Genomic DNA, 144,179 nt, shown 5'->3' with positions numbered 1-144,179 from the left:
ACCACCCAGTGGTGGGATGGAATTAAATGCTGTTCAAGGCATTGAATGTGAACGGGGACCTTGTCCAAAAACGGTGAAGTCCACTATCTTCCTCTTCACCAGGGGGACAATATGGGGGAGAACCCACTAGCAAATGAAGTTAAATACCCTATTGTCATGGGGAAATTAACACCTTATAAATCACCACGACAGGCGCTGGTTAAGGACAATTTTCTTCCTGTCAGGACGCCTGGCTCATGATGTATTGGACAATATTTTCCAGGCTACGTGGAGAGGTTTCGGCCCGAGGTGTTGCCATAACAACATAATTTTGGTCAGAAGTTTTATCTATATCGCTCCCCCCTCAATAGGGATATAATAGAAATATTTGGGGATAGGGTGAACCTTGAAGAGACGGAGATACGGCTGCTTCTTGACACAGAAAGGAGGAAAAACAGGTGGAGGCCATGGGTCACAACCAATTGCGGGGTTTGAGGTTAATACAGTTGTGATTGTATGTTATGGTGTATGTGTGTCTATGTGTAGAGACACACAAACACACATAGGGAATCCTTTTAGCTGGTCAGCATCATTCTCAGCCCTTACCTCCTCCATCTTGGCAGCCATTCCTCAAGTTGAATCAGTATCACTTTCCGCAATTTACTGATGGAGAACTGAAGATAAGGGACAGAGGGGTTTGTTTTGGGAAAGGCTCTCCCTGATGCTTCCTTTCGGAATGACTCATGTGTCTGGTGGTCCTACCATGCAGAGGTGAAGATAGGACTGGATGGAGGGGAGAAGGAAAAACGGTCATGTGAAGAGAAACGGGTTGAGTTCAGACCAGCTACCCACCAACAGCAGAGCAAAGCTGTTCTTGACTGAATTTCTCCATTGCTATTGCTTTGGTTCATTGTAGGTGGAAGGTCCCAGTTCCAATACCCAGATAAAAGGACCAGGTAAGAGATGATGAGAAAAACCTCTTTGGGTTAGATCACATTGTCCTTCAGAATTGACCACACAGCACCAGTGTGAACATCATGGCATATATGGCAATCACAGATAGTCTGTGGAACCTCAGAATGGAGTATTGATATTATTAAAACTTTTTCTTAATGTTAACATCTCATGGGATCATCAAATTCTGGTATGATAATCATGAACACCATGAGACTTTCAGATGAGAACACCAGTATTTTGTTTGATCTCTGCAGTATGGTTGCCCCAAATCTCTGAAGTTTCAACCCTTCTGAAATTTAACTTTAATTTCTGACAGCCTTATGGGGGTATTGACTTCTTATTAAGCTGTGGTTTGTTCACCCCTAGTTTGTGGCATAAATCACAATTAGTTGGTCCTTTCGCATCACAAAATAAGTTGGAGCAAAACAAAAACCAAACACATCATGGCTTAGTAAGATGCAGGAATCCAATCATATATTCCCTCTTCTAGAACATAATTCTTAAAGGTTAAAATAACAAGTGCCCATTCTGCTTTGAAGCTGTCTACCCATAACTCTGGCATAGGCCCTTTGCTTCACATCCACATGGAGACCTTTCTTAGTTAAAATTTCATCTTGTGCTAGATAGCTCATCTGTACAAAATCCAGACAGTAGGGGTACAGCTCAACGGAGCAATTCACCAGGAATGGCAGATACATATTTGTTGTTAAAGACAGTCTTGGGAGTTGCAGAATTCCCAACATACAAGCAGTGGGTTGTTGGGTAGAGGGGCAGACAAAGACGTTTTTTAGGTTTAAGCCTGAATATTTTCTCTTTCCTTTCTTTATCCTAACATTGGGTTAAATGGGGGAAGAACCATGGCATCTTATGCCAATTTGTCCCTGATCTTTTCTTCCAATACTCAAGATCAGCAAGATATTAATTCAATACTTTTGAAACAGTTTTGTGTGTTTTGACTGTTTTTCTCTGGAATTGAATGAAATTGTGGGAAACCAAGGAGGCTGCAGGGCACTGCCTAGTGAAAAACATTTTCCCCACATATCTCTTGGCTATCTTGTCACTAAATAAGTGCGAGAACGCCACATTTTACTCCTGGGCATTTGTCTGAAATGCTCTTATTTGAAAGAATTTTGGAAGCAAACTCTCTCATCAGAGAGAATGAGAATGGATGAAACAAAATACAGGAGATTTTTTTTCCTACATTTTTTCTATTAAGCATACATCCCAACAGCTGGCATAATGCAATGGATACCTCAAAAGATTCTAGAAAAAAGCCCACATTGCCTAAGACCCACTTCATATTATGGCGAAGTTACTACCTCAAAATTTGTCCTATTTTGCAGGGATGTAAGATGGTTGGGAAATCATGACTTCTTGGAGTAAGAAGAGGATTTACAGTAAATGTAAGAAGTAGATCATGTCCTAAACATGTAGGGTTGTTACATTAGATCAGTGTTTCTCAAACTTGGCAACTTTAAGACATGTGGACTTCAACTCCCAGAATTCTCCAGCCAGCATGCTGGCTGGAGAATTCTGGGAGTTGAAGTCCACATGTCTTAAAGTTGCCAAGTTTGAGAAACACTGCATTAGATGGTTCGAAGCGGTGTTGCTAGGAAGTTGCATGTGCAAGTGAGGCATTTTTGCAATGAGGAAAGGACATCAGTGCAGTGAAACCAGAAAAGCATGCAGAGTCTGTGTGTGTGTGCTTGTGTGTGTGTGTGTCAAAAATCAGCAAGATGGCAGTGTGTAGAGATGCAAGACCTCCCCTTTTGAACATGCATTTGACCCTTGGGCAAAATGTCCACCATCTTCTGATTTCAACCCCTCCCCTGCCACCCACACCCACACCCACCATGTGGAAACCCTCCCTTCCTGTGGAACACCATCTTCACAGAGATAAGCTTGGCCCCTACCTTAATATTCTTCCAAAAGGCCCTGAAGACCTGGTTTTCCCAGTGGGCCTGGGGAACCCCAAGTTGATGCGGAGCCCATCAAGTGGTTTGTTTGAATTGTATTGTTGGTGCCGGGGGGTGGGAGTGTACTGAGTTTTGTATTGGGGGTTTTATAAATCTCTTTAATTAATTAATTAATTAATTAAATTTGAACAGCGACTCCGGTTTCTTTTCCTCCTTCTGCCATTTTTGTTTCAGCTGTAGCGCTTGTCCGAGTATGCCCAGCGTTAGTATCCTTATACATGCTGCATTTATTAACTCCAGATAATTCCTGCTAATATGAGCTTGCGAGCCTTATAATAACTTCTTCATCACCACATCGTAAACCTTTGATCTTCTCCTCCGGCATCTTCTGAGCAATAATAATAATAATAAAGGCAGTCCATAAATACTCTGCACTGGGGACCGACTGGCCAGCTGTTAGAAACTGCAGCTGGAGCACCAGCTTAGGGACCATATTTTTCCCAGGTTGTTATAACTTATTCCTTTCTAGTCGTGCTTTGATGGTGTTATTCTTGCTTCTGTTTTGTCCTCAGACAGTCATAACTCCCCACCATGTTACCTACCTGAAAGATGGACGGTCTAAAAGTTACAAACAACTAGACTTCAAACTTATTTCCCACCCCCCTTACAGAGAGATTAGCAGTTCTTGTTCTCTGGAAAAGATTTGGGGACATATTCAGAGACAAGGGGACAGAAAAGGGATTTACATGCTTAGCAGTAGATCAGTGGCAAGCAAAAGGTAGACTGGGGACAAGATCCACTGGTAGATCTGTTAGTGAATTCGGACTGCCAGAGGGTTAGCATTCGCTGCAATCCAAGTACTTGTCTTTCATCTTCCAAATCACAGCCTGGACATGGTGAAATTAGATGAACCCACTTTGCACATTCTCTACAGTATTTGCTCATTGGGCTGAGCTAGAATGTGGTGTGGTTGGCTTTGGAGTAGCATGGGGTGCCAAACCAGCTTTGTGGTTGTGTGAACCCAGCCAAATGTGTTCAAGTCCCAGATTCACAGCCATGGGAGCTCCTGTGGGTCACTTGGGCCAGCTGCTCTCTCTCAACCTGGCCTATCTTGCAGGCTTGCCTGGGATTTGGACTAGAGAGACCTAGGTCCAAGTCCACCCTCAGCCGTGGAAGCTCTCTGGGTCATTTGGGCCAGTCCCTGTCTCTTGGCCTGATCTACCTTGCAGGGGTGTTTTTATGGAGAAAAATGAGAGGAAGAAATGCTAAGTAAATGCTACCTTGAGGTGCTGGAGGAAGGGGGGGATAGAAATCAAATCAGTAGTAATAATAATGCAGTAATAAATATATTTAGGAGTTAGAGAAAACAGCCACGGCATACATTCCCTTTTTGGTGCAGAGCCTCTCTTCCTTTGCAGCTGGTTATCCTGCATCAGCAGCAGGCTGTGTTTCCAATACAGGACCAGGTGAACCGCAAAGCAGAGTATTTGGGAAAAGGAAAAGACAGAAAGAAAGAAAATGGAATTGATATCCTTCAAAGCAGCTGTTACACACACAGATGGAGAAGGGGTAGGATTCCAGAGCGGTGATCGATTTGAGTGGGGGGTATATCAATTATGGAACCTGTTTGCTAAATGTCTGTTAATTAGAATTGAGGACGTCGATGGGAATTACGCTCCTGAATAAATACCCCAACCCAACATATGGCTTTGTTAGACTTAACAGGACAATTACAGCTGGCTCAATACAGATTAATAATTTATCCTTGAAATAATTTTTCTCCAAGGTTTAAGTAATGCTGCAATCAAATCTAGGCATTGATATTGATGGGCTAAAGGACCATCAGCTCTCAAGCAGAGCAAGGAAGAGACAGACAAGCGCTGAATTCATTGTGGCATTCCAGTCCTTGAGCAAGTGGAGCAAACAAGGAAAAAGGACCTCAGTTTGGTTTGTGGTTCTCCCTGGACTTTCTGTATAACTACTTTTTAACCACCATGAGAGTGCCATCTAATTATTTCACAAATGTTGGTTTTGCACCAGCCTTTGTTAAAGATTCCAGGTTGATTTCCAAAATGAAAAACTAAATATAATTACAACTTGTTAAACAGCTAGGAAGTAGCTGTTGAAATAGCAGGAGAATCATTTCCTACTAAGCTAAAGCCTTGGTGGGTCAAAACATTTTGCTGTCACCACAAGGACAATTCTAGTTAGCCTTCCCCATTACATGAGTGCCCTCTAGATCTGTGGGCTTCAACATTCAGAATGACCTCTCATGTGGCTTATGTTGAACATTCTACATTCTAGGCCAACCTAACCAATACATCTGGAGACTGACCATCTGTGAAAGTCTTCTCTTGGCAACATTTTTTGGGAAAAGAGTTGCAGTGGTGGGATCTAGCCGCTATCCCATCATTTCCAATGGTTGGGCCCATCTATGAAGTGGACTCCTTCACAAGCTACTTTGGGAAGTTAGAAACCGTAGAAGTTCGTTTAGGAGCAGATAAGGAGATTTGTCCATCTAGCCTAGTATGGTCTATTTGGGCATCTGCTCTAAGTTCTCAAATGTTGGAGGTCTTTCCCATCATCTGTCACTTGGCCCTGTGTTTTCCAAGGATTGAACATGGGAATGCCAGTTTGCATAGGAGTTACCTGGCTGTAGATGAAGCTTGGAGTATCTCACTCTCTACCACTGAAAGAAAAGGCAAAAGATGTCCCTATAGAATCTAATGGCAAATGGTCCTTAAGCTGGGTTTCATTGATCTTTAGACCTTTACTGACAGATTCAGATGTTAAGGAGTCAAGGATCATGCCAAAGGCAGAGCCTAAGAAAGTGAACTCCCATGGACTGTGTAGGCTTCACCCAAAGGTGCACAGTTCTTTTTTTAAAATTATTTTATTTGCTGAAGTACAAAGAAAAGAAAATATATTAGAAATAGAAATGAAAATAAAACAAGATATATCACAACACTGTATAAAATACAATCACCTAAAATGGTTTTCTTTTGATAATCCATTGAACCCTGACCACACAGAATTATACTTCCATATTTTCCTTATATCTATAAAGGACCAGTTCAAAGGGTCAATATGTTTCTCCAGTGCACAATTTAATATATAGAGATGCATAATTCCAATTAAACTTTGAGGTGGATGAAATTAAATCCAATTTAGTTTCTGCATTGACCTTTCCCACTTGTAATAGTGGGTTCCCAGATGGATCAAGATTCAGGAGATAGGTAGGTAAACAACCAGCAGTAAGCTCCTTCCTTATCAGTGAGAAGATTTGCCAAGACAGTTAAATAGAAATTAAAGTCATATCTCCCTTATGCACTTTGGGATATATTGGTTATAGAAGGGAAATAGTTCAGTTGCTGGAATTCTTGTCTCCCTATTCCATTCTCAGTAAATCTTGCTAAAGAGACTCTATGAGAATTATGCCTGGAAAAGAATCACTTTTGGTTGGAGGCACCTGCCCAAAGGCCCAACTTCACTATTTTGGGGAGAATGGCCCCAAGATCAAAAAGTGTTAGTTCATGGGAAGCTTTGCACTGGGAACTTGGACCCATCAGAGCCCTTGAAGAAGTTCTTCAGCCACAGGTTGGCTGAATAAGCTTCTGGGTTGGCTGGGTCAGATAAAAATACAGCCTGGTTACCCATATACTGTATTGTAGAATTTTTGTTGTCCTCAGCTTTTGCCACAAATCTCAGAGATCTTGAACAGGGAAGTATCCAAATTCCTAGGCAGCAGAGCTGGCTGTATCTCATGCAGGGCAATCAGCACAGATTTACTGTATATTTTGAGGCGTGGGAGGAAGGTGGAGGAAGAGGAAGAGAGAGGTGATGATTGCCTTGTGTGACTAGAGTGCCTGAGATAACCAAGTGCCGTATTTCACCTTGGAAGTCTTTCTTTTGAGTGGGAACAGTTTCCTGTGTTGACAAAGCAGTTTGAAGCATTCCTCCAGCTGCTGGTGGCTTGGCAAGTAGAAGGGAAGCATGAAAATCAATGAGAATATCAGTGCCTGTGGTTTGAGAGACAGAGAAATGGGCCTCAGCAGAGATACATCATTCTCGACAAGCGAAGCTGGGTCAGTTTTTTTTTCCCCTGCCCACCATCAGGAATCTAACCTGTTATAGTGGCTCTTAAATTTTGCCCCTTTGACAGCACTGTAGTGGTTTCTTGTTCTTTTTAAAATAATTATTGCATTTCTGTAAGAAGATACTTGGAAGTCATCTTTTAAATGAGACTTACATTTCTGAGCAAGTCCACCAACTCTGCGGTATGGAAAGGAAGCTAGCGCCAAAGAAGCAGAATATTTGCAACCATTGTCTTCTAAGCAATCGTCCTGCTTAGTAATGCACTCTGCTCGTTTTGCACTCATTTGCTCGGTTGTTGCAGCTATCAGTACGTGAGGTGACCGATTATTTGTTTTTCAGCTGGCCTGTCACAGGCCCCGACAGTGATGAGGGCTGAAAGGAAGTACATGGCCTGAGGTCATCCAGCTGGCCTTTGTGCCTCAGGAAAGACTAGATCCTGGGCCTCCCCGCTCCTAGTCCAGCATCTAAACCACTAGACCGCGTTCATTCTCATTATTTGCAAACATTAAACAAGCTAATTTCTCCTGTCATTATTTTTAATGCAGATTTTCAAATTCATCCCTCATATTTGCATTTGGCATTCAGTTTTTTTCCTTAGGATTTGGCATGCATGGTACTGTGGAATAATACACGCAAGGCTTCAAGGCGAGGTAAAGCCTTTGATGTGGGCCATTGGTGAGGCTGGTACGTGGTCACAGCTTCTGAACATTTCAGATCCTTGAAGGGAAACACTCGGTGATATCATCTGACAAACGCTGTGGACCATAACTGATTTCCAGCCATGTTTTTTATAGCATTGTTTGTCAATACTTGAATCAACATTTCTTTTTACAAAGCATGATACCCCACCCCCGAACTGGACCATATTGCCTGAAAATCTTCCTTGCCCCTTTGCGGGGAAAACAAAATTACAGAACAATATGACATCAAAATCAACAGTAACGATCTTAGCAGAAACACTGGAGCCAGATTGCAAACTTGTCTTTTTTTCTATTCCTATCGTGATTATTAATTTTGAAACCATACAATAACGGTCGTAGTAATATTTCTAGCCATCAGCAGTAGTAGGGAAGTTATAATGGTCTGTAAATACAGTTGTTTGTGTTGATATTTCTGTTAATTAATTTAGCATACTAGCAGGAGCATCTGCAAGGGGGATGGGGCAACTGTGGCTGCAGATGGTGGCTGTGAGTGTGCCATTGAAGCCCCACCCCTTTTCACAAGTGTCAGAAGGGAGGCGGGGCATCAGTCACATACTTGCACTCTCCATCATGATTTTTTAAAAACACCCCCCTCCCCCTCCAATGCCAAAGTATTAAAAAGTAAGGAAAAAGAACAGGGCAAAATTTGTCCGAAATTCAGTCAGGGTTCAGGGATGGGCTGTGTGAACTGAAATGGGTGTTACATCAATTATGCAAGTACATATGAGCTCATACCACATCGTGTTGTTGTTGTTGTTTATTCGTTTAGTCACTTCCGACTCTTCATGACTTCATGGACCAGCCCACGCCAGAGCTTCCTGTCGGTCGTCAACACCCCCAGCTCCCCCAGGGACGAGTCCGTCACCTCTAGAATATCATCCATCCACCTTGCCCTTGGTCGGCCCCTCTTCCTTTTGCCTTCCACTCTCCCTAGCATCAGCATCTCCTACAGGGTGTCCTGTCTTCTCATTATGTGGCCAAAGTATTTCAGTTTTGCCTTTAATATCATTCCCTCAAGTGAGCAGTCTGGCTTTATTTCCTGGAGGATGGACTGGTTGGATCTTCTTGCAGTCCAAGGCACTCTCAGAATTTTCCTCCAACACCACAGTTCAAAAGCATCGATCTTCCTTCGCTCAGCCTTCCTTATGGTCCAGCTCTCGCAGCCATATGTTACTACAGGGAACACCATTGCTTTAACTATGTGGGCCTTTGTTGTCAGTGTGATGTCTCTGCTCTTAACTATTTTATCGAGATTTGTCATTGCTCTTCTTCCAAGGATTAAGCGTCTTCTGATTTCCTGACTGCAGTCAGCATCTGCAGTAATCTTTGCACCTAGGAATACAAAGTCTTTCACTGCTTCTACATTTTCTCCCTCTATTTGCCAGTTATCAATCAAGCTGGTTGCCATAATCTTGGTTTTTTTGAGGTTTAGCTGCAAACCAGCTTTTGCACTTTCTTCTTTCACCTTCATCATAAGGCTCCTCAGTTCCTCTTCATTTTCAGCCATCAAAGTGGTATCATCTGCATATCTGAGATTGTTAATGTTTCTTCCAGAGATTTTAACTCCAGCCTTGGATTCCTCAAGGCCAGCTTGTCGCATGATGTGTTCTGCATACAAGTTGAATAGGTAGGGTGAGAGTATACAGCCCTGCCGTACTCCTTTCCCAATCTTAAACCAGTCTGTTGTTCCGTGGTCTGTTCTTACTGTTGCTACTTGGTCGTTATACAGATTCCTCAGGAGGCATACAAGATGACTTGGTATCCCCATACCACTAAGAACTTGCCACAATTTGTTATGGTCCACACAGTCAAAGGCTTTAGAATAGCCAATAAAACAGAAATAGATGTTTTTCTGAAACTCCCTGGCTTTTTCCATTATCCAGCAGATATTGGCAATTTGGTCTCTAGTTCCTCTGCCTTTTCTAAACCCAGCTTGTACATCTGGCAATTCTCGCTCCATGAACTGCTGAAGTCTACCTTGCAGGATCTTGAGCATTACCTTACTGGCATGTGAAATGAGTGCCACTGTTCGATAGTTTGAACATTCTTTAGTGTTTCCCTTTTTTGGTATGGGGATATAAGTTGATTTTTTCCAGTCTGATGGCCATTCTTGTGTTTTCCAAATTTGCTGGCATATAGCATGCATTACCTTGACAGCATCATCTTGCAAGATTTTGAACAGTTCAGCTGGGATGCCGTCGTCTCCTGTTGCCTTGTTATTAGCAATGCTTCTTAAGGCCCACTCAACCTCACTCTTCAGGATGTCTGGCTCTAGCTCACCGACCACACCGTCAAAGCTATCCCCGATATTGTTATCCTTCCTATACAGGTTTTCTGTATATTCCTGCCACCTTTTCTTGATCTCTTCTTCTTCTGTTAGGTCCTTGCCATCTTTGTTTTTGATCATACCCATTTTTGCCTGGAATTTACCTCCAATGTTTCTAATTTTCTGGAAGAGGTCTCTTGTCCTTCCTATTCTATTGTCTTCTTCCACTTCCGCACATTGCTTGTTTAAAAATAATTCCTTATCTCTTCTGGCTAACCTCTGGAATTTTGCATTTAATTGGGCATATCTCCCCCTATCACTGTTGCCTTTTGCTTTCCTTCTTTCTTGGGCTACTTCTAGTGTCTCAGCAGACAGCCATTTTGCCTTCTTGGTTTTCTCTTTCTTTGGGATGTATTTTGTTGCCGCCTCCTGAACAATGCTGCCAACTTCTGTCCAGAGTTCTTCCGGGATCCTATCTACTAAGTCCAGTCCCTTAAATCTATTCTTCACCTCCACTGCATATTCCTTAGGAATATTAGTGAGCTCATATCTAGCTGATCTGTGGATCTTCCCTAATCTCTTTAGTCTGATCCTAAATTGTGCAAGAAGAAGTTCGTGATCTGAACTACAGTCAGCTCCAGGCCTTGTTTTTACCGACTGTACCGATGTCCGCCACCTTTGGCTGCAAAGGATGTAATCAATCTGATTTCGGTGTTGTCCATCTGGTGAAGTCCATGTATAAAGCCGTCTCTTAGGTTGTTGGAAGAGAGTGTTTGTTATGCAGAGTGAATTGTCTTGGCAAAATTCTATCAGCCTGTGTCCTGCTTTGTTTTGTTCTCCCAGGCCATACTTACCTGTAATTCGAGGTGTCATTTGACTGCCCACCTTAGCATTCCAGTCTCCTGTGATGAAAATAACATCTCTTTTAGGCGTGTTGTCCAGTAGGTGCTGCAGATCCTCATAGAACTGCTCTACTTCAGCTTCTTCAGCATTTGTGGTTGGGGCGTATATTTGGATCACTGTGATGTTAGATGGCTTGCCCTGAATTCGAATTGAGATCATTCTGTCATTTTTTGGGTTGTATCCAAGCACTGCTTTAGCCACTTTACTATTAATTATGAAGGCTACTCCATTTCTTCTGTGGTCCTCTTGTCCGCAGTAGTAGATCTGGTGGTCATTTGATGTGAAGTGGCCCATTCCAGTCCATTTCAGTTCACTGATGCCCAGAATGTCTATCTTTAATCTTGACATCTCACCAATAACCACATCCAATTTGCCCTGGCTCATAGATCTTACATTCCAGGTTCCAATGGTGTGTTGATCCTTAGAACATCGGATTCGCCGTTCACCACCAGCACCGTCGGCCGCTAGCCGTCCTTTCGGCTTTGAGCTAGCTGCGTCATCACGTCTGGGGCTAGTTGAGCTCATCCTCTGTTCCTCCCCAGTAGCATTTTGACCATCTTCCGACCTGGGGGTCTCATCTTCCGATGGTATACCGACATATCTCTGGTTGTACTGATCCATTTAGTTTTCACGGCAAGAATACTGAGGTGGGTTGCCATTACCTTCCCCAGGGATCGCATTTAGTCTGACCTCTCTGTCATGACCTTCCCGTCTTGGGTGGCCCTTCACGGTTTAGCTCATGGCATCATTGAGGTGCTCAAGCTCCAGCACCACGACAAGGTAACGATCCTTTGCTGAAGACCACATCGTGTAGGATTGCAAAATCCTGGGTTAAAATTGTCTGTAGCTGGGTCCTGGGTTCTCACTGCCGCTTTGCCTTCTAGAAACCGTATAGCTGATGCACAGGAATCAAACTTGTGAATGACCAGGATTTATCCCCCAGGAATGTCAAGTAATTTAGAGTTCATTTATCATCTGCCATAATGAGAGTGACAAAACAGCCCCTCATATGGAATTTATGCCAGGTGGGAGATATAGCTAAGTGATGCCACTCGAATTGACGAATGTACGCTCTGCAGGTTCAGTCTGAGAGGAAAATAAAAGCATATGGCTGGAAAATGCCAAAGAGGCATGAAGATTAGAATGGAGGGGAGCTTGGCAGTGGAAGAGACCTGCCAGTCATCCAAGGCCGGCTCCTGTAATAGGAAGGGAGCTTGGGGTGGAATGGCTGGAATGAAGGGTGCTGCTGGTGTGTGTGTGTGTGTGTGAGAGAGAGAGAGAGAGAGAGAAGGAGGGAGGGAGGGAGGGAGGGAGGGAATGAGAAATCTTCTCTGATGAGATCCTTGCTAGAATTCCAGAATGGAAAGCATTAGCAATCAGGCCCTGAGTTCCTATGTCTGTGTTGCAGCCTTTCTCTACTTTTTGACCCTGGAGGAACCCTTGAAATATGTTTCAGGCCTTGGGGAACCCCTGCACATTCAGGCTCAAAGAGAGGCCAGAAGTTACAAAATTATTATATTCGTTTCATGGGTAGGCCTGTATATACACACTAACAGTGTTCTTAAATTAAAAATAAAGAATGGAATGTACCTCTTTAATGTGAAGTTGCCTGAATTTGAAATAACTTTTTAAATAAATTGTGATCTCCCAGGGTACCCCTAGGGACCTCTCGCAGAACCTGAGCGTGCTGCGGAACCCTGGTTGAAAAAGTTGTTTGCTCTGGCTGGTCGTTGCTCTGGTCATTTTTATCATAATCATTCCTTTTGTTATTGCTGATCATTGATTAAATTCTAGTAACAGTTCCTTTGTATGTAGCATTAACCTAATTTTTGTTCAGAATCCCCATTTATTTATTTATTTACTTTTTTCTTCTTCATGGTTGTGTTATTACACATCTGTTAATATAGACATTTTTTAAAAAGTGAAAAGCCTTGTGCAGACTGCCTCTTTGTGGGTCAAAAATCAGGAGGAGCCTGGTAGCATCTTTTCAAGCTAACCCATTTTATTAAAAAACAGAAGCTTCTGTGAACCACAAAGTTGGCAGACAGCCATGTTCATCTATGGTTAACTATGTTAATCTATGGTAGCCAAAAATCAGAAGGAGCCAGTAGCATCTTTTCAGACTAACCCATTTTATTAATAGAGGGAAGCTTTTGAAGCTTCTGATTTTTGGCTACTGTAGGCTAACACATCTCTCCTACTTTGTAGGTCAACTGTCTTTTCCCCTGCTTTCTCCATCACCAGGGTGCCTCCAGAAGGGCTGGAAATATACATGAGATCTATATGCTTGGCGTGCCATGATTGGATGCTGAGCTGCACTACATACTGGGCCAACCTGTTGGTCAATATGGAACAGCTCTCAGTAAGTTGCAGAATATGCCTTAGCTAGACTAAGACAGAATATGGTATAAATCTGTTCCTTCTCATGGATGTGCTACCCAGAACTGCTCTGTTTTGGCTCTTCCATTGCCATAGCTTTGCCAGTGAACAGATGCACTGGGAAACTTACCTGCCAATGAAACCCAGCAATTTGGCTGCCATATCATTCATGCCAACCATGTAACTCCCTTCTCAACCATAATCAGGTTTAATAAGGTTTCTGACAGATCCTATGATGCTTGGCTGGTGGATCAAGAGGCATGCACTTTGGTTGAGTTTCTGTGCACGCAAATGCCTCTTCTCAATGTATTTCTTTTTGGAAAACTGGGCATGATCAAGCTCTCCAAAAAGACTGTTGTTGAGACGTTGAAGGAAGCTTATGGTAACGTATGGTTTAATAGAAATGAAATGCTATTCTTTCTGCTTAAAAAAAAAAGATGAGAGTAAGGCAACTTAAGTTTTAATTAAAAGAAAATGTATTGCTTGTGAACAAGAAAGGTTCATTTTCATATTTTCTTTTTCATTTCTTCTTCCAGACTCAAATTGCTGCCTCCCCCGTCTCTCAAAACAAAGGCCTTACATTATCCCCCATCGATTTCCAAATAGTTCTCGCCCCATTAATAAATAATTTATTTCATTTCTCTGCTGCTTTTTTTTCCCTGTGATCCAAGGATTTTAGGACACAGAGGCTGAGATGGTCTTCTGCCTTTGAAACAAAACAGTGAACTAGTTAAAATAGAGAGATCTGCAGTGGGGATCTGCAGTCAAGGACCAGTCTAAAACCTGCTTGGAAACGGATGGCATATTGGAGGAGGAGGTGGTGGTGGTTGGGAGGAAGATGGGAGGGAAAGGTGGTGTTAAAAAGAGAAAAGGGAGGGAGGTTTGGGATTTGTATTTTGGAATTTGGATGCAGTGGGGCCATCCTTTCCCCAAAGGATCACATCAGGGGCTGTGATGGTTGGACAGAGTGGGGCAATAGACCAACCCATCTGCAGGACATCAAGCTGGAGAAGACAATTCTCCAGAAATTCCCCCCATCCACGAGTTTGCACCAATCCTGAAAGAGTCCTTGCTCTATTGGGCTGTGATATTTGGAATCTGCCCCCCTGGAGAATCTTTCCCCTGAAGATTTGATTGGTGTTTCTCTTTCCCATCTTAAAATATATATCTCCTGCTTCCAGAGGCCTTTGCCGATTGGTTTTTCAAAGTCGGTGTGAAAACTCATACCCATTTTCATCCCTCTTTCTTCTCATTTGCATATTTTGGTGCTCATGTTTTCCTGATAGGTTCCTGTCTTGCGCCTTTTCTAATGTACCCATTATTTGCAAGCAATTCCCCCTAATGTGTGTTTATGTACACACTTGCCCCTAATAGACATGATTTCATGAATGCTTCCCCCGTATAATATATGCATTTGGTAAGCCTTTCTCAAGTGTGCAGGCTGTGGGACTGGAAATTGGATAAGGAGAATGCGTTTCGCTCATATCCCCAGTTCTGACATGTTTACTTTCTGGGTTTGGTTTCAGGGAGACACTGCAAGATGGAGCTCGGTGCAGACCTTGTCAAAAGCTTAGCCAGTCAGCCCTCTCAAGGGCATAAAGGTAACATCAACCTGCTCTTTTTCATTGATCCAAGCACTCTACTAGCTGCATCAATAAGGGCCAAGTAACCCAGAAACCTCTTGGGGATCGACTTAACAGTAAACTGGCCCATTGATTTCCTATGGCAGCCAGATGCAGGAAAGACAGCAGAGATGAAGGGAATGAACCAGGGTGAGGTCTAATGCAGGTGGGAATATGTACTTCAGTTGCACAAATTCCTTGAAGTTATGCCAAGGGACAGGAAGAAAGGGAATCCTTATGGCCTCCAATTGTGTTTTGGGACAGACGAGGTGAAGGACCAACCATCCTTCCGTGGATCTCCTTGTGGTTACTTCCCTGTTAATCTCTTAACAAGTTATCTCACTGCCACAGGCAAAGGAGAGTAGGTATGTTGGCTTTAACCATAGGAGAAATTCAAGCAGGGCCAGAAAAGCTTCACAGTTTGAATTTCCCTCACAGTTGATCCAAGACCAGGAGTGCTGATCCTATCCTCCCACGCAGCTTGAGATATGATTCACATATTATGTTGAACGAGGGATGCGCAACCTTCATTGGCTTGAGGGCCACACAAGACTTTGTATGGCATGTGGACCTGGATTCCGTAAGAGGGTGGCACCAAGGCCCATGGGGGGCAGGGGGGGTTCACGAGTTTTAAGAGATAAAATGAATGCCTGCATTCTGCCCCTGAAATCTCCTCAAATATTCCGAACATGCAAAAATAAAGATGGAAAATTTGCTCCCTACCAACTGGGGTGGGATTCTGGGACCCTCAAAGGGGATGCTAAAAGCAAAGGGACTATATTTGAGTCTGTGTGCTGTGTAAATCAGGCCTCCCCTTGAAATTAGTCTGCATGGCCACCAAGACTAACGAATCCAGAATTGTAGCCTACCCAGTGTTTAAAAGCACCCCCTGTTGTATAGGCTCATGTTGACCCTCTGTCTTTTTTACATGGCTGCTTTTAGCTTGGTAAGAAACAAGCTTTACCAGATGACCTTCCTGGGCAGTTGCAAGCTCAACTGACGTTCCTTCATTAGATGCCCCCCAGCTTCATGACTTGTTGAATAAGCCATACATCATGCTACCCCTCAATGTGGTTGCTTTGCTTGGGGCTTAGAATGTGCTGCAAACCCAGCTGATCCAGATGGCAAATTATGCTTTAAGGCTTAGTCTATATGTTGACTGTACAGATTAGAGCAGTGTTTCTCAATCCCAGGAACTTTAAGATGCGTGGACTTCAACTCCCAGAATTCCCCAGCCAGCATCTTAAAGTTCCTGAGATTGCTGAAGAATCTCTCATCCAGTGTTTCTCAATTTATGGTTACACAAACTGTGACTTGGTGCAATGTTCAAGCCCAAATTCTTGGTGCCCAAGTTGTTGAATTCCCATGGTACATGGTGGTTCTTACCTGGTGGGGCAACAAGTCTCTTAGGCTTTTAGTAAAGGAAAGTATGTATTTTTGAATCACTGGACCATAGCTTTAGTAAGTAAGTCCAAAATTGGAATAAGGATGGTACAAAAGAAAGAAGGTGTGTTCTTAAGGTAGAATTTGTCCAAACTTATAAAAAGAAATTAAGGCCTGGGACAACTGGGAGATGAATCATAAAAATAAGAAAAATAAACATTAACTTAACATGTGGAACCATTACTTTTTATCCTCATTTTTTTTAATCTCCCTTTGATTTCATCTATCCCTCTTTTCCCTCTAATGCTCAAGTTAATTGGTAACACTCAATTTTATAACTTTAATGTGCTTGAACTGATCTTGCTAATCTAACCTCTTAATCTCCTCAAATCTAGCTAAACCATTACATTCTGATCCTTAATCTGTATGCTGAAATGTTTTATTTATTTCTTCCTACCAGCACATATCTTCCTTCCATTTGTTTATATGTCGCTGAATCATGATGGTTTACAGCAAGCAAAATATATGAATTATGCAAAGTGCATGCAAATGAGGTGTAACCTCCACAAGAGTATTTAATCTTGGCCATTTGGGGTCATAAGGAAGAAAGTTCAGAGAGATCTCCCTTCTGTCATGCTGTGAAGATCAGCTGAAAACGTTCTGTATCAATCTGTTTGAATAAACCAACCAGTAATGATTAAACTGCTGTGATTTGGAGCACCAGCCTGAGATTTCTGCATTTTACTGTTGGTGAATGCAGTTATATTGGACTCAAAATGAGCCAGAAATTGCAAAAAAATACACACATATATCTAATTTATGGCTTTTATGTATGTGTAAAAATTCTCTCTCCTTGAATGTATAAAGAGGCCGAGAGATAATGTTATGTCAAAAATAAATTCTGTATTATTGTGTAGAGAATTTCTGTGGGGGGTTTTTCCCTTCAATCTGTTGGGCTGTTATTGTTCCCTCTCATCCCAATCCTCAGTGAATCAAATATTCCCATTCCAGTTTAGTCATTTGTCCCCCGCAAAAAGAGGGGAAGAGTATTGTAAGAATTTTGTGGCACGGGAGAATTCCACATTTTTTAAATTCTGATGTCTAAAAATGAGGTGGCTGGGGGTTTGGTTCAATCCCTATCTCTCTTTATTTAATAGAGAGAGAGAAAAGTCAGTGCTTGACCACAACTGTGTTCTTCTGAACAAAATACCTTTGGGAATAACAAAGATAAACTCTTTTAAAACCTTAAACTGTGTTGTTTTCTGAGGAAAGAACTCAGCTCTGAAAACAATGTTTAAAATTTGCCCAGTGTCTGAAGTTTAATATAGTTCCAGGGTAGTGTTTTTGATTCATCCCTGCTGGAAATGTAAGTAATTCAATCTGCTGTAATTCATTGGCCCAGAATCTAGAGTTCAGTTCTTTCCCCCTAATTTCATCATCTGGGGAAGAAGAGGGGTGAATCTGTTGCACTAAACCACGTAAACTGTGATTCAACTCCCTAACAGACTCTTTTGCTAGTATTACGCAGCAATGTGGGCAACTTCTGAAAAAAGGTGTACATTTACACCCCTGTAGTCCAACAAGCAGTTTGCTCCCTTAGCCCCTTTGGCAATAAATCCATTGCTCCATTACTGCACTGCTCCCTTCAGTGGGCTGTAAACTATTACGATTGCTTTGTGGCTAATGTAAAACCCAAGAAGAAAAATAGCGCTTGTAGTTTTTTACATCAAGTAAGGGGGTATGAGAACACAAGGCTACAAAAACTGCACTGGATCAGGCCAAAGGCGTCTCTAATTCAGGATTTTGTTCTTGCAGGGCTCCAGCATGTGCCCTTGGGAAGCACATAAGCAGCCCATGAGCGCATTAGTTGCTCTCGTTCACCTTTTGCACCGAAGATGCTGCTTCTAACATTGGACGTAATATGCGGTGATCATGAATTGTAGTTATGGGTAACCTCTTGGAGAGCTCTATTTGTCTCATCTTTAAAGCTGTCCGAGGGGTTGGTTGTCACGACATGCAAACTCCAGTCCGAACAGAAGACTTGATCAATTGAACCAACTGGACGATTCAGATTGTTTCAGAAAACGGGTCTGATTTGTAATGGGCATTGGAAAGGAATGGCTGAATCTGGATTTTGCGCTTGATGTGGTGGGAAAAAGTGTTGTGTAGGCACAGAGGCATCTGAAATTGTCTGGTTCGATTTGTAGGCGTTCATGGCAGGCATCGGCCACTTAGGCAAGAAATCCAAGAACTTCTGATAAACAGTTGCTGGTCATTGACCAAGTAAATACATACTACTACTGGTATTCTGGCAAACAGTATTTACTTAAGAAAGTTAGGAGGAGACCGCTAAAAGAATTTCAGCAAGTGGTGTAATTCCAGCCGCTGTATATATAAAATCAGTGTTCAAACTGTCTCGCCTTTTTTTTCCTTCCCACCCTGCAGCAGTCAGATTTGCTCTTACCTTGTTTGTTGATAGCTGTGTTAGAACTCTCACCTCCAGGTTGATTCAATATTTCAGACTGGAGTTCCCACTCAAACCGGCAAATTAATTCAAATAGTAATTTCCCACCCAACCTCCAAAGTGAATCTTCACACACAGCCTTAATTGCTGCTTCTTTCCCCAGTGAATTCCAGTTTAGTTCTATGCCTTGCCTGGCTCTGCTAAAGTCCTATGTTTTGTTTTAGCTGAGTTGGTTGGGTAACCCCAGACAACGTGGTTTGTAAGACATGGCTCCTGGGAGCCTTTTGCAGCCCCCAGAGCACCTCCAGACTCCACCATGAAATTTGGCAACCCAACTGCCCCTTTTTAAAAGTGTGATTTCCATCTGGTTCATGCTAAAATATGTTTGCCCCTTAAGATCTCTCCACCCTTTCCCCAAAGGGCCACACGCTCTCCATCCAACAGGGGCCATTTTAAAAAAATGATGATCCCAGCTGCAAAAAAAAGAACACACCTGCACTCACACCCAGAGTTTAATCTTGCTGAAACCAGACAACTCTGATTGGGGTATACAATAACCTCACCAGGTACAGAGATACTGAATCTTCCCCTGTTCCGTTTCCTTGGATGAGCCTGGGACCCATTTTTATCAGACAGGGAAAAAGCCCGCTTCGTATCCATTTTCTCCATGGATGCCTCATTTTAGATAACGATCCTTCTGCCTGCCTCTCACCCCCAAGCCCAAAAGTCAACTGTCACCTAGAACAAAGTGTGTTATTTTGGAAAGGCACCCACACACAGTTGGGGGAGGGAGCTTTTGCTGTTAAGGGCCCTTTGATGGGAAGTCACAGAGGGGCCAGAAGTCAGCCTCCATTTCTAATCCTCCCTTCACTTGTCTTCCATTGTTCTTCCTGGAGAAAACAAGAGGGGGAAAAGGGAAATTTGCACATCGGACTTCAGCAGGAAGCCCCCTCTGCTTGGTTCCCCTGCCTTTGTGCCACTCCCCACATTTAACCTTGGTCTTCAGCTTTTCTGCCACAACCTCTTCCTTTTCATCACCGCCACTTCTGTGCCTTGCATCTGGTCCGAAAGAACAGGAGGTGGATCCTTTATATACCTGTTAACCATCGCCGGCTCATCAGCCATGACGCCTCTTAAGACTTTCATCATTACTATGTGGAGCACGACTTTAATGAAGTGCTGGCACTCTCGTGCTGCATAATGAAGACTCCGCAAGGCTCATTATAAACATTTCTCCTTTTGTGCCGATGCTGTTTCTACATTCCAGAATACAAAGAACAATTGTCAGGAATGCCCCCCGCACTAGATGGATGGATGGGTGACTCCTAATGTGACTCTTCTGAAATGATCACCTTTATTGACAAGACCTTTTTGAAGACTCAAACAGACTCGGGGGACAAAAGGTTCATTTCATCTCACCCTCTACACTTACTACTATATCTTTTTTTCCCCTCCCCTTTTTTTCCCATTGAAGTCCATGGCCCAGGAAGCAGGATGGTGTAGGGAAACCCCAATGTTAAAAAAAAATATCTTGGCATTAGATTGCAATTGATTTTATGTTCTGCCTCAGATAGAAAGTATTCTTCCCTCTCATAATTTCAGATGGTAAACCACACTTTGGATGAATCCCCTGTTCTTCTATGTGTATGACATATGGTAATTGTTCCCCCCTCCCCAATCTTGCTTATAGTGGCTCCCTTGAAAGCTCTAAGTCATCTTTCTTCAGCCTAATGTCTTTCTTCAGTCTAATCAACTACAAACAGTTGGGAATTGGAGTGGGCTCTGGGTTTGGGAAGATTGACTTAGAAGCTGAGATTATGCAGCACTCTCTAAACCATAAACCCAGGTTAAGAAGAAACAGTTGCAGTCTTGGGCAAATGTACAGATCTGCTGCAACTTACATTCTTGGATCAGACATTGTGGGATGCAGGGATGTAATGGCGGCATCTGCATGATGATATCGACACAATTATCATAATCTTAACACCATCATGGTTTGCTATGGATGCCCCTGGTTGCAGTATTGACATCACATGCTATACCCAAAGAAATATGCCATATTATGGCTTAATCTGACCATTTATGGCTTGCTAAGTGAATGGCTGGGTTCCTACCACATGCTGAACTACAAACAATCCAACCCTATTTTAGCCTAGAGTAGCATTTTGTGTGAATCAAGCCAGAGTGTTACTATGGTTTTCCTCACTCAGTATATTGGCCTTAATGAATCTTATCTCATCAGAAGTTGGGCTGCCACATTTTTTGCCAATGTTAAGTTATCTGATGGAGATGTATTCAGTCAGAGGAGATTCTCCTATTACACAACGAAAATGTATTTTGCTTGCAGAAGTTTTCCGGTAAAAGAATCAGTTGAGGAGTAAGATCTTCCTCTTCTTTTGACTGGGGAGAGTCAGAAAAAATAACACTGAATTAGCTCATCCTCCCCCAACCTGGTGCCCTCCAAATGTGTGGTGAGTACACACCCTGCTTAGCTTAGATAGGGGTGGAGAGCCTATTCAACCCAAGAGACACAGATTGATTCTTGGTAATTATATCAGGGGCACCATGCCAATGGTGGGTGTGACAGAAGTCCATGATGGATGGAGACAACCTACTTCAGATATATTGGCTCCAAAACACTTTTCAACACACATAGATCAACACATGCATGCACATACTTTCCACTCATGCATACACATGCTTCTCATTCATTCATGTGCACACACCCCACGTACACATTCATCTGGTTGCTGATTTCCTTGTGTCAGCAGAAGCAACCAAGTCAAGATGTTCACCACCCTACAGGTCCCAGCACATTGTTTCTTCACAGGGCCCCTTCTCCAGATCTTACTTTCACATTATGCAGGAAGAGAGAGAGGGGAATTTCCCAAGCAACATGGTTTGAAATAAGTAACCTTTTCTGCAGCCAGAAGGAAGAGTGCATTTTGGGATGTTTTTTAACCTACAAGACCACAAGGGGCATGGTGGCAATTCAGGTGAAAAATCTGTGGTTCTGCTGCCACATTTGGTGGCATAGCCTGGGGATACTGGGGGAGAGGGCTGCAAAACTAGGCCTGCATTATGCATTTATACTGCATTACAATAACAAGGACATTCCTGTCATCTTCTTCAGAACAGTCCATGGGAATTCCTCTTCAGATTTATACGTTTGGCAGGCCTGAAGAGGCTGACATCTCCTGTGTACATCAGTATCTAGCTCCAGGATCATTATTGGAGGAACTGTTATCAAGAAACTGGGGATCAGATTACAACACTGGGAGATAGTCTTGTTTGCTTAACACTTGCTCTTATAAAATTCTCTTTTAATATCGCAAGCTTCTATTTTATTGCATTTTTAACCCATAAGCCACATTGAAGGCCCTTGGGAGGAGAAGCAGCCCAAAACAACAACAACAACAAATGAGCATCAAACATATATTTATACAGAATATAAAATCACACACAAACAAAATAGATTCCTAATGTGAAGAGCAAGGAGCTGAATTGAATTCTTTCCTCAAAAGAGAATGAGTGCATGTGGTAATTTTTGCATTGCACTTATGAGTAAATTATACAATTATACAGCTTGCCAGTGAAAGGCATTAACTGTATAAACACATCCAATCCGTCATGATGCTTGTCCTGTGGAACAGCCTCCTTTCCCTCCCCCTGAGATTACGATGGCTTCAACCCGCTGCCTTTTTGTAAACGACTGAAAATGTAACTTGGTTTTTCCCTCGGACATTGGGCCATCTTGCTGCCTGAGCCTATCTTTGGAGTTAATTGGTTTGAGTGAAAATTTAATTGTTTTAATCCAATGTAAGATGCCTAGAGCTGCACTGTGTGAGAAGCACATCCGTACAAAATGAATGAATGAATGAATGAATGAATGAATGAAAGAATGAAAGAATGAATGAATGAATGAATGAATGAATGAATGAATGAATGAATGAAGTTGATCAGATATGTAGCCTACAGATACATGTGGTGAATTTTTTGCTGACTTTCTTCCTTTGCTTCAGGAGCATGACTTCAGAGGGGTACAAAGGGTCAGAAAAAGTATACTATGCCACATGAAGAGCCAGTTTGGTCTAGTGGTTAAGGCATCGGGCTAGAAACCGGAGACTGAGTTCTAATCCTGCCTTAGGCATGAAAGCCGGCTGGGTGACCTTGGGCCAGCCACCTTCTCTCAGCCCTAGGAAGAAGGAGGCAAGGGCAAACCACGTCTGAAAAACCTTGCCAAGAAAACTGCAGGGACTTGTCCAGGCAGTCTCTGAGAATTGGACACGATTGAACAGATAAAAAAAATGGACACATGATTTGTGGGTTGTTCAATCTTGCTCTATCTCTAGATTTCTTTCATCAAAGCAGGGGATTGCTAGATAGCTAACAAGGACTTTCAAGTGAATTTTCATTTGAATTATTCCATTAATCAGCTTTGCCACTGGTTGAGAGATTTCACAGCAACATTGAACTGGAAGGGATCATAGGGTCATCCAGTCTAATCCCCTGGTCAGGGCAAGATCTACTAGCACCTCCCTGAGAAATGCTCTGTTTGATGTCCTCCAGTAAAGGAGAACTCACCCTGTCATGTGGCAGCCTGTTCCACAGGCTGACAGCTCGTAAAGTCGGGAAACCCTTTTGTGCAGGCACCCCCCCATTTTTTTTTCCAAATTGACTTGAATCTTCAAATTGAATCAATTAGAATGGATTTGACTCAGCTTTTCAAATCAAACTGCAGATTTGAAGCAAATTAATGTAACTCATCAGACTGCAGATTTGTGGCAGAACTTGATTGCATTACCCTCCTCCATTTTTATTCTCTTTTCTCTTTTAAGCCTCCAGCTTGACTGGCTTTGTTAAGCAAGTCTCTACCTTTAAGTCATGAAATCTTGCACTGAATACAATGTTGTGAACTAATGTTATGGAATGCACATATTAGCCCAGAATAGATTACAGAGAGCTTGCTGTGCTGGTTCAAAGGCAGATAAACAGCTTTTTTTTTTTTAATTGTGCAGAAAAGCCTTTAATTCTTGGAGGTCAGCTTTGCTAAACCTGAGCTGCTGGATGGCTGACACTTGAATTCTTAGAAGAGACGTTAGTCTTGCCAAGGGTGTTTTACTCACAGCTGGAATGCAGATAAATTTTTAAAATCCCAATAATCCATGAATAATTAGCTTGGGGAGAGGGACAGCAGCATTTTCTCCTTGCCATTTTGGGATGTAACAATTTGTCCGCACTTTCTGTCTTGACTGTCCAGCCATCTATTTTCCACCCCCTTGGATGTCTTATGCCAGACTGATGAGCCCACCTAACCTGCACTCTTGCCTTGCCCCGGTAGATCAGACCAATGGCCCCCATCTAGCCTTGAAGCGTGAAATTCGATTACCACGTCCCCATCATTAGCCTCATTGCTATAGCAACAGATGTTATTAGCAGTCATAAAATTCCCCACCCCCCTTATTAAATCTAACTGCAGAATTTGTCTCCTTGACCCATTGTGTCTCCAGCAGCTGTCTGATGATTAGAGTCTGGGGAAGGGTGGTGGTTAGAAGTTTTATCTCTTGGGCCTTCTAGCTGATGGGGGTTGGGGTGCCTAGAGATGGGCTCCTGTTCCCAACTGTAGGAAAGAGTGGGAGATGGAGAAGGAAGGGGTGCAGAAGTGGCACTGCCAGGTTCATATCTGTCTCTTGAAAACATCAAAAGGTTTTGAGTGGTCCCCAACCTCTTCCTCAGCTGCTCTTGGTGATTCCCCAAGTACGGTAGAATTCAACAGAGTGATCTGAAGACTTGATAAGCAGAGATAGGATATAGGAAGAGGATTGGACATCAGTTTATGAAAACCAAGTTGATTGTATTTTTAAAAAGTTCAGTCTTCTTCTTCTTCTTCTTCTTCTTCTTCTTCTTCTTCTTCTTCTTCTTCTTCTTCTTCTCCTCCTCCTCCTCCTCCTCCTCCTTCTTCTTCTTCTTCTTCTCCTTCTCCTTCTCCTTCTCCTTCTCCTCCTCCTCCTCCTCCTCCTCCTCCTTCCTGGACCACACCCATTTTCCCCTTTGCCCCAGTACATACGCTATCCTTAAAGTATCCACCTTGAAACTACCAGGTGATGCTCAATCCCCTAAAGAAGGGTTCCTCAACCTTGGCAACTCTAAGCTGTGCGGACTTCAACTCCCAGAATTCTGGGAGTTGAAGTCCACACAGCTTAGAGTTGCCAAGGTTGAGGAACCCTGCCCTAAAGGTTCCTGTGTTTCAGAGAAGAGGCACCTATGGTTCTCCAAGTGTGCTGAACTATACTTCCCAGCATACTTCACTATTGGCCACGCTGGCTGGGGCTCCTGGGAGGTGTAGTTCAGTGACCCCTGAAGGGCCACATGTTTTCCATTTCTCTTTAAAGACTCTTAAGACTTTTGAAAAGTTTGTGAAGGGACATGTGCAAGACTATATGAGAAGACATCGCCATCTGTGCTCGCTGGGATCTTTGAAAGAGACACATATTGCCACATTTTTTTTTTTTTTTTTTTGCTATTTGTCTATTTTCTTCCTCTGCAACAGCGGGTTCTGTTTTCCTACCTGATTCTCAGGGTGCTTGAAAATTTCTTCTGGATTTCTCTTAGTGTTGTTGGTGGGGACAGAGGAGCTATTCTTGGGGTTGCCGTTTCCTCTTATACGTCTTTCAGTCACTCTGTGGCTTCACTGGCTGCTCACGCTTCTCCATCTGAAAAGGTCCAATGGGAAGAGATTCCTTCTGATGTCTTCCCTTGGGATTTCACAGAAGCATGGGAAACCTCCCAAAAGATTATTGTACCATGCAAGGCAGGACAGTGGCCACATCACTTGGCCACTTTGCAGCAATGTCCACAGAGAGGGGTGGGGGGGTCAACATGGACAAGATAGCGGACACGTCATCACAATACAAGCCCTGCACCTTTCATACATGAACACACTTGCGTCGTGATGCTCTGTCTGCCACCTTGCCCATTTTGATCTTTCCCCTGGATGCCACTGCCACTTTGTAACTCAGAAAGGACAAGAACATAGTCCTCCACCCAGAGAATTTCTCCAAAATGCTCTTTTCCCTTGAGAGCCATTTTGAAAGCAAATTCTCTTCCCTTCCAATTGAATGAGAACTGTTGGGGAAGGGGGGAAAAAGGGCAGAACGGTTTTGCAGAGCACTGCTGCCGAATGGGCCAGCCCAAAGCAGGGGGAGACTTTAGGGTGCACGGCTGCACTTTAGAATGCCTTTCAAACACATTCTTTATTTTATTTATGAAGTGGCACAATGCAGAGGCTGCCTGAGCCCTAACCACTCTGGGCAGTTTACAATTAAAAAATAGGAAAACCACAAAAAACAGAAAGAAACCATGGAAGTCCCAAACACAGACGTATAACCACCACCAACAAAGCCTCATCCCACAGGGGCTCAGCCATCACCTTGCTCCAGGGCCAGGGAGAATAGCCAGGCCTTTAATAGCTTCCTGAATGTCCTTAGAGTGGGAGCCATCCAGACCTCTGGGGGGATATGATTCCACAGGGCAGGCACCACAACCAAGAAGGAGCGCCTCCTGGGTCCGGTAAGACGGCTCTGCTTAATCAATGGAACCTGACGCTCTGCTTGACTTCAAACCAGGCTGCTGCCCTACTGCTCTCAAGTTGCTCTCATAGGGAGAGTGACTGAGGGGGGAACAAATGTCCCTGGGGAGATCTTTATTATTTATTGGTGCCAGGTTGAATGCAGGAGTGGGCAAGCTGTCGATCCCCAACGGGCAGCTGGATTCAGGCCTGCTTGCTCATGCATTTATACATGCATGCAAGTCAAGCACATGGCCAATCCAGTGCCCACAGCAGGAGCACCCACTACCTTTGCTCCCAACAACTTGCTCTCAACTTAAGCAGATTCCCCCATCATGACCGGGAGCTATGCCTAGAGCAGGGTTTCTGAACCAGGGTTCCGTGGCAACCTCGGGTTCCACGAGAGGTCACTAGGGGTTCTCTGGCAGAGCACAGTTTATTTTAAAAATTATTTCAAATTCAGGCAACTTCACAGTAAAGAGGAAAGTTTCGTTCTTTATTTTTAGTTTAAGAACACTTTTAATGCATATATCCATGCCTACACATGAAATGAATGTGATAATTTTGTAACTTCTAGCCCATATTTGAGCCTGAATGTGCAGGGGTTCCCCAAGACCTGAAAAATATTTCAAGGGTTCGTCCGGGGTCAAAAGGTTGAGAAAGGCTAGCCTAGACTGACCCTCTGTAAATTAAAAACCTTTGATAATCCCCTTTCCAACTATCTGAAGCAGTTGTCCATCTCGGAGAGATAAAAGGAAATTCTTGACTGACCTATGATTGCAAGCAGGGGGTTGGACTAGATGACCTCTGGAGTACATTTCAGAGTCTACCATACTAGTAGTCCTCAGTGGGCGTCCTGATGGATGCCAACTCCAACTGCTGTAGCTCACGCCTTCAAGTAGTGCCTTGAACGATTGGGAAAGAGATGAGTGTCCATCCACTAGGTGGAAAGACCTCCCTGCCAGCATTGTAATAATACAATGTATTATTGAAATAAAGCCTCTTAACATTAATATTAATTTTTGTACTCGTTGAATGTTTTTTAACATTGTTCTTTATGGTTTTTTGTAGCCGCCCAGTCATGTCTCATGAGAGAGAGAGAAAGAGAAAGAGAAAAAGAGAAAGGAGGAGGGAGAAAGAGAGAGAAAGAGAAGGAGAAAAAGAAAAAGAAAAAGAGAAGGAAAGAGAGAAAGGGAAAGAGAAGAGAGAGATAAAATTGTGCCATTCAAGATAATGTGGAAGGTACAATATCAGAACCGCACTTTCTCTATGTATCTGTGTCTTGCTCATTTAGCAGGACTTGCGCAGATGGGTTTCCCTGAACGATGTAGCTTTTCTTGCCATTTAATATCTGGCCATTATTGTTTCCTTTTTAAAAAATGGTAAAAACAGCTGTCTTTCTGATCTCTCTCTCTCGTATTTCATTCCTCTCTGCTGGAAGACGCAAGGAATACAAAGAGAAGCTACAGCTGAAACTGCAGGGCACGCCCCGAGTTACAGCAAGGGAGATGTCAGATCTTCTGTAAACCATGCCCTCTGACCTAATTTCAAAATTAAAGGATAGGTTTTGAAAATATTTACCAGCTGCTGCAGAAAAAGACCCTTCTGTGCATGCTCAAAGACACAATTGTCTTTTCTGGCGGAACATGCTACGCCGCTGGGGCACCATTCCCAATTTGAGTCGGGTTGCCACCTCTTTACAAGGTCTTTACTCTTGTGCCTTTAGGAACAAGCTGATCTGCAGAGATTATCAGGTTTGCGCATTTATCGCTATGCTCCAGGAGCCATGCCGCCTGCTTTCTGCATATTATTAAACTGTTAAAAGGCAGTTTAGAGCATTTCCCTCACCTCTCCTTAGTTTTCAACTCAGAGTCTGGCTTTGCACAACATGCTGAGTCCAGAACAACATAGCACAACAGTGGCCTGCGATCCTCAAAGAAATAAACCATTCCATGGCTTAGGGCAGTGTTTCTCAACTTGGCAACTTTAAGATGTGTGTGGACTCCAACTCCCAGAATTCCCCTTGCTGGCTGGGGAGTTTTGGGAGTTGAAGTCCACACATCTTAAAATTGCCAAGGTTGAGAAACACTGGCTTATGGTGAGGGCCTGATTGGGACCCCATGCTAAGGCAATGGCTAGAATCTCAGAACCTGCCAAACCATAAACTACTTGATCCCATTTGAGCCTAATCCAACATATTGTGTGAACCACCCTCAATTTCATTTCTACCAGAATTTGGAAATGGAGATAAGCCTCAGTCTGTTCCTTGATATTTAATTATTGTTTTAAATTATTTTAAGGAACAGCTGCTGTAATTATCCTAACGCTGTGCATCCTGATCAATGTGAGAAAAAAGTCATATGGCTTGTTTGGGATTAAGAAGTAGACAGATGCCTTTGACGTGTTCGCTTAAAACAAAGTTGTGTTTAGATGGCAACCTTTTTGCGCCCTGATTTGGGAGCATGCCCTGCTGAAGTTAGGAGGCTGATGGAGTAAACTTGCCTAAGAGAGCGTTCTCAGGACTGCTGGCCACAGCTGGGCCTGGGAAATTCTCCTGCAGTTTTGTAGGCAGAGGAACAGGATGAGGGATGCTTTCCTCAAATTTCTCCAAGGAAAGGAGAAGTTTCCCATCCATTTCTCAAGCGCAGCCCCCCTTAATGATGATGGCTGCTCTGCTCCCTACAAAGCGCCACAGGAGGCATTTCCTCCTGATGATTTCCCTTGGGGCTTAATGGAAACCTGCAGACAGCTGGACTGGAGCGAGGGTTGTGCAGTGAAAGACAGGACACAGATCACCCAAGGGACCAGCCTCTAGGACTCATGGATCTGAGCTGTAAAAATCTGGACCACCACTATCTGGGAACCAAGAGACACTCTATAACGGTTTGTGTTGCTTAGCAGTCATCTGGATTCTTGCAGTCCAAATCTGGTTGCCCTAGTTTAGGTGAACTGAGCCACTGTGGTTGGCAAACCATGAAATACAGCTTAGTATTGTGTGAAACCCGGGCAGTTGTGGCTTATTCACTACACCGTGCTAAGCCAAACCTTCATTTATCACAATGTGTGAATCCAGTCATTGAACCAGACTTTGGGTCTCTCTAGACCAGCATCTTCCACATCTGAGGGGGGGGGGGGGGCATGTGGCTGTCCAACTGTTCTCAAAGTGGAGTTCTCCCAGCTGGTATTTCTCACAGTGAAGGATGCTGGGACTTGTAATTCAGCAACCCCAGTGTAATGGTATGTGAGAAAGACATGTATTGAGAGATGGGCAAAAAGCTGCTGCCTAGATAAGAGAGGGCATAGCCCACAGCTGCATAATGGAGGGAGAAAGAGGCTCCGAAGGGACCCTCCCTAAGTCCTCAGGCTGTAAAGGAGATGGCAGGAGATTTCTACTTTCAGACTTGCAATATTCTGTTAATGTAGCCTTACAATAAAGTAGAATTAGCTCTACTTGGCCGTGTTTCCTGTCTGGTCCACCTGGGAAGGCTGACACCCAGGAAAGTGACAAGGCTCCCAACTCAAGAGAGTTTCAGGCAGTTTCCCAGCCCTGCTTGGAGATGGTGGGGACTGAACCCGAGAGCTTCTGTAGGCTGACATGTGCCCTTTAGCGCTGAGCTATGGCCCCCTCCACTTGGCTGGTTAAGGAGCAGCAAGGTATGAAATGGGCATAGTGCACACCAGCGAGAGATGAAGTCAACGGAGGGGGCTCCCTCCCCCTTGCAATTCAACTCCTTGGGAATCGCTCATATTAATGACCCTCTCCCTATCCCAGAAGCTGAGTAGTTCGTTGTTAATGGTGTAAAGAGGAACAATTAAATCCTTGGTAATTAGCATCCATCACCAGCTCACCAGCATCAATGTGGCTGGAACTATCTTCCCAAGAGGCCGGAGAGCCAGCCATGCTTGAGAGAGCCCTTGATGTGGCTGCCCTTTGCCCCAATGACCACTAGGGGTCTTTCCCTAGAGGGGAAAGCTTGCAATGGGGCAATGGCTGATGGGGAAGTAGGTTGGGGAGAGCAAACTGAGGCTTGCCCTTGGCCTGAGGTCATGGGCCACGTTACTGCCTCCTTGCAGCAATGCCTTGATATCGTTCTCTGCTGGCAGGACTGGAAATGTTTAGCTAGGCAGCTTGAGGGCTGATGAAAGGGCAAGGCTGACTTCCTGGAAGGGGGTGTTTGGTCTGTTCTCACATTTGCAGAGGGCATTTTGGGTGGGTGCATGATGTATGAATTTCCCTGGGGGTAGGCAACCATTAGCTATGGTCAACAGTCCCTGTGGATCTTAGATAGATGGATGGATGGATGATAGATAGATGATATGTAAAATGTGATGCTGACATTCTACCAAACACCAGACTCCAACATTATTAATTGTTGTTGCTGTTGATTGATCCTCTGCCTTTTCTCCAGGAGCAAAAAGAGGCTTTGCAAGACAGATCGAGCTGTGGGAGAATGATTGGCCCAAAAGCCCCAGGTTGTCCCAAGTCCTACTCCAATAACTCAACCATTGCCCTACACTGGCATCATATTTCTTTCCCTCTGGGCCTATTTTATTTTATTCGGTCAACAGATTTACTGCATTCCTGTCTTTTCTTTTTCCTAGCAGGAGTTAAAGGGCTATGCAAAATACGCACATCTTTTATTTCCTTCTACCACAACAACTTTGCGAGGTAGGCTGGGCTGAGAACGCAACCCTAGTCAAAGTCAACCTGATGGCTTCCACAGCTGAGGGTGGACTTGAACCCAGGCTGAGGCCGCGGCATCTAATGATGTCAAAACAGTGACATGATGTTATCATCACCAAATGCCAGAATTGTATCCTTGCATCACAAAGTCTAAGTATATCAGTTATGGCATCTGTGTGATTTTTTTTTTTATTGTATGGCATAGCAGTTCGGTGTTCATGCTGCTTTTTCTTGCTGGGAAATCCTTGTGAGGTCCAGCAGCCAGATGTGTAGACTATTTAGCCATGACAAGTCATGTTGCCCGGGGTGCACCATGAGGAGGCTAGTCTACATTGCACCGAGTTGGGCTGAGAGAGAGGGACTGGCCCAAGGTCACCCACCCGGCTATCATGCCTAAGGCAGGACTAGAATCACAGACTCCTGGTTTCTAGCCCGGTGCCTTAACCACTAGACCAGACTGGCTGTCATCTGTGTGATGACATCATCCTACATGATGTCATCCTTGGCCCGCCTCCTTGCCCCCCCTTCCCTGTGGGCATCATGAATCCAGGCCCACCTAGTTCTTCTCCCCATCATAGCCCTTATGCCAGAGTGGATGGGCCACCTTGATAGATCAAAGGAAAATCATGGCATGGAAACATGAGGCATCAATGCTAAGTGCTGGAGAACACGGCATGGAACTGACCTTCCCACCTTGCTCAGGTAAATTCCGAGTGGCCACAGTTAACTGCCCTGGTAGTCACTTTGTGAATCAGAAAGCCTCACCAGCAACCATTTTGTGACTGTTCCCGCAGCAGGGACTCCAACTTCCAATTTTCTATTAAGAAACTAAGTTTGGGGAATGGGTCTGTGGGGAAATGGACTGAAATGGTCAGGGAATCCAGAAAGGATACAATATACTTGTACAAAACCGTTTTTTTCCCCCAGACGAAGCTGCTGTGTCTTCAGGGAGATCTCCTGTTCTCAGAGCTTGTAGATGTGCGTTTTGGAGGATGCTGGGGAGGGGGGCAATCAAAGAGGTGGGTGATAAGTCTACAAAGGCACCAGTGGCCACTCTGGCAAGGACCTTTGGAAGCCGGATCTCCAAAACAGCTGGAGAAGGACAGTCTGGGGTTCTGTGAGAGTGGGATGCACAGATTTGTCCTCCCAAAGAGGGTAAGTCTTGGCAGCATCTGCATTTACACCCTATGCTGTGCCTCAGTTGGGGTAACATGGTTTGCTCCAATTACATTTGTGCAATCTGCTAAACCAAACTATGGTTTGCTTGAAGCCTTGTATGCCAGATGAATCCAGCTAGTCCGGTTTTTCAACAACTGATTTACAGCTTAGGTAAGACCAACCAATAGTAGCTTATTCAATAAGCTATGGTTAAGCTAACCACAGCTTGTGGACTGAACACCACCAGTCAAGGTGTGGCTGGCCAAAGGGAAGCCCCACCAGCTTCCTGGCCTGATCAGAGCATCAAACCTGGTTCTTTTGGCTGAACTCTGTGGCTCTGCTCCCTGCATGAATTTGACTCACTATAGCAAGTTAGCAACTCCCAGACTGGGAGTTGAAGTCCACACATCTTGAAGTCAGTCAGATTTAGAAACACTGCACTATAGGGAATTTCTGTGAGTGTGTTAAGAAAGGTAGCAGCACATCCTGGACTTAGGACCAAGCTTCGCAGGCCTGCATCACTGCAGAAACTTTGGTCAGGCGAGAGGAGATGCTGGCTAGCCCAATAGCGGCGGGGGGGGGGGGCGAAGACCCCAGACCGAGGATGGGCAGCAGGCAACGTCGGAAGGAGAACATCGGCTCTTCAGTCCTGCCTTTGGGCTCCCCAATGCCTGGGAGAAGGGTCCACTGCCCTCCCGCTCTCCCGCCGTCCCTTCCCTCGTCCAGCGGTGACATCTAGAGGCCTCCGAGCATGTGCTGAGTGCTGTCCCGCCTCAGCGCACAGCAGAGGGGGAAATGAATCCCGGTCCCTCCCCCGCTCCCCTGCTCTTTCTTTGAGCAACCGGAGGGAGCAGGACGCGGAGTCGGCGGGGTGGGAAGACGGAGGAACGCGGGCAGAGGAACCGCGGAGGGGGGCTTAGAGAGCAGCCACGCGGTGGGGGGGGGAGCGCGGCGGGGGAGACCCCCTTGGAGGCAGCCCGGCTGGGGAAAGTCAGCAGGGCGGAACTGGGGCGAACAAGGCACAGCTTCAACCCCCCCCGTTTTCTCTCTTTTTCCTGCGGGAGACCCCCCCCAGGCAGTTTTCGAGGGGGCCTCGAGGAAGGGCAGCGGGGGGATCTCTCTGGGTTTCCCCAGCCGTCTGCGTGGACGGGCAGGGAGCGCCCCCAATCCCCCAGCCCCGCTGCAGTAACAAAGAGCCCCTCATAAATCAGCGGCGCCCCCCCCCTCCAGACCTTCCCACCAGCCTGCCATCCCACCTACCCATTGGTGGTCCCCCTCCGGCCTCATTTGCATGCCCCGCCCCCTCCAACGCAGGCCGCCTCCTGATTGGCCCATTCGGGGGCGTCCCTCATCTCTGCCCAACTGTCTGTCAAAATTTTCGAGCCCTTCGGTAGCTTTCTTTCTCCCCCCCCCCGTTCCTCCTCCTCCTCCTCCTCCCCCCCCCCTTATGAGATGCAGCAAGGCTGGCGGGTTGAGCGCGAGAGCCAGCCCGTGCCATCCTCCGCCGTCCCCCCTCTTTTCTGCCGCTCCTCCGGCCGCGGCTGCAGAATTTCCCGCATCTCCATCCAGGACCAGCCGGAGCGATGAACCGCGTTCTGCTGGGCGCGCTCCTCTACAAGATGGGCTTGCTCTGTCTCTCGCAAGGTACTGCCATCCCGCCGATCGGTGCCGGGGGGGGCGGGGGCGGGGGAAGACTGGGGACCGGCCGGCCGGCCGGCCGGGTGTTTGCGTGTGCGTGTGCGTGTGCGTGTGTGTGTGCGGGTTGGGGAGAGGGTCAAGCCGAGCTGGGAGTGAAGCCGTGCGCGGACGGAATACCCAATGCGTCTCTGGGCACGCGTGGGTTTCTGTGTGAATGCGCGCGCGCGCCGCCGCCAGGAATCACAACAGGGTTGCGTGCCACGAAGGTAGCGCAATCGTACCTAGGCATCTTGGGGGGGGGGGCTGAGTCCCCGCGAGGCACTGGCTCCCCCAGACATGCCCGCTGCCCGCGCCCCCCTGGGGCAAAATCCCGGTGCACGCGTTTCCTCGAGGTCTTGCTCCCCGCTCTGCAGATTTGTGTCACGTTGGGTGCCGCGGCTGCATGCCTTCGGAAACCCCCTTCCCCCCTCACTCCGAGGAGATGTCACAACAACTGCAGGCGTGCTGTAGGAATGCACAATTGTGGCCCCTTATGAATATTCATCGGCTACGGGAGTCTTCCTTCCTTCTCTTTCGCGGAAAGCGCAGTGTGCCTGTCAACCCCGCTCTTGCGCGGGCTCCGGCTCTTCCTTCCCTGCCGTGGGCGGCAGTGGAAAGATCAGACCCAGCTGGGGCGCGAGCTGGGTGAAGATCTGCAGAGGGTCCTCGGCAGAGAAACCCCGGGCGTGCGGGGTCTCTCCGAAGGGAGGCGGGAAGGCGTTCGCTGCTGAGAGAGAGCGAAGCGGAGCGCTTTGCTGCGGTCTCCGTGCAGTCCTTCGCTGCTGGACGGAGTCGTCTGTTTGGGGGAAAAAACAGAGCCACAAAGGCAGTTGTGTAATGTGCGCAGGACTCGGGAGAGAGTTGCAGGGAAGAAGGGTGATGGTGTAGGTAAGGCTTCTGCTGTCTGGAGTAGAACCCAAAAGAGAGATGGAAGATAGAAGCGGGGAGATCCGGATGTATGTCGCCAAGGGATGATGAGGTCTGCAGAGCTCCCAGGGGACGTGCCAAACTGCAAACCTATAGTAATCAGGCTTACCTGGAAGTTAGGCCTGTAGAACTCAGTGGTGGTGTTCACACAACATACTTAGCCAGGACTGGGGCAAACTTCATAACTGGATTTGCACAACACCCGAAGCTGGGGTAGTGGTAATCTTGATGTGTTTGGCAGGTTTTTTTGGTTAGTGTGTTGTGTGAACTCAGACCCATTTGCCAGGATGTGCTTCAGTGTGTTGTACAAACCCAAGAAATGGGTTACTTCAGTAACCAGGTAAAGGTTGCTATGTGAACTCAGCCACTGGGTTCCCTATCTCCTGCCCTTTGAACTTCACATTCCATCCCTGGGGTAAATCTCAAACCAGCATCCCAGGCTTTGGAAGTAAACAGAGCTGCTATCATCACGGCATAGGCATGACAACATCACAAGGACTGACGTGATTGTGATTTGAACAATGGTGCCATGTCCTGGTGCAGGCGCCAGGACTGGCATTGGAGTGGGCTCACTGGCACTGATAGGAGTTCCTTGAATTTGCAGGGCTGTAGATCACCCTAACTCTAAAGGCTTTCCTGATTTCACAACAGCAGGAGAAATCTGCTTGATCTGACCAAAGTTCTCTATTCAAAGATCTATTACTCAATTGTAGCAAGACATCTCCTGTCATTTTCCCTGACATTTGTCATTTGAGGATATACTATCCCTGAAAGGGGAAGTTCCATTGAGTTATAAAACCCAGCTGCTTTGCACAGATCTCTCTTTTCTTGAATCTCCCTAAGCATTTCCTAAAACCCATCTTAGTGTTAATCTTAGTCTCTGATAGTAATAATATCCCATAGTAGTGGATTTGATGGAGTAATTCTGGATGGTTGGTGCTTTCTTGATGCAATTGCCAAGTGATTTAACTAAGAGCATCTGAGTTCTGGTACTGGAGAAAACAGAACTCTCTCTTTCCAGATTTACAAATGGTGCAACAGCTAGTGTTGATATTGATAACATTTTCATGAGCATCATGTTGATTGCTCGGCTTTGCCTGGGCCTCTGTTGATGCTGAAGTTCTGTTTTTAGAATTGCTCAGTTGATCATATTTGCAGATGGTTGATTGGCATTCTTAGCATGTACAAGCAAGAGTCTTGTGGAACCTTGAAGATGAGCGAATTCCTCCTGGCATCTGTTTTTCTTGGCTGGCTCGTATGCTGCCAGCCGTCAGATCCATCTGACGGCAGACTTGCTTGCCTTTAAGATACTACTGGGATGTTTGCTTTTGCTGCAACAAACTCTTTCTGGAAAGCTGAACCCAAAGATCCAGGAATGCCTTTCCCAGGAAGGCCTTCTCCAGTACTTCCTTATTGAGCCATTACAGAGAAGGTCCAGAGAAGGTCCCAGGGGCTTCGTGCATGGACAGAATGTGTTCTAAAGTCCACCTCCTTTGGAGAGCAGAGGGTTCTCGTTGGTTGGCAGTGTGGCATTGCCAGACAGACCCTTTTGGTTGGTGCTCCAGCAGTGGTGTCATTCGACTGAGCAGTTTTATTGGCAGAGCTGGATCTGGGGAGCTTCGATCTCAATATGATTGGCAGTGCAGGGAGCTGGTAAATCAGAGAGTATTTTGGTTGAGCACACAGGATTGGCATCATTGGGTTGAGACAAGGTAATGAAAAGTCCAAGTGGTGGGACCACCAACCTTGTTCTGCCTACTGGAGCAGCAGATGATTCTCCAGCACACTCCAAAGCCAGAATTGAAATTCTGCATGACCTGGAGAGAGGTCAGGATGATATCAGCCTGGGCTTCGAACAGATAAGGTTGAGGATCAGTGTTGGTCTTCGGCAGAGGGCTACTGTACAGAGGTAGCCTTGAAGAAGGAATGCAGGAACAAGGATGGGAAAATAAGGGGCAACTTGGTTCTAGGGAAGGAATAGGAGTGAGAAAGGAACTAAGGGGGCAGAGGGAAACTGGCAGGCCTTCAAGGTTCTGTTATTATATCCTCCAATAATACAATAGCATTCCTATCATCCCCCCGTAGGGGAGAGATGGGCGGTGAATAAATTTATTAAATAAAAAAATCTTTGCACTGTCTGTTTCCTAACCTGGCCTACCTCAAAAGGCTGGCAGCTTCTCTGATTCAAAGGATCAAATGGGAATGGTAAGAATGCTACTGTCACTTAAGAAGATACCATAAAGGGTTGGAGGGGACAAATAGTCAGCTCTGGTACCAAAATTCTTCTACCTGCAAATGTTAGGAACTGAAGCTTAACATTCATCTCCACCAGGGGTTCCTAACGTCCCTCGAGTTTAATCTTAACGTACACACATGCCCTAAAAATCCAAGCACCAAAATGAACACCAATAAATAATGAAAACAATGCAATGAAACTTTGGGAAAGGTGGATTTACTGTAACAATGTGCAACTAAGTTTCTTCATGCCTCCCCTGGACTCTGTCTGCACCTCCCCAAGGGAGGTTCACTTCACAGTTTGAGAAGCCCTGATCTACACAGCATCCAAGAGTTTGGGCCTTCACTCCTCTTAATATTGCTGCTGGTAGAATAAAGAGAGCAACCGAAAGTAGGGTGATTAGTACAGTAGGCAAGAGGTCGGCAGGATCTCTAAGCTGGACTCCAGTTTGGACAAGGAGGGAATGGCCAGATCCATAGCACCCATGGCACTAAAAGCAGAAATGCTCGAAACCAATCCAGAAAGCAGTATTGTGACTGAAGCCCAGATTTGTAGGTTAGGAATCCCTTGATCAGAGGACCTAAGTAGTGGGACCTCCAGAACTGGTAACTCCAGAAATTTCACTTCCACTCCAAGGCTATACTGTTCTGACACGAGGTGACCACCGAGCTTGAATCCATAGAGAGGAAGAATGTCTTTTCGAGTTTAGGCCAGTGTTTACCAGCCTCAGCAACTTTAAGACGTGTGGACTTCAACTCCCAGAATTCCCCAGCCAGTAGGCTGGCTGGGGGATTCTGGGAATTGAAGTCCACGTGTCTTAAAATTGCTAAGGTTGGGAAACACTGGTTGAGGCCATCAGAATGTTTCTAAATCTCTCTGGAGAAAACTGAAGGTATACCTTGCCCAGCATTCAGTTTCCAACAGAGCATTCAGTTTCCCAGATGCTTTGGGGAAGTAAATAGGGCCTAAAGCATAGAGCCATCCTCTGTTATTCATAGTTTTGGACATTGGAAGGTAACCTATCATCCAGCAGGAGGCTCTCTTCTGATAAGAGTTGAAGCAAGGGGTTGCAGAGCTACAACAGCCTGAACAGATGGCTATCTGTTGGGCATTTTCTTGTGGACCTTCAATGGTGGAGAATCCTCTGTTCTTCTTATTGTCAAAGTGCTGTGATGGCTAAGAAGCTTCTCTTAGTGTTCATCTAAAATCTACCTTCCTGTACTTCAAGCCCACTACTGTGGAATGAAGATAAGTCACCAGCCTCTTTTATATGGCCCTTTCAGATATTTGAAGGGCACAATCATTTCTCTACAGGGATCAGGTTTACCTACTGTAAACCATGGTTTGACTCACCTTGCTGTACTGAATAGTACTGTTTACACCAGTGTCTCTCAACCTTGGCAACTTTAAGATGTGTGGACTTCAACTCCCAGAATTCCCTAGCCAGTCAGCTGGCGAATTCTGAGAGTTGAAGTCCACCCATCTTAAAGTTGCCAAGGTTGAGAAACATTGGTTTACACTAACTAGCAGAATTTTTCCAGGGTTTTAAGCAGGAGATGCAGAGACCTGCTAATTAGTCAACAATCATACCCTGGAAGGGTACTAATAAGATCCCTGCTGCTCCCTCCCAAGGGTATCTGAGAAGGATCCAGCAGGTGTAGATGATTCCTTCTTCAGAACCATCTCACATGATCCTGTGCCAAAATCAGTCTTGCAAGTTCAGAAAGGGTTTCTTTCCTTGTAAAGGAGGCTTCTGTTGTTCTCAGGGTGCTTGAGAATTTCTTTCTAATGGTTCTTTGTGCCGTGTTGGAGCTGCATTCTTGAAGGTGGAAAGGGGCTTCTACTGGCAAGGCATTGTCTTCTTTTGCACAACTACAACACCAACAGTAACAGCTTTGCTCTGAAGCCTCCCTGGCTGTCCATGTTTCTTTCACAAAAAAATCCCAGGAGACAAAGTCCTCCTGATGTTTGTTGGAATTTAATTGAAATAGAGAAGGCTATAGATAAGATATTCACACACACACACACACTTTGTTCACTTCATCATTATAAATAAGTATAAGAATCCCACCTTCCACCCATAAAAAGTTCTCCAAAATTCTCTTCTTCCTTAGAATTCCTCAACCTGGTGCTTTTTAGATGTGCTGGAACTGCATCTCCCAGAATTCCCAGTCAGCCCGGCTAACACTGGCTGAGAATCGGGAAGTTCTGATCCCGGCACTTCTGAAGGGCATGAGATTGGAGAAATTAAAATTAATGGTTCGAACCAGTTGGGGTTATTCACATGGCTGCTGTATGAAACAACATCTTGTAATTAAGATATATGTGGAGAACTGAATAAATACTAGAATGTCCAACTCTATTCATGAGATTGCAACAACATCCTTTCTTCTTGCAAAGAAATTTTGCCTATCCTCTTGCACAGGACTAAATGAGAACTGGTAGGGAAAAAAAGGGTCAAGAGTATTTTTTCTGCACTGCGCTAATCTCACCAACCAATACTTATTTGAGCAGTGGGAAATGAATAGCAAAGCTGAGCAAGACTTCTGTGGCTCAGGAGGTGGAGAGAGGTGTCTCATTGTCTTATCTGTTGAAGTGGAATAAATTATACATCGCAAATTTGTTGTTGTTTAAGCTGGTAAGAGTTGGGAGCGTCCAAGCTGGATTGATACAGTTCATTTCCATGGTTTGGTTTGAGGCCTTAGGACATTGCAAGCTACAAAAATGCAGGATGAAAATAACGAGATAAGCTGATCAGCACAATTTAGATCACCAAGTGGAACAAATGTGCCTTTTTGCAATTAATCAGATTGCCTAGTACAGATTTGAGATGAAACTGATCAGCCTTTGGGTAACTTTTGGATCAACATCACTTTCTTAGAGGGATCCCAGGTTGTCTGCTGATTTAAGTCAGCTGTGGATCTCAGGACCTGGGGAAAGAATAGGAATGAATAAAACATTTCCACCACAGAATTACAAAGCTAAGTGTGATTATGCGTCCTCCAAAATTGTCTGTCTGTCTGTCTGTCTGTCTCTCTCTCTCTCTTTTTCTGTATTTGGTGTAGTGGCTGAAGATACCAGGCTAGAAACCAGGAGACCATGAGTTCTAATTCTGCCTTAGGCACAAAGCCAGCTGGGTGACCTTGGGCCAGTCACTCCCTCTCAGCCCTAGGAAGGAGCCAATGGCAAATGCCCTCCAAAAATCTTACTAAGAAAACTGCAGGGCCCTGTCCATGTAGTCCCCAGGAGTCAAGACTGACTTGAAGGCCTTAAAAAAGAAAAGGAAATCCATAAAATTAATAAAATGAAATGAGGTACTTGAGAATCCAAAACTGAGTATGAAGAAAAAGCTATATTCAAAGACTTCTTTTAAAAAATTGTCCAGTTTCAGCAAGTTTTCTTCATTTTGCCTATGTCCCACGTAATGAATTGATGCTGTTTCTGTGATGGGAGCACAGATGTATCTTTTGATCCAATTCCTCAGAACTCTTGGCCTTTTTTGTGAAGTTTGAATAAACAATTCCAAGCACATTTGACTGAATCTGTTAGAAACTATTTTCAGACTTTTGCAGTGAACAAAGAAAGATCAGAGATAATGCAAGAGGGTCCTGAGAACGTTGGGGGCTAAATTTGCATATGTGTCTCCTCCGACATGGAATACTTAAATTTGATTCAGTTCTTAGAGCCGTGATCAAAGTCCACCTTATGAGTCTTCCATCTTAAACAGGTGGAAATCTCTTTTCTGAAAGGACTTCTGGAGGATAAATCTTGTAAAAGAGGAAAAGGTCCTGTGGGACTTAAACACATTTAGGAAGGGCATCTGTCCTAACAGCCAGGAACCACGCTGAGACAAGGAGTAGGTCTCTAGTGTTTTATTACTGCTACATAACAGAGAATCCTAACAAACTGAAGAAGCGTGGGAAAACCCAGACATATAAACCCCAAAGGCTAAGGCGGGCCCGATCTGTGTCTCTTTGAATGGCCACCTAATTCCTCAGTACTACGCATGCACTTTACAGCCTGGATGGGAGCCCCCTGCTCGCCATCCTCACTCATGACAGCATGCTCAGACATGGTATTAACTAGTGTTTTGTGAATGGCCACTTTCAAGAAAACAATTATCCTTTTCTGTACTTTCTACACTGCTTTTCCCCAGTTTAACATCCCTGCCTCAACCATGGTATGCATGTACTCAGGATAATACTCCATGCAGTCAGTGAAGGAACTAGAGTCCATGAAGGTGATTGATTGATTGATTGATTGATTATGTGCCATCAAGTAGGGGTTGACTCTTAGCAATTATTCATCAAGGTGAATGCCATAATGAAATAGTAGTCTTTAACATGCTGCCAAGACTCTTTACGGTTAGTAAGATGACTATTAGGGGTGTTTCACAGGAGAGGGGAGGTCAAAGGTCACCATCTTGACTTTCTTGACCTCCCGCCATGGGTGCCCCTGTCATTCATCATCTCACAGACATAGAAAGGAGGTTTATGCCTCCCCTTTCCATCCCTTGTATCTTTTGGGTACCAATCTAAGCCTTTTTTCATCGATAGATCAGCTGATTTAAACAGGCATTGCATCAAGTTAAGATTTCTTCAATTAAGTAGCAACCCTAAAGGCCCAAGTTAATTAGCACCAAAGCTGGAATATAGGGTTCTTCTATTATTTTGGGGAACGAGTCTTATTAATAATCCAGGCATGGGGGAGGGCATTTGGATTGCTGTTCATGATCTGCCATGGGAATGCTGATGATCAAATAGGAAATGATTGCCAGATTCAAAGAATTCACAAAACCAATTTAACGTACTTTTTAGATGTGCGTTACTCCAGCAGGAGAATTTCTTCCCACCCCTCTGCAAAAAGCATGAGCTAACATTGACAAGAGCGAGGAGGGACAGGATCCTGCTTTTCAAAGAGGAGAAAATGAAATGGCACCAGATGTATCCTAGCCTGAAGTCCTCTTCCAAGTCCAGGCCAAGGCTGGATACTTCAGTGTTATTGTTGGTGCTGATATAGTCACAGGGCAAACGATTTGACTGTAAGGCTGTCACTCCCCCACCCCAAAAGGTGATTTGCAGATTTCCCAGAGCTTTTCTTCACTAAGCTCAAAGCCTTTCTTCCGTGGACAAGTTCATTATACCTAGTCGTGCTGACACTCCCTTTGAATTTGTCCCCCTCCTAAAATGGAACCATTACGTACCACTGGGTTTCACAGCAAAATTGAATTGTCTGGAGGATTTCTTTTTCAAGTTTCTAGTCCTTCCATTTCCCCACCCCCATCCCTATCCCTGCCCAACCCTCCCCCCACCATAATCCAGGATTCTCTACCTCCCGAGCATGCTCATCGTTCCTCATTGAATCCCTCCAGGAGAGGCTCAACTTTTACTGGGGTTGAGCTGGGACCAAGAAGACCCAGGCTCATGTCTCCCCTCTGCCACAGAAGCTCCCTGGGTCACTTTGGCCCAGCCTACCTTAGAGGGTTGTTGTTGTTAGGAGAAATGGGGGGAGGGAATGCTACATATGCCCCCCCTGAGCTGATGGGTGAAAGGCAGGGGAAGAAATCTAACAAACTAAATAAATGTTACAGGCTGCTCAGAGTTCTTTGGGACTAGGGTAGGTTGTATATAATGGAAAGTAAATAAATAAGTACATAAGTAAATAACTTTCCTTACCCATAACATCCTGTCGTCTGTCTACAGAGTTCAGGAGCCAAGCGAGTCACAGGTGAATGTTGTAAAAGGTAGTTGACTGTTCCTGCTCCAAGTTCCCACGGCCAAAATGAGATAAGGATGATGATGATGATGATGATGATAATAATAATATTAAAAACTTGTATGTCACCTGACTCCCAACAACTCTGGGCAGCTCAAAGCAATCAAAGCCATTACAATAAAATCAGTGAAAGATAAAAGATGGCAAATGTGGCAGACCAGATGGAATGAAGCGAGGGGGTCTCTCTGTCCCTTGCCAAAGGCCTGGGTGAAGAGCCAGGCCTTCAAGGGTCTTCTGAACAACAGCAGTGGGGGGCATCCAGATCTCAGGGGGAGCCTCATTCCAGAGGGCAGGTGCTGCTACAGAGGAGGCACACTTCCAGACTCCTGATAGATGACATTGTTTAATCAAAGGAACCTGGAGCATGCTGTTCCTGCAAGATTGAAGTGACTGGGCAGATGTTACGGGAATGGAATGCTCATCTGGGACATACATGACAACTGTAAGCGGAATTTCCCAACCTCCTTTGGAGCAAGTTCATTAAGGTGGAGTCTCTTTGAGTGATTTGCAATGCTTCTTCCCAGATTTCCTGCCACCTGTTGCTGTTTATGAGATGATTGGGATCCCTCTGTCTTTTGATTGTTACTGTCTGTCTTCACTTCCTTCCTTCTCCGTACTATCTCTCGCAGTAACAACTGAGACATTTTAAGCAGAAATTAGAGAGTCATCAGGTTTGGGAGCTGAATGCAGGGTTTTTCAGACTGAGATCTGTGGAACCAATGGGTTTGGTGAGAACCTGATGGGGTTCCGTAAGAGACAAGGCAAGATCAAGAGCCCCCCCCCACCCAATCCCAAAACTTTGAACTGAATGCAGCCTGGGGTGTCTGCAAGGGGGTCATGATACACATAAAAACTGGCAGGGCTTCAGTTGCATGGTTGAGGCCACCATCTTGACCTCTTGGACCTCCTCCCTGCAGACACTCCTGAGCCCACTTTTCTATCACTAGAGCCTTGCTACTTGAGCAGGAGGTCTGGGGATTTAAAAAAAAAAAGGAAGGATCCATGGTTTGAACAAGTTTGAAAACCCCAGGTTTAGTGCCTAGAGCATTAATGATTCTCTGGACACTTCCACTGGAACCATGAGGCTCTCTGTTTCACCTGACACATGGTAAACTGGAGTAATAAGGAAGTTGATGGGGAAGAGCCTCATTGTGCTGCTAAATGTCCTGCTCCTTTGGGGGGAGATGGGTGGTGATAAAATTTGATAAATAAAATAAATAAAATAAAAATAAATGGTTGCTTGGTGTCCATGGGCTATGGAAGCCCTTTGACAAAGAAGACCAGATCTACCTCATTGCCAGAGCTTGTGAAAGTGCTCATAACATGTTCTCCAAATTCCCCATACGCCCACTTGCCGAAAATGGCTGGGAACCATTAACCTTTAAGGCACTGTTGACTGAACAACACTGAAGTGCACTGCGAAGAGTCAAATACCATGATGGATGAATTTAACTTCTTTTTGAAAAAAGGTCTGGCAGTCCCTTGTCCCCTTCCGTCCTACAGCTGAGAAAGAGAAAGGAAGAATAAATCAGAACAGAGTTTTACTTTGCAGATCCCATCCCTTTATGCTTGATTCACACACTGCATTTAACCATTCCTTGTTTAATCATGGTTTATTAGAAAAAAAAAGTTGCTGGTGGCTTCACAGGATAAGCTAAGCCCGAACCAAACAACTGGGTCTTAAGGAGATGTGTGAAGTCTACATTTGCGATCTGAATGGCTTACTTGGCAGGTCCATCTGTTTTTGCCCACCTTAATCCGGAAAGATTCATTCAGAATTGGTGGCCACACAGCAAGGTAAAGAGCCAGTTTGGTCTAGTGGTTAGGGCACCAGTTCTAGCTCTGGTTCTAGTTCCAGCTCTGGTTCCAGTTCTAGTTCTGGTTCCGGCTCCGGTTCCAGTTCCGGCTCCGGTTCTAGTGGTTAAGGTGCTGGGCTAGAAACCAGGAGACTGAGAGTTCTAGTCCTGCCTTGGGCGTGAAAGCCGCCTGGGTGACCTTGGGCCAGTCACTCTCTCTCAGCCCAACTCACCTCGCAGGGTTGTTGTTCTGGGGAAAATAGGAGGAGGGAGGAGTATTTGGTACGTTTGCTGCCTTGAGTTATTTATAAAAATAATATAGGCGGGGGGGGGAATAAATAAATAAAAGGGGAGCAGGCCATGGCTTCTCCATCACCATATGAAGTTTTTATTGTGGTTGTCTCAATTTTTGATTTTTTAAAATTGTTTGTGAGCCACCCAGGGCTGTGGTTCATAATAGAGTAAAATAAAATAAAATAAAATAACCATAAGGTCTGGCAACAGGATTCAAATTCAGTCAAAAAGCCACTTAGGGGAGCAAACTTTACCACCCAAAATACTCATCCTCATATCTAAATGTGGCTTTTGCCCATCACCTGGAGTATGTAGCCCTAGTAATTCATTCTAAATCAGCCTGCTTGCATTTACTTGTTCAACACTTAAAGCCTATTTTGCTTGCAGGGGTTACACAGAAAGCAAACTCTTGCAGGATGCGATCTGCTTATTTCCAGCAAGAAATATCACCCTGCTTGCTTCTGACTTTGGAGGTTTCATCAGATGCTGACAGAGTTCAAACATGGCTCTAAGCCATCATGCCATTCCCTCGCTTCTGTTTTAGCATGATCTGCAAAGCCAGCCAGTTCTGCGCTGTATGGCACAACCCGATGTGTGAACTGGAAAGTTGTGGCTGTCTTAATTGGCCTAACCCGATTAACAACACTGTGGTTTGCACATTGAGGAAACTCAACCGCTGCTTGTCACCTTTCAGACCATGAAGCCTTGCAGGAAGACGCTGAGGCCCTGAAGCTGCATTTGTACAAATACTCATTTGGGGCTGGGTAGTCTGTGGTTCAGTGTATTGTGTCTGTAGATCATGTTCAAGAAGACAACTCCTCAGCCATTTTGCAGTCGCATCAGCCGCTCCTGCACGCTACTAAGTACGTGCTGCACCTTATTCTAGCTACTACAGAAAGCTAGAGAAAGCCTGTCTTCACGCATTACTCACAATCCTGTGTAGCTCTCTGATAACAAACTGTGAATGGGCAAAGGTTAGGGTTAGGCACCAAACACAGAAGGGTTAGTCAGGCAGAAGTTCTTGAGGTGTTAACCTTGCTCAAGGTGAAGCACACTTTGGGCAGGTCCCCCATCCTATATTGGGGCAAATGCCCTGAAGATGTTCTTCACAGTTATCTCTGCTTGCAGACATAAAGGGAGTATTCTTACAGAGAACATGTGTATGCCATGGAGTCACATGTGAAATGTAACAACAGACAGGAAGGGGACATAGCAGAGAGAAATGGACATCAACCTCTTCTCCCCACCCCACCCCACCCCACCCACCAGCTGTGCTCTAAAGTATGTAAGATTATCTGCATATGGCTGTGAAATTAGATTGAAATTTAAGGATCAAAGCTTGCTGTTTGCTATATTGTACATTATTCCCTTATTTTACTTTCTTGGACTAGCTGTGATTCTTTTTGTTAAGGTCCCACTCAAAAAGAAGTCAAGTTCTTCTTTTTGCTGTCTAATGAACTTTGTCTCATGATCCATTTGCTGCATCAGCCTTAACAACCGGGAACACTGAAGTGAATAAAAACTAAAGCCCATCAGATCCCACAGGAAGCTTCTGCCCTGATGATATTGTCCCCTGGGTGAGTCATCCACACAAGATCCTGGTCTTCAGGAATCACTCCAAAATGGGAACTGAGAAGAGAGAGAGTTTTAGACCTTAAGCTGACAATTGGAAACCAGCCAGTATCTTAGTGAGTGCTGCCTGCTGGGCTATCGCATTAAACTACAACATAGTTAGTTGGTTGGGGCCCAGTTTGTTATGAGTATAGCAGTTGTGTTTTCTGAACTTGGCTGTAGTGTATTGTGTGAATCAATGGGCGTCAGTGCCTATTGCACTTGGAGGATAGGATGACATAATGCACATAGGTCCGATCTATCACTGCACAGCAACCAGGGCTGAAGTCAGTCTTAAATGTGGAAGGCAGAGGGCATAGCTGGAGCCAGACAAGTTAACAAAGGCCAGCTCCTGGGCATAAAACCCAGGTTGTCTGCTCCTGTTCCCTCCATTTTTGGAAGCTCCCCTGTCAAAGTTTCAGCCTTGTGTTCCATGCCCCCACTGAACCAGTCAGCCTCCAGATTCGAGGCAAAGCAGTTGTGGAATAGGAGTGAAAGACATCTGCCTTGTGATAAAGACCAGGCAGGGCAGACGTTCAGCAGACTAATGGATGGAGCATCTACTTTCTCACAAGAAAAGATTGCAGGCAGGATCTTATCCCAGGGTTGATCTTAGATGCCACTATCTTTTTGCCAAGGGAAGTAGAGAAAAATAACCCCTCACTTTTCTGAAAAACTAAAGAACCAGCCTCCAGGTCTGGCAATTTGGGAGAACAACTGTTTTTATCATAATTCTGCAGGGAGATAGTGACAGGGTGGACTGCTAACAAGAAAAGGACTGGAGGAAAGGTCATTTAAAGAACAACAACAAAAGGGATCCTTGAAGGATGCCTCCTACATTGAAAAGGAAGGTGATCCCAGATGGAGAAACAAGGTACCCGGATCTCACTTGGCCAAAACTAGATACAGACAGCCCTGACCCTTTGGTTTGGTTGAGGAAGGAAGGAAGGAAGGAAGGAAGGAAGGAAGGAAGGAAGGAAGGAAGGAAGGAAGGAAGGAAGGAAGGAAGGAAGGAAGGAAGGAAGGCGGGCAGGCGGGCAGGCAGGCAGGCAGGCAGGCAGGCAGGCAGGCAGGCAGGCAGGCAGGCAGGCAGGCTCACCAGAAGTTGAGGGAATTCCCAGGAAGTGATCTACTGTTCTTCTTGAGAAGATCTAGTAATGAATGAACTTTCCTGGAAAGCAGAAACACAATTCTGATCTTTGAAATGTATGCTGGAAGAGGATAAGGAAGGATTTTGTTTCCTGGCCTGCCCATCCAGAAGGTTTGGTCTCTTCCAGGTTTGAGAAAACCCATGGTATGGGAACCTTGTGAGCTATTGTGTCAGGATTCTGTTAGGTCTTTGGTCAGAAAGTTCATTTGGGTTCCTCTTTCTATTCATAACATCCAGTGTTGGTGCTTATTTTTCCTCCCTTGCTTTTTGTCTCTTGAAGTCCAAAGCACCTTGGCTGGAAACCCTGGGAGTGAGCGGAAGATCTGTAAAGATAAGACCTAGCTAACGTATGGGAGCTGGGTTGGTGTCAGCTCTAACAGGTCTTCTTTTGGGCTGGAAGAGGAGAAGCAAATTCTCTCCACGATGGCTTGGAAGGCATGGGGTGCAGTCTCCCTTTGGGGCCCAGGCTGTAGTCATAAGGCCGTGAATTCCAGCAATTCTGCCCAGGGCAACCCAGGGCAGCTTCCCCTGCAGGTCTGCCGAACGATCTAACATGGACCATCTGGCCTGTAGGTGGAAGCCAGGATTCACATTTCCTGCACGCATTGGAGCGGAGAAGATTTGCACCTCCTCCATCAGCCGTTTCATGCCTTCCTTCGAGATGCTCACCTCCTGCTCTGTACACCAGGGCGGTAAAACGAACAGCCACTCAGCCCAGACAAAACGGCACATCTGCCAGGAGTGGGATGTCATACTTTGCATAAACATCAGGGTGTTGGCAAGGCGTTCCATTTAGCAATGTCTGTTTGGGTGGATATGCGGGAAAGAATCTGTCTATTTATAGTGCACTAGAAACTTGCGGTTGAGGAACACCTTACGTGTTGGTAGAAGAGAGAGCCGATCGGAAAAGCATCTGCAATGGAGCACTTTCTTGCCTGTTAAACAAGTAAACAAAACCAGGATGGTCCCAAGAGTTGGGAGGAAGCATTGTGGCGCTGCTGGGCATTTGCTTGACCTCAAAGAGGTGAAAGCAGCAAAACTGGCATTTTCTCCTGCTGCTTCCGATCTCTGGATCCTGCTGATGTTCTGATCTAATCTGTTAGTCAGGTACTAAGGCCCACCAATTGCCTTTTGACATCCACACCCCCAGAAGAAGTTGAACTGGCGGTAACGGCCAACCATCCTAACCTATCTGGCTTATTATATCTGAACTGTTTCTCAGCGCATATCCCATCTTTTTGTCTAAAGGGCACCGAAGGTTGTGAATATTCTCAAATGAAATATCAACAGTTAAAAGCTCTGTAAAAACACATTAAAATAATTAGTGGTAGGACTCAAAAGACATGGGTGAATGTGTTAATGCTTTTCCTAAAAATGGAAATATTACAGACCAAGTGTCATTCCCAAGGGAGTGATGCAAGACAAACCATCCTCCCACAAGCTTGACAAAGTCATGATGTTCATGTTTTCATGGATTGGTGAGCAGCTGTCAGCCTTACCAGGTGGACCAGACAGGAAACATGACCAGATAAGCTAATTCTGCTTTATTGTAAAACTACATTAACAGAATCTTGCAAGTCTGAAAGTACAAATCTCCCCCTGTCGCTTTTTACAGCCTGAGAAATTAGGGAGGGTCCCTTCTGAACCTCTTGCCCTGCCCACTATCTATCTGCAGGCTCTTCCTTCTCTTATCTGACTGTTCCCTTGGCAGCATCTCTTCGCTCGGTCTCCCAAGGTCATTCTCACACACCATAACAGCAGCCCAGCTATCACAGTTTGTACTCAACGAAGTTTCCTGGTAGTTTCCAAAGGTAGCACCCATCAATTGGCCCACAGAAGTCTAACAGTAATGTAAGCAAGGCAGGGTTAAGCACCACTAGATCTGGTTGACTTAGAAAGGGTCACTGTTGATGTTCTCCATGTAGTTGCATCAATGCATTCCTTGCCACCACTGCCACGTGGAGACCAAGTAACATCTGCAGATCAGAGAGGGTTCCCAGAATGTGGATTTACCTTTTTGGCTCTATCTAGAACAGTATTTCTCAAACTTGGCCACTTTAAGATGCTGGCTGGGGAATTCTGGGAGTTGAAGTCCACACATCTTGAAGTGGCCCAGGTTGAAAAACACTGATCTAGAGTAAGTATCTTTGTGCTGGACTTGATCAAGTCAGCTTCTTCCTTTCCATGTTGCCTACAATCCCTTTCTCTTGGGTGCCTCGTCTTATCCATATGCATTGTTTCAGAAAACATTCATTGGCTGAGAAACAGGATAAGAACACCACAAAGAAGTAGATTCCACTGGGTGCATTGTACTGTGTGAACTGGTCTTGAGGCCCTGGCAAATGACGCAAACTCCCCACCCTTGGGATCCAGGAGCAGAAGTTAAAATTAATGCTGCTCGGAGTGGCCATGTTGTTTGATATGCAAATCCCTTATTCAAAAGGGGCTTGAATTTTTTAGCAGGCAGCCTCTGGTCGGTTCCCCATTGCAAATCGCGCCTTTGGGTTTTAATGTTCTGCAGGATTATTTTTTTCCCCTCTCTTTATATTTCCCAGGGTGCCCAAAGTTTTTCTGGTCAGGAAGAGCTTCTGTAAATAATGGTGTGATGTTGCTATTAAGACTCTGTGCTGAAGACGCCATAACTTTGCATGCTGTTGTATGAAATAGTTCTACTGCTGGGAATATAAACATAATTGTATGGCCTCTTCTTCATGCCACTTTAGGCCATATAGTGGCTTCATTTACCATGTCGTCTAGATCTGGAGCACACTGACTTAGCCTACATTCACACAACGTCAAATTAAACCATCTTTGGAGTTTGCACAATACCTTGAACCATAAACTAACTGATTTTTCTGAGCTCACACAACCCATTATGTCCCTAAAAACTAACCCAAGTGAAACCAATGGAAGTTTAGCGTGTTGTGTAAGTGCAGCCTTTGTAAGTCAGTGCGAGACCATTAGCCACAACTGTTTCCTGTCCTTTGTTCTTAGATGAGCAGCATGGGCTCTGGCTTTGAAATGCAGAGTCATGATGGACACGTAAGTGAGTCTTCTAGGAGTCTTCTGGGAAAACAAGACAGGTTGCAAGAGAGGCTGCAACATGCCACAGCTCCTACAGCGGCATCTCCGTCGTTCTTCCCCCCCACCCCCTTTCCTGTGAGTTCATAGGAGCTTCATTTTTAAACCAAAGTGTTGCGTGAAGACTTTATTACTGTTGATAATTTGCAAAAACAAAAACAAAAACGAATGAAACAGAAGTATGAACCAAAATGGAGGGCATGCAGCCTGAGAGCATGTTGAAACCATGCTTTCTCCAAAGCATGTCATGGAAACAGAGCCATTGGCTGGATTTGCACGAATACTTAACCAAGGCAGTTAAAGATCTAGTGGCAGCATTCACACAATACAGTATAGTAGGTTCGGTTAGAGCGAAGCTTGCTTCATGTTTTGTTGGCTTTAGTGTGTTGCATGAAACTAGTCCTTTTGGTTAGTTTATGGTTCAGTATATGGCGCAACCAGAATATGGATGACGCCGTTATCCAATGAAGTGGCTGCACTCACAGGACATGCTTAGCTTTCCAGGGAGCCCATGTGCTGTGCAAGTAGGAGGTCGGTTTGCTTGAAGGACTCAATATGTAGATGTGGTTGCTCTCACATGCAGTGGTGCAAATGCACTGGGCAGAACCTGAATGCAGGTTATGGATAGGACAGAGGCAGTAGAGATGAAATAGATACACCCAATTCCCCTTTTTGTTCTTTGCCTCTCAGTTAATTGTGTGTTGTTGTTGTTTTTTGCAGGGGTGAGTTTGTTAGGCTGAAGAGAACCTTCTGGGTCCTAAAGCCAGGACCAAGCAGGCTTTTCTAAGGGAAGCAGGGGTGTGTGCGGTGTGTGTCTGTGTATTTGACAGCCCATCATACCAAAAAGAATTAATATGTTGCTGGAAGCAGCAACACACAGGCAATCTGCTTCCTTTCTGAAGCTCTCAGAGCCACCCAAATCAAATGCAAATCACAGAAACTTTATCTCCCCGGCTATCCCTCCTTTACATCACAATTGCAGGATTTAATATAATAGAGAAGTCTAGGGCAATGGTGCCGTCATTGTATCTCCTGGCCATTTGGCGGATTTATTCTAAGGAAGATGGTCCTGAAATAATACATCCAGGCAAATCAAAGCTCTGGCCCCGCTCCACCTATTTCCAGAATGAAAAGGACAACTTCAATCAGAGGCGGGCTGCAGTTTCTCACTGTGACTTCCTCTCTGTCCTGCCTTTGAGCTTAAGGACAGCTCAGGGAGGCGAATAGCTTTATAACAGACCCTGGGCTCACCATCCACCAGGCTGGAGGCATCCAGTTAGCGTTGAAAGGTGGCCAAATCTTTTTTGGTATTTGGATGGATAAAGGGAGAATTGCAGCAAATGAGAGTGCGTTTTGATAGGCCTGGGCAGGCAGAGTGTGTAGCTTATGGGTGCTTAGATGGCCAGCTAAAAATAGCAAGGCTAAAGTGGTGGGGCGAGGAACCGCATCCTTCGCTTTCCTGGAGGATGGCCCTAAAGCAAATGGTCGATCGGTGGTTGCATCTGCATGGCACGTTCAGCCTCGTTACTGAATCAGTCAATCGTCTGAGTACACAAAATATACTGAACCATAAATTAACCAAAAGTCTGGGTCTGCACAGCCCACTAAGCTTCAAACATCTCACCAAGGTTTAAACGAATGAACCTTAGCATGTGGTGGCAATATAGTCACTAGGTTTATCCCTGATTTGATGAAGCAGGCTGTGTGGATGGACCCTGTGCTCTTCTTTCGCTCTTATCATTGGGCAGCCTATCTGGGTCTTGATTCGTGTTCTGGTTTTGCTCCTTCTCCCAAGAATGTAGAATCTGGTGCTAGGTCGGGATTCATACATTAGAGAGCCAATTTGGTGCGCTGTAGTGGTAAAGGGGCTGGCGGAGAAACCAGGAGTCGGTGAGTTGTAGGCCTCCCTCCCTTAAGCATGAAAGCTGGCTGGGTGTCTTTGGGCCAGTCCCTCTCTCTCAGCCCAGCCCACCTCACAGGGTTGTTGTTCTGGGGAAAATAGGAGTAGTATTAGGAATATTCATTGCCTTGAGTTAACCAAAGAGATGGAGATGGAGTTGGAGATGGAGATGTGTGTGTGTATTGTATATTTTAAATCCATTCAATTGTGTCCAATTCTCAGAGACTGTCTGGACAGGTCCCTGCAGTTTCCTTGGCAAGGTTTTTCAGAAGTGGTTTGCCATTGCCTCCTTCCTAGAGCTCAGAGAGAGTGACTGGCCCAAGGTCACCCAGCTGGTTTGTGCCTAAGGCAGGACTAGAACTCATGGCCTCCCGGTTTCTAGCCTGATGCCTTCACCACTACATCAAATTGGCTCTGTGTAGATGTAGATGTAGAAGTGTCTATGCCACAATTGTTTGGGTTTGGCTGTTGTGGGACTGCTAGCTGTTGGATTTGGTCCTTGTGGAGTCTAGTTGGGGGCACTGGGCAATATGTGAACCTAACCAGCCAAACAGGGGCATTTACCAGGACGGGCATAAAAAAATTGGCAGATAGAATGTTGTGATGTAAGCTCCGCCCCCTTGGAATATGCATACTCATATAAAAGGGGAGGGGCTTGCTTTGCAACATTCCTTATACCACCCTACTCCATGAATGCCCCTTGTTGGCTGGTTGGGCTCACCGTGATCCATGAACAACAAACCACACTGATGGGATTCAATGCCCTAAGCCTGAACCAAAGAAATCATTGTGGTTAAGCATAATGTTTGAATTCATTGAATATTTGCCAGTGGGCTACAGTTGGCTTTGGAGATTGCATGTTCTCAGGATGGGATAAAAGTCTGAGGTCATCTAGCTGGGCGTCTGTTGCATTTTCTGGTTGGCGATATAGCTTTGATAGGAGGTATGAAGGAGGTATGAATGCGCCTTCCCTACTTGCTGCCTTCTGCCTCATAATTCCCAGCCAGTATGGAATTGTCCTATATGTGAAGGGTACGAGGCCAGGGAAAGCCAGTAGAGATGAAAGCAAAGGCCAGTCCCATCTGCATTTTTAATTATCTCTGCATCTCGCCATTGATAAAGTTTGACTCATAATTACTCTGTTACATTTTTAATGAAAATAAGCTAAGAAGACCAGCGTTATGCACAGTGTCTAATCCTTTGATGAAAATTTTTTATTCAGGTATGGATGATAATGGTTGCTTAGTTTGTTCACGCAGTTCTTTAAAATTATTCTGATACAAGAGATGAAAATAAAAAGAGAGGGAGGGAATAAGTTTCTGGCCCTCGTGAATGATGAGAGAGTGGGTCTGCTGCAGAAGGCCCGGGGAAGCTGCAAGCCAGTTGTCAACAACCCTTGGTTTGAATGTTCACACCGCTTTGCACTGCCAGTTAACATCAGCCTGGACAAGCCGGACCGGCATCCTTTAATTTTTGATTTGTCATTTGAGTATCCTCCTCTGAATGAAAGAGGCTTGTGTGGTCGCAAAACGTGTTTGCAGCACTTTGAACGTCGGTAGGTACGTGAAACAAGGAGCTTTGTTATGCTTTGGGAAAAGTGTGTGTGTAGGTGGGAGGCCTTGGAGTGTTTCGGCTCTCCTTGATTGACAACGGTTTTCTGGAATACCAGACAGGCATTTTCCAACCTTGATGCCTGAGAAATCCCTTTAAAACAAAGAAAGGGAAACACCAGAGGTCTTACTGTGTAAAACACGGCCTCTCCCGTTTGGTGATAAAGAATAGAAGATGCTGCAAGGGGTCTGGAGATAACCCACCTTTTCCGATCAGTCTTTTTTGCTCAGCAGTTACTCTCCATGGTAGGGCTGCTAGGGGACTACAGGTAGTCCTCGCTTAACGACCACAATTGGGACCAGCATTTCGGTTGCTAAGCAGAGCGGTCACTAAGCAAATCCAACCCAATTTTACGGCCTTTTTCGCAGTGGCTGTTAAGCAAATCACTGCAGTCGTTAAGTGAACCATGTGGTCATTAAGTGAATCATGTGGCTTCCCATTGATTTTGCTGGCCAGAAGCTGGCTGAGAAGGTCGAAAATGGTGAACATGTGACCGTGGGATGCTGTAACGGTTGTAAATGTGACCGAGCTGCCAAATGCCCGAATCATGATCATGTGACTGAGGGGAATGCTGCATGGTCATAAGTGTGAGGACCGGCCACAAATCAGGTTTCCCAGCACTGCCAAAAACTAAATGGATGGTTGTTAAGTGAGGACTACCTGTAATGCTTTACCAATTCGACTTTTTGGAAAACCCAGTTAAACTGCAGTTCTGACAGACTTGTGCTATTTTTTCCCCTCAAGGGTGTTTTGAATGGTGGGCCAATCTCCCAGCTCCTCCAGCTGGATGGAGCCAGGATGAAGGCAAAATTTGATTTAATGTATATCTACATGTAATTAAAACTAAATAAATTAGAATTAAGAAGATTACTCTGTGTGGATTGGATCATTTCCCCTTCTGCCATATTAAAAGGTGGTGGCAAATTTTGGAGAGATCCCCTTTGCAGGCACTCCTGCTTCATTTCACCTTCCTGCTCCTGGGCATCAGATCTTTTAAGGAGAAGGGTAGGTTGATGGGTCTGCAGTGCTTCCTCTGGAAATTATGTGTGTTTGTGTATGACCAGATAATGCACACTACAAAGGACACAGATTGATCTATTTCTCTTTTATGTGGTGGAGGTGAGGGGAATTTTGTTACTGCAGAACAAAATTTGCTCTTTGATGGCAGGCTTGAAGATGATTGGACATGATCTGCCAACTGCTTTTGAGGGCCTGGGGAATGGAAAGAGTAGCAACACGGAAGTACCTTTAGTTACATCTTTGAATTGGTTGCCTTCTGGGTCCCCCATTCATCAAGTTTATTTCTAACTCTCCTCCTCCTCCCCCTCCCCCTCCAGCCCTACCAGGGAAGGACCAAGATTTTTGGATTCCAGGGCTACCAATGCCACCCCCACCCCCATTCTGGGTAGTGTCCAACTCTGCTCTTTTGGAGACCATCTGTGGTTGTCCTACCATTGTTCCAATGTTTATCCTTGTTTAATTATGTTCTCCTACAAGAGACTCAACAGCCTATCTAATCTAGCCTTCATCCACAGATGATCCACTGAGTCCTCTGACATCCCACAAAGCCCTCTAACTCTCCTCAACCTCTTTACTGTTGCCTCCTTTCTGCCCAGTGATGTAGATGGTGACACCATGGAGAAAGATCAACAGCAACTTGAGGACACCTTGTCTCCCTACCCCCATTTCTCCTGAAAAACACCCTGGAGCTGATCCTATCCAAACAGGCCCTGTTGTTTTGCTGCCTTAGTTGTAAGACTGCTTCGGCCAGGATGGATCGCTCCGGTGTTTCAATGAGCTTTGGTCAGAATGCAAGGCAGATCAAAATGTCTTGACTTGAGCCCCGGGGAGGTTGGAGATGGCTTAGTAGGTTAGTGCCGAGTCAGGATTCCTTAACAGACTGCAGGAGAATCAATAGGAAGAAAAAAGGGGGGTAGAGAAGCTTTAGAGGAGGGGGGGGGAGTAATCTGATGAGCTCTGTACAGATTCTAGAGAGAGGAATGCAAGTTGGCTGATTTTAAACTAGCAAGATTGGCAAAAATGCCAGTTTCCAAGAGCGGTGATCCAAATGCACTTTGAAACAACAACCACTGCCTTTAGGATTCTTAAAGCTTCCTCAGAGGGAAGGGCATTTGCATTGTATTTTGTAGCCCCCTTCCCCCAAGCAGTGTGAATTTCATGGCAAGCCACCACCATATCATTCCTCCAGAGCACCAGTCTTATGCAGGCTTACTTGAAAGAAAAAGCCACGGATTTCAATGGAGCTTGCAGAATGATGCAAGCATTGGGGGTTTATTTTCAAATGCACAAGTTAGGATTAAATATGTAGACTCCAAAGAAGCATATACGTAAGCTGAAGGGGTTATAATGTGGTGGAAATCTATGTGCTTGTGATTCAGAAGGCAGAAAATTGCTGTTCTGTTATCCATTGACAGCCCTGCTGTCCATACATTTGTCTTGTCCCCTTTAAAAACCATCTCAATTTGTAAACAATAATTCTCAGCCACAGGGATACTTGCTGTCACAATGCACCTGAAAAGTACCATGGACAGATCACAGAGGTTACAGATGATGGCCAGTTGTCATCAGAACTCACTTGGAAGTGTCAAGTTGGAGAAGGTTTCCATGGACAGATCACAGAGATCACAAATGGATTATAAGGCTGGCTTAATTTGGGAGCTTTTTTCAGCACCTAGAAACCTGAGATTTCTTTGCTTTTTAAAAAAGAAGGAAATAAAAATATATTTCTGCTTCACAGCTGCAAAGATGATATAGCTGATAAACTCTGTGAACATGGCACTTTTATTCCAGTTACATGTGCTTTGGCTTGGTTACAGTCAGGTATGGTGAGCCAAAGCTTTCTTGGAAAAGATGAGTCTGAGGAGAGATGAAAGAGAAAATTGAGACAACAACCTGGGAGCCAGTCTGAAGTAAAAAAAAGAGCTGCAGAAATAGGCTGGATCATCTTAGAGAGCAGATTGTTGAACGGTGAAGAGCAGCGGAGATCAGTGAGAGATCACAGGATGATCATAACTACAGAGAGAGGAATGGTCATAGAAGATGATAACTTTGTGCAGGATCCAATCAAATGAGGGCTGGTAGCTGGAAATGGGATTAAAAGAGAGAGGCCACATGGGTGGAAGAAAATAACTTGGGTGTCAGTGGTTGGATAGCAACTCCTGGATGAAAATGAGAAGAGAAGGGCATCGAGGACTGTAGTCATCAAGGAAAGAGTAGAGTTTTAGGAAAGATGTAAAAGGGAGAAGAAGTGGGATGAATTTCAGGAACCCATGATCCGGTCAGAAATTGGCAAAACCTGTAGGAAAGAGGAAGTGCTGAAGAAAGGAAAGGAGAAAGAAAAGACTCTGCTTTTCTGGTCTTGTGGCTTTGAAGTCCATATATCAAGACCTTTCAAGGTCTGGCACAGATTTTTCACACTTGAGGGCAACCCTTTCAGAAAGAGAATCTTGTAGAACAAGTGGAACATGTTTACCAGCTGTACTTTGGCATCTGCTCCATTCAGAAGGATAAACAGAGTATGTTAATGGCATGCAAGTTAATATGCAAATTGATGGGGACATGCCAGCTCATGGGGGCTTCAATGTGCAACAATTCATCCAACTCTGGAATGTAGCGAGGTGCACAATAGGTAGGTATTTGGGTGGGCAGATGACAGAGAGAGAGGCATTGAGATGAACGAATGACATGTGTGGTTGGTTGCCAGGGAGGTGTCATGAGTAAGGATGGTGAGCAGGGGGCTCCCATCCAGACTGTCAAGCGCATGCGTAGCACTGAGGAATTGGGCAGCCATTCAAAGAGACACAGATCGGGACCGCCTTAACCTTTGGGGTTTATATGGCTGGGTTTTTTCCCACGCTGCTTTAGTTTGTTAGGATTCCTGTTATATACCTGCAATAAAACACTAGAGACCAGTTCCTTGTCTCAGCGTGGTTCCTGGTTGTTAGGACAGGAGGGGGAGAAAGAGAGACTGATTAAGATCACAATATTTATTTCACGTATTTATTTACTTATTTATTTATTTAACAGATGTATATGGCCGCCCATCATCTGTGCTGTAACTCTGGGCAGCTCACACCAACAGCAATACAAACTTAAAAGAAACAATAAAAACCAGCATCCAAAAAAAACCAACAACTCCCACCAACCTAAAACAACACTCCCCTATAAATAATCACAGTCACTGGATGCCAGCCTCACCCTAGCCCAGGGCTTGGGGGAAAAGCCAGCTTTTTAAGGCCTTCCAGGAGGCTAACTGGGGGAAACTGCCAGATCTTCGTGGATATTCCCCAGGGCCAGGACTGCTACTGAGAAGGCAAATTTCCCAGGTCCTGCTAGATGACAACATTTAAGAGAAGGGACCTGGAGCAAACCCACCCTTTCTGACTAGTGGAGTAGAAAATACCTTTAAAGACAGACAATCCCATAGAAAGCCAGGCCCTGTGCCATTGCTGGGCTTTAAAAGTGATAACCAGCACCTTGAATTGCACCTGGAAAGAAAGTGGAAGTCTGTGCAGCTCACACAGCAGTGATGTAATATGGGCAAACTGACAGCACCACTATGTGGGCCACTACATTCTGGACCAGTGGTAATTTCCAGATGGTCTTCAAGGGCAGCTCCACGTAGAGCACATTGCAGTAATCCAGCCAGGAAGTGACCAAGCCACGTATAACTGGGTATCATCAGCACGACCACTATCAATGCCTGATTGACAGGGTGGGTAACAGGAAGGTGGTCAGAAATTGTACTTCTTAGGCCAGATCCTGGGGCTGAATAGCAGGAGATAATCAGCCTTGGTGTAACTTCTTTTTGAGGTCCCTGGCTGGCACAATCAGCCACAGAAAAGTTTTGAAATAGATGAACCCTTGGTCACCCCAAGGTACTTGGTTTATTTTGAGCAAGTCACTGGCCAAGCCATGGTCTCTTTAACTGAAGTGTGGTTTGTTAAAGAAGGCACGGTTGGCTGGGTTTAAGCCCTCAGCCGTGATTGACCAACCATAGGAAATGGCTGTACACAACACATACAAATTGGCTAAGATGGAGGTGGGTGGTTTTTTGGTTTGCTGGTATGGTGGGAACCCAACTCAGTATTCACCTGTGAGAATCAGGCCAACATACAAAGCTGCAATGTAGTTTGTTTGTTTGGGCACATTATGTTATGGGAACACAGGAAGTGCATTTGTCAACCTGGATTTAGGAACCTAGCTATGGTCAAAAACAAACCAACTGCAAGATGGTTTAGCATTTAGCCATTCTCTTTTAGCTTAATCTAGACAACAGGGTTGGGGTATCTCTGATATCTACTAATCTATATGAGATGTTTGCCCTTTTCCTTCCTTGAGGCACAAGGATGCTGTGGTTCACCTGGCCAAGGTGCTTTGTATTGTTTGGGGCAGGCCTTCTGGCTCTTCCAGAAGCTGAATGAAGTTGGGTGATGGTGGTTCTGTAGCTCTCTGGAAGTCCGTGAGGAAGCCCCAGAGGCACTGTGAAATGAACAACATGGCATCTTCACTTTGCCTCTTCTTCATGAAGCTGCTTTGAGATGGTGTATCGCTCAAAGCATCTTTGAAGCCAAGCTTCCAAGCTTTGCACAAGCCCTAATACCAACACTGTGAGGATGGCTGGACAAATAACACCTTGTGGGTGATTTATGTCTTATTTTGACCGTAGCCTGCTACTTTCCAGAAACTCTAGGAGCTGAGCTGTTAGAAGAACAAATCCAAAACAACACACAAAGGTACAGCTGGCTCTGAGGAATGATTTTCTCAGATCTGAAAGCTTTTTGGGAGAACATTGGGTCACCTTCAAAGAAGTGAGGGTTTCCCTTGACGTAAAGTCCAGTCGTGCCCGACTCTAGGGGGCGGTGCTCATCTCCGTTTCAAAGCCTTGGAGCCGGCGTTGTCCATAGGACACTTCCGGGTCATGTGGCCAGCATGACTCACGGAACGCCGTTACCTTCCCACCGAAGCGGTACCAATTAATCTACTCACATTTGCATGTTTTCGAACTGCTTGGTGTGCAGGAGCTGGGACGAGCAACGGGAGCTCACCCCGCCGCGCGGTTTCGAACCGCCGACCTTCTGATCGACAGCTCAGTGGTTTAACCCGCAGCGCCACCGCGTCCCCTGTTCAAAGAAGTGAAGGTGGCTCCAAATGATGGATCAATACTGGGGCAGATAGACAATAGAAGAGCATCCAAGCAGTTGGTGGATGCAGGGCATTTCAAGGGTTCACCATTTGAAGTCCCGAGAGGCCATATACATCCCCTAAATCCTTGACTATCACCCCCCAGCTTCTCTAAAAAATTGTCCCTAAATTGGAATTGTTCACATGGCAGAAGTGGAATACACAGGGAATATAATCCTACGGAATGTATTTAACTGAACGTAATCTTAACTGCGGTTAAATGTAAATTAAATCTCATTTTTCACCTGGCTACACCTAGTTTTAGGGACGCGGTGGCGCTGCGGGTTAAACCGCTGAGCTGTCGATCGGAAGGTCGGCGGTTCGAAACCGCGCGGCGGGGTGAGCGCCCGTTGCTCGTCCCAGCTCCTGCACACCAAGCAGTTCGAAAACATGCAAATGTGAGTAGATTAATTGGTACCGCTTCGGCGGGAAGGTAACGGCGTTCCGTGAGTCGTGCTGGCCACATGACCCGGAAGTGTCTATGACAACGCCGGCTCCAAGGCTTTGAAACGGAGATGAGCACCGCCCCCTAGAGTCGGACACGACTGGACTTTACGTCAAGGGAAACCTTTACCTTTTTACACCTAGTTTTTAGAATGCAGTACCTGGTTTGCCACTCAAATACGGTCTTCAGCCCTAAAGAAATAGGACGTTATAAAGCCCCTGCTTTAATGATAAGGTAGAAGAAAGAGATTGACTCGCTCTGCAGCTTTTCTGTCTCAAATACTTTTAGTTTTTGTTCTGGCCAAAGCCACTTCTCTGTCACAGCTTCCTTTGATTTACAGAATCCAGCCCCTGGCTGATCATGAAAGGCTAAGAGTAGTCCTTGGCCTGAAAAAACAAAACAAAAACGAAAACATGCATCACTTGTATTTAGTTGAGGAGAAAGACAGGATAACAGCAAGAATAACTAGTTTGTAGAAGTTATAGGAGAAGAACTGTGTTAGCCTATGGGAACAAAAAAATCTGAAGGTGTCTGGCAGCACTTTCTCCAACTAATGAATTTTATTAAAAGGCTGCAACTCGCTTTACCAGATGCACAAAAGCTTACGCTTTTAAATGAAATTTGTAAGCTGGATGAGCCTCATGTGGCGCAGAGTGGTAGGCGGCAGTATTGCGACCAAAACTCTCCCCACGACCCAAGTTCAATCCCAGCAGGAGCTGGATTCTCGGGTAGCCGGCTCAGGTCGACTCAGCCTTCCGTCCTTCCAAGGTCGGTAAAATCAGCACCTGGCTTGCTGCGGAAGGCGACAACCGGGGAAGGCGATGGCAAACCACCCCGCTAGAGACTGCCAAGAGAGCATCGCGAAAGCGGCATCCCCCCAGAGGGTCAGACATGACTCAGTGCTTGCACAGGGGACCTTTCACCACACACACCAAGTTGGAAAAGGTGCTACCAAACCCTCCTGTTTTTTTTCCCCCCAGTTCAGAGATGGTGGATAGAAAAACACAATCTTGCCTTTTTTTTCTCTTGGGCCTGATTTTTTTAGATGAAAGCCTTTAGAAAGGCTTTCAGAGGAGAACTTCAGAGAATACAATGGATGGGGTATTGCAATGTTTTTAGTTACTCAATGGCCAAAGGATGTTGAGCGTATATATGTGTGCGTGAGTGTGTCCAGTCTTCCACCGCACAATCTTCCAGACTTGCATTCCGTCCCAAGGGAAAATTTCAGGAAGGAACGCTTTTCGCAGGCTTTCTCAGCAACAGTGCTATGATTGCCACTAAGCAGGAATCCTCCCTTTGATAAATCACCAGAGAAATTCAGAGAAATGATCAGTTTGCAGATCAAAAGTCTGCCCGCTTTTTCTGTCCACAAATTGGGTGGAAAAGTTCAAAAAGTCATTTGTACCCAGCTGGAAATAATTTTTTCTAGAGTTGAGAAGCATCAATGCCCCTACGATCCTGGGGAGCTATTGTGTAGGTTAGAAAAGACGGAATCAAGATATCCTTCATCTGCTTAATGTATTTGTAGAAAAAAGCAGCTAATATTTCATGTCTGCTAAGAAATTAAGACCTTTGAGTTCAGTAAGTATTACTCCTGTGTAAAGGAGTATAAAATAAAATCTCTTTTGAGTTGATCTGGATTTCTGAGGACTTCATGGAACCCTGTTGCAGGGATGTCCACAGGAAGGGGATTAATCAGTTAAGGTCGTCTAGCTGCTCCCATCTGGCTGGGTGAGCGAGCAAAGCATGGCCTCCTTCAACCTTTGAAATACTCTGATGATGTCTTCATAGCTCCATTCAAATCAAAGGCCTAGTAAACAGAAGCTTATACCTTTGAGTAAAAACCCATAATCCAAAAAGGGGCTATCAGACTCCTGCATTTTGGTTCCCATCAACTAATATACTCTTCTCTTACGATGTCCCCAAATTGTGGAAATAACTTTTGGGATCCTCTTGAAGTAAGGTGGGCCTTCCTTGGAGGACAAGTATTGATTCATTTCATCACCTTGAATAGTGAACCATACTTATGACGGGGTCCTTCCATGTGTGTCATCTGGGGCAGCTACCTCTGTCAATATCCCACCCACCCCCACCCAACATCTCAAGACTGCAGGACTCACCTGAGTGAGTTGTGTAATAAGCATGGGAGTTCGAAGAGCAGAGGCTAAGACAAAATCTGTTGGTAATGTAAAAAACCCTGCCTTTTAGATTCAGAAAGCTCACGTCTTTCCAAAGATCTTGTCTGCAGCTGCTGTTGGTGAACTCTCTCCCGCTGGTCAGATGGAGACCTTGATCACCTCCGAGGGCTGCAGAGGGAGGCAGAAAGTCCAAACAGCCCCAAGCGAAGGCTGAGGATGGCTGTCAGAGGCATCTATTCACCGCCGTTCACACGTCCATTTGTAATTGTATGGACTTTTAGGAGCATTGAGACCAAGCGCACACTGCACAGCCTTCCTGGAGCTTTGATTTGTGATTACAACCTCTTTGCCCACAGCCTGGATAAAAGCAGGTTGCTTATACTTCCATCTCTCTATCTCATATCTTTGTGACTGTGGGGTCTTGGTGGTTACTTTACAGGCAAGGATTGCTCACGTCTCTGACTACTTTGGGCCACAGGCTCTCAGAGGAGCATTGATTTGTTTTGGCCAGGCATAATTTACCCAGATGGTGTTTCCCTGGGTTGCACGGGCCGTTTTTCTCCATCTATCATTCTACAGTGTGCACGTCCCCTTCGGTGCCTGCCTATCATCCTGATACTCTTTGGTCCATGCTAAATATTTCTTCCTTGGCGCTCTTCCCCGTTGTGCTGGGCTGGCCCCCGCCCCATTTTTCAATCTCCAGAATTTGCTCCATTTCTTTCAGCATTAGCTACTGAACCTGGACAAGTGTGACATGGTATTGGGTTAATTGGCGTCCTCAGCATTTACCCTAGTTATTTAATTAACCCATTTTCTGGGTTTTGGCCAATGCATTGAACTGTAAATTAACCAAACGGTTCAAACAAAACCCAGCTAGCCAAAATTAAACTTAACTGAGATTAGCATGTTGGGCAAATGCAGCCACTAGTTGTTGAAACTGATGAGCTGCAACCGGTTAAATGTGACTTAAATCAAATGTGTTTTAGTTTAATATTTGCTTCTCATTCAATAATTGCAAGCAGGGGGAACAAAACAATGTAACATACATTCTCACCAAAGCAGCATATAAACTGGACAAAGAGCATTAAGAAAGTAAGATACAGCAGCACAGATTCAACCATTATAGAGCTCAACAATCCCTGAACTTCAGTTCCCAGCAACCCTCTCCCTTGGTCAGACTGGCTGAGACTGCTGGGAATTGAGGTCCCATAAATCTGCAGTGGGACAGGTTGGCCAGGCTGCTTAGGTGAACAGTTTCATCTCAGAAACTAGCAGGATGATGGTCCTACCTGCAAGTGAGCTGGGTATGAATTCTACACTCCCAGAGGCCACCACGAGAAGGCTCTGCAACTGTCTTGAGGCATCCCACAGCTGGGTCATATATGGGCTCTGTATCCATAGGGCTGATAGCCAGTTTGGTGTAGTGGTGAAGGCACCAGGCTAGAAACTGGCAGACAGAGTTCTAGTCCCTCCTTGGGCCCAAAGCCAGCTGGGTGGCCTGGGCTAGTCCCTTTCTCTCGGCCCTAGGAAGGAGACAATGGCAAGCCACTTCCAAAATCTTGTCAAGAAATCTGCAGGGACCAGTCCAGGAAGTCACTAGGAGTCAGCGCTGATTTGAAAGCATAAAATAAAAGTAAAAACCCAGAGGGCCCATAGTTCCAGCAAGGCTTCTCTTTAGATGTTCTATTTGCTACTGACCAGTAGGAGGCACTATACAAGCGCTCTCATTCTTATTGGGACTCATCAGGCATAGATATACTAGATGTTATATGGAGGATACCTATGCCTGAAGAGTCCCAATAAGGATCAGTCTGGATGTGTACTGCACCCCAGTGGTCATTGATAGATAGATAGATAGATAGATAGATAGATAGATAGATAGATAGATAGATAGATAGATAGAGACACTGTATACAAAACTCTCTCCCCTGAGAGCATATAGAAAAAAATAAGCCATACTTGTATAGCTTCTATTATTGCCAATCTTTCTATGTGGTTCAGCTCTTAAGAAGGGAAGTGGTTTTGTTACTTTTTGGATTCTAAATCATTTAGGCCTCTAATGGTGGTCTGGGGGGGGGGGGGAGGGACATGCTGTGCACTATCCTGGGGGTCAACTGCCCCCTCCCTGACTTGCACTGTTTTTATTGATGCGTTTAAGTGCCGTCCCAACTCTTGTTGTCCTGCCCCTCCTCCCATTCAAAGGCCCACAGATGGATATTTTTGCAGTGGGAAGGATCTCTGCCTGCCAAAAAATTGCAGAGCAGACAGAACATCAATACAGATAACCTAATATGTCTGACTTTTTTTTCTCCATCTTTTCTTTTTAATTGCATTATTCCTTGGCGAACAGTCGGCCTTTATATTTTTCAATATGTCTTCACAAGTTAGAAGTGGCTATCTGACAACCCTCAGATTGGCGAGAATATTGCAGCCTTCATCTGCAGTCAGTGGGGCCAGGCTTCATCGGCTTGGCATTCTGGGAGATGTAGTCTTGGTACAGAGCTGAGGGCCACAGGGGATTCTGGAAGATGTAGTCTGGCACACAGCTGAGGGCCACAGAGGATTCTGGGAGATGTAGTTGACACACAGCTGAGGTCCACAGGGGATTCTGGGAGATGTAGTTTGGCACAGCTGAAGGCCACAGGGATCCTCACTGTGGCATAAACCCTTGAGAAGGTCTTCTGTATGACTCCTACTTCGCCCTTAATAGCCTGTTCCCATATAAATCTGTGGCTGTGTTCACCCAGCCCATTAACCTAGTTACCAAATTAACCCATTTTTGAATTAACCCCAGGTGTGCAGTGAACCATATATTAACAAATAGCCTGGATTGGCCACTACATTACAGCTCAAAAAGCTAACAAAGGTTGAAGCTATCAGTGGCAGTTGAGCCTGCTGGGCAAAGGTAACTGCAGGCTTGTTGCTGGCTTGGGTAAGTGGGTTGTGGGAACACGGTTTATGTAATGGATCAAGACCAGTTTTGGATCTGAGGAGTCAAAGGAACTAGGTGGCCCCCTTCAGGGGTCTGGGGCAGGTTCTCTGGTGGGAGAGCAGCAAAATCACTAGTTGGCGGAAGAGGTGGCATCCATCAAGGCCTGAATTAAAGTTACCCACAATGCTCCTTGGGGAGTGTTGTTCCAAGGCATTATGGGAATGCAGGTGTCTATTTCCTATGGAAGGGGATAGGCAGATCCTAGTGGGGTGTCCTGCTGAGGTCCGGAAGGATACTGACTTGTGCCCTTGTGCCCCATAAACAGGCTGTGTTTGCTATGTTATCACTACCTTGGGTTACCCTTAGCTAGGTTATTCAGCTAATCAAATTTCCACGCTGAGTCAGCAACTAACCCCGGTTGAATTCACACCACATGCTAAGCTAGAATGTGGTTGGTTTGCAGATCAGCAGTGGTGAGTGCTTGATCGTTGGCTTGGCTCTGGCGCCCTCTGGGTTGAAACCTGCACCATTGTCCTCTGAATTTTGGCCTGCCCTGCTGGATGTTTTGCTTTCCTCTGGCTGAGTTCGCACAATGCTCTAGCCTAAGAGCAGTGGTTCTCAAAGTGTGGTCTGGGGACCACTGGGGGTCTCTGAGACCCTTTCAGGGGATCTGAGAAGTCAAATAAATACATATTTTTAAATTTCTCAGCTTTAATTTCTAATACGGTAAGTATCGATGGATATAGCCCACATAAACCAAAGCCCTTTGGGGGTCCTCAGCAATTTTTAAGAATGCAAAGGGGTCCTGAGACCAAAAGGTTTGAGAACCGCTGGCCTAGAATAAAAGCTGGGAAGTCTGCAGGCCCATGAGTTCTTGGAACCCAACCCTTGTAGCATGTGGTGAGCAGGTATTGTACAAATCAGGCTCTTGTATTAAACCACAGCATAGTTCATTTGTTTGGCTAAGCGGTGTTTCTCAACCTTGGCGAGTGGAAGATGTGTGGACTTCAACTCCCAGAATGCCCCAGCCGGCTGGGGCATTCTGGGAGTTGAAGTCCACACATCTTCCACTCGCCAAGGTTGAGAGACATTGGGCTATAGCATGTTTTAGAGGCAGTAGTAGTGGATTCCTGCACTGGGTGGGTGGATTAGATGATCTTGTGGATCTCTTCCAGCTCTTTCATTCTTTGATTCTGTGTCAGCAGAAGAACTGTGTTTTTAAATAAGCTTAACCAGATCAGCTCTAAACCGGTTAAGGCTGACTTGTTGTACCTTAGTTCAATGTATCTGCAATATATATACAAACCCAGAAAATGAACTAATTGAATAGCCAGGCTAAATGTGCTTTGTGAACACAGGAATTATATGCTTATTATTAGAGGCATTCTTTTTGCTCCAGGCAGCGTGCACAGTATTCTTGCCTGGAGCAAGAATTTTATCCACACAACAACCTTGCAAGGTAGGTTGGGCTAAACGGGTAACCATTGGGCTTTTGTGGCTGAGGATGGATTCAAAGCTGGGTCTTTCCATCCTAAATCATGGTGCATCCCATGTTGGATGGAAAGCCTGGGGAGGGGCAGAATGGGCCGAAATTCTCTACAATGTGCAGGATTTGCGTCACAGCTGCCATCTTCCTGAAGGCAGATAGTCTGAAAAAATGTTTGAGCTGCTTAATAAAGGACAGAAGTATTTAACACAAGCTGGAGAAATAGGTCCTGTGGATTTTTCTAAAGAGGCTTAAGGCATGTTGTAGAAAAGTTAAGGGTTACAAGTAGTCCAGCTGTAACCTTGGTGAGAATTGGCAGGGGTTTCTGCCGAACGGGGTTGAAGCCCTGCCCATTTTTTATGGGCATCGCAACATCCCTAAAAAGGATCACACCTTCGCAGCCATTTTATTGTAAACCGCCCAGAGTCCCCCAGTGGGGGAGATGGGCGGTGATATAAAGTTAATAAATAATAATAATAATAATCTTGACCTTTTTGACCGCACCCCGTGTATACCTACAAGAACTAGGCTGGCAGAATGATTGTCTCAAGTTCATTATGATATGGGAGGTGCTATTTAAGCACCGCTTCAGCTAGGAAAAGACAATGGGACATTAATCAAATTGCTGTTTTAGCTATAAAATAAAATAAAATAAAATAAAATAAAAGCTCCATGTCACTTCCTTGCGTTTCTGGATTTCCCTCTGATTGTACACTGTGTGTTGCTTTCAGTTTCTCTCTTGAGAACTCAGAACAGCCTATCTTATCCCCACAACAACAACCCTGTAAGGTAGGCTGAGCTGGAAGAAAGTGACTGGCCCCAAATCAGCTCTGTGGTTGAAGGGAGGCTTCAGCCTGGATCTCCTGGTCTCAGTCCAACATTTTAAACACTTCATTTCGGCTCTGTGCTGCCCGTCCTTATCCTCGTCCCCGTTTTACAGCATTTGTCCTCCAAGAACAATCTGGCGCGTGCAGTAATTGTTAAAAGTTTGTCCATCTCTGCTTTAGGGTTCCCCCCTCCCCAAATTCTCTGAACATTTCTTGAAATAAACAAAAAAACATTCACAGAGAGATGCTTATGGAAATCTGATCTGGGGTGGGGAAGGGGTATTATGCATAGTTCACTCTGATTGCAGGAGGTTTATTTCAACGGCAGAATCTGCAGGGGTGAAAAGCATGCGGTGGTGTTGGATGGAAGTTGTGCAAGAGCATTTTGCTTTGACCTTTTGAAAGCCCCGTTCGGGGTGGGGGTTTCTAGGCTGATGCTTGAGAAGAAAAGCTTTGGTGTGCTTGCGTGTGAGAGAGAGAGGCTGAACACACATGCGTGTCTGGGTGTGCACATGGGCCTGCACTGTGCACCCAGTGAGCAATCTCTTTTCTCGCCCCACCATATTGCAGACCTGGCTTTTTTATTATCTCCAGCTGTAATCCATTCCTCCCCCCTCCTCCCCCCTTTTTTTCTGCTGCTTGTGCATTTTCTACCTGGTTACTCTGCCCTCCTTTTTTTCTACATCTCTCTGTAGGGCTGGTCAGCAAAGCTCATTGTCCATACAGGGCAGGTGTTTGTCCGGCTGCCCCCCAGTCTGGAAACAAATAAAAATAAAAGGATAACCTAATCCCGCCAATGAAAAGTGCACGGAGTTAGAAGAAAGGACTGGAATCCCACCCCGCACCCTGTCCCCACTTCCACCCTGCATTAGCTGTTAGTTGTTGAGCTGGCTGATGGGTGTGCTTGTGTATGTGTGCACAGGGTGGAGGAGATCAAGGAATAATACGCATAATTGGAAACTAATCTCAGAAGGGAAGGCTGTGGTAGCTGAGACAAGAAGATGGGGCTGTCAAGAAACAACAGCAAACAGTGGCTTGTGGCAGCAGCCAAATGGACAAAATCTGACTTTTTGGCCTCAGCCACGCTGGTATTCTGGACTGGAAACCCCGTTCTGAAGCTGTTGGCCGAGACATAGCCGCGAGGGTGACTGGCAGCAAAAATGGGTAATGAGCTTCAAGTCCCATCATCCCCTATCATTGTGTTTGTGGGCTAGGCTGCCTAAAGATGATGGGAGTGGGGCCACACATCTGGAAAGGGACTCATGTCAGGGAAGGAAGTTGTAACTTGTTACAGTATCACCCCAGCCAGGGTCGGAGGCTCCCTTGGCTTTATCGTGGCTGTGGATTATGGGACTTGAACTCTTAAACACATCTGGGTGGGAAGGCCTTCCGTGGCCTAGAAAATCTAATCACCTCTGAAGTACCATTGTTTGTGGAGTCCTTGGTGCTCTCTAAGCTGGGTGGTTTACTTGCAGATGCTTCATTACCCAACTTGATTACCCAACTTACCATGTGTAAATGTAGTTTATCTCTATGTGTCCACTGATGGCTGAAAACCATCAAGGGCAAGCTACTGTATATGAACAGGGAGCAAACCCCACACTCACCACCACTGATGATGTTACCTAGTCGGGTAATGAAACATCCGCAAGCAAATGACCAAGCTCAGAGAGCACCAAGGACTCCACAGTCCAACCCTGAGCTTCAGAGATTCTCTTCTACTGGAATTAATGTTGTTCCTTGATTCATCTACCTTCCAAGTAAATGAAAAGCAGAGTGTGGAATAACGAGTTTGCATCAGTTTAACATAGTACTGGTAGATTCTCAGGGAAGATGATGGGAGAAGTTTTCTAAACCATAGCTTGCTTCTAATATTTTGGATAATTTAAAACAAAAATCTGGGAGAAGTTGATGGAAGATCTAATTTCCATGAATGTATTTCCTCCTAATTAATTAAACCTCTCTTTCCTAATAAGGAAGCCTCCCTGTTCAAAGTCAGTAATCTTTGTCCCTTGCTTGAACTGGCTTCATGCCCTCCTTGCCCCCTTCTTAGAGGCATCTGGTTGGCTTGATCCTCAGAGCAATTCTCTTCTGGATTATTCAAATATCATTTGGCAACTAAAATACAGTTAATACAAACCATGGTTAGATGTTACAACACAGTGTACCTCAGCAACCATCAGCTTTCATGGTAGCAGGAGGGATAATCTTGTCTTCCACCATGAATGTGTTTGCAATGTCAAAACCATTTAAGTGAGTGACAATTTCATCTAATGGCAGCGAATCCTGTGAATTAAAATGACACGTTTGAATGGTCGTTGGTATAAGGCTGGATCTCGGCTGGTTTTGAAAAAGGTAAGCAGAAACAGTCCTGGTTCATACTGAGATGGGAGACCACCATGGAAGTCACAGGGCTATAGGCTAGACCAGCATTTCTCAACCTTAGCAACCTTAAGATGTGTGGACATGCCGACTGGGGAATTCTGGGAGTTGAAGTCCAGATACCTTAAAGTTGCCAAGGTTAAGAAACACTGGGCTAGACTGAGAAGAAAAATATTCTTTCGGTACTGGCAGGAAAACAATTATGGATGTGTCCACATAGTCATCAAGAGTTGGGCTCGGCTTAAGAGAGACTTTACCTTTTAATTTTGTTTCTGCTGCAGAGCAATCCTTTACACAACAACCCCGCCAGAGGAGAGACAGCATTCCCCCATCAGTTGTCAGACCCCGCACCCCCCATTGGAAATGCACAGCCTCTGTTGATTAGCAGGTGATTATAATTCTCTCCTGGCTATTTGTTTTAATGTATCTTCTGTACAGCTGCCATTGAATTAATTAGGCCAAATTTCAGCCTCTCTTTCCAGAGCATCTGAAATCATGGTAGAAAAGAGGGAAATTTGCGTGTGTGCAAAGCGCCTTTCCCTTGCCATGGTTTAAATACAGGCAGCCCTCTTCACATGGGGTGATTCTCTACCAATGCATTTTCCCCCTGGTTACACGTGCACCTGTCCTGCAATACCACATCGCCCAACCATTTGGTGCAGGGTTTCTCAACCAGGGTTCCGTGGCACCCTTGGGTTCCACGAGAGGACACTAGGGGTTCCCTGGGAGATCACAATTTATTTAAAAAATTATTTCAAATTCAGGCAACTTCACAATGAAGAAGTAAGTTTCATTCTTTATTGTTAGTTTAAGAACACTGTTCATGCATATCTACAGGCCTACCCATGAAACGAATACAATAATTTTGTGACTTCTGGCCTACATTTGAGCCTGAATGTGCAGGGGTTCCCTGAGGCCTGAGAAATATTTCAAGGGTTCCTCCAGGGTCAAAAAGTTGAGAAAGGCTGATTTGGTGGGGTCTAGATGGGAACTTGAATGACTTCCCCTTGAAAAGTTGGTATTTAAAGAGTTAATATATCCAATGATATGGAAAAAAGCCTGGCTGCGGGGTGCTTGGTTTGTGATGGCTCTTCCATCCATGCAAATCATCTTTTGATGATTCATCATCCCGACCCATCACAAGAAATCATTGCACGGTTGCTGAGTGATGATCGAATTGCAGCCTTCAGAATCTTCCCTTTCCTTTAAATCTGCCACAAAGAAAATGAGGCAGCCTTTCCCACTTCCTTTCGCCCAGCTACAGCATCCTCCTTGCTACAGAAGGAGAGAGAAGGGGGCAGGGGGGTGGGTAGAAACAGAGGAAGAAAAAAGAGAATTGGGGGGGGGACCCTCTGTTCTCTCCCTCCCTGTAACATAAAACAGTGATAAAGTTCAACATGAAGAATTTTTGCTGCACTGCAGTTTGGGAACTCTGTAAAGCCTTTTTTTGTTCTTGGACTTCCAAGGCTGGTTCACGCTACACCCTAAAACTGGGTTAACAAAGCACAACTCCTGTTCTCACAGGGCACGCTGCCCCTGAAAGAACAAACCCTACGATGGCTTGAATGAGGGCTTGGTTCATAACTGCCCAAAGCAATGATTGGATTCCCACCACATTCCAGTTCATTTCAGGCCTGGTCTGGTGCATTATGTGAACCTGGCAATCTCTCCCAGGTTTAGGTGTGAGAAAGAGGTCTTTCTCTCTTTCAAGTTATCTGGTCATTGGCCAAAATAAGTATTCTCTATTATCTCTTTCAAGACTCCAGGAGCCAGTATTTCTCTTATGAGGCCAAAAAAAAAAAGCCCTCATTACATAAGGCAGACAGCCTCTCCAGCCTCTCCCACCTCTTGAGCTTAGATTGGCGGTGGCTTGAAAGCAGGATCTGGCCCCTGGGGAGTTCTGGGAGTTGAAGTCCACCCATCTTAAAGTTGCTGAGGTTGAGAGACACTGCTTTAAAGGCACCACGTGACCGTGGGACTCTGTTACAGTCCTAAATGCAAGGACTGGTTGCAAAACTTTCTTTTTACACCATCATAACTTTGGTCGCTAAACAAGGTAGTTGGTAAGTGAGCACTACCTGTATTTCATGTACCACTCTAAATATATGCTAACCCCGATACTGCATCAATTTGCCAAGATTTTCAAAAAAATCTGCTTCTTTCCCTTTGCACTGATGCATAACAGTGGCTGTGTTCTTCAGATTTCAAGGCTTTAAACACTCCCCCACCCACCCATTCTTGCAATGATGACATTAGCCAGCTTCATCCACTGTGTGCTAAGTCTTGGTATGTTTTAACCATGGTTTGTTTGAATTATGGTTTGCAGAACAAGCCACTGCAGCACTTAGCCCTCAGGCTAAGCCAACACTCTCTCGTCAAATAAACGCAGGGCATGGCTTAGTGTGATGTCTGTGAACTCAGCCATTGGGTTGGGAAATGGGTCTGTCTAGGCCAGTGTTTCTCAACCTCAGTAACTGTAAGATGGATGGACTTCAACTCCCAGAATTCCCCAGCCAGCCATGCTTGAAGGCCTGCCCTGCCATCTTTGAAGCAGCAGAAAATTATACTGGCATGTAATTGGCTGTCCCCATTGCCAGTCTCCATCCTGCCTCTGTTCCAGTCCTTGCCAGTCCCCTGTCTTCTCTCCAGGATAAGGGATGGGAAGCCTAACAGATTTTACCCATGTTTACCCCATTTAGCCTGCCCTCCAGTGCTGTTGGAATTATTATTTATTATTTCATGTACTTAAATTTATTGGCCACCCAACTCCAGTGGGTGGCGTACAAAACTAGAAAAAAACATAAAAATGGCTAAAAACTTTTAATCAAGCAGATCGCCCAGGCTAAAATGACTGAATAAGCACAAAATCAACAAAACAAAACAGGGGCCATCAAACAAGTGGGAATAAGTGAGAAAGAACTACTTTAAAACTGGGATAGTTCAGGATGACTCACTTTTGGGCAGGGAAGGGGAGGAAGGTAACATCCTGGGGACACAGCTGAAAAAATCAGGGCACATAATTTGTGCTCTGTTTAGCTAAACGTGGGGAAAGGCCCTCGGTAGGTGTTTGCAGGATGCAGCCAAGCCGTTTCGGAAAATGAACCAGGAGGATCTGCCTGCAGATAAACCCATGGGCTGAAGTGCTGAGCAGCCATATTCTTCTTTTAACCTCCTTAATTTGTAAGAAAGAAAGAAAGAAAGAAAAAAGGTTGCCCTTTACTTTGAGGTCTGCTGTATCCACTGCGCCCGGCAAGATGTGGATGCTGTGGAAAGCAGACCCAGCCGAGCATGATCGGTGGAGAAGAGCATTCCTTTTGAATAAAATGTCAGATTTCTGGCTTCGTCCCTAAATCCTTTCCATTATTTCTGGACTGAGAGGGAGGGAGCACCACAGTGGGTAGGTGGGAATAGTGATTCACGTTCCTGCTGCATTACATCCAGGCAGAAGCCAGCAGCTCTGTGGCTGCTGCCCCTTGCAGCGCGTGGAGATTAACTGCAGCTGCCTTCCACTGCAGTGGCCCCCCAGCACAGCATCAGGAGGTGGGCAGGTGTAGTGAACCGGGAAATAGCGCTAAGGCGGTTCTGCCGCAGACTCAGGCTTCACGTTGATCGGATCCGCTCCCTCGGAAAATGCCAGCTTGAGGGAGGAGGGGGAGGAGGAGGAGGAGGAGGAAAGCAGGAGGGGGCACATGTAGATTCCTGGCTCTTTGTATGTGGAACAAAGGAGCTGAAAAACAATAGGGCAGAGGGGTAGGTCAGGAGGCCAAAAGCATGCCCTTCCTTCCTTCCTTCCTTCCTTCCTTCCTTCCTTCCTTCCTTCCTTCCTTCCTTCTCACTCCCCTCCCTCCTTCCCACTCTCCTTCCTTCCTTCCCTCTTTCTTCTCCTTCCCTCCTCCCTTTCCTTCCTTCCTCCCTTCCTCCCTCCCTCCTTCCTTCCCACTCTCCTTTCTTTCCTTCCTTTTTCTTCTCCTTCCCTCCCTCCTCACTTTCCTTCCTTCCTCCCTCTCTCCTTCTTTCTCCTCCCTCCGACACTCTCTCTCCTTCCCTCCCACTCTCCTTCCCTCCCTCCCTCCCTCCTTCCTTCCTTCCTTCCTTCCTTCCTTGTCCCCTCCCCACTCCACCATCCTTAACCTAAAACCTTTAGAGTATAATTCTAAGTAAGCCTTAGCTTTGTTGGGGTTTAAAAAAAAAACAGCTCTTGGGCAGAAAGCAGAAGACTTGGAATGCAGATGGCTGATCCTGCTCCCCACTCTGGAAGGGGAGCATTCTCTAGGGGGTGGATTAAAATGCTTTGCAGAGGGGTGAGGGCCTCTCTCCCATCCAGGCTGGATTAAAGCCAGCAATTCATTTGTCAGGAGCTGATGACCTCTTTCTCCCCAGCCTCCCTATCCCTGGCTGGCTCCCTTGTCGTCATCAGTGCCTGAAGCAAACCAGGTTTTTCCGCCCGGCAGATGTGCCATGGTCGAGGTGACCTGCTTCCCCAGGAGGACGCTTCAGGCTATAAAAGCATTTTTTTCCCTCCCAAGCAGGGTTTCTACTAAGCATTGGGTAGCTCAGATCAGGAGATGGAAAACTCTGGAGTAATTAAAGTGCTCTTTCGTTGTTCCTGTTTGTTTCCCCTGCTGTCTGTCAGTTTTTCGTTGGCGTGCTCTCCAGCAGATAGTGGCTGCTCTGCAAATTTATGGGCAGATATTAATAGGGTTTTAGCTCTGAGATGAGAGGATTTAGCGCTCTGGACACCTGGGGTTTCATATCTGGCTTGGCCAGGTTGTGGGAATGATGGTGGTCTACCTGACAAGCCGTTCGTGGGCTGATTTTCCCCAACATGTTGGAGAGCAACTCTCATAATTCCCAGTTAATGGGCCTGTCTGGCTGTATCCCCAAATCCCATGCAGTTCCTGATGTTACAGGCCAGTCCTTCTGGGCAGCCGCCAGGATGAGGGAACTCCTGTAAGGATTGGAGAGATAATGCCAGAATTCACACAAGGGGTCAGAGGCCCCAGGCCTGCTTTTCCACCATATATTGAACGGGGCTATTTTTAACCTTGGGTGGTGGTAATGATCATGATCGTGATGAGGTGGCAGAATGTGGTGTGTGAACATGACCTTTTGGTTAGGTTGTATGTCTAAATATGGTGAAACCCAGAAAATTCAGTGACCGGGTTTAATGAGCTTCCCTCAACTGGAGCCTTCCAGATATGGTGGATTGGAAACACCCAGAATTCCCTTTGGGTGTGCTGGCTAGCAATTCTGGGTCATTCATTCATTCGTTCATCCATTTTTATATGCTGTTCAATCCAGAAGCTCAAGGCAGCACTTATAGAGGAAAAAGAATGATAGCATTAAAATAAAAACCATCATAAACTGTAAAGGAAGGAAAACAAGAAGACCTTGAGAAACAGCTGTGGCGTCCAGTCCTAGAGCAGAAGGGGCCCCTCATCACCAATATATTCCCAAGGCTGTCCAGAAAAGAAAGGTTTTAATGGGTTTCAGAAAAACCAACAGGGTTTTGACAATGCAAAACTTCTGGGGGATGTCAGGAGCACCAATATATATATACTTTTCGGTGAACCTCTGGTCTTGGGAAGTATAAAACTACTGTAAATAAAAAAGGAAAGAAAAATCTAAACATGTTATGAATGCTAAAGGATGTTTATAGAAAGCATCACATTGGGAAAGTGTGCTCCTGCATCTCCACCAGGTCTTGAAAATATCCCTTATAGCTTCCGGATAAATAGTGGAGCCCTTAATGTTTGCCACTGAAATGCTGTCCTGCATCCATTTCTTTTCTATTTTGTGGCTTTTTAGAGCAATTATATCTTTATATGGGCATCGACTAAGATCGCCTACCTTCCCCACCTCCCATTCATGCATTTCAAAGAAGGAGATTCCTTCCATGCACTGTTCTTAGGATGCTGTGTGAACAGGTGCTTTTCAGAATTACATCCCATCACAGCATGGCCATTTGGGAGGTCAGGTTTTTCTGTGATTATACCCTGTGCTTAGGAGCTGGATAGAGAACCCCAGATGAAGCCAGGGTATTTCTAGGATCATGTGAAAACTCCTGTCATTGTGGTGGTTCAGTTATGATTTAGACTGATGAGGCTACCAAACCCAAAAAGACTCAAGGTGGCATACAAGATTGAAAACATCATAAGAACACATCCCCAGATATAAAAATGCCATTACAGTGGGGAAATATGCAAACAAGAAAACCCCAAGCTTATATTAGAGAGAATGGAAATGATGGACTGGGAATGGTGTTCCAGATGCACATATGGGACGGGGCAAATTTAACATAATCCAACTCAGGCAGGGGACATATGGCTACCCAGATGTTGCTGAACTACAACTCCCAGAAGCCCTGGCTAATGAGAAAGAATGCTGGGAGTTCTAATTCAGAGACTCCCCAAGGTCCCAACCCCTGACTCTACCTGTGCCAATATGTTGCAGTGGCTTTTCAGAGCCGTGGTGGATCAATATCCAAACCGCAGCTCAAGATTATTTTAGTCAAAGTCCTACACCTCTGGAAGGCACATCTGGAAGTTGCCAGGTGGGGAAGGTTGTTTTAACCCATGAAAAGCTCGTATGATCCAGACACCACAGGTAGGGTTCCCTTGGCCTCTGGTGGTGTTGTTCCCAAAGCAAGTGGGAAATTTGCACATTCAAGTAAGCAAGGGGTAGGTTGGAGTTTGATACAGTTCAGCTGTACCTTGTGGGGGGGGGGGCAGGAAGGTTCAGAATGCCAAAAGCAGTGAAACAGCCTTTCAACACATACACACACCCTTTTGTACATGCACCATGATGTTCCCCATACATATAAAAAGGGAAGAGCTGGTGGCGTGATGTCCTCATGCTGCTTTTTTGGCAAGACCCTGCAGACGCTGCAGTGCAATTCAATCCGGATGTTCAAACTGATTCAGGAAGCTGGTCAAATTTGATTTGGGTGCCTGACTCCATCCGGACTGTAGCACTGAATGGCATCGAATTTGAATCGGACTCCTGGACAGCTTGTATGCGCTCGTCCGAATGGGCTCAAACCGATCCAGATGTTTCTGGTTCTGCATCATTCCAAACGGAGACAGGCCCTGAATCTTCAGACTGGCCAAAGGAGGAGACTTGGGAAGCCAAGAGACGCTGACGGGGTTTGGCTCTCTCTCTTCCGCTAAGCCTCTCCGGAGAACCAAGAAGGTTTTGTTTTGTACTTATGCTGCTGGCCTCATCCTCCGAACCTCCCATTTCCCCTGGGGAATACATCTCTCTAAAACTCTGGATGGGTTGGCAAGCAGGGCCAGCCTGATGAGAGCTAGAGAGCCCCCCCACCGACCCCCACCTCTTCCTTTCTACCTCCCCCTCTCCCCCTTCCCACCCTGGCTTGAACTGCTGCCTCAGCGACTGCATGAAGCTTAGCCAGACCGCCAGGCACATCTCTTATGCTGCTGCTACCCAGTAGCCTTTTCACAATCGATAAGCTCACGAAGAAGCACTTTCTTATTAAAATCCAAGCCTCTCTCCCCACTTCCATCCCTCCCTTACTTTCCTTTGCTCTGCGAAGATGAAAAAAGGGGCTGCTGCGGACAGACAGCCACTGTCAACCCTTAACCCCAGAAAAGGCAGGCGGGGGTGGTGGGGAGGAGAGGGATAAAAGGTAAAAGGTAGGAAGCCCCCAAAAAATAAATGAGGAAAAGCTAAGACGGAGGAGAAATGTGGAAGGTGAGCGTGCTAAATGTCTGGCATGTATTCTAAACAATCATTTCTTTCTGGCTCTGGGAAATTATACTCCTAATTTTATGGTTTTGCTTTTGGGGAATGCTTTATTCTCTTTTTTTTAAAAAAAAAATAGTGATCCTTGCTGGGTTTTAGCATCCTTTGGTGTTGGCCCCTCTCCCCAAGCTAGCATTGAAATATTTGTGTTGTGGGGCAGGAAATGCATCTTATTCTGTTACATCCGTGCACCTAAATCTACTTGGGTGAAGACTAAGGTACCAGGTCTACATACGTAGCCATTGTGCAAACTGTAATTGTTGAGGTGCGATTGAAACGGCTGCTATCGAATTGTAAGAGGATTCTATTCCCCCCACTGTGATATATTTGTCACAACGGTAGACACCACCTGACTAACTTTGGCTGGGAGTGGATGCTAAGCAGGGTCAGGCCTGGTCAGTACTTGGTTGGGAGACCACAAGGAAATCCCATGGCCTATGGCAGGGTTTCTCAGCCAAGGTTCCATGGCACCCTTGGGTTCCGCGAGAGGTCCCTAGGGGTTCCCTGGGAGATCACAATTTATTTTAAAAATTATTTCAAATTTGGGCAACTTCACATTAGAGAGGTAAGTTTCATTCTTTATTTTTAGTTTAAGAACACTGTTCATGCATACAGTATATACAGGCCTATACATGAAATGAATATAATAATTTTGTAACTTCCGGCCTATATTTGAGCCTGAATGTGCAGGGGTTCCTCGAGGCCTCCTGAAAAATATTTCAAGGGTTCCTCCAGGGTCAAAAGGTTGAGAAAGGCTGGATGTAGGTGTAATGGTGTGTGGGAGACAGAAGGCAGAGCCGCAGACTAGACAATGGTCAAATAAACAGCAGCTGAGTCCTCAGAAGGTATGGGGCATGGCAAACATCTCAGAAGGGACCCTTCTTCTTGGACTATATAGGTGAGGGGGAGAAAAGTACTTTCAGACTTGCAAGATTCTGTTAATATAACCTTACAATAAAGTTAGAGAGCCAGTTTGGTGTAGTGGTTAAGGCACCAGGCTAAAAACCAGGAGACCGGGAGTTCTAGTCCTGCCTTAGGCACAAAGCCAGCTGGGTGACCAAAGGCCAGTTACTCTCTCTCAGCCCTAGGAAGGAGGCAATGGCAAACCACTTCTGAAAAACCTCGCCAAGAAAACTGCAGGGACTTGTCCAGGTGGTCTCCAAGAATCGGACACAATTGAATGGATTAAACAACAACAACAATTAACTTTATTTCTGGGTGTGCTTCTTGTCTGGACTACCTCGCAAAGCTGACCGTAGGCTAGATGAGAGGGGGAAAGAAAACCCCAAAAGAGAGCATTGCCAGACTGCTTACCTGCTGTTGCCAAGAAGACAGCATGGATGCATCCATAAAGTTGTCAGGAATGGAGCTTGATTTGAGAACACCTTTTCCTTTACTTCTCCACTTTTTAAATCAAGGGGCAGATAATCCACTGCTATTAATGCAAAGCAAAGCAAGAGATAAGGGGAAGTTTTGCCTTTGCTGTGGAGGTTAGAGGAACCTTGCCCTGGGAAAGGAGGTGTGGATTGTGTAAATCCACAATGTCATTCATGGAACATTGGAAAATCATGGTAAACATTTCTCTGAGCAGCAAGGGGTTCCCCCTTCCACACATTCATTATATGTGCTTCTTGAAGATCTAAGCAGAACTGGGGGTGGCCAGGTTTAGCAAAAGACACAGTGATGTGTGAATCAAAACTGGACCAACAGAAAGAGCGTTCCCAAATCTTCCATTCCACTTGTAGGAAGATAAATTAAGTGGATAATTCATTTTTTTTCCTCCTCCAGATGAAGGGAAAATTCTCCAACTCTTTCTCAGGGCAAGACTCCCCCCAAGCAGTATAATTTTATGGCTCTTAAAAAAGCTTCCCATGGGAATCCAGGAAGTCTACAAGCTGCTGGAGATAAGATTGTACCACGAAAGACAGACATTCACACCCACCTTATGGCCAACCTTGTCATAAAATAAGGCCCGCACTCCCAAATCGTCTTTTCTTTCGAAAGGGCTTGGAAGGCAAATTCTCTTTCATCAAACCGAGTGAGAATTGGTAGAGGAAAAAAAACGCAGGAGAATTTCTCTGCCTGGTACAGGTGTGAGACTTAGTTCTCACACAGCCGGGAGCAAATCACACGAGAGCAAAACCGATGGTTAGAAAAACATCGGACAGATGGAAACAAGATTGCCCACCCAAAAGAGGGTCCTAAGGAGTCTGTTACATAGGGTGGGAAGGCGAAAGGGACATCAGAGGTTTTGGTTACGGTTTCTCTAGATGGGCTTTTCACCTAGAAACACAGCCACTGCTGAAATGTTTGGTCTTGGTTTCCTAATTTTCTTGAATAACTATTACTAATCAGAGTTACTGGATTTCTTGTGAGCCTGTCTAAGTGGTTCATTCCAACTCCTGTGAGACGAAGGGAACAAGTAAAAAGATGGCAAATTGAGCTCGCCGTTTGGCATATTATGTTATTCCTGGAGCCAACATCTCTAAGATGACACGGTTGTCCAAATTTTGGATGAGACACTTAAAATGGATATGCTGCCCCCAACCATTTCTGGACAGATGGTTTACAGGAGTTAATTATTAGGGCTACCTGCTTGGCTTATGTCATTCAACCTCCTTGAAATTTCCAGACTTTGGCTGGTTCTCCACCAGCTGTCTTGATTCAGCTGCTGACTCAGATCTGAGCTGGTGCCCAGAGAATCAGGGCAGTGACATGTATGGCCTGGGTGAAGCATGATGGATGGAGAGGTCAGGGGTTAATTGAGTAATTGGGGAATGGCAGCTACTTACTGACGGAGATGGATTGCACAGGGGCAGGGCGGGAGAGGATAAGGTGAATGCGAGTGGCTGAACAGATAGATAGTGAGTGGAAGATGAGGTAAAGAAGGGGCACCACTTCTGATCCCAAGGAGGATCTCCAAGAAGGTGGTGGACTCCACACTTGGCATCTAAGCAAGGCAGAGCATTGCTGATACAGTACCTATCTGAAGGACTGCCAAATGGTTGGGGGAAAAGACCTCCTACACTTCTGGCTTCTCCTGCGCTTCTGGCAACAGCTTGGCCTTCAGAAATTGGCCGACACAGCTTTCAATGATTCTGGGATAAACATGAGCTGCTGTCTAATGCCCAGGAGCAGCAAGGGATAAAGAAGCGGACAATCCCATTTCTGAGATCCTGAGGAGGGGCTTTGGGTAAAATCAAGTCTGAATTGAATGCTAATTAGGAAGGGTGGTTGAAACCACATGAGACTGTTGCTTGGAGATACCTGTTTTTGCAGGCATCCTTCTAGCTTTCAGTCCTGAACAATTAACATTATAACTAATTAAATTTACTAGATATGCATGCCTAAGGCAACACTGGAAAGAAATGCTTGTAGATAACAGCATTGTAGCTGCAGAGTATTTAAGCAAGGTATGGAGAACCTGTGGAGTGAACATCTGGAATTCTTGCCAAGCGTGAGTCACATGACTAGGGGGGGGGGAGGCTTAGAATGGAGCAGTCACCAATATTCTGAGCCGCTACCCAACAGCCCCTCCCACAGAAATGCATTGGGGGATTTTTTTTTCCTATACACAATTTCAGTTCTAATTGCCATTTAATTGTTTTAGTAAATTTTAATGAGATTTGTTGTTTTGCATTAACAATACTGGTGTGTGTTTCTTTTCTTTTTCTGTGCCGCCCAGAGTCACATGGGCTAAGTTGGGCAGCTGTATAAAAGCTGTAATAAATAAATCAATACATTTGGGGGTTTTTTTCCTCCTAGCCCCCAGCCATATCTGGCCTATTTTCAAACTCAGTTCTTTTGTTGGCTTCTCTCCCCCAGCATCAGAACTGGCCCCTTTCTGTTCTGTTTTCAAGGAGTGATCCTGCTGATGGACCCAGAGAGAGGTGAACAGAGACTTGGGCCGGTTTCCGTAATTTCCTTCCAACATTCCTTTGGGTGGGGAAGAATAAAAAGCATCTGCAAGGAAGAATTTTGGTATAATTATTTGGTATAAGTATGATTATTTTGATTGGGCTGCATGGTTTTGGTCTGGGAGATTTAATCTGAAGTGCATTCCAAGATAAGGCACCAAATGAGGCTAAGAGGCAGCATGAGATGGATTGTGGCACAATGCAGGGAAAAAGGAGACAGGTATCTTCCCCCTTAGTGCCACAGGAGAACTGCCATTGTCAAAATTCTCTTTTCTATACCAAATTAGCAACCTTTGTCATAAAATATCCCAGCATGGTTTTCAGTTCCAATTTTAACTTCGACTCAGCCAGAGAACACCCAGAACAACATTGTGGGATCTATGAACATATTACAGGACAAAACCCTGCTGCAGGGGGAAAAAAAAAGCAGATTTGATTTAGGACGGTTCCCTCCCTCCCTCCCTTTCCCTTTCTCTCTCTCTCTCTCTCTCTCTCAAGAAAAAAAAAAAGGAGTAGTCATTTTGATTTGAAACCTAAACCCAGCCTCCTGCCTCAGTTTCTCCAGTGGTGCCAAGGAATGGAAGGAGGTGTTGAATGGGATTTTGTGTGAAAGGAGTTGAGAAGCAAGAGGCAATTTCTGAAAGCTTGCCAGGAGATTTTGGTTCGTTTAGTTTCTTTGTAGGATTATGGCAGTTTTAAGGAGGAGGGAGGGTTCAAAGTAGGGATTTATCCGGTTTAAGCAATTGTGTATGCGTATGCATGCGTGTGTGTGAATGTGTGTGTATCTGTGAGGGAGAGAGAAAACCTTGGTTATCAGTATTTCTATAATAGTGACATTTGTTTCACCCCATCACCTTTTGTGTTGGATGCATAAGTGGCTGCATGCAATACCACATTATTTATTATAATACGATGGTGCCAATAAATGTACCATTTTACAGAGTCACAAGCTGAAAATTGGGTTCTGCCCCAAGGAACTTCCAGTCGAGAAGGGTGGGAAATGTAGAACACACCTACCCAGACACATTTATAGGTCATGATGTAGTCTGGGGCAAGGTCACAGAGAACATTAAAGGTAAGGGAGAGGGGTGGATTTCTATGCTTCTATGCTTCCATGGAGCAGAATATAATGCTGACTGATATCTGGATAGGCATCTCAGAGCTGCAGAAAAGCATGCAATTTGATGGGGAAAGTTTCTGAAGAAAAAAGGGCAGGGAGAAAGGAAGGCTATGCTGCAATTAAGCCACCACCACCACCACCATCATCATGATGGTGATAATGTCCCAATTATCTTATTTGCTCTTTGGGGAGATGAGAAAAGCTTTAATTCCACTACAGTCAAGAAGATTAATGGAAGGAAAACAATAATTGCCAGCTGCCAAATATTTTACCTGCCCATTCAGTATTTTTGTTTGATTTGTGTCCCAGTTTTTGTGTGTGTGTGTAATAAATGAGGTAGATAGAGCTGTGGGTTCAAAGTGGCGTTTACATTGCTTCCAATTTTTTTTCCCAAGGGGTTCTTGCTTTCTCCCTCACCAAATACATCGTTTTTCTGTTCTACCCCAATAGCTTTTCCAAAGTCCTACTTCGGGGCGATCCTTACTCTCTTTCCAGTCTGCTGAGAGGTTCCTGTGTATCTTCCACATGTTCTGAAGAAGATTCTGGGGAATCTGCAAGGTTGCTTGCTAAGTTCATTCAGCTCAGTTGGCAGGCCTGTTGAGATGATTTTATGATTGCTTTACAGAATCCGGCCTCCAGTTGGTTTGGCCTAGAAGCCCAAGAATTCCCAAGTAGCATAACCACTGGCTTGAAATTTTGGAAGATATTAGCTAACCCAACACGTTGGGAGATCAGACAGGGGAAGACCATTCCACATAAAAAGAAATTGTACCCAAAGGAACTGTCAATGTTCCCACGAAATTCCCTTTTTAAAAGAAATGTTGGCTGCTTTGCATAGCAGGCTAAACATTCCAGAGTGGTAAAGTGTTGACATAGGACCATTGTCAACCCTTTGAGGTAGGCCAGTTCCTTTACAGCCCAAGAAACTAGGAAAGGTCGCTTCTGAGCCTCTTGCTCTGCCCATTGTGCAGCTGCGGGCTAAGCTGTCTCTTATCTGATCATTTCCTAGGCAGCATCTCCCAAGCTCTTTCCCACATATCATTACATGATGTTAGAACAATACCTTGGTCACTTGTTCAGCTGACAGTGGGGTGCCCCAAGGAACTGATGCCATCTCTAAAATCAAAAGCAAAGTTCAATGCCTCTCTGATGAGAGAGAAGTAAGGCTTTCAAGACTGATATCAGCTCTTTGAGGTAGGCCAGGTCAGAAAACAAGCAAGGATTACAGGAAATGTTACTTTATTGATGTAGGGTATAATAACAAAATCTTGAAAGCCTGCCAGAGTTTCCCTCTGCCCCTCTTAATTTGATTTGATCTGATTTAATTTATTTTTTTAATTTAATTTAATTTTTACATTTAATTTAGTTTAATTTAGTTTAATTTAATATGGCTGACCACTCTGGAAGAGTCTTATACTAAACCAAATCAAGGCAGGGTTATTTTCAGTTTCTTCTCATGCTTTTCCCTTTCCTGGGATGGAGTTGCCATCTTCCCTCCCTTAATGGCTCATCCATTCCTTCACCAAGGTTATCTCCACATTTCATTACAATCTTGGAGACTGTAGTTCAGGTCAACACAAAAGCTCACTGGGTGATTTTGGGCCAGTCACACTCTCTCAACCCAACCTACCTCACAAGGTTGCTTGGGGGGGAGGGGGGAAATGGAAGAGGAAGAGGAAGGGGAGCTCCTCTGAGAAAGATGGATTATCAATCTAAGAAAGAAGTCGTAAATCGATCAACTAGGCTGAAATGGACCTGGGTGATCTAGGGTCCAGTGTGCTTTGAGAATCCAGCCCTTGTCTTTGGCCTGTTGGGTGAACCTCAACAGGGTTCATTTGTCTGGGAATGGCATATTCTGTGAACATAGCTGTGTTTTGCAAACCCCAGCTTCAGGTTTAGAGGGTGGTACGAGCCCAGCATTGGAAGGAACATGCACATTGCAACCTGCGACAAATTCTGTCTTATGAACCGGACCATCAAACCATTTTATGGATTATTTGTTCAAGTGTAGCATGTTACTCGAACACAGGCATCCTTTTTCCTTAGTCTGAGTTTAGATTTAATGTGTCACCCATTCAGTAAAGTTCCTCTATTACAGTATTTCTCAACCTTGGCAACTTTAAGATGGGCGGACTTCAACTCCCAGAATTCCCCAGCCAGCATGGCTGGTTGGGGAATTCTGGGAGTTGAAGTCCACCCATCTTAAAGTTGCCAAGGTTGAGAAACACTGCTCTATTACCATCTTCTTCACAAGGATGAGCTTCTGAACTCTCCCCGCCCCCAGCACCTTTCTGCTCTCAACCCCTCAAAAAAACCTTCCTTAGGTCCTTTTTTCTTTCCCTGCATCTTGAAGCAAATCTTCCCAGCTCGGCTTCCTTGCCCTGCCATGTCACCCTCTTCCTGATGCCTCTCCAATTCACCTCACTCCAATTTGCATAATTCCCAGGCACCATTAATCATTCTAATTAGCTGGAGCCAGTGAACTGGAAGATGGCAGAAGTGCAGCATTCTGGAGCGGAGAAAGGGTTTCGCTACTGATGCCGAGGCTAGGGAGAAATCAGCTTCTCTAGCTGCGTCATGGAAGGCAAATGCCTACAGATGTGCCTGTAACTGGTCCAAAAGTTCCTTTGCACTGGACATCTGGCTCTTTCTCGATTTAAATCGCACTGGTTTTGCATGGGGTCTTGACTGAAGCTGTGAAGCGTGGTTGCTAGTTTGCAGAGTCTGTATTGTGTGAATCCAACTGGAGCGGGTAGATTGGGGTTCAGCATGCCATGCATCCTCTTCATTCAGTTAGGCTGAGCGTGTAAACCAGGGTAAGTCTACTGTGCAAACCTAGCTTCAAGGTGTATTGTTTTAACAGTGTTTCCACTGTTGCTTAAAGGTTATGCACAGCTTTAATATTTGTTTGCTTGGATTACAGAAAGGCAGTCTAGAAATACCATACATAAAAGAAATAAAATTTGACTCAAGCCATATTTTCACCTAGTTTGTTGTATGAATTCAGCCCATGCGGTTAGCTTTTGGTTCACTAGCTATTTGCAGTTAACACACATAACCAGTCAGTTAAAGGCATTCACACAACAGGCTAAGCTTTAGTGTAGTGTAGTGTAGTGTTTTTATATTTTATTTTATTTTATTTTATTTTATTTTATTTTATTTTATTTTATTTTATTTTATTTTATTTTATTTTATTTTATTATGGCAGTAGTGGTGCAGTGTGTTGTACAGGTTCAGCCCATTTGTTAATTTATGGAAGATATCATGCAGGTGCAAAACCCAGAAAACTGATTAACTTATGGACCAGGTTAAGGAAATTGTGTGAACCCAACCAGCACTATGTTGTGTGAATGTAGGCCATTGAGAAACCTGTCATTTATTTATTTACTAACAAAAGGGAAAGGTTCCCCCGCACAGTCGTGTCCGACTCTAGGGGCCGGTGCTCATCTCCGTTTGTTAGCCGAAGAGCCAGCGTTGTCCGAAGACACTTCCGTGGTCATGTGGCTGGCATGACACACAGGGAACGCTGTTACCTTCCCGCCGAAGCGTAACCTATTTATCTACCCGCATTTGCATGCTTTCGAATTGCTAGGTTGGCAAGAGCTGGGGCGAGTGTGGGAGCTCACCCCGTCACGCAGTGCTTGGGTCTTGAACTGCCAAACTTGCAACCTTCCGGTCGACAAGCCTGGTGTCTTAACCACTGAGCCACCACACCTCCTAATTTATAATTTATAAATGTATAGTATAATTTATAATATAATATAATTTATAATATAATATAATAATAACCATATTTATAACCCCCCTGACTGTGAAGATCTCTGGGCAGTGTACACGAATAAAGCAAAGATTATACAATCAAGAGACTATAATCCTCAAGTGGATATAGTCTTATGGACTATATCTGTCCTAACAGTCAGGAACCACGCTGAGACAAGGAATAGGTCTCTAGTGTTTTATTACTGCTACATTAGACAGGAAATTCTAACAAACTGAAGAAGCGTGGGAAAAACCCAGACAGATAAACCCCAAAAGTCAAGGCGGGTCTGATCTGTGTCTCTTTGAATGGCTGCTTAATTCCTCAGTACTATGCATGCGTTTTTCCCCCCTGGATAGGGGCCCCCTCCTGCTCACCATCAGTGCTCATGACAATATCCACAAAGTTAGTAGGGTTGCAGCTGCCCATAACTCTGAAGGGAGGATGTTCCTGAGAGTACAGCGACCATTCGCAGTTGTGCTGGTGATGAAAAAGTGACTTTATGACCCATCCACGCATTTAAGACCTTCACAGGTCTGTAAAGCAAAGAAAAGCTGAAGGAAGATCATAAGCACAGTCGCCATTTCACTTATCGTCCACTTCACTTAATGGCCAAGTTGCTAGTCCCCATTATGGTCGCTAAACGGGGGCTACCTGGGACTACCACACAGTAGGTCTATTACCTAACATACCCCCCTTTAATTATTGCTGGAGGGGATGTTCTCAGCAGGCTTTCCAGTTCAGACTGGATTGGCAGATTCATTTTTGGCAAGGCATTGCTGGATGTATCCCACTGCTGAGCTGGGTTGGGCTTTAAAGGTAAGGACCTGCATTTTGAATTAGGTTCAGAAACTTACTGGTAATTAACTCAGCAATTTGGGCTTCTACACTGGCAGATTGTCTTGCCAGCAATCCATCAACTGCATTTTGTACCATCTCCAGCTTCCGAGGCATCTCCAAAGGAAGCCCCATGCAAAGTATGTTGCAGTATTCCAACCTGGTGATGATCAGGACACACATTACTGATGCCAGGGCTTCCTGTTAACTAAAGGCAAGTCTGCTGTGTGAATCCAGTAAGGGTTACTTCTCAGTAAACTGGCATAGCCTTGTATTGTCTACTGTGAAACTCAGTAGATGGCTGTGGATGACTTGCTCCTTTTTAGTCTAATCTACCTCCCAAGGTCTCCAAGGACTCCAAACTGGAGATCCAGTTTGGCCCAGTGATTAAGACACCAGGCTAGAAACCAGGCGACTATGAGTTCGAGTCCCGCCTGAGGCATGGAAGCCGGCTGGGTGACCTTGGGCCAGTCCCTCTCTCTCAGCCCAAGAGCCAATCAGGCGTGGATGAGAGTTCTAGTCCCACCTTAGGCACGAAAGCCGGCTGGGTGGCCTTGGGCCAGTCCCTCTCTCTCAGCCCAAGAGCCAATCAGGCGTGGATGAGAGTTCTAGTCCCGCCTTAGGCATGAAAGCCGGCTGGGTGGCCTTGGGCCAGTCCCTCTCTCTCAGCCCAGCTCACCTCACAGGGTTGTTGTTGTGGGGAAAATAGGAGGAGGAAGGAGATTAGGTATGTTTGCCACCTTAAGTTATTTATAAAAATAATAAAGGCAAGATAAAAAATAAATAAATAAATAAGATAATGATGGTAAAATAGTGCCTGAGGCTGGGGATCCTGTATGTATACCTAAATTTTATGGGTGAAAGTGTGGGAGGGAGGGAGGGAGGGAGGGAGGGAAGGAAGGAAGGAATATGGAGAGGGAAAGGGAGAGAGAGAGGAAGAAATCCAGTTTGGTTTAGTGGTAACGGTGCTGGATTAGAAATGGGGAGACCCAAGTTCTAATCCTGATTTAGACATAGAACCCAACTGGTTGACTTTGGGCCAGCTACTTCCTCTCAGCTCTAAGAAAAAGGCAGTGGCAAATTCCTTCTGAAAATGTTGCCTAAAAAACTGGCCTGAACTTGTCAGGAGTCAAGATTGAGTCAAAGACACACACACAAGAAACAGGGAAAGAATTGGTTATCCTGAACCCTGCTCCTATGCTTAGAATGACACAGATTATTCACAAATGATTGGTTTTTTAAAATAAGCATCTGCCTTTTACACAGGGCATGAAGAACTTAGAATAAGACTGAATGGCTAACAACAGTATTCATCTTGTAATAACTGATTTCTCCCCCCCACCCCCCAATGGTGGAAGAATACACACGCTTTGTGACTACACAGCTCTCTTCATCAGATGTACCGAAACGTCATTTCTTGCTCGGAATATAGAGGGCGATGTTGCATATTAAAGCAGAGCAGAAGGTTAACATGAATGAAAGGAAAGATGTTCTGCTTTTGCCCTTAACTAGGATATCAATGTCATTGGTAATTTTGCCTCTCCATCTTTGCATTACAAATGTTCCGTTTTCAGATGGCATTCCAGCATTTTTCAGAGTCATGGGATATAGGCAGCCCATTGCCATATTGGTTCCAGAGAATAAGAGAGACAAAATGTGCTAGGTATTTTAAAAAAAAAAAGGGGGGGGGGAGCCACATGCCCCAAAAGGTCTGTGTGCTGGCTGACTTCCAAGCACAGTTCAAGGAGCTGGTTTTTCTCTGGGTTTTTTTTCTTTTTCTTTTTCTTTTTTTATCAGCAATGGTGACAGCCCTGATTTGGATCACTGGATAGAGCCGTTTTCTTGGACCTATTTTTTTAAATTTATATTTATTAAGAATTTTACATATCGTGAAAGTCAAATCTAAAGAAAAAGGTGGTGAAGAAAAAAAGGTGCAAAAGGAAAGAAAGAAACTAAAGTTATGAAATACAGTGACTTCTGACCTTCTGTTCAACAGATACGAACAAACCCATCGTCTCCCCTCCCTCTTAACTCTTCCAGAAATCCCTTCGATCCCTTATTCTCATCTTTTCAATCATTAAATCCATAAATCCATAAAGAGTCCCCTTTTCAGGAGAGATGGGTGGTGATAGAAATTTGAAAAACAAACAAACAAACAAACAATTTCACTTTTTCTTTCTTTTAGCAAAAAGTCCATTAAATCTTTCCCATCCTTTTTCTTGGACCTACAGTATTCCTTAGTCAATGCTTAGCTTTCAAAATGGACTCAGAATTTAGCTCCTAAGGCTTCTGAACGGGAAGTGCATTGTATTTAGCATGGATGTTGGAATCACTGTAAAAGGCCGTTTCCCCAGCATGCCTATATGCTTCATTCGTTCACCCTACACCTGTGTTGTGTCTCCTGGATGTCTTACTCACATTGGCTAGGATTTCGAGAACTGGAGTTCTAATACATTTGGATGGTACCAAGCTGAGGAAAGCTGTTTCAGCTTATGTCCTATCAATGCGGAAGGAAGGTTGTCCAAAACGTTTTGATTTCGAAATCCTTGGAAGGATTGTTTGGGGCGTGAAACCAAGGGCAGGTATTTCAAGGAGTTTTGCAACATGTTGTCTTGTTCTGCCCTTGGAGCAAATCTTAGGTGGTGTCATTCCAGGCATTCTGGCCATAAAAGACAACCTCCCAGGTGGGCTGTTGTGACCTCAAAGAGAGGTGGTTTGAAGGATTCTGAGAGTTGTATTTTCAGGTTAGAATGAAACATGCTTTTTGGAGTTTTGTTCACACTGAATACTGGCAACTCAGGATGTTCCAAGAAAATGGATTATGGAGTGGGTCTGTTTAGTCCTGAGCTTGAAAGAAAACACACTTCCCACTTCATGTGTGCTGCGAGATGAAATGTGCCGAGCAATTTTACACTCTTGCACTCTGTATAAAAGCTAATTAAGTTTGGTTAAAAAAAAGAGCACCTGCCTTCTCTTTCTCAGGAGTATTCATATAGTCAGATGGCTTTTTTCAAACATGACTATCTTTGAAAATATACCCCCAGGTTCAGAAAAAGAGAGAGATCAAGATAAGGGAGGAGATCAGACATTTCCTGGCTGGCTAGAGGAGGTATCTGGGAGCAAGCTGATTAGTTTGCCTTCTGGCAAAGGGGTCTTTTGTGCTTAATGTGCTAAATGTTGGCTTCAGAGATCCAAGCTAAAGTGTGAAGGTGTTGAGCATGGCAGAGGTGAGATGATGAGAATGCCCTGACAGTGATTGGTGGAAAGGAGCCTTGTGCTCTGAGGCATGAATTCCCATCTCCCCAGTTTTGACCTTCCCGACTCCTTCAGGTAGAAAGAATGATCTTGACAGGCGCCATGTATGCCGGTGGGATAGGAAGGCAGGGAGCCGATGTGGAGACAGAGAAAGGGTGCGGAGAAAGAGCAAGGACATCCATATGGATAGGCTATGGTCCATTGTTGGGACACCATGTTAGCTCACCCAAAGATGTATGCATGAGCTTATCGCTTTTCTTTTAAAACTCAGACATTAAAAGTAGGTTTAGTCATTTCTGGCACAAAGTAAGAGGGCAGATGGTGCAGCAGAGCAGAGTTGGCCAAGAGAAATAGGCCAGCAGGGCTACCAGATTGGGGGTGAGGTGGGCAGCAAGCTCTGCAAGACCACTAGATAGCCCTAAAGGGATATGGAAACCTCTTAATTCTTTGCTGCTATCTAGTGAGAACCTGGATTTTGGCAACCCAGAAATGGTAGTCCTAGAGGCTCGTCATTAGCTCTCAAACAACTGATATTTTGAGAGCTAATCATGACATTTTGACCTCTGGCTTTGCAGGCTAATGTGAAAGATGGAGTTGGTGAGATGAACTCTGTGTGTGTGTGTGTGTGTGTAGATAGATCTAGATCTAAATCTATCTATCTCTAGTGTTAAACCAATCAATGTGGGGGAGATGGGCGGTGATAAAAATATGATAAATAAATTCTTACCTTGTTACGTATTTGACTCACTAATGATGGCAATCTCTTAGGCAGAAAGGGCACTAGGGCAGAAACGGCACTGGGGACCTCAGTTTCTGGGGCTCCTAGCTTCTTTACAAATCTCTATAAGGAAAACTACATTTCCCATGGTCCCCAACCCCTGGAAAGATGTATTTACAGCATTCAGGGAACTTCTGAAATAAAGAAAGTAAACCGTGGTGATCTGAGCCAGAGACAAACGTCTGAAAAACAAGAGTTCTCCATGTATGTGAGGGTTGTGAATGGAAAATGTTCATACACCCGGCCAACTAATTACTGACTTTGGCACCATCTCTCAACTCGCTGGTCACCGCTGAGTCACATTTCCAGCTTGCGGTTCTTCACAGCAGCCGCAGCAGCCGCCGCCAGTACAGAAGCCTGACAGAAGTTGGAGTTGAGGAACTTCTCAGCCCCAGATAATGGTAACAAGACTGTCACAGTTAAAGAAATAAAACAGAATTGGTTACAATGGTTTAAACAGCTTGGAGCTTGGCAATCTGAGAGACACTGCCTATGTCAGTGTGAACCTGGCCAGACATTAAAGTCAGCAGGGCAGGCCCTCTTAAAGATATACCCACTTTCTGAGCTCATTTGTTACTCCCGATTTATGGAGCTGGGCTCAGCCCCTACTCTCTACTGCTTATGGGAAGGGAATCAGGACCTTCCAGTCAGACCTTTTCAGTGTGAATTACAGCCAGTGTGAGAGCCCATGGGTTGTCGGAGTGGACACGTTGGACCATGGAGATCCAGGTTCACCCTCAACCACAGAAGCTCGCCCCACAGGGTTGTTCTTACGGGGCAAAACTGGACAAAGGAGTGCTGCGTACACCATCTTGAGCTCCTAGAGGAACGGTGGGATTCATTCCATCAAATAAACACCTCATGGAAGGCGGGGGCTGCCCAAACTTGTGAAGGCGTTTGGAAGGAACGCTGGCTCGGATTGCAAGCCTTGTGATTGATCTCTGTCCATAGCTCGCTCTTTGCTCATCATTTTCTCCCTGGTTCTGCATGTAAAGTAACCGTCTGCCTCTTCAGCTGGTGTCCAGCACCATCCGTCAGCTAGACAGAATCTTAATCAGCTGCTTCACCAATAGGACCAGGCTGCTTCCCCCACCACCCCCTTTCGCTTTCTCTCTCGCACACAAGCAGGCACATACACATACTTCGCTGCTGATCTGTGGCTAGATTTAAGAAGGATCAAGGTCACCTGGGCTGCTCACCATGTCTGAATTATCCAGACACACTCAAGCACAACAGATCACACCATTTTATGTCTAGCTCAAATCACTCTGGAGATGGGAGTTGGAAATGAACGAGCACATCCACTCCAGTTTCATCCTTTTAGCCATTAGCATTACATGCAACATTTCCTGGGTTTGTCTGCTTGTTTATTTGTTTGTTTGTTTATTTATTTATAATCTTGGGTCGCCAGCCATGATTGTTACAAGATGGAAATTTCCTGGGAGTAGATAAAAAAAGCGGGAATTGCAATTTGGCTTCTCTCTGGTAGGGTTGGCAACTGCTGCAGAGTTCACACAAGTTTAAGGGCAAGTATATTTGCACAGCTTGTGCAGCTAAGTTAGTATTAATGTGGGTTTGTGTTTCTGGGTGGGATTTAGCATGTTTTGCAAACCGGGACTTTTTGATGGAGGGTATTGTGCGAACCCAGGAGATCGATTAATGTAATAATCAGGTTTAATGTGTTGAGTGAAAGACAGTTAGAGATCACCCTGTGAACAGCGCAGTGTCATAGTCCTACAGGATTTTGCTGTATGAAAAGATTGTCACTGTGATTGAAGTCAGAGGTCGAGGAGGAGGGAGACAATTTTTTTTAAAAAAATAAAGAAACATCGGGGGAGGATAAGAACGCCCCCTCCAAAAATCAATAAAAGGGGGAGGTGTATGTTGACAGAGCTGAAAATGAAGAACATTGTGTAGTTTTAGTGGGATTTGAATTCCTACTCCCTCAAGACTGCTCCTGTTAGAAAAAGAAAAGATAGGAATTCACTGGAGCGGAAAGGAAATGTTAAGGATATTGAGAAGCTGATATTTCAGAACTGAAATTTCAGTTCTGACCCTTAAACACTCCTTGCTGTGCTGCAGTCCTATTTGCCGAGCTTTTTCCATGGAAGCACCACTGAACTCTGTATGATCAACAATCGTGAATGGGGTTATTCAGAAATTTAGTATAACTAAATGGTAGCTCCATTCTGGAACAGGAGTGGGTAACTTTGGGGCCAATGAATTATCAGCTGCATTGTTTCATTAGGATAGAGAGCCTGGTTTGGCCCCAACCCAACATACCCCATGCCTGATTCAAGCTTGAGGGAACAAAAATATTGCCAGAAGAACACACACACACACACACAGCTGCATAGACACGCAAACCATGCTTGTTGCAATCATTCGTTTTAAGCAACCATGACATCACAATGGCAAGCATTTGAGTATCCCTTTCCACATAATCTTTGGTGTAGATGAATAAGCTGGCCATAAATTGCATGAAAAACTATAGAGTGTGACCACTAAAAAGAAGAAAGATTTGGGGTTTTGTCCATGATTTTTGAGCAAGGAGAACCTTCTTGAGAACTGCACACACTCATGGATGCATTTTGTTGGAGCATAGGGATATTATTCTGGAAGAAAAGCTTATGGGGCAGAAAAATACAGTAGATTTCTGATTATCTCCAGCTTTTGCAAATCTAGGCTGTGGCACAGTTGAGTGGCACCTGCAGGTCTGTGTGAGGATGGAGGAAAATTACTTAACACTTCCTGTGACAACATAAATCTGTAATAAATAGGTTGCCTTTCGGGTTTCTGTCTGCATAGTTGCTAACTACATTTTGACCCTTTAGATTTGTTTTCGATAACAATATTTGTCAATCAAAACCGGTAAGATAAAATAGAGGCTGAGTGTCACAAAGATGAAAAACAACAGTCTCAGTATTTTGATGCTCGGATTGGGTCTGTTTTCAGTGCTGAAGCTTGAAATAGGTAAAATATCTGGTAGATTGACCATATGATCTGCAAAAACATAATTTTATGTTACTCACGTGGGACAGTGCCGTTTTGACAACCTGTGTTTAACCCGATTAATTATATTCCTTGCAGCTGCATTCACATCACATGTTAAATTTGACTGGGTTTCTGGGTGGCTTAGTTTTTTGGGTGAATCTGAGCCATTTTTGTAGTTTATGGTTCAATGTATTGTATACACTCCCCCCCACCCGCAAAAAAGGCTTAATTTGGGGCCAGGTGCTGTTGGCCTATTGACCAAGGTGTGTTGAGTGAACCCGGCCAAGAAATGTGCCTTCATTGTACACACCACTGTCCATCTAGGCTTTTTGCAGAACTCATGAATGTATGTATATAGAACAGTGTTTTCTCATCCAATACCAAAGACCAGGATGGCTGGGAATTCTGGGTGCTAGAGTTAGAGCAAGTATGGGCAGCTTGCATGACGTCAATCCTCAGATACGTTTCTGTTGCCCCCAGCAGCCCATAAGAATGTGTTGCTAAACTTTGATGGCCAAATAATGTTTTGGGCAGTGTGATTCTTTGCTTTTTAAAGACAACATGCCCCATCATGCAATGGTGTGCTTCATGTACTTGTTATCTGTAAAAATACCCCTCCAATCCTTCTAGAAAAGCTCAACAATCTCCCCTCCCCCCCACTGCAATGTTACTGCAGGATTATCAGAGACAAAGGAAAACTGATGGTTTGATTCCTTGGCCAATAAAAGGCACCTTCCCTTGAAAGGGAGCATAGGAAGTCTAAGCTAAGATGTAATCATCTTAAACAAGTATTTCTGAATCTCTGCAGAATAAATTTTCCCCACCATTGTGCAAACTCAGCTGACCGATGAATCACTTAGGCTGTGCCTCCCACAAGCGACAATGTGGCTTTCGGAATCTTGGCATATACCATTCCCTCTTCTTCCCTCTCTCTCTCACTCTTTGCCCCCAAACACTTCTGTGTAGCACTTGATCAGGCACATCCATACCATCTAATCATCATCTGGTGCAACAGTCACCACATCAAGTGGCAGACACGTGTGGCTGAGCCAGACCTTGTAAACTACAAATAGTATGGCTTATCTCTCCTTCTGCTGCAAAACCCTTCTGTGTCTGAACTTTCGAGATTGCCTTCAAAACACAATCTTGGGTTGAATGGCTGGCTGGCCAAGTTTGGGGGCCTTGTATATTCTTCCTTTCCTTTCCTTCTTCCAGCAACAGTCTTCAGCAGAGCAGTTAACTTAGCATCTCCATAAACCCCCTTAATTCAGCAGCATCCAGTCTCATCATCCCCACAGTCAGATTGGCTTCTGGTCCTCGTTCAGTTCTTCAAACCTCGCCTGCTCACTTGAAACCTTTCTTCTTGCTGTCCTCACCCCATCTTTGAAGCCTCCTGACATTCAGGCTGCAAGAGAGAAGCAGGAGCTTTGTGCAAGGGAAACAGAATAGAACAGTGTTTCTCAACCTTGGCAACTTTAAGATATGTGGATTTCAACTCCCAGAATTCCCCAGACAACTGGCTGGAGAATTCTGGGAGCTGAAGTCTACATATGTTCTGGGAGTTGAAGTCAAGATATGTGGACTTCAAGTCCACATACCTGAATCCAAGGTTGGGAAATACTGAAAAAGAATCTTGGCTTGGCTTGGCTTCCACTCTTGGAAGCATCTATGCAAACACACAGAAGATACTTGTACCCTTCAGTCTTTCTAACAATCCAGTTTGGAGTCAAGCTTCACTCACGGTTGACTTCGTAAATATATCCCTGCCATTTTTTTAAGCAGCAGTATGCAAATGGTTTTGCATGGTTTTCCTGCAGAATATGTTTTTCTTTTTCTTTTCTTTTACTTCCTGGATTAGCCCACAACCCTGAGATTCTCTAGAACCCTCCCATTTAAGCATTAGCCAAGCTTGACCTGCAGTTTTCAAGAGGTATCTAATTAGTCACTGTCAGGAAAAAAAAGAGAGAGATGCTTGGTAGCATTATTTTTATCACATTTCTTCATAAATTAACCTGATTTGCACTTCCAGGAGTCACATGAAAATGAGAGCCTGGCTGACATTTAATTTTGGCAATATATCCTTAGCTAAAAATGCTTATTTTAGGATCAAGTGTATATATATTGCTTGTTACATTCCCATCAGAGATATATTTTGGAGTAGTGTGCCACTATAAATGCATATTTTCAGGAAGAATATCTGCAAAAGTTTGCAGCTTTCAGGTAAAATACTTACAAAGTTAAGTGTTTTAGATAAAGATGTACGAAAATGCAAACTGAGAGAGAGAGAATTAAAAAATAAATGTTCAGGCATCATATTTTAACCCATCCTTTTAACATCTACATGAAGCTGCGGTGCGATCATCTGTTACCATGGGGTGTGGTATCATCAGTATGCTGATGATACCCAATTATATCTTTCTGCCCCTGGAGAATTAAAGCAATGTTGTTGATGCCTATCCCGGTGCCTGGAGGCTGTAGGGGCCTGGATGCGAGCAACAGGCTTCAACTGAACTCTGGCAAGACTGAGTGGTTTGGGTTTGGGGGCCTTCCAGTTCAGGAACTCTGCTATCTTTGGTACTGGATGGGGTTGCACTGCGCCAAACAGACCGAGCGTGCAATCTGTAGCTCCTTCTAGACTCGCAACTCCTGCTCAAAGAGCAGGCAGCAGTCATGGCTAGGAAGACCTTTGCACAGCTTCATGTTGTGGGCCAGTTGTGCCCGTTCTTGGACCAGGAGGCTCTGCTCATGGTCACTCATACCTTAACAACCTCCCAGATAGACTACTGCAATGTGGTCTACATGGGGCTGCCCTTGAAGTGTATTCAGAAGCTTCAGCTGGAAGCATGCTGGCTGGGGAATTCTGGGAGTTGAGGTCCACACATCTTAAAGTTGCCAAGTTTGAAAAACACTGATTTATATTCTTTAACATGTACAATAATCTTTTCCTCCATTCTATTTCTGATTAGGCTATATATCGCTGAAGAAGTCAATGGTATATTGACTAAGGATAAAAGATAAAGTGATATCTTTCAATACGGATATGCAACAGTCAGTTCCAGGGTATACATAACGCTTCATCAGGCAGATTATGACTGGATGATAATAGGAATGGGAAAGTTGCTGTGTAGCTTCCAAAGCTTCTGTGCTTTTACCTCCCATGAAAATTCTCTTTCTAAAACTGATGGGTTCTGCTTTTGCCATCTCTGGGTGGCAATTCTTCAGCCCAACTTTAATGCTGTCTTCTTGTTTTGTGTCTTCTGCTGCATAGGACTGCTGGTTCGAGGTGCAGATTTCAATCAGCCAGCCGACAATTACACAGTTTGCCAAGGGGACAACGCAACACTAAGGTGAGTTTCTGCCTGCAACACCAAAATCAAAATGTGGTAGGTGTGAGTTTGAGATTCTCCCAGCTGGATTTTTGCAGCAAGCTTTCCCTGTTGATTGATTAGTTGAAGCTCCTGAGTTTCTAAACTTTTGCAAATGTGTGAACTGCACCAGTATTCTAAACTCACTTGGCTTTCTCACACCAACCCTGATTGCCTGCATGATTTAAAGACTACAGCAGTGGGATGATGCTGATGCTGCCAATTAGAGAAGCTAACATTTGCAAAGCACTGAGCAAGGGAAGAAGTTATTTTTAGGCCGGGCGAACAAACTAAAGCCCCAGGTCAATCAGAGCTTTGGAGGTGTTAGAGAAACATTTCTAAGTTTCCTTAGCACTTTTCTCCCCTCTATTTAGCTAAGTGACAGGGTTTAGTTCCACCCTTCTGCTCAATCAGGGCACAATTTGTGAAGTCTGCAGTACCTTTATTTAGAGCAGTGTTTTTCAAACTTTCAAACTAAGATGTGTAGACTTCACTGCCCAGAATTCTCCAGCCAGCATGTATGGACTTCAAAAAGCAAATCCCTTTTCTATATTTTCTTGCACCTGAACCATCTATAAAAGCTTGCTTGACCAGGTCCTCAGAATTTGGCCCAAGGAAATGACGTCAAACCTTCAACTCCCAGCATTTAGCCACCACGGTTGCTGGGGAATTCCAGGAGTTGAAGTCCACACATCTTAAAGTTGCCAAGCTTGAAAAACACTCATTTAGAGTCTGCAGGGTCTGGTCAAGCACACAAAGAGGAGGTTTGATGTCATTTCCTTGGGCAAAATCCTGAGGACCTGGTCAAGCAAGCTTTTATAGATGGTTCAGGTACAAGAAAATACAGAAAAAGGATTTGCTTTGCATGTTACAGTACAGGGATCTAGTCAGTTTCATTCTTTCCTGCCCTAGTAAGAAGTCAGAAAGTCTTCAATTTGCAGTTAGGACAGTTAGCACTTAACTTTCAAGGAATTCTTTCAGTCCCATTAGTAGTGCATCCTGGCACCTGCAGCGGTACCCCAAGCTTCTGTCTAAGAGTTAAGATGCTGGCTGGGGGATTCTGGGAGTTGAAGTCCACACATTTTAAAGTTGCCAAGGTTGAAAAAAACACTCCTATAGATGGATGATATATTCCCTGCACAGTTGCTATTTTATGGATGTTTTTGCTGTTTTTTACTCTTGGAAAGTGGGGGGGGGAGGTTTAGAAATTTAATAAGTAAATATACACCACTATTGAACCATAAGCTAGGGTTGACCTGGGTTCACACAGCATGCTGAACCACAAACATGCCCCTAACCAAGTTTCAGCAAACCAAGCTTAGCAGTTTGGACAAATGCACATGCTTAGTTTTTGAGCAGCTGGGCTATGTGCGTGGTAGGAATGAAGCCTAGGGGTGGCCCTGAAGCTAAAGAGCTTCCAGCAAGCCACCAGTCCTTACTGGGGTTTGAATCCAAGAGCCACACTTCTCTTAGGTGATGACATTTCTAAAGTTACCTTTGATGATGCAATTATACTGTATCACAGTGTTTCTCAACCTTGGAAACTTTAAGATGTGTGGACTTCAACTCCCAGAATTCAAGGCTGGCTGGGGAATTCTGGGAGTTGAAGTCCACACATCTTAAAGTTGCCAAGGTTGAGAAACACTGCCTTATCAGTGTCCTCTGGACCTTGACCCCGTTACCCTGTTCTCTCTCGTGGGTCGGAGGATCTGAACCCAGCACATTTTTATGCCACTGTTTTGCGGCTTCTGTTTTGTGACTTTGCCCTCCCCGTGTGTTCTATTAAAGCTTCATCACAGCATCTTGCCTCGGTTTAAATAAAAAATAGCTCTATGGCCAAATGCACAATTACCTGCCTATAATGTGTTAATAGCAGCCAGCAATGACTTACAAAACGGCTAATAACTCTGTCAAGTGCAGCATAAATTTACCTGGCCTTGATTTTAATACTCTTGCATTGTTTCAGAATGAGACCATTTCCTGTCTCTGTTCCCGATCCATATGAGCGCCACTACTATATGGTGCTTAGAGGAGCTTCCAGTTTCTCCATTTAGTCGGCGACCCCCTTCTTGTAATTGTCTTCTTTTTCCCCCCAACACCATGGGGTGGTTGGTACAAACTGCCAAGCCATAATGTGGTTGGCTTGCAGCTTAATATGGTGTGGGAAGCTTCCCCTTACAGCTTACCATTATCGGAGCAGCGCACAAAAAAGGTCACCATCTGGAATAGGAGGACCTCTGGGATGGTGCCAACAGGGCAGATAGCAAGATGGTCAACTGGTCCAGAAAGTGGATCTCCTTAGTGCAGTGTTTCCCAACCGTGGGAACTTGAAGAGGTGTGGACTTCAACTCCCAGAATTCCTCAGCCAGCCATGCTGGCTGGAGCATTCTGGGAGTTGAAGTCTGCACATCTTAAAGTGGCCAAGCTTGAGAAACACTGGTCTATACAGTCCACCTTCTCTTAAGCTATCAGAGGAGAGAGATACAGATGTTACATTAGGTCTTGACCCCACGTATGCAGTTTTACGTGACTTCCAACACCACCATATTTGGGGAGGGATTTCTCGCAGTTTATACCCTGTAGGGTATTTTATGTGGTGCCTTCTCCCTCCAGATGCCTATTCTACTAGGCAGACATCCCCTCTCTGCCCACACTGGAGGCTCTGAGTCCGTATGCCAAGACCCTGCCTCTGCCATTTTTTTGCTGCCCTGCTCTTCCCTGTCCTCTCCCCCACCCCCACCCCGCCATCCCCTTGAGCAACCTGCACTGCACTGGGTTCCCCAGCCTGAATCCGTGGAGGGTCTGACTTACTTCCCAAGACTGCTCCCTGTTCCGTTTTCTGCAGAAGAAAAGGCGGAGGAGGTGAAGTCTTCGGTTTGTAGGAATGCAAAAAGAAAGGTGCTGCATCGGGGACTTTCAATACTAACCCACAGGAAGAGAAGCTTGAGCTCTTAATACCGTTTCCAGGGAAGAATTTCCCAGCTCAGTTAGATCTCAGATCATCATGCAGTTGAAAATGTATGAGTATTGTAGATGCCAGCAGGTTTCAGCCATGCATTCCAAGGGCTACAAAAAGGGGCAGGGGGGCACATGTTGCCCACCCCTGATTTAATGCATCATTCTGTGTGCCAAAGCAGCCCACTGAGTACTGCTGGCTGGCTGGGGAATTCTGGCAGTTGAAGTCCACACATCTTCAAGTTGCCAAGGTTGAGAAACACTGGCAATAGAGAAACTCACCATCATGGAAGTGGCTATTCCCAGCCATCCCCTTTCCCCAACTGGTGTTGACATTTAGCAACATCTTGGCCAGTTCCACAGTTGTGTACTACAAGAAGTAAAATTGCTTTTTGTCAGTGCCTAAGCAGCTGCCAATAAAGGTATAAAAATAAAGAGGGACGCGGTGGCGCTGTGGGTTAAACCGCTGAGCTGCTGAGCTTGCCGATTGGAAGGTCGGCTGTTCAAATCCACGTGACGGGGTGACCTCCCGTTGCTAGTCCCAGCTCCTGCCAACCTAGCAGTTCGAAAACATGCAAATGTGAGTAGATTAATAGGTACCGCTTCGGCGAGCAGGTAACGACGTTCCGTGTAGTCATGCTGGCCACATGACCACGGAAGTGTCTACAGACAAACGCCGGCTCTTTGGCTTTGAAACAGAGATGAGCACCGCCCCCTAGAGTCGGACATGACTGGACTTAATGTCAAGGGAAACCTTTACCTTTACCTAAGCAGCTGCCAATAAAGGTAACTGGATGTCCCCAATTTCTATGACAGCCTACTGCCTCTCTGTCTGTCTCTAGATTAATGCATATCCCTTTAAAGACACTGGAATAAAATGAACGATGAGGCAGTCACAGCCACTGACTCGGTTTCTCCCCTTCAGCCCTCCTATGGGGCCTGCTTTGGCAGCTAAGCCTCCACCTTTTCCCCTGTGTCAGGAGCTGGAGGATGAATGATGTACCAAGGTTGGTTGGGCAGGGGAGATGGGTCAGGAGAGGTTATGACTGTCTCACAATCCCCTTACTGGGTACTTTAGAAGACATGTAAATGAATTTGCTCTGGGTCTGGCCAACCCTCTGTCCCAGTGTTTCTCAACCTCAGCAACTTTAAGCTGTGTGGACTTCAATTCCTAGAATTCCCCAGCCAGCCATTTCCTGGAGGAGGGAAAATGCCTCTTTTCTTCAAAAAGAAGAGGGAAGAAAACCTGTGGACCTACATGTCATCCAGTGTGACATCAGTACCTGGGAGGGTTCTAATGTGGATCACAACATAATTTATCTATAAGCACCTTGAAAACAATGAAGTGATTTTCAGAAGTCAGTGTGGATTTGTCAAGAACAAGTCTTGACAGATTACCCTCCTTTCATTTTTTTGATTTACTACCTCCCTGAGTAGATAGTGGGGATGTTGTGAACATAATATATCATGACTTCAGCAAAGCATTTGACAAAGTACCCCATGACATTCTTGGCGAGATAGTTAAGTGGGGTTTGAGTGGCATGGCAATTATGTAGAGCTGTAACTCTGTAAAACTCATATGTACTCAAAAGAATGCTCATCAGTGGTCCCTCATTACATGTGGGAAGAATCCATTGGAGATACCGAAGGAGTGCCACAAGGTTCATTTCTAGGACCAGTCGTCTTCAACATTTTCATTTGTGACTTGGATAAAGGGGATGGAGGGAATGCTTATCAAATTTCCTGGAACAAGGAAGATATTAAGGATACACAACCCACTACTTTAGGGTTGTGGAAGCATTTAAATTCAAACTGAGCAGAAAGCTGCACAAATACCTGGAAGGAGAGGAATGTCTTTGCCTTGAACCAAAAATATGGGTGCTGGACAAGCCTTCCTGGGGTGGACATTCTACCAATAAGGACCCACAACTGAAAAGGCCTGTCCTTGCAGCTGCTTCAGTTTACTGGGCTGGGCACGCTGTAGATAGCGTCTAAGGATGACCAAAGAATCAAAGCAGAGAGTAATGGGGAGCCCTCCCTTGAGATAAATCTTCTCTTTTAAAGAAATAACCACGTGACTTCACTAAATGGGTAAGGTGGGCCCTGTGAGGTCTAGGACTCCAACCCCTTTCTTTCAGGGGCATACTTCTGGCAGAGTGCTTGGCTTCAGAGCTGCACTGTGTCATGAGAGAGCAGCAATGGCACTTTTGTCGTATTTGGGGACGGTGGTGATGGGAAGGGGTGACTTCCAAGCCTTCTCTCCCTGCAGCATTTCTCTTGTTTTCTTTACGACATTTGTCCAATCTGTGTCTGACAGCTGTCAGGGGCCAAGAGACAGGATGACTTAATGCCCTTTGCCTTCAAGCAAGGAGAAAACATTTAAATAATTAAATCTTCCATCTCAGAGCAACAGGGCAGTGACAGCATGTCTGTAGAAATTAGGGGGCTGGACTGGCTGGTGAGAAGCCAGGTCAAGAGGCAGCTGGGGGTCAGGTGGAGGCGGTGCGAGGAGGCATCCAAAGCCTGGTTAAAAGAGGTTGCATTTGAGGGAGCCCTTGTAGAAATTAAATTGACAGCAGGTTCACAGAGCTCAGGGTGTTTCCTCCTTGACTTCTAAACTCTGGTGGTTGTTTCCATAAAGGTGCCATTGGGAAGGTAGTCAGATGCAGGGGGTTGATAACAGATGCTGTAATATGGGCTTTTAGACTTCAAAGAGCTTGGTGGAGACAGCCAAAGGCCTTCCCAAGGCCGTGAGGAAAAGCTGGAGTTATTACAGTCTTTCCTCTCGTCTTCCTTCCTGTCTTTCCTAGAGAGAGAGAGATACGTCCCTCTCTCAGGGATAAAAATGGGCTGATTTTTACAACTGACTGTAAGTGGAGTCATGTGTCATTCAGGGGCTGAGTCCCTGTTCTCTCTAGGCCCCAGGTGAGTTCTTGGAGCAAGGGTGCTCAAGCTTGGGTCTCCTTTTTCACCAGAGCCTGCCCTGTTACGATCTGGTTCATACCACACACTGATTCATGACATGGCTGCTACGGTTTTGGGAGCCCAGCTTAGCGTATTGCACAAATGGAAACAGTTGTGGCTGATTCAGTTGTGGCTTGCACAGTTATTCCATGGGGCATCCTTCAAGAAGCCATGGTTCAAGGCGTTTGAGGTGGGAAGCCAGCCTGTTTGCTTTTCCTCTTCCTCGGGATCTCCCGTGCCTCACGCTTGCTCCTTCTGCCTCTCCCTTCTCTGCAGCTGCTACATAGACCAACAGGTGACACGCGTGGCTTGGTTGAACCGTTCCAACATCTTGTACGCCGGCAATGACAAGTGGTCCATTGACCTGCGAGTGCAGCTACTGCATTACAGCCCCTCTGAGTTCAGCATCATGATCAGCCACGTCGATGTGTATGATGAAGGGCTCTACACATGCTCCTTCCAGACCCAGGACAAGCCTCACACCTCGCAGGTGTACCTCATCGTACATGGTATGGGCACAGGGAGAGGAAGGAAGGGGCTGGAGCACCTCCAGGTGGGGCTTTGCGCAAATCAGCTGCGGACCACTCTGATCTCACCGTCTCAACTGTGTTGGGCAGCTGAGCTAGTTCACTCCTGCTCCAGGAGTGATACATGTGAAATTGCAACGGGTGGAAAGTCTTGTTTCTGAATGCCTCCTAGCAATGCTCTCATAAGGTCTTCTCTATGCAAGATGGGATTGGTGGCTTGGCACGCTTGGCAGCTCCTTCTCATAGCAATCACTTAGGTATTTTCTGTACAACCAGAGCAATGTCCATATGGGAAGGGTGTTGTGTTTTCTCTCTCTCTTTTTGGTAGAGCGATAGCGAGGCCACTTTTGTTAGTCTGAGATGAGCAGGAGCCTGAGACATGGCATTCTTGGCATGCTCCTGAGCATCGGCCAGAGGAACCCTGATTAACTCCGATAAGTTCTCGAGATTTCAAAGCTATCAGACGCAGAGAGGGTGTCAGATTTGCTTCAAACTGCTTTTGAGAGATCGGGGAATGGAAACAGTGGTAGTGTGGAAGTGCCGTGACTCCAAAATCTGGAAATATTGCGCGCAGATAAGACTTTTATGGTGCAATTGCCCTGCTTCATTTCATGGGATTTTATTGTCGAGGGCAGAGAGAAACTACATTCTCTCTCCTATGTAACTGTCCTGCTCTTTCACCATTCCTTCTTCCGTTATTTTTTCTTCCAGTAAAAGCAGCCTTTCTCAACCTTTTGGCCCCGGAGGAACCCTTGAAATATTTTTTAGGCCTCAGGGAACCCCTGCGCATACAGGCTCAAATATAGTCACAAAAGTATTATGTTTGTTTTTCATGGGTAGGCCTGGATATATGCATGAACAGTGCTCTTAAATTAACGGTGAAGAATGAAACTTACCTCTTTCATGTGAAGTTGCCCCAATTTGAAATAATTTTTAAAATAAATTGTGATCTCTCAGGGAACCCCTAGGGACCTCTCACGGAACCTGAGGGTGCCACGGAAGAAAAGAAGATGGGAGGGGGCCCAACCCCACCCACTAGGAACAAGCCTCTTATTCCTTATGACTCCTCTGAAGGACAGGGATCATCAGTAGGAGCAAGACTGAAATTTCCTGTTGTTGTTTTTTAGACACACACACTCTCAAAACAGGTGTCACAAGTTATATTTCAAGTGTAACTTTAGTTCAAAGAGAAAATAAAAAGGGGTTGGGGGAGCTAAAACTTGCAGACCAAAACTGGGCAGTTTGCCACAAAATTGCTGCAATGCAATTTGGGGACACGTTGGAGGTTGGAAAATAGTCAGGGAACAATATAACAACCCAATTGTTGCTCATTGTTGCTGCATATCCCTGCTTGTTTTGATTGGTAGCCCTGGGAGCTGACTATCTAGACCCCCCTCCCTTTCCCACCCCCAAGTTATCCTTATATCTTCCTTATTTGTGCATGTGTATCTTTAAAAGATTCATGAACTGGGTTTTAGCAGGGTTACCCTGAGCTAAGAAGCTCCTATCCCCCCAGCACCATCCATTAAGCAGGCTTTGTTGAAAAGGAAGGGTCGGTCCTTAGTGAAAAAGTGATGCTGTGTCAACCCAGGGTGATGGTGGAGAGAGTGCTTTCAGGACGCGTTTCAGAACATGAGACTTTTTTCAGGACAGAGAAGGCAACTTGTGGTCCTCCCAATTCTGCTCAACTTTGGCTGTCAGCGGCATGGCCCCATGATTGAGCGGGTGCCCTTTGGCAGCATCTGGAAGGCACGTTTTACCAATCCTGCTTGGGAAGACAAGAACTTTAAGATCACCTAAGACAGCTGCAAAAGCTGAGTTGCTTGTGGCCTCTTAGAACCTGGAGCGTACCCCACCCCAGGTCTCCAAAACCTGCTGCTGGAATATAATATTTAATCTAATAAAGGAAATGATGGAATATGTGCCCAAGAACAATCCTGTGAACTGTACTGAATAATCAAATTCGGTTTTTTTCCCGGTTCCACCCTCTGTGGTTCGCTCTGCAGTTCCTGGCATGCAATGCAAAGGTGAGGATGGGGTGCTTGGCCAAGAAAAAAACGGTGTGCCCCTGCTTTAAAGGGCACATAAACCAACCCATGGAAGCATGGCTGCTATTGTTCTTTGGATATGGACATCCCAAGGCTTGATTCACATCACGGGCTAAACTCTCAACCCAGATCAGCAAAACCAGTTGCTGTCTTCCTATATCACGCTGAAGGCCTCCAATCAACTATACCGTGGCTTAACACCATGGCACAGCTCACACGACGGTCCAAATTGGCCAGTTCCAAAGTGGGCTAGCAAAAGGTGTTGTGTGAACCCAGCCAAAGCACGGCTGGCTGGGGAATTCTGGGAGTTGAAGTCCACCCATCTTCAAGTTGCCAAGGTTGAGAAACACTGGTCTAGAAATAACTCTTCCCCATCTGTGAATCTGTTCCCAAAGAAGGGTGTGGGTTGGCCCCAAAGGGCTCCAATCTCTTCTCAGCTGCCAGAACCAGCAAAAATCTTTTCTACTCTCTCTGCCTACCTTTTTCAGTTCCTTCCCTGATTCCCAGGCGCCTCTAGCGTTTCTGCCGTATTGGCAAAAGCCACAACTGCAACGCTCCCCACCCCATAATTATAGCCACACACATCCCTTGCTACAATACGAGCTGATTGGGCCCAGTCTGGAATGAGCAACCTGCGTGTTAAGGAAACAGCTGTTCTTGCTCTGCCATTGCAGACATCGCCCCAGTTTATCCTGCAGACAATGGGGATCGTTAGACCCAGTCTGGGAGGGAGGGGGAATGTATTTTTTAACTGAGGGAGGGGGCCTTCTTCCGCAGGAAGAGGGTAGGGGGCCCGAAGCCTCCAATGCTGAGATTTGCTGAGGAGGCACTCCACAAACGGTGTTTCCAGGATGGGGCTGTGATTGGCAAAATGAAAAGAAAAGCCATTCATGGGGAGAATGCAGTGCTCCTTACCGGCCCCACACCTCGAGGAGAGGGGGGGCTTTGTATTTCCTCTTGGGGGATTTCTATCTGCAGTGGCAGAGGCTGGCCACTAGATGGCGGAACAGTTGGCCGAGGGAGATTTTTTTGACTTCCGTGCATCTCCCAAGTGCAAATATTTAAATTTCCAACAGTAAAATCTCCTTTCGATCAGGCTCAACTGCTGATTACACATAGTTTGCTCGGCAGCATTACAGAAGCCCTTTGCCATTGCTTGCTTAGCAGTATTTTTTTTTTCAAAGTCCCAGTCTAATGTACAACCATGGCATTTCCTGGTGGTCTCCCATCCAAGCCCGCTTACCATTTGGGGGATCAGCCAAGGCCGGCTGGCTACTGTTTCTATCCTGGAGCAAATGGCAATCATATCTAATCACAGGACAAATAAAAGAGGAACAATAGAGGAAGTCCATACCTCCACCTGAATTTGACCTCCAGCTGAATTTAAAATCCAACCTTCTTCATCCTCTATAAGGTCATTTTGGTGCAGCTCCAGGGTTTTGATCTGTATGTGTGTGTGTGTGCAGGGGGCAGCTTTGGGCAACTGTATTGAAGAGACTCCCCCCCCCTCCAAATATCTAATTGTAGTTATAGTTTAGGAGTTCCTGCAGTTTTCTTGGCAGCATTTTTGGAAGTGGTTTGCCCTGGCCTTCTTCTTCCTAGGGCTGAGAGAAAAGGAGTAGTCCAGAGTCACCCAGCTGGATTTGTGCCTAAAGCGAGACTAGAACTCACAGCCTCCCAGCTTCCAATCCAGTGTCTTTAACCATTACCCCAATCCAGTTCTCTAAATATTTGCTGACCTCCAATGGCTCTTTACTTGTTCTCTTCTTTTGAACCCAGAGTGCCCCACTGCATAGAGAGGGAAGCTGATCGTATTTCTTCTTAGTCTTGGCAGGATTCCTACACATCACCTGGGTTCAGCCAAGATGCTAAATCCTGAACTGAGGTTAACAAAGCAAGATTGCTACACTCACATACCATGCAGTGCCCAATCATTTGGAATATGGCTCCTAACCCTCATTGAATTTGAGGCCATGCAACACATTAAACCAGTGTTTTTCAACATGAAGGTGTGTGGACTTCAACTCCCAGAATTCCCCAGCCAGCATGGAATTCTGGGATTTGAAGTCCACACATCTTCAAGTGGCCAAAGTAGAAGAACACTGCATTCAACCCTCCACTCTGATTAACCAATCACAATTTGCTGTATTCATCTAAGAAGTTATGCCCCCCCTTCAATAAACTATATTAGCGCTTAATGCAATTACCCCTTTTTCAAAACATGCTAAGCACAGAGTGCACTGTGAATTTTAACCCAGCCTACCATGTTGTGAGAAGGCACATGAGCAAGGAGAAGCAGCAGAAGATTCTGGGTAGGCTGACCTATTTCCTTGAGACAAAAACGGGACATTGGGATGAAAAAACGGGGCAGGGCTGGGTGATGGGCTGGATCGGCAGGCAGGAACTTCTCTGGTTTTCTCGGGCTGGGAATCTTCGGATTCCTTCATTTGCGAGAGGCAAGGCTGGGCTGGAGAGTCTAGTAAACGGTTGTCCCCGACAAGCCATTCCTCCTCTGGCTGTGCTTTTACGTTCTTTCCTTCCTGCCATTTCGAGGCAGGAGCCAATCGGCTCGCCCTTTGATCACTGCCTATCAGCCGATCCTGTTTCTTTCTTTTTAGGTTTCCCACCGGGTTGAGCTCTGTGGCTTTTTTCCCGCCGTTTCTGCTGAGCTCCCCCTCCTTCCACTCAAAGTCAGACTGCATTCTGACCGGTTCATGGGAACTTTCAAATATTTAAGTAAGGTTTTTAAGAAAATGGGACAAAATTAACATTTATATTAAAACAACAGGACAGTCTGCAAATGTTAAAAAAAAAGGGACTGTCCCATTCAAAATGGGATGTATGGTCAGCCTAATTCTGGGAGATTGCAGAGAGCACCTGGTTGGGGTGCAGCACGGCAGGTGCCTTCTGATGCCAACCCTTTGGCATCACTCCTGCAGATAAGGTAACTTGAAAGAAGAGCCTATTGTCTCACAGTGAAGTGAGATAGCCAATTAACAAGGCAAAGACCAGCCTTTCAGACTTCCCTCTTATTCATCTAGATTAGAAATAGTGACTCCAAAGGATCAGCCTCTCAGAGCGCTGATTAATCGTTTCAATTGGGAAGAAGGTTCATGTTACAGTATAAGAACCCCAGCAAGTACACTGCTTTTGAATGGGAAACCTATATACATACATACATACATACATTCGTACATTCATACATACATACATACATATCCATCCAGAGTCCCTCCAGTGGGAGGAGATGGGCAGTGACAAATTTGATAGTTAGATAGATAGATAGATAGATAGATAGATAGATAGATAGATAGATAGATAGATAGGCAACATACGGCAGCAAAAATCTGGTCTGTTTTCATGTGCTTTTTGTGAGCAAAGGGGAGGATGTTTCTTATTATAGTTCTGAGGAATTAAGGCAAGGGAATCCATTAGAAAATTGTATTTCATATGGAACTCCAGCCTACTCTTGATACCAAGGTGTGGGGGAGGAATTTTTCACTGCAATTTGGGAAGCACAATACCCCAGTTCACTGCTGCAGCAAGTCAAATGATAATTAAAGAGCACCAATTTTAGTGTGTTCATAGAGAGGACAGGGCCTCCTAGTGGTGGGAGTCCAGAACTCCTGCTGTACTCGCTGTCTGTTAGCCCTGCAAGGTCGTCCAGACAAGAAGCACAGCAATGAATCCTAGCTCTATCTTTATTGTTACGTTACATTAACCCAGTGTTTTTCAACCTCGGCAACTTGAAGCTGTGTGGACTTCAACTCCCACAATTCCCTAGCCAGCTATGCTCCCCAGCCAGCTATGTTCCCAAGAAGGGGAATTCTGGGAGTTGAAGTCCACACAGCTTCAAGTTGCTGAGGTTGAGAGACACTACATTAACAGAATCTTGCAATACTGAAAGTTATTTCTCCCCTCCTTACCTTTTACTCTCCAGAAAACTAGGGGGGGTCCCTTCTGAAATGCTTCCTCCTCCCTCCCTCCTCCTGTGGGCTGAGATACCTTTTGCCTGACAGTCGTCTAGTCTGCAGATCCTTCCTCCTGTCTCCCAAGATCATTCCCACGTACCTCTCTCTTTTAAACTCCACAGTTCCAGCTCGGATCGTGAATATTTCCTCAGCTGTGACGGTGAATGAAGGAAGCAATGTGAATTTGCTCTGCCTAGCTGTGGGGAAACCAGAACCAACAGTAATTTGGCGACAGCTGAAAGGTGAGGAAAACTGGAGGAGGTGCTGCTCTCCATTGCAAGCAACTAATTGCCAGCATGAATGGGAACAGATGAGTCAGGGAGCTCTTTTTAAACAGAGCTGTGTTCACACAACATGCCAAACTTGGTTAAACTTAAATGAATCTATTTTCTGCGTTTGCACAATATCCTAAATCATGCACTAATCAAATGGACTGAGTTCGTGTGATGACTAACCGCCAGTATCTAACCAAGATTAAAATAAACCAAGTTTAGTATTTGTATGAATACAGCTGCTCATTTTAAACTGTCCAGATTGAGCACTCTAGACAAAACTTGGGTGTTTGCACAGATGTGGTGTCCACTGGGTCCCAAAGCACCTTTTTTAAAAAAAGAACTTTATTAATTTTCAGAGTATAGTTAAAATACAAAATATAGAATATAGAAGAGATAAGAGTACAGAACTAAAGAAAAAAGAAAAACCATAAAAGTGCAAAACAGACAGAAAACAGAAACAGAAAGTGACTTCCAACCTTCTCCAATACAGGTATGAATGCATTTTATAATCTCTTACCATTAGTTGGTCCCAAAGCATCTTTTAAGCAGGTGGAATTTGGTCGCTGGTGCAGAAATCTGCATTTCTTTGCCCTGATCTCATCCCTTGTTCCCCTATTTAAATAAATAAATAAATAAATGAAATTCCTAGTTTTAAGGCTGCCAAAATCAGTTTGAAAAGGTGTGGGCAGTATGTATGAAATCCCAGATACTGAAGGAAGTAGAGAGCTGGGCTGAACAGACAGACATTACTGACAGGGAGTGAGATATCAAATGTCACATATATCAACCGTCCTCCCATCCCCTATAATGAGCAGGGGACAATACTATTTATTTATTCATATACATATACATACACGTATACATTTATTGCCTGGTTTATTCCTGCCGCAGAAAGCAGTGTTTCATTAGTGCAGAATTTTGCTTCGTTCATAAAGCAGCACAGCTGCAGCAAAGCGATGCTGCTGAAGATTTGAACTGGAGTTTTGACATTTTGCATGAAATGTTGTGAATGGAAGAGAACAAGCAGAGGCTTCGAGTGATTACATCCTATTAGGAACCCTGCACTTCTGACTCACCAGAAGATGGAGCCATATTGGAGAGCTTTTGTTCCTAATAGTGGGTTGAGTTAGAGGCAATTGACTGTTTGGTTTATTGCATACACCAAGAATGTAATACATACGCAATCTTAAAACTGGTCAGGCAGTAGCGTCACCTATTCCAACTTCACCCCTTGCAGAATATGGCAATTGCCAGACAGTTATGTGACCCCCACTCGTCATCATCAAAACTACAAGTCAGTTTCCTGCAAAAAGTCTGTAAGGCAGTGTTTCTCAACCTTGGCAACTTTAAGATGCCTGGCTGAGGAATTCTGGGAGTTGAAGTCCACCCATCCTAAAGTTGCCAAGGTTGAGAAACACTGCTATACGGGGTTTCCAGTCAACCATAAATGTAGATATGGTCCCAACTCATGCTTTCTGTATAACTTGCTGAAACAGTGACTGAATTCCAACAACTCACCATACCCCCAACGGCTGTTTCTATCTAGGCCAGTATGTTGCATGAGCCTAAAGACTGTGCAGAGTTTCTCTGTACATTCACTCCCCCTCACTTCCCACTCAGGCCACCCCCACCTCTGCCTGCTCCTTGGGGCCCTGCGTGGGGCAGCCCCTGCATGGAGGAGGCCTTGGTAACCGTGTTGTGTCATATGTGTTTTCTTGTGTGTAAGTCTGTTTGTGTCTGTCTCCCTGCTGCTGGCCCTGACCCCCTTCCTGCTTCCCCACTGCTCCCTCCCCACAGATGGATTCACCAGTGAAGGAGAGTATCTGGAGATCACAGAGATCAACCGACAACAAGCTGGGGAGTACGAGTGCATCACGGCCAACGGTGTCTCAACCCCGGACAGCAAACACGTCCTCATCACAGTCAATTGTGAGAGCGACTTTTCATTTCCCCTCTGCTTGCCTGTTTTTAGCTTCAGTTGCATCTGAAATTCCTGGGCCTGCGTAGGGTGGCTTCAACAGGAAGCCAACGATAGGTTGGGGATCTTGGCTTAAGGGTCAGCCTCAGGCTTGGTTTTGAGAAGACATGGCTGGGTTCACACCTCATGGCCTCACCAGCTCATCTACGAACCTAGCAGCTGCCTTTTCACCATGTGTTTATGTTGATCGGTTAACCTCGTTAGGTTGGGAGGGGGTGCTTAGGTCTGAACCCAGAACATTTGGTTTGTTGATGGGTCGATGCATTGTGCAAACATAGGAAACAGGTTTGTTCAGGAATCAGGTGAAGCAAGTTGTGCTAATGCAGCCAGAAAGATCTTTCAGGCATTTTATCAATTGTTTCCACTCTTCCAAGCACTCTCCAGATACCTCCAAGATATGAGAAAGCTTTTCTCACCCTTTGGAAATAATTGTGGCTGCTCTGAAGCTTGGATTCCCCAAATATACTATAGCTTTTCTGGCATTGCCCCTAGACAAACGTAAGGGTACTTAGAAAATGGCTACCTGTCTTTTCCAAGGATTGTGTTTCTATCTTCACTGACTTCAGGTCAAGGTGGGAGGTATTAGTTCAGAGGGGCAAGCTATCTCATAGGACAGGGTTTCTCAATCTGAGCAACTTTAAGACGTGAGGACTTCCATTGAAGTCCATACATCTTCAAGTTGCTGAGATTGAGAACACCGCCAGAGGAGGAGAACTCCCACAGAGAATGTCCCCTCCCATGCTCCCTTCTGCCAATCCTCTCATTAAGTGGGGATCTCCAGGAGATGCTCTTTCCTTGTATTTATTGGGTGGGCAGAAATTACTTGACTTCTCCTCTTCCCTTCTCCTACCGGTAGCTTTTTCTTGCCAATTCACAAGGGGTCTCCTGTCCTTTCCCCGTCCCCTAAATAAACTCCATCCTTTTTTTTTTATGACCGGCAATGTGAGAGACAGTGAACCTGCAATAAGGAGAAAAAGGACAGGTTTAGTTTTCTTCTTCCCTTCTTGGCATCAACTGGAGCACAGAGGATTATGGGAGAAGCAGTTCTGCAAAGCAATTCTATTTTGAGGTCAGAAGGGTCACTGAACCCGAATGGGACAAGCCGGAGGTCCTTCTCTGGCTCTTTCAGAGCTTTCCTTAGGGTCCCTCTGGAGGTCCTTTCAGCCCTCCGTTGAAGGGCTGCAGGAGACGGCCTGCAGAGAGAGGCTGTCGCAGTTGACCCCCTAATCTATATCTCTGTCCATTGCTGTCTTTTCCCAGACCCTCCGATCATCACGGACGTAAAGGACTCCCGTCCCTTGATGGGAAAGACAGCCCTCTTGCGCTGTGAAGCCATGGCTGTGCCGGCTGCTGACTTTCAGTGGTTCAAAGATGACAAACAGTAAGTCGGCCTCCTCCCATCTCCTTCAGTGTCACTCATGAGCAGTAGCAAGGGTGTTCTTCCAATATTTTAGAGCAGACTTTTCCAGATGTCTTCAATTCCTAGAGCTGCCTTTGGATGGAGTGGGTAGAAATTCTGGAATTGAGGTGCTGAGATATCTGGAGGAAACTTAGCTTGGGGAACTCTTGTTTTAGACACAGAGGCCTTAGCCCATTGGTTCTGTTCCTGGAAAGGATGGTGACAGTGGGATCCATGAGGTAGGCAGAGGATGGACTTCCCACTTTCTAGACATGTCCAAATTACAGCTGAGCACAAAGGACTTGGGAAATTCTCCACTAGGAGAATATCTCTACTTCTCAATGGCAGGAGTCCTCTGAGGGGTGACAGAAACATTGCTCCTGGGGAAAAATAAACACGGGTCGAGCTGCCTCCTGATGTCTTCCCGTGGGTTTAACGGAAGCATGAGAAGTCCAGGAACGTGCAGACTTTTAGAGAGAAGACTGAACAACGAAAGGGAGGACGATCATCCATACAACTTGGCTGCCTTAAAAGTAATCAACACCATTCTTCCCTTCCACGAAAGAGATTTTCACAAACATTCTTCTCTCCTTTGCAACAATGTCAAAATCTCATTCTTGCCCCAATCCTGTTGGCCTTTAGGAAGACCCTAACCACCTGGCTGTTCCTTTGGGCACAGGGGCTAGGATGTTACAGAAGCTCATTCCATGAGATGGAGTATATGTTGGCGTGCCCCAACTATGTGTTGGTTGTTGTTTTCTGTGGAGTTTTGTTCTACAGTTGGTCCTTGACTTACGACCATTCATTTATCAACCGTTCAATGTTACCGCACTGAAAAAAGTGATGTACGACTGGTCCTCACACTTACGGCCATTGCAGCATCCCCACGGTCACATGATCAAAATTCCGGCGCTTGGCAACTGGCATGTATTTATGATGGTTGCAGCATCTTGGGGTCATGTGATCGCCATTTGGACCTTCCCAGCTGGTTTCCGACAAGCAAAGTTAAGGGATGAAGCCAAATTCACTTAATGACCACATGATTCACTTAACAACTGTGGTGATTCATTAAGGTTGTAAAATCGGGAGTGACTCACCTAACAACCGCCTCACTTAGCGATGGAAGTTCCAGTCCCAATTGTGGTCATAAGTCAAGGGCTACCTGTATTGCATTTTTGCTTTTATTGTTTTATGCTGCCTGGAGTTGCATTTTTGCAAGTTGGGCGGCCGTATAAATCCAATACATTCATACATAAATACATACGTACATACTCACTCTTTCCTCAGATTGAAGGAGAACTCTCTAAAAATGCAAGAGAATTTTGCATTTTTGCACTAATTCAAACAAAGAGTCGATAGCTACCTGTTGAAGATACTTCAATCTGGATTACAGGGGAAGCAGTCCTTCAGGTCATCTGGCCTCCAGCCCTCCAGGGTTTTAAAACTTAATCTCAGTGTGTTCTGAATTGGGCCCAGAGACCAGCTGGAAATCCATGCAGTTAGCAAAGTGCTGGCATAGGAGATGGTCAAATAATCTAGTATAATAGATGGGAAAATAGTCTGGCGTAGCAGACAGACAGCTGACGGTGAGGGATCTTTCCGTGCGGTCCAGCTGCGTGTCTCATTAGTTAAACAACATCCCATGCTTCCCCCTTCTAAATTGCAGTCTTATTAAACAATCTTGTGGCACCTAGTCATGATTGTTTAATGTAAATTAATTTGTGATCCACCAAGCAGAACATGATGCATCAGTCATGTGCGGTACCCTATCCCTTGGGCAGGGGGGTAGTGTGCATGGGTGAGGTGATAAATCTCCTGGCTTGGCTGCCTGCCTGGGATTGCAATGCAAAGGACTTGTCGAGTGCCTGGCAAGCCCCAAACAATGACTGTTGGGTTCTGCTCAGCTTAGAGGGGGAGGAAAAGCGGCTGCCACAAGTGGTATCGCTCTATCGCTTGTTCTGTAGCTCATTTGTCTGAACATTCTGGTTGTTCCCATGCGTTATTTCCATAATCCTGACAGCAGCTGTGGGAAAAGGGGCAACATTAGCATTCACACAGCAGCTTTCCCCAAATGAGTCTCCTTCCACCATCCTTAGCTAGTTTAGCAAGGTTCTGGAGAAGAGGACATCGTAGGCCAACAAACCTGGAAGGACCTGTGAAGGCCATAACATCCTGAAGTTGCATTTAGTTCACAAGCAAGTGGTTCTTAATTTGGTGGGGCAAAGAGTCAAACTTTCTATTGTGCATGGGATTCATGATGCCTCTAAAAGCAATAGGGGTTGGAAGAGAGGCTGGACTTGAATCAGAGTAGTAATGTTGAGGGAAAGAGAGTTTACTCCTTTTCTGTGTGTTTTCCCCAATCTAAATAACCTTCCTACCCAGTAACATGAAAAACACTAAATCAGTATTTTTCAACCTTAGCAACTTTAAGAGGTGTGGACTTCAACTCCCAGAATTCCCCAGCCAGCAAGGGGAATGTGTTTGAAAAACACTGGTTTAAATCATGGAACCTGGAGGGCATCTTTGAAGAGAAGAATTGAAGACTGAATTGAGGCAAAGAAAGTGTGGATTTCTTTGGTTTTGGGAAGTTCAAATGAGATTAGATTTGAACAAGAGGCTTCCACAGTCTTATTTCACTCCTTGCAGTTGTCTTCCACTGTTCTGGCTTCAATCCCCTGGCTGATTGTCCATGTGGATATCAGACTTACACATCTCTCTTAGTTAGGGGATTGCACCTGCTTCTCCAGCTTACTTGCCAGATCATGACCTGGAAATTTCCCCTGAACATTTAAACCTTCACCTAAGTTTTTGACTTTGAGCTGAAACAGCTGGAAGCTTGATTGATTGACTGATTGATTGATTATGTGCCACTAAGCCATTTTAGATTCCTAGCAACCATGCAGATAGGTTTTCTCCAGGACGATCTGTCCCCAATCTGCTCTTTCAAGTCTCCCAATGGTGCACCCATCGCCACTGGAACTGAGTCCCTCCCTCTTGCTGCTGATCATCCTCTTCTTCTCTTTCCTTCCACCTTTCCCAGCATTACAGCCTTTTCCAGAGAGCTGGGTCTTCCCAAAATGTGTCCGAAGTTGGATCATTTGAGCCTGGTCATTTGTATGTTGAGTGAGAACTCTTGATTGATGATCCATCGGTTTTTTTCTTCACTGTCCACAGTATACATAGGAGTCCTCCCCAACACGAATATTCAAAGGTGTGAATACTCTTCCTATCCTGCTTCTGTAAAGTCCAACTAGTTGGAAGCTTAGCTTGCCCATAGTAAGGGTAAAGGTTTCCCTTGACATTAAGTCCAGTTGTGTCCGACTCTAGGGGGCGGTGCTCATCTCCGTTTCAAAGCCGAAGAGCCAGCATTTGTCCGTAGACACTTCCGTGGTCATGTGGCCGGCATGACTACACAGAACACCGTTACCTTCCCGCCGAAGCAGTACCTATTCATCTACTCACATTTGCATGTTTTCGAACTGCTAGGTTGGCAGGAGCTGGGACTAGCAACAGGAGCTCACCCAGTCATGCAGATTCGAACCGCCGACCTTCCGATCGGCAAGCTCAGCAGCTCAGTGGTTAATATTGGCAAGATATGGCTTGCCCGTATCTTAAACCATATTCTTATCACTCACCTGCTCAGCTTCTCAAGGGCCTCTGGAAGATCACTTGCTAAGCAGGAGGTGGGGAGGGAGGGAAACAGGTGGTAGAAGGGCAAGTACAGGTGTAATCTCATGGTTACAGGCTGGCAATGCCCGCCTTCAGTGGGTGCACCGTTGCACAATGTCCCCACATTGGGGAAGTTTACATTTGTGAGCATCCTAGACCAAGCTAAATACAAAAACGCTGGGGAATTCCTGGAAGCTTGGGAGTCAGACACATCAGCCATCAACACACAGAGATAAACCACTTCTATACACCATTCAAAAGAGACAATAAGAAAGTTAAGAAGGAAGTAAACAGACAAGAACACATCCTCTCCAGCAACCAACACCCAGATAAGCAGGGATTGACACCAGACAAACAATCAAGCAGAAAACAATACCCTAATCAAGGAATTACCAAGGAGACAACCAACACTGGCAGGACAAGCTACTGTATATAGGCATGGAGCAAACCCCACACTCCCTTGCACTGATGGTGTTATCTAGTGGGGCAATGAAACATCCAGAAGCAAACAGCCAGGCTCAGAGAGCACTAAGGACTCCGCAGTTCAGCCCTGAACTACAGATATTCTTTTCTCTAAGTTTACACTTGTTTGACAGTACCATAGCAAAGAGTATATCTAAAAGTAGAACAGCTATTCCTGGGGGAGGAGAGGTGTAATTGTGCTGGGAACAATTATTCTCATCATTCTGTCTTCTTTCTGGGCTTGTGAAAGAATGGAAGCTGCCTGTTTCTCAGGACCAATTTCCAATTTTGCGGAGACTGACACCTGACAAGATGATTTCCAGTCACTTCCAGATCAGCCCCTCCGCCACCATTTCTCTTTAACATCTCCCGTGTTAGGCTGGTGATAAAAGTTCATGGTTCAAACCTCCTGGGTCTCTGGGGTGCTCTTTGTGGTTAGAACTGCTTAGCGGAAGGAAAACTGCCACTCTTTATCTTCTTTTATTAGGAAACGGTGACAGGACTGTTGGTGTGCTGAATGTCAAATGCCAAAAGAAAGAGAAAAAACTGTAACAGCCACACAGTGTGAGATGGGAGGGAAGGAACTGCTCAGGCGTGCAAAGGCATAAAGCCCAGAGATCCGACAATGGCCATAAAATCCTAAAGTTGCATTTAGTTCACAAGCAAGTGCTCTTAATTTGGTGGGGCAAAGAGTCAAACTTTCTGTTGTGCATGGGATTCGTGATGGATCTAAAAGCAATGGGGGTTGGAAGAGAGGCTGGACTTGAATCAGAGTGAACGAGAGTTTACTCCTTTTCTGTATGTTCCCAAATCTAAATAATCTTCCCACCCAGTGACATAGTTTAAACCAACGTTTTTCAACCTTGGCAATGTTAAGGTGTCTGGACTTCAACTCCCAGAATTCCCCAGCCAGCATGCTGGCTGGGGAATTCTGGGAGTTCAAGTCCACACCTCTTAAAATGGCCAGGGTTGAAAAACACTGGTTTAAATAACAGCACCTGTAGCCAGAAAGATGTTTTATGGTGAGTCCAGCTATTTTTATTCCCCCATATTTCCTTTCTGGTGAGGTGGACCAGAGTTTTGTGAAGCTCGTTTCGATCAGAAAATGGTGTATCAGGGAAATGTCCTCCCTCCATTTTGATTTACTGTCATCCCGGGTTTCCCTGTGTGACCTGAAATTAACCATGGACCTAAAACCACTTCAGGATTCTACTTCCCAAAAAGTGATAGCCCAAGCAAATATGCATTGGAGCATGTACAGAAAGCCTCTGGCTGTTGGAGAACCATTTGCCTATCTAGGATTTGGATGAAAATCTTCGAGGTTTAGCAACCCTTCCAAGAAATCTTAGTTTCCTGCTTTTAGTTTCCTCCTGCTTGAAAATCATCCAGTAAAAGCAAAAAGGGACTACTGTGAGGTACTGAATTTTATACTGCTGGACAGAGAAACTCTGCTTTTCCCCTCCTTTCTAATTCATATGCAATTGGAGGAAAGAGAAATGTCTCTAGAAATCGCTTCAGAGGAGAAGAGCATTTGAACATAAATGCTGTTTGTGCAGCGGAGTCCCTGATATTATTTAGGGATGAAGAGACCGAGGGCTGTGTGTGTGAATGTCTTGTATTTGATTGTCCTATAATCAACCCACCATCCCCTTACCTTTCCCTGTTTCCATGAAATCCCAAGGGAAAGCATTAGGAAACAAACAAGAATAGAACAACACAATGTCCTAGGATGCCCCCCACACTTAATTAATATTAGGGCCAAAGGCATGTTGGAATGGTACCAATTTTACTTGCTTGCAAAATGCAAGGAGGGTTGGGGGCCGCATGTACTTGTGGTGGGAGGGAGTTCCAAAGAGTGGGGGCTCCTAGAAAGATGGCCTCTTGTCTGGTCTGTATTTCATGTACCTCACAAGAAGGACTCTCAAGAGGGCCTCTCTAGACATCCAGAGAGGAGGGAGAGATTCATCACCTTGTGTATCCCAGGTGTTGCCCTAGCTAGGGCAGCCTTTCTCTACCTTTTAACCCTGGAGGAACCCTTGAAATATTTTTTGGGCCTTGGGGAACCCCTGCACATTCAGGCTCAAACAGAGGCCAGAAGCTACAAAATTATAGAATTTTTTTATGGGTAGGCCTGTAGATATGCATGAACAGTGTTCTTAAACTGAAAACAAAGAATGAAACTTTCCTCTTTACTGTGAAGTTGCCCGAATTTGAAATAATTTTTTAAATAAACCGTGATCTCCCAGGGAATCCCTAGGGACCTCTCACGGAACCCTAGGGTGCCACGGAACCCAGACTGAGAAACCCTGGGCTAGGGCTTTGAAGGGAACTAGTGACACAGAATTATGCACTGTGGAACAGTAAACTCCCCACGCGGAGTGAGCAGGCATTTCTTTTTTCTCCTGGGATGCAGAGTTTTGGTGCGGCCTGGGAAGGAAACAGCCCCACCTCTCCTTAATTGGAGAGGCTGCCCCATAAAAGGGAACCGAAAGCAAGCACGGGGTCGGGGTCGAGCCCGGAAGACAGCAGGGAAGCGGGAAAGAGAAACTACGGCTCAAGGGCGAGCAGCTCAGCAGCGTCTTCAGACAGCGAAAGCAAACTTCAATTCTTGGAGCGGCAAGACCGCTGAGAGGCAGAGCTGAGAGACGGGGAGGAAAAGAGGCCGAGGAGAGTGTGCAGAGCCAGCTCCCGACCGAGAGGGCTGTGGCTGCTGGGGAGGGAGAAAACCCCATTCGCACGTCTATGAAAATGTGAACAGGGTTTGGCTAAGGGAGCTGAAGACCTGGGGAAATAGAGTGAAGAACTAGTTAACTTAGGAAAAGTGTTATACATCTATAAGAGTCACAGTTTACTATATCTACTACAGTGTTTCTCAATCTTGACAACTTCAAGCTGTGTAGACTACAACTCCCAGAATTCCCCAGCCAGTTATCTATCTATAACACTCAGTTTACTATATCTACTACAGTGTTTCTCAACCTTGGCCACTTCAAGCTCTGTGGACTTCAACTCCCAGAAATCCCATGGCTGGCTGGGGAATTCTGGGAGTTGAAGTGGCCAAGGTTGAGAAACACTGATTTACTATAATACTGTATTTCCTGAAGTTGTAATATGTTCAGTGTAAGAGCTGAAGGAGGTTAGCTACTCAATAGGAACACAATGGCCAGCAGTCTGCTGAGGTGGCAGGTCTTGACAGACAGACAGACAGACAGACAGACAGACCGATCACCCATTGCCCCATCCTGCCTTTTCACTACAAACCCACATCCACTACAGACTTCTCTTCTTCCCCACCGCTCACAACTCTTCCAACCCCGTGCTTCCTTTTCTCCCTCCATACACCATACTTTAACTACTCCTTTTCCCATTGCCTCCCTCTTCCTAGCAGATTAATCAGTGGCTTGGACGGACTGCAGATCCAGAACGAGCGCACTCGCTCCATATTGCTCTTCACAAACGTTACTGCTCGGCATTATGGGAATTACACCTGCCTGGCTTCGAACAACCTGGGCTCCTACAATGTCAGCTTACGGCTTATCAGTGAGTCTTTCCTCCTCCTTGTCTTCTCATACTTTGCAAAGTACTGGGGCTTAACCTTTGCACCGTCAACAGTAACTTTTAGGAGCCAAGTGCCTTGTTGTACCTGGAGGAGACCTCACCTGGAGGCCCTCTGGTTAGGTTGTTGTTCCTTCAAGCAGAGGGCATGTGAGAACAGCAAGAAGGTGGAGGAAATTCTGCATGTTTTCACTCAAAAAAAAAAAAGCCAGTGTATGTAGGGAGTCTGAGATGTAAGCCTCACCTTGGAGTACAAACTTGTTGAGAGTAGACAGTGTCAGGCAAGGTGTGCAAAGCACTTAATTTTTTTCTTTTAATCTTTTCAGTCATGCCCGATTCTTGGAGTCTGCCTGGACAAATCCCTGCAGTTTTCTTGGCAGGTTTTTCAGAAGTGGTTTGCCATTGCCTTCTTCCTAGGGCTGAAAGAGAGTGACTGGCCCAAGGTCACCCAGCTGGCTTCGTTCCTAAGGCGGGACTAGAACTCCCGGTCTCCTGGTTTCTAGCCTGGCACCTTAACCACTAGGCCAAGCTGGCTCTCTAACTTAATTTTAAGGACATTCTAAGGATGTTCCAAGGATCTGTATCAGATTCTGGCTTGAATCAGGCCAAAGCAGACTGATATTTTCAAACTTTTGGGAAGGATTGGCCCTGTGAAACAACCAACACAAATAGGTGTAAAAAAACAAAAAGCTAATCTTGGCCTTTGTTTTCCCCACATACAGAAAATGCTGTGTTTCAAGTGGGGCAGGAAATGAATGATAGCCACATCTGCCTTTTAATTGTGGGGAATGGTCTAATAGGCGTTCCCCAATCACAGAGCTCAGGGATATAATGTCTCAATAACGCTGCATGCTTTCTCTGCTGTTGACTGTGTCTCATTTAATACAGAATGTTTGAAAAATGTTTGCTGAGTCCAGCAACATCTGTTGGGTGGAGGGCAAAAAGGTCAAGTTGGTGGCCATGACCATGCAATCAAAGCCCCACCCTTGTTATGTATATACATGATACATATTAAAATAAAGGGTGGGCTTTGACTTTTTTGACCCTGTCTTGGATGTCCCTGATTGAGTCAATGAGAAAGCAAAGGTTTCTTCCATGCAGTCTAACTATAAGGAGGTGGCTCCTTCCTTCCTTCCTTCCTTCCTTCCTGCCTGCCTGCCTGCCTGCCTGCCTGCCTGCCTGCCTGCCTGCCTGCCTGCCTGCCTGCCTTCCTTCCTTCTTTCCTTCCTTCCTTCCTTCTTTCTCTCAAGTTGCTAGGGAGGAGACTTTTTTTTTTAACACCAACAATAAATGAAACTTCACTTTTAGGGAGCCAGCCTGTGGCCCAAAGGTCAGATACAGCCCTCTGACAGATTTCAAGAACTTTCTTCAGAGGACCAATTGAGGGCTCTAATCATTTGAAGAGAGTTTTTTAAAGGGCCATATTTGGCCCTTGGGTGCAAACACAGGTTTACCTTTGTTTTGAAAGTTAAGTTTCATTTATTGTTGTTATTGTTTTTTGCCAGTCTTTCTTGCTAGAATTTAATTGTCCATGGAGCCTTACTTCTTTTTTCAGACTATTTCTCCCCATTTCCTCTTTCACTGTAATTAAGTTTGATATTGAAGCCCAGTTCATTTTTATGTTCATTTACAAGTCTATATATCTATCAATCATCTATAGCTTATTGTTCTGCCTCACTGGATTTTCTTTGTTAAAAAGCCCTTTTTCTGGTATGTGGTCTTTCATTTAGTTTAGTTTGTGTGCGGTGAGCAAATTTTATTTTGTAGACACTGCTACAAGTGATCTTGTGGGCATAACTTTAATAATATATACTTCATGCTTCAACAATGCATAATACTTTAACTTATTATTTATATAGTTATGAAGGCAGTTGGTAATGGTAGCAAGCTACATCGGATCTCCTTTGACTGAAGGCTTAGAAGCAACATGGTTGTTGGCATGGCCTGTGCCCAGCAGAGGCCCTCCTACTTGTTTTTTTACAATCCCTCCCTGCCCCACCCCCCAGAAAAAAAATCTAGTGTTTGCCAGAAGGCTTCATGCTTTAGACCGGACATAGCACTTTCATCTCAACTCTGAGAATGCTGCTAGTGGGAGGAATTATGACCTGTGGAGGCTGACCAGATCCTAATTCAGGTTCAACCATAAATCAGGTCAGATTGTCTCCAAATTATCCCAGAACCTTTGTGTTCTTGGAAATAATGAAAACCTCCTGAAGGGGTGTCCCTTTCTAGCTTGGAAGACCTTCAGCCTCCCCTTTCATTGGCCTATTTCCTCACCTTTTTGAAGGTAACCCTTGACAATTTCTCTTGGGGGTTCTAATATTGCAGCTCAGAAATGGACTTTGCCCTCCTTTTCATCCCCATCCTTTAGGTGGGAGTAGATTTTAGGGGTCCCTAGCTGCTCATTGAAACAAGAGCACCACCAACAATGGCAACCTCCATTTTTCTTTTTCTCCCAGGACCGGGTTCCCTGGACAATGTAGCAGTGGCCAGCACAGAACCTCCTTTCTTCTTGGGTCTGCTGTCATCTGTTTTTGTGACTCTGTTGTTTAAGATTTAGGGCACCTGGGAAACAATGCAGAACAAGGAAATGGAAACAGGTGAAAGGGAAAGAATCCAAGAGAGGGGGAGAAAGAGAGGAAGACATCTCTACTTTCTGGAAAAAATGAAGAAAGAGAGAGAGAGAGAGAAAGAGAGAGAGAGAAATGAAATTGATCAAGAACCCATCACTGTGAGGGATAGAAGAAAACAAACAAAACAACAACAAAAATATGCATTTGTTTCTACCACCATTTCTCTTCACACTTCATCTCAGACACTTTTGGTTGAAATACTTGTGGTTTAACACAACTGAAAAGACACAGGGCTCTAACGGTTGATGGCAACGCCTCGGTCCCCACCCCCTCAAGCTCTGCGGTTTAAGAGAGATCTCCTCTTCCTTGGGCCAATCAGCCTTTTGAATGCACGGAACCCGGAATGGTGATTCCACAAAGGGTTGTTTGATTATTGTCATTATTATTATTATTATTATTGATTTCCTTTGTTCTTTTGCTCTTTTTTCTGGTGGAAATTTCTCACCAGGAGGCTACATTTAAGAGGTTCCTTTTCTTATTTTCTGGGTTGAGAATCTTGGCATTTATTTAACCAGATTATTTCAGGTGGTATGGGCCAGTTTAGCAGCCTAGGACCAGGCAGAGACTCAGTAATCTTGGCAGGTCCTGGAGCCTGGGCTGTGAAGCTGTCCTTGTCTGTGCCCTCATGAGGAAGATTGGCATCGGTTCAACTCAACCCATGAAAGTGGCCCAACATCCAGCATTTGGGGTTGCATCTCAGCGGTTGACAGGATCCTCTTTGACGTGCTGCCATTTCAGCCTCTATGGAAGAAGGATGAAACAAACCTGCTGAATTTTTCAGGCATGACATTTAAGCTATTGGGGTAAGAATGACTTCTGCCAATAACGATTATTACAGGTAATTTTCTGTTGTCTAGAGTCAAAGACTAAGAAATAGGAATTGATGGTTTGGCTCTTTGATGGCCCTGGGAATTTCCTTGCTTTTTACCTTTGGGGGTATATTATTCACTGGAAAACCGTGGCTTGGGACATCTGCCAGCGCTTTAATTCACTTCTGTTTTCCTTTCTTTTCTTTTGCACTTTTCACAAAACCTTTTTCCTACTTCTGACAACTCATGTCACTCCTTTACACACTTAATGACTGAACTGCTCCTCTCTCAGCTGTAGATTTTCTTGACCATGCCCTGAAAGGTTTTCCTTATTTCTGTCTCTATTCTGATTTGTTTTTAAATTTATTTTCATTTCCCTGAGAAATACTCTGAAGTTCTTCTTGTTGATTGCACCTTGGAATACCGGAGTTCAAACACTATCTTTCAGATGGCGTAATAATCACAGGTGTGCTTATTCAGTACTGCATTTGCAAACAGCTCAATGTGTGCAGTAGGGTGTAGAAATTAGCATCCAGAGATGCCATGCAAAAATGTAAATGCTTGTCATCCTTCCAGTTGCAAAGACAAACTTGAGAGTCTGTCAAAAGATTCTTCTGCTGACATAGCAAGCCCAAACTTCTTTCTTGTGATCTTGCTTACAGTGGTGGGTTTATAATGTTAAACCAATAAGGTTGATAATGGCTTAATTCACACCATCTCTTTAACCATGTTACTGAATTAACCCATTTTCTGAGATTGCACAATATATTAAACTGTAAACGAATCCAAATGGCCTGGCTTCACACAACACCTAAAAGAATTAGCCAGGATTGAAATTTATCAAATGTAGCATGCTGTGTGAATGTAAGCACTAGGTCCTTATCTGACTTGGTTAAACATGTTGTGTGAATACAGCTAACATGCTGCCCTCCCCAAGAAGAGATGGTTTGAAAAGGAGGATTTTTGGGTGGCAAATGCACTCATCCTACTTTTGCTTCTGGAAATAGTTTACCAGGTTTCTGCCTTGTGTGAGGTTGAAATTAGAGGTGACAGAAGACAAATGGCTCCTGCTGAAAACTAGAGTAAGATGCATGAGACAAGGTCTGTCAAGCAAAGATGGAATTGCTTCCATAAATCTTTGGGGATTGCCTTCCTCTGGCTCTGTTCACACAACATAGGTAGCCTGGTTATACAATTTATCCATTTCTTGGGTTTACACAGTAAACGAACCAAATGGATGGGATTCACACAATGTATCAGATCATTTAGTAAAAAAAAAAAGAGAATCAAGATTAAAAGTCACCAAGGTTGGCATGTCATCTGAATACCATCCACTGGATTTGTAACTGACCTAGATGAATGGGTTAGGCCGACCCAGGCACGAAACACTCATGCTAAACTTCTCTCTGTGTATGGAAAGGACCTGCCTGTCTCCACACAGAAGGAAACATTCGGTAGAAAAATCCCTATCGCAAATGCGTAACTCTGAGAGGTAACGTTTTAGAGACAGGAAAGTTTGGGAAGGAAATAGAATGGGTTCTCTTGAGGTCTTCGTGGGTGGATAAGTAGACCTTACGGGGTAGATCTGTCTCACAGGCCAAGATTTCCCTGTATCCCAGGCATGTGTAATTGAATTTATTGAATTCCCCACCCATTCCAGTACTTTCATCAGAGACAGTTTTTTTTTCCTAACACAATTTTGTATCCTAACATACCGTAAGTAGTAGAAGGGCACCGTTTCTGAACATGCTGGGAGGAAGATAATGGAAATGCACCAGGAATGGTTGATTTAATTGTAGTTGCATTTTTAATATATATATATATATATATATATATATATATATATATAATTAAGAATTATTTCATACCATATTGATTTAATTGTAGTTGCATTTTTAATATATATATATATATATATATATATATATAAAATTAAGAATTATTTCATACCATATTGATTTAATTGTAGTTGCATTTTTATATATATATATATATATATATATATATATATATATATATATAAATTAAGAATTATTTCATACCATAAAAGACAAATCAAAAGGAAGAAAGGGAAAGAAAGAAAGAAAAAGAGAGGAAATTTAAAAAGTACAAGGAAAGAAAAAGTTAAGAAATATAAGCATGACTTCCAACCTTCTTTTCAACAGATAATTACACTCTTATTATCCCTTCTCCCTCTTAAATGTTATATAATTATAGTTGCATCTTGTTGGCCTTGTCTCCGGCAACTTTCCTGTGATTGGTGCAGCTTTCTATTTCTCTGCTGGGTTTGACACCACCATGTTTAGATGTGGGGGTCTCTGCACTCATGATGCTGCGGAGGGAAAGCTGAAAATGTTATGCCATCATATCCAGGACTCTCTTCTTAGTACTTCAGATCACTGATGGAGAAAGAGGTGAAGAAGGAAATACAGGGGAATGCAATCGTGCATTTTCTGTGAAGTATCCTCCACCCATCCTTGACCAAAAGTGAAGATGTGTTCACATATTTTATTTCTACAGCATAGGAATGAAAGCTTCCAGTTTTCCTAACCGCTCATGTCTGTTTCCAGGATAAAGCATGCAAAGTATGCAAAAATAAGTATGTGAATGTATTCTATTTGCACCATTTACTTAAGTTGTTAGACTTTGGCTTTTCTCGACCCCAGAATTTAATTAGTATTATGCAGGTATCCGATGTTTAGCTCACATTTAAACACAGATTGTTCTGCTCAATGCAGCTTAGTAGAAACCACAGTGAGAGAAACGTCATTGGATGTGAACATGTAAGTAGAAGTCAGCTGTCTGAACTCTGAGTTTTCCTTTGGCAAGTTTTTAGCCATGATAACGATGACAATAGGCTTGAGAATTGGCATGCAGTTCGGTCCCCTAGGTCCTGCCTCCTTGACCCTCCCCTCAACTAGCAAAACTTATGCAAAGAAAGTTTGCTTTTAAAATGGGGTAAGTTATGCAAAATGAGAGGACAACTTGGTTAGCTTGCATAGTTTGTGCAATTGGCAAAACCCAGCTTTTCCTTCTACCTTGATGCAGAATTTCTGGTATTCAGGTGGACAGTACAGGGAGCCCTAGATATAATCAAGAATGTGTGCACGTACCCAGTAAAAGCCTGGCATTGATGGGCTGTTTTCTTCTTCAGCTTCATGGCATTGCAGAATCCTGTTGTTCGAGTGTTTGGCAGGAGCATTTATTTATTTTATTTATTTATTTCTCATATTTTTACACCATCTCCAGTTCCTTTTCCTGTTCCTTTTATTCTTACCTTTATTAGGCAACTGTTGTCATTCAACTTTCCTTAGCCTGATTGTGTGTTACAAGGCAAAGCATCTGGAGAGTTCCAGATTTGGGGGGAATGTCTTGAGTTGCAAGACATACTGAGGAGCAGGGAGGAGAAGAGAACAGAATCCAGGAAAGGAGATTGGGGTGAAAACTGGGGATGCCATAACTATGCATTTAGCAGAAAGGGGAAGGTGTAGCTTGTGAACCCCCTGCTTAAGTCCCAGGTTTTTTTCCAGGGGAAAAAAAAATCTGGTTTGAACTGGCAGTTCTCCAAGACTGTGGTCATTTGCATACATAAGGATTAGGTCTGGGTTTACTGATAAACCTCCGGGAGATTTGCAGTAGGTCACAAGGATTTCTGATTCCTGCATTTTTAATACTTATAGAATTAAAGGAAAAAAGGAAAAAGTGACAGTAACACAGGCCTGAAATGAGACTGGCCTAATAAAGAAAGCTTAAAACAGCCAAGAAGATGTTGGGGGTGTGGATGTAGTATGTGCTTTATTCAGTTTGGAATATGTCTTTGCATACACATAGGCTCCCTGCTCTGACATCTGGATCGTGTTGTTTGAGGAAGAGAGGAAATAAGCCTTGCAAATCTGAAATCTGCCCCCCCCCCTGGTTTAGATTGCCACCATACTTCTTTTGAGCTACTGATGTAACACCCAGTTTTTTTCTTGCAGAAGAGGAAAATGGAGGAGAAAAATTATTTGTGATAGTGACCATTCTGCTCAGTTTAGTTTTTATATTCACAGGGGTGGTTTGGCCCTTTGGACATCTCAGTCATTCAGAACACAACCTCTGTAGACATTAGAGCTTCCCAGAGTGATTAGCTATGATAACATCCAATGCATATCCTCTTATTATTTTATCTTTGATGAGCTACTAGGATGGAAAATCCAGTTGTTCCAAACCACAGATCTCATAAACTTCAGCCAGCATTACTTTTGGTCCGTAGAGGGGTCAAAAATTCAGGATGGCAATTGCAACTGTGTGATCAAAAGTGCACAGTACATGTAAACGAGAGGCAGGCCTTTGATTGCACTGTCATGGCCATCTTGATTGTTTTACTCCCCCTGTGGATGTCCCTGGGTCAGGGATAATGAAAAGTGCCTTCTGAAATATTAAGAGGACACTAACTTCCATAGGATAGCCAGTAGCACTCAAGAAAAGTCAAAATAATTTCCTAACATTGCACCAGAACTGTGTATTGAGATAGCTTCCCTAACTGTTCACTACAGTAATTACACATGAAATGGATAATTACACCAGTACATGCAGATACTTCCATGTGGGTGAATGTAGTGGGTATATGTAGTGTGTCTGTACATGAGGGTAACAAGTTTCCCCTACAGAATTAGCTGATTCAATGAAAGAAATCCTCACCTGGTGTCATCAGATTACTTTCCCAGAAGAAGGTAATGCCAAATCCTTTCTATTACCCCCCCAAACTTCCAGTACACTGTAGTTGTGTCCATGAATCACCAAGAACTGAACTTAATTTGTAGGAGGCCTCTCTTAACTGGTATCTGATGTAGTTAGTTTCATCAGCTATTAGCTGGCACTGTGGAAAAGACATGAAAGCTAAAGACCTCATCCAATTAAGTTCAGCTTCTGGTTAAAGACATCCATGTGCTTATCTTGGCCACAATATGGAAGTGGTTTACAATCGCCTTCTTCCAGAATTCAATTTATTTGTTTATGGTGACAGACCAAAGAAACCCCCCCCCCCCATTTTTTTATTCTTCTCAGCCCAACAAAGAGCCCTGGAATTCTCAGGTAGCCCCTCATTCAAGTTCTACTCAGGGACAACCCTGCTCGGCTTCAGAGATCAGCAGCTCTCAGAGAGATGGTGCTGCTATTGGCTGAGGAATGGCATGGATTAAGGAAAGCTACAATAGGGGCTCGCTTCTGGATGAACATGCATAAACTTACGTTACCAGGGAAGATGCAGTAAGTAAGGAGGAGAACAGACCAGGTGAATAACCAGGCATTTCATCCCTTCAAATAACCGTGTCTTCCCCCATCACTTCCTTTCTCCATGATGTGTATCTGCTTATGAGATAAGGAGAAGACTACATCATCGCCCAGATTTTCAACATGTTCTGGTCTGTCACTGGCTTTCCTTGGGTTAAGTCTTGGCATCTGTTGTTTTTTGGGGCCAGGTTAACGGGGAAGGCTGTCATGGCAGGAAGACATGCCTTGTATGCAGATCTCCGCCCTAGGCTTTCATTAATTTTAGCTCTGCCCAGGCAGGCTTCCAACCAAGAGTCAAAGGCTATTAATAATAAGGAGGGTCTGCAGGAAAGAGACTCACAAACTTTGATCACATGTGTCCAGAGAATTCAGATCTATATTTACAGCTGGAAGAGATCAGAATTCGGAGTCAGACTGTACATGGAGTGAGTGTATAGTAATTTTCCTGGAGAGCAGTTTTATAGCTCCCATTCATTTCAAATGAATCTATGCAGAAGCTTTTTCCACGTGCTACCACATAAACTGTTCCATGAATCCTTCCTCCTTATTTCCATAATCATCTTTCCTTCATTCTCACTATTCCACTAGAATGGTCCCCTTTCTCCTCACCTTCGCCCCCTCTCTTATTTACTTCCTTGGTGCTCTAGTCATTAGCAGCAGCAGCTACTGCTATTTAACACTGCCTCTGATGGTTATGACCAAACTAGGGCATTCCTTGGTTCTAGGGAGCCTGCATGAAACAGATAAGGGATGGAATAGAACAGACCATGACGCAGATAAGGGATGAGGAAGGAAGGGAAGTGGCACTTCAGGTGTATGGGAATAGGGGGTAGGCAACCAGCTACTCCAGGTCTTCATGATCCTTCTCCAAAGTCCTTTTTGAAGCCCTCCTGCTACCAGTGCTGAAATCTAGTAATATGATTTCTCACCATTTTGAGGCAGGAAACATGAAAACTAGTACTGCTCCTTCAGTAGGCTTAACAGAAGTTTTAAAATGCTTCCGAATGCACAAAAACAGTTCTACTCATTCTGCAAAATAATATGACCCCTGGGCTCTCCTCCAAGTGTTAGGTTCCCCTCCCACCCCACCCCAAGCCCTCAAGAATCACCAATGCTGAATCAATGCCGAAGTCACTGATCCATTTTCTTATTTTTGGAACTGGCTGTTTTTTATTTGACTGGCACAGCTTCCTGGCAGGGCTTTTGAGAAGGGCAAGTAGAAATTGGACAGATGCGATTCCACTTGCTGAGCTGTCAGAAAGCTCCATTTCTGCTAAATCAGAACACAGTTCCACCGAGCACAGTTCACATCAAACTACTGGCATTGGCTGCCTGATACCTGAAAATAACTCTCCAAGTCCTGCTACAGGAGATCATGAAATAGAGATTAAACCCAAGATTTCAGGCATGCCAGAGATATGGAAAGGACTGCCCTGGACGTGTCCTGCCACACCCACAGTTCTGTTGTGACACTTAATCCTTTTTCCTGGTGGTACCAGTTGCTTCTGTGCTTAGCAAATGGCATACCTGGCCTTTAACAAGATGTCCTCTTTTGTACTGTATATCAACCATTCCCAAGCTCAAGAATTCCTGACCAGCTTGGCTATTGCTGAAAGGTCAGGGTATTGAAATCCACCCATGCAGAGGGTACCCAGGCTGGAGAAAATCCCCATACATCTTGATGGCCAAAGAGTTGTGTTTTACACCAGGTGTGATGGAATGGAAACCTGAGCCTGGGAATGGGGAAGGGATGAACAAACTGTTAAGGGAGGAGTTCAGAAAAGATTACTCAGACCTGGGAAAGAAGAAAATGTGAGAAAGAAACTCAGAATTGATTGATTTTGCTTGGTATAAGATGGAGTAGAGAAAAATTCTGGCAGCCTTCAAGATTCTGTTTTTATACCCTACAATAACAAAGAGTGTTCCTCAAACCCCCATTGCTTCTGTTTCCTGACCTTCCCTAACTTGAAGGGCTGACATCAGGTCACATGGCAGCTATTTATTTGGGCACCATAATCTACACATCCAGCTGCCTGGATTTATGTTAGTTTGGCATCACAGAAGTCAATGGTGTTCGTTAATCACAAGTCTTTGATTGAACTGCCATGGTTTGTAATTGCTGATGTGTTTGCTTACATTCCTCAGAGGGGAAAAAGGTGTTTTGCACAAAAGCAATGAGTCGAACATCAAGCATCTCCTCGGTCAATTGTAGAATCCATAACTTTCTTCTGAAATAGTCATGCTGCTGTGTACATGTTTATCAATATATTCTGGCTGACCCTGCGCTGATGGGATATCTTGGCCATTTTTTAATAGCATACTCTTCCCATGAAATGCAACTTTCCTAATTTCTCCATGGTTGATTGATATGAATGGAAAAACAAGCATAGATTTCCTTCACTGAAAATGTACTTGTGTTTGTAGCATGGCGACATGGATGTTCACAGGAAAGAGCAAGAAGCTGTGTTGATCTCCTTCAGATGGTGGATCTTTTCCCATAAACTTATAAAATTTCTACTGGCAGAATTTGATGACAATTCTAAGCATTGCTATACTTTCTGATCAGGTGAGAGGCTCTCCACATTTCCAACGACAGGGTGGGCCTGGTCTGGGTTCCTTCCTTGAAGCAGCGTCATCTAATGGGACCCAGGAGACGTGCCTTCTCTATCACAGTGCCTCTCCGATGGAATACCGTTCCCCCTGAGATTTGGATGGCCCAACCTTGTTGGCTTTCCAGAAAACTTTAAAAACTTGGCTGTTCCCTCAGGTGCTGGGCCAGGATGCTAAGCGAGCCTGATTGTTCGGCTGTGGTGTTGTTGGATAGAAGTCTGCTTGAGGACCATGACTGCATTGTATTAATGATATCATGGTGTTCATTTTTTTTCAGATGAGGTTTTATGCTTATGGAGTTGATGTATTATTAGCCTCCAGAGTTACAGATGTATATATTTTTTTTAAAAATTAAATAAACAAAGAGGGGCATTGGCAGGTCTTTCAGCCAAGATATGACTCTAGATAAGTTTCCCCCACAGCATTTCTGAAGGACAGGCTCTAGTGGGCTTGAGAGTAATTTGGGTTGGTTTGCTGTTTAACGTTGATATTTTAATCGCAGCAAAGCCAAAGCTGATTAGGACGGAGGCAGGATATGAATGAGCGGTAGTGGTGGTGGGACCTGAGCACCCAGCTCTGGAAGAAACATGAATCCCAGTGTTACTTCCTCACAGTCCTGTCATAGAACTAGGGTGGGCCAAGAAAGGATAGTAGTTACATGCCCCTTCATCAGAAGCAGACACTAATTGCCTAAATCAGGCAGAGAGATGTTTCTGGAAAGAACCAGAGCTGGAGGCAAGGCAACATTTGTTTTCACAGGCCACGCAGTGCAGCACAAATGAGCACGTCATAAAACATACAGGGGGTTCACCTCAGACCTACCGGGAGACATACTTTCAGGAACTCTACATGGACACTTCTGTTGGAAGTGGATGCCCTAGCCAAACTACAGAAAACCTGCCAATGTGGGCACCAGTGACAGAGATCAAGAATCTTGTTGCTCAACTAAGGCCAGGGAAGGCCCCAGGAGAAGACTTAATCCCTCCAGAGGCCATTAAGAACAACTTGGACGTCTGGCCCCAAACTCTGGCCTCACTTTTTACCTGCATTGACACCTATGGCCGAGTCCCCAGGGATTGGGGCCTGTGATCATTGTCCCTATTTACAAAAAAAGGGAAAAGGGATGATCCTGCTAATTATAGACCTATCAGCCTCAACACAATCAACAAACTTTATGCAAGACATCTACAATGGAAATCCCAGGACTGGCTGGAACAAGAAAACATACTTGCAGAGGAGCAAGCCGGCTTTAGGGAAGACTGATCCACCATTGATTAGTGCCTAGTACTCCAACTTCTCACTGAAAAATACTCCTTCCACAACACAACTTCCCTTTATGCTGCTTTTATAGACTTCAGCCTCATACCAAGATTTCCCCTGTTCCTTCCACCCATCTTTTCCTGTGTAAAATCGCTCATACAACACTTTCCCACAGGGAACTCTGTGCACATGTGAATGTTGCTAGTAGTGTAATTGGGGTGGATATATTTCTTTCAACACAACGTAGCTGTCTATACTGTCTTTACTCCTCTTGGTCCTCCCTAGGCTGGCCTTGCCCCAGGTTCCACACGTTAAACCAGGAAGCTGATAAGGGATTTTTCTTGTGCTTGCTTGCATTTCTATGTAAGGGAACCTGTTGCATATCCAGGAAACCCACTATAAAGCAAGATTTTCAACTGCATGGAAGCCTTTCCATGTGAATATAAGGAGGCCTGACCCAAATGGTCATAATGAACATGGGCGCACCTTCCACATGTATTAGAGAATGCTCTGCAGACATGACACCTGAATAAAGCTTTACTTTTTGATAGAGAGTACATTGAGTGCATTCAAACAGAATCTACAACAAGGAGCTACAATGTCAGAAATTCCCCTTCAGAATATTCCATTCCATTTCCACTCCTATCTGTTTGCCTTGAGGGGGAGGAATTCATTGCAACAGTTCATCAGAATTTCATAGGCAATGAACCTGTTGAGTTTTCCCCGGATTGTTTCTGGGGGTTCCCTCTTCTATTTTGCTTTTTTTAAAAAAAAAAAAAAAAAGGCAGTTCTGCAGATCTCAGAATTCCCACTAATGTATGCATTGCATTGTCTTTGTTACATAAGTCTGTACTCACAGCCAGAATAGGGGAAAGAAAGGGACCAGAATAGCTATGCAACTGGCCATACTCATCCCATAACTGTCATAGGTAAGAGGACCACGGCACTCCTGGACAAAAAGAAACAGCTCAGCAGGTTGGCATGAGGTCAGGTAAAGGTTCTCTGTTAGAATCTTGCAACACTGCATTGTGGCTGCAGGTACACCTGAAGACCTGATGAAAGGATTATTCCCTCTAGGCCAGGGTTCCTCAACCTTGGCAATTCTAAGCTGTGTGGACTTCAACTCCCAGAATTCTGGGAGTTGAAGTCTGCACAGCTTAAGAGTTGCCACAGTTGAGGAACCCTGCTCTAGGCCACTCCTTTGTTTTGTGGCTTTCCCAGCACCTGGCATGTTGAGATCCTGTTCTTGCTATATGGAAATGCTGGACAGGTTTGGACAGAGGAAGGACACAAAATAAGCAGTTGGCTATCTACAGAAGCCCTAGCATTGTTCCAACAGAAGAGAATATCTGTAGCTCAGGGTTGAACTGTGGAGTCCTTGGTACTTGCTGAGCTTGGTTGCTGGCTTGCAGATGTTTCATTATCCGACTAGGTAACATCATGATGTTACCTACTCGGATAATGCAACATCCGCAAGCAAACAACCCAGCTCAGAGAGCACCAAGGACTCCTAGCATTGTGCTTGCTTTAGGGCTTTAGTGAATAATTGGGTGACTGTTGCTGACTGTTGTTTACCTTTAAAATGGAGAACCCTTAGGGTTTGGCATTAGGCTTAGGAAATTGAGTCTAGGAATTTTGCTGCCCAGTCTGTGACCCTGTAAAATCAGTGCCCATTGGCACTTGGGAGCTTTTCACACTGTATGAAGAACTAAAGTTTTTATAAGTATCTCCAGATCATGTTTATCTCTCACAAATCCTCTTCAATTGCTGTGTGCCAGATAAAAAATAGTTTTGGGGAGGGGCTTGGCTGCTCAGAAGTGTATTTTGTTTTTAAACTTTGTTGCCTACCCTGAGTGCTCACCAGAACACAAAGACAGGGTGTGGATAACATAAATAAAGGGGGTAGTAAGCCATGAGCAAACATGATAGTTATAGAAAACCAATACAAGTGGGATCCAAATTTGAAGTAGGGATTGAATGAAATATCATGGCTCTTTGGGGGTAAATCTGGGACAATTCTTTAAAATCATGGGATTTATATTATCTTTGCTCAGTGGCTGCTGATTAATATGCTTAAGTTTACAAATACTGATGTTTCTCCTTCCCTCTTCTTCAAGCATTGGCCAACATTCTCCAGCCTTCTAAGAGTGATGATCTCTGGATTCTATTGTTCCTTCTAGGAGTTTGTGACATAATAACCTCCACTAGCCTCAGTGCCTTGGATAGTTGGTAATATATCAGGTTTAAGAAATGAATGGATAAATATAGTATAGCTGCATGATTACTCTGGAAGGTGAGTCAGACAATGAATAGTGATCTATCCACTCAACTGCATGGCCAAAGGGCCCATTGTGGCCAATGTCCAAATCTGATGCACTATCTAATCCATCATGCTGGGTTTTGATTTGAAAGGTATCAGCATTAAGACTGAAAGGGTTAGGGATTGAGCAACACTGATTTTAAAAATACCCTCAGATTAAGTATCCCACCTTTGTTGCATGAGAGAAGAATGAGATGGCCAACTTAGAAGCTAATTTTAGCTCTCAGGTTGAGATGCTTGCTTGCTTTTTAATCCACATGTCCACCACATCTTTTCATTTCCTTCCACCATCTTATTAGACTTTATTGGCCTGCTGAGACTTGTTCTCTTTAACAGGACAATTTTTACAACAGTTGATGGTTTGAGCCTTTTTTCACTAGTAAGCCTTACTGGTGTCCATTCATAACTATAGCAATGCACTCATTTTTTGCCATAGTGTCAGCATCTCTGGATCTTTATTGATACCCTATCAAATATCCACATGGGTGATGATTTGGGTGTTGATGGGCTGATGAATAGCCAGTGGGATATATTTGTTACTCTCTCTGCAGGAGGGTAAAAAATACAGGTCCCTCCCCTATATCTCCAGCACTCAGACATGAGAATTTACCCATGTTGATCAAGGCTTAGCTGGTATGAACACAGTTCCCTGCAAAGTTGAAGAAGGTACTGCGAAGCTTTCACACCATGGTGCAGTGAAGGAGTAAGGCTGTGTGTTTTATGGAACATACTGAGATAAGACTATTAAAATCATGAGAATGAGTAACTGGTCAGTGTGACTTTGGTGAGGGGGTAAAAATTGGAGTTGGCCGGCCATTTGGAGATGCTGTAAATCTCAGCTGAATTCTCAGTTGACTGAAATCTCAGTAAATCTCAGTTGAATTCTTTTTCTCTAAGTATGGTTTTTAAAACACTTATTCTGCATTCCTCTCTGTCGTCCGGTAGAATTGGTGCTAGGGGGAAAAGTGCATGCATAAGGGAGGTACAGACAAAATCATCACGGTCATTTCGGAGCAACTGAAACGGGTGCACAGTTCTGTTAGAAATAAAGTCCCCCTTCTTCTGATTTTAATAATAACTGTATCTTCCAAGCGATGCCATCAGGGTTGCATTTGCAGGAAGTAAATCCTAACAATTTGAGGAGGTGCCCCTCAAACCTGTGGAATTCCCTTCCACTGGCGATTTGTCCTCCACCCATGCCTGCTCATCCTTTGAGGACTATGGAGTCAAAGGAGGAGACGCATGCGTGCTATCCCGAGCCCAAGATCGAGGTAAAACCTTCTCATTGCTCAAAATGCCTTGCATTATAACAGCTCGCTCATGTTGAGCTGTAAATGGAGAGAGGGGGGAACACAAACGATGGGGGCAGAGATGTGAACAAGCTTCTGTGGACAAGTCACGGCCTGACTATTTCCCACACAGACTGAATTGCAAGGGGGAGAGGAGCGCAGGGTTGTGGTTTCCTACAGTGGAAGACTGGGCGCTTTAAATATATGCAATATTTGCAGCTGTTTGGTAGAATCTGAATTTAATTTTTTTTAACATGGTTTTGTATTCATTTTCAATCTGCTGCGTCTCTCTAAACTCTCAGGAGAAAGCCTGGAGACTTTGAAAAGCATGCCCCCGTTCTTTTGTTTGGTTTTTGCTTTTGTGAAATAAGTGCAATAAATAGAGAAATAAACTTGAACCATGCAAAACCAGTATCCACTACCACTGGCATTAAGTCCCAAATGCTTCTAACAGTAGTTCTGCTGCTCTTCGTCAAAATAACATCATCTTAACACATGGTACTGTTTCATGTTTGAATAATAGCACTAAATCCCCACTACCCTAAATATAGTCAGATGGATTTTTGCAGTTATGGATGGGACAGGTGTACTTGTGACCTATCTGATGGTCAAAGCTGTTAGTAACCCTGAAATAACCCTGATGTAGGAACTATGCTTCTGATATCTGAACAAGTACATGCAAAGTTGACAATGTTTTCATGAGTTTACAATCCTGCTTTACACACACATACCTTCTTCAGCCATATGGGGGAATGTCTAAAGAACTGCATATTGTAAAATGTCTGTGTCAACCATGTGCAATTTACCTGCAAAAGTATATAGCCATCTGTGTGAAGTAAGCATCCGTTTGGATTAAGGTCATGTGTATATTTCCAGCCTGGAGTGAGTACATGTTGCGCACTTGGAGATCAAGCAATGAATGTGCATGCATGTGTTTTGTGTGTAAGTCACACCAGAAATAAATGAATAGATCTTTTGCAAGCCATTAGTAAGTCATGTGTAAAGCATGAGTAGACAATGTGATAGTCATGAGGAAGTCATGTTCAATTTGCAAGTTCATCATAAGCAATTAATGTAAAGCATGAGAAATCAGTGAGTAAAGCAGGTGTTAAACCATGAGTAAAGCATGTGTTAACTATGTGTGACATTTAACTTTTTAAACAATTCTATGTACACTTCGTGCCAATCACAGTTATTCTCTTCCAAAAAATTTTGTGTCTCACGTGCTAAGCATGTGAATACCAAGTGCAAAAATTACCTAAATATATGTATAAACCATGTGTCAACCCATGTCTACACCATGTGTAAGTCACATGAAAATCCACATGTAATACATGTCAATGATAATTAAAACATACACACGCATGAGCCAGTATTTGCTCATGGTGATGGAAGTGTATTATGATTTTCAGTAATTATGCCTTGTACTGGAACAGCATATCTTGGCTATTATCCTAAAGTTATAATCTTTTAGTTGACTAGTGTTTTCAAATCAAGCCACAAGGTTTTCTCAGTCTATATGTGAACAGTAGGAACACATTCTAAAGTTGTAGAGTGTGTCAAGAGCATGTAAATTTCTAATGCCCGTGTGAAATAAGGATCTTCAAAAAAAGGTTGCAAACCATGTATAAACTATGTGTAAACAAGGCATTAACTTTGTGTAAAGCACTTGTAAACACTGTGTAAAGTGCATGCCAGACAAAGTGCAAACTCATTAAAAAGCATATGCAAATTCATTATAAAGCACAGGCAGAGCAAGGTGTGAACTTGGTGTAGATCATGTGAAAAAGCTCTGTAAAAAGCATGTGTAAGCAGAGTGCAAATATTTGCCAACTATCACACCATGTCAAGTATGTGCAAAAGAAAAAACAAAAAAAATGGATGTAAATGATTTGTGGAGCACATGTAAGCCAAATGTAAAATAGTTGTAAAGTGTGTGTGCTGCAGAGAATTCTGGATCTTTGCAAACCAGATGTAAACAATTCATTAAGCATGTTGAAACAGAGTGTAAACTCTATGGAAAGCATGTGGAAAGTCATTGTTAGCTGGGCATAAACACTGGGTGTTATAATCCTGAGAAGTTTTTAAAATGCAGTTTGAACCAGATGGTTTTAACAGAGTTGCAAACTCCACCGTATGTCTATGTAAACAGAATGTAATCTTTGGAATGGGAGTATACAAACCAGGAGCAGACCTATCTTGTTAAATAAGAATGGATGGTAAAGGTAAATCTCCAGGCTTTACACAGACTTTACACCTTGTCTGCACATGTGACTACTTGTGCAAGCCACTAATTAGTGTGCACCATGTCAATCCTGTAAAACTTGAGGGAGGGGGGAATTTATTATTATTATTTTTAGCTTCCCCCAAGGGAAGAGTGTGAGTGATTTCTGATGGAGTGGGTGGCTCAGAGCTGAGGTCCATCCTTTTTCTTGCCATCAGTAAACATCAGAGAAGGAAATATTTATAATTGGAGTATGCTTGCTCTCTCTCTCTCTCTCTCTCTCTCTCTCTCTCTCTCTTAAAGAACAACATTCAAACCAGCCTTCTCCAACCTATTGTCTTCCAGAGGTGCCAGACTACAATTCTCATAGTTGAGTGATGGGAGTTGTAGTCTGCCATTTCTGGAAAGTGCCCAGTTGGGGAAGGTAAGTTTAACTCTGCATTATTGAGTGATTCTAGAGCATATCTTCTACTAGAGGTAGAGCTTGTCACTTCCATTGCCACAAAGATTCTGGAATTAACAATGCCCTGACTGGACAGAAGTCCAAGAGGTTCAGTTTTCCAGGGCCTGTTCACTGAGAGACAGGGAAGGCCCCGTAAACCTATTTGCCTGCTAATAAATGAAGGGCACCCCGAAGCAGGAAGAAAAGATGACAACTCACAATTAGAAGCACACGTGATTGTTGAGAGGCCCTCGTGAGTTGATCATCTCAGCAGAGGGCAGCATCTGCCTGACCTTACCTGAGTTGAGAAGTTCAGCAAGGTCAGTTAAGGCTAGCATTTGGATGCGGAAGTCCTCTTTCCAGGGCTACAGGCTAGGCTTAGAAGAAGGCCCTGTCAAACCACTACAGTACTGCTAAGTAAGCTTAATGAATGAGTCCATGAAGGTACCAGGAGTTGAAAGAAAACTTTAGCAAATTGGTGAGATCCTAAGAGAAGGGTTGAGGACTTGGTAGGCCTCTGTTGCTGAACCGCAACCGCCCACGTTCTTCCCCAGCTCCCTTCTGAATCTGTCGGGAGCTCCAATTGAGCAGCAGCTGGAGAACTCTAGGTTCTTCAACACATCCCGTGGTAACGGTGCCTATCCTTGTTAGTCACATGGGTAATGGGAATGAAGGAATGGGCTACCAATGAGGAAGGAAGAGACAGAGGTGTGTAGATGGTACAGAAAACTTCTACAGGTGAGGCTATTCATAGCGTGATCACCTGTCATCAAACAGGCAGAAGGGCTGGAAAAAAATCTGGCAACTCTTGTGATAATGTGAGAAAGATCCAGAAGGAAACTCTGTAAATGAGCAAAATATTCTGGGAAGTAAAGCCAAAAAAGAGGTTTTTCCCACCTCTTTAGTTACTTTCTGAACAGAAAGCTAAGCATAAGGCACGCTAGACTTGGTCAGGCAGGGCGGGCTCCCTCCCACTCCTTGTTCTCAGTTTTCCAGCTGCTTAAAGGCACAAGAACTTCCCAGCAAAGGAGGAATCCCAGATAGAGGAAGTGGAATTATGTAGAGTAAAGGCTATCATATCTGGTCTGCAAAATTGCAGATGACTATTGGAAGAGAGCAAAGAGAAACACTTTGCTGCTGCCTTGTGATTGTTCAGAGTTCTGCAAGCCAGATATGGCATGCCTAGTAGAGTAAAGCAGAAGGAAGATGATAGAAGGGAAGGCAGGGTCAGAGGCAGGCAAAGGAGAGCCAAAGCAGCAAGGTAGAAGTAGCAAAAACAGGTTTGGTAAAATATGGAGTCAGGTATATAAGAGCTTCATGAACATGGCCTTAAGATGCGGTGATTGGGCGGATGGTTGGGCAGAGAATGGCTCCGTGGCCAGTAAAGTAAGAAGGCTATGAAATTGCAGTGATAACCAGATGATAGCAGAACATTAGAGTTTCCCATCTACTCCGGGTCTGAATCTTTGCAGCCCGGTTCTGATAGCCCTAACAGTCTACCATATTGTACAGCAGTGACACAATAAAGCAATGTTTCTCAACCTTGGCAACTTTAAGTTGGCTGGCTGGGGAATTCTGGGAGTTGAAGTCCACGCATCTTAAAGTTGCCAAGGTTGAGAAACACTGCAGTAGAGGAACAGAATCTTCATGTCCTTTGCAGGAGCTCCTAGAAGAATGTGACTGGTGCCATAATTGGAAGAGAAGGTAGCAGAGGAGATCTTGATCTGGTCCGGGAAGCAATCTTGGGCCAGCGAGAGGTGCAGAAGGAAAGGTGAATGACCCAGCCTGGAGAAGGGAACGAGCAGATGTATAGACGGGCAACAGATGGTTTACAGCAGGCTGACTGAGTCTACCCCCTCCATCAATGGTCCCACACTGTTACCGTCACAGAGCTTAGAGGGCAGGGCAGAAGGGCAGCTGCTTAGGGGTGGGGGCATGTTAGTGGATGCTGTACCTCAACACTAAAAAAAGAAAAAAAGAGAGAGAAAATATTGTAAAAAAATAACTTTTATCGCAAGCAAAATGAACAAACCACCTTGTCTTCCATCTCATGCAGGCCCGTCAAGGGCCACACCCATCGCAAGGGAGCCGTACCCATCCCAAAGGCGTGGGATTCAGACACACCTCAAGCAAAGGGGCTCGAATCTGACACCTGGGGTTGGGGAACTTTGCGGAAGAATTCCTGAGTCTTTGGGTTATTTTTTTAATTTATTTATTATTTTTGCCAAATCCATGAGGGAAAAAAAATACAAATGAAAGTACTAAAATAATCCTTTTTCCAATAAAATCATAGAAAACCATGAAAGCGAGTTATGTGTTCCTATCCAAGTGCAAATTGTGTTTGAATACTCCACATTCAGGGGGGTTGTGCTACTCTACGTGGGTAGAAGGAAGGAAACACTGTGAAGATAATATTGAGATGCTTCCTCTAGAGCTGTGGGGGGGGGGGGTTTCCCACTGGAGAGAACTCTTGCTTTATCCCACCTCCTGGCTCCTCAAATCACTGTGCAGAAGCCAAGGTACCTTTGGGTCTTGCCAACATCTTCCTGTGAATCTCTGCTAAAAGGGGTAGAGGTGTGGGTAGGCTGACCATATTTCCTTGAGACAAAAACGGGACATTGAGATGGCAAAACGGGGCAGGGCTGGGTGACGGGCTGGATCGGCAGGCAGGAACTTCTCCGGTTTTCTTGGGCTGGGAATCTTCGGATTCCTTCATTTGTGAGAGGCAAGGCTGGGCTGGAGAGTCTAGTGAACGGTTGTCCCCAACAAGCCGTTCCTCCTCTGGCCGTGCTTTTACGTTCTTTTCTTCCCACCATTTCAAGGCAGGAGCCAATCAGCTCATGCTTTGATCACTGCCTATCAGCCGATACTGTTTTTTTCTTTTTAGGTTTCCTGCCGGGTTGAGCTCTGCAGCTTTTTTCCCGCCATTTCTGCTGAGCTCCCCCTCCTTCCACTCAAAGTCAGACTGCATTCTGACCGGTTCATGGGAACTTTCACATTTTTAAGTAAGGTTTTTAAGAAAATGGGACAAAATGGACATTTATGTTAAAACGACGGGACGGTCTGGAAATATTAAAAAAACGGGACTGTCCCGTTCAAAACAGGATGCATGGTCAGCCTAGGTGTGGGTGACTTTCTTCCTGCATGTTACTGACATAAATTACATAAAGGTAAGAGTTGTTGAT

The 144,179-nt window shown here is 44.7% G+C and overlaps 1 protein-coding gene across 2 annotated transcripts; it reads left to right on the top strand.

Moving 5' to 3' along the window:
• The first annotated feature begins 33,532 nt into the window (after window positions 1-33,532).
• Window positions 33,533-125,295, top strand: IGLON5 (IgLON family member 5). Of its 2 annotated transcripts, none has more exons than XM_063312214.1 (8): window positions 33,533-33,718; window positions 98,237-98,315; window positions 104,529-104,761; window positions 110,921-111,040; window positions 112,871-113,002; window positions 114,312-114,432; window positions 121,970-122,121; window positions 124,596-125,295. In XM_063312214.1, exons 1-8 carry the CDS (start codon window positions 33,658-33,660, stop codon window positions 124,694-124,696), a joined length of 999 nt encoding a protein of 332 aa, XP_063168284.1. In that variant the 5' UTR covers window positions 33,533-33,657; the 3' UTR covers window positions 124,697-125,295. The 2 variants fall into 2 exon arrangements, with proteins under 2 accessions (XP_063168284.1, XP_063168283.1); XM_063312213.1 differs by having other exon boundaries at window positions 121,967-122,121.
• Window positions 125,296-144,179: the final 18,884 nt, after the last annotated feature.

The sequence above is a fragment of the Candoia aspera genome, chromosome 10, assembly GCF_035149785.1.
Source record: "Candoia aspera isolate rCanAsp1 chromosome 10, rCanAsp1.hap2, whole genome shotgun sequence".
In the NCBI taxonomy this organism is placed as follows: Eukaryota; Metazoa; Chordata; class Lepidosauria; order Squamata; family Boidae; genus Candoia; species Candoia aspera.
This window is presented reverse-complemented; position numbering and strand designations above follow the sequence as displayed.

Excerpts from the sequence above, each read along its gene's own strand:
- IGLON5 (XM_063312213.1), top strand. The coding sequence starts at position 33,658 with ATGAACCGCGTTCTGCTGGGCGCGCTCCTCTACAAGATGGGCTTGCTC. Across the intron at positions 104,762-110,920 it reads GGTGTACCTCATCGTACATG|TTCCAGCTCGGATCGTGAAT; the intron begins GTATGGGCACAG and ends TAAACTCCACAG. Across the intron at positions 114,433-121,966 it reads TGGTTCAAAGATGACAAACA|CAGATTAATCAGTGGCTTGG; the intron begins GTAAGTCGGCCT and ends CCCTCTTCCTAG.